Source organism: Zingiber officinale, chromosome 1A (assembly GCF_018446385.1).
Source record: "Zingiber officinale cultivar Zhangliang chromosome 1A, Zo_v1.1, whole genome shotgun sequence".
NCBI lineage: Eukaryota > Viridiplantae > Streptophyta > Magnoliopsida > Zingiberales > Zingiberaceae > Zingiber > Zingiber officinale.
In genome coordinates, this window is record NC_055987.1 from 6,570,461 (window position 1) to 6,713,631 (window position 143,171).

Consider the following 143,171-nt stretch of genomic DNA (forward strand, 5'->3'; position numbering starts at 1 on the left):
TACGCACCTCGTTTGCCACTAAAACATTAAGATTTGGAACACAAGAACTACAACAGTTTACACAGCAAGAAGATCAGTTTCGCTCTTTATTCAGAGACAAACTAGATCACATTCAACACTGTTTGATAGATAATATTTGGCACATTCCTACCATCCCTGGTAGCTCAGGACACAAGATAGCAGTCATAAATGCTTTGACAAACTACTTTCTAACAACCATACAAAAGCCAGCAGGCAAGAAATTCTCTTGTTATGTAGTCTTTTCTGGGCCACAAGCTGGGGTATATGCTACTTGGGAGGAAACAAATATGGCCATACAAGGCTTAGAACATCCTTTCTTCAAAGGGTATTATTCACTTGAAGAAGCTTTTACTGCTGCCATGACTCAACTTGGTGCTAATTTCTTTATTAACACTTTATTAAAAACAACAACTATGGTGCCAACTAGCTCACAATCAGAAGAGCCTCCTACATATGCACAAATTACTGAAGGAACTCATGGGTCTCCTTCCTCTTCCACAACATTAGAAGAAAAGAAACCACAACGGGCCAACTATCTAACACTAGCCCAGTTAAAGGAACAAGCTGCTACAACTTTTGCTCAAAGAACATCTGCAGCCCATATATTGGGCTTGCCCAACACCATACCCGAGGAAATCAACTCCTACGTTCGGAGCCCAGCAGAACAATCTACACTACAGACATTTTTTGAATTATGTGAAGCACTAAAGGCCTTCCACAAAAATCCCCCTCCTGGGATAACTATTACCTATGAAGCAGAATTTGACCCAAAACTTAAATGTCAGAAAATTGGGCCAACCTGTGAAGACTCTGCTAAATACGGATGTCCATGCCAATTGCTATATTCCTTCCGAAAAGCCAACTTAGACTATGAAAGGTATAAAGCAATTTCATACAAAGGAAGGCTTACTACTCCTTTTCTTCTGATGGACTATGGACTACTATACAAAGTTTGGGTACATGATCCAGATTCTGTTAAAGACTTTCCTAAAAAGCTTGGTACTATTATTTCTATGGCTCTCGAAGAAGAGGAAACGTTTGTTGTATGTACTTTTGACAGCTCTCCACCGGAATGGCTTAACCTTAATATTGAACCAGCCAAACATCTGGTTAAGCTGGATATCAATGAAGTCGGGGGTATCCAAACAGAACTTGAAGATTACCCATCTGACCCCGATCTATATTGGGAAGCTCTCCCTACTATTGAAGATCAATTAAAGCATTGGAGAGCATCAGTACAAGGAACTAATTGGGCTTGGGATCGCTTGACAGATCCAGACAATTACTTCCTAATAGGAGAAACTTACACTGAGAAGATCTATTGGCCAAAAGATATGGGAACTAGATTCCTCCCTTTCTCCTTCAAAACACAGCATACGACATTGCTTCAACATTATAAAAGAAAAACTGAAAGATACTGTCAGAAGAGATTAGCCAGCTCTGTCCTTTCTGCCAGAGCATATAGAGTCGCACTCCACAGAAGTATGCAGCCAGATTTAGCCAGAAGTTCACAAACTCCCTCTCTGGATCTTACCAGTGACAATAACCTCGACAACTTAATGGAGACTTAATAACGTCATCCATGACGTCCTCTCCCATAAACACAACACTACAGTAACATCTACCAAAAATGTCATTCATGACGTTTTTTCTGCCACCTAGCCACTATGTCCACTCACCTAAACGAAGCCATCTGTCCCCCCAACTAAACCCTTCTTTTGCCAGGCCCCCTTTTCAGTTCTTAGAGCTTTCCACTTGTCCTTCACCAAGCCTTCTCTTCCAGGCCCCTCTCTTTCTCTGCTTTCCTTCTCCTCCAAGAAAAGCTCTCTCCTCCTCCTATAAAAGGACCCCAAAACTCTCTTGCTAAAGCATCCACTTCCCCCACTGCACTCACTACTGTCCATACTCTTCCGCTGTTCTTCAAGTTTGCGCAAGTGTGTTTGTAAGTTCTCTCTGTCAAGTTATGTAAAAATTCGGTACCTTTATGTAATATATGTTGTTTTCTATGTAAGTTATCTTTATGTGAAAATTTTATGTAACTCTCTGTAAAAATTCTCTACTAAATAAGATCTATGCTTGTTGCTTGTTTTATAATGATAATCTAAGTTTAGACTCAAAAACATTCTGTCTCTCTCATCTTGGTTCTTTTCCTCAGTCCTTGTCTTAGTAACCGACAGGTGAACAGTAACTGTATCAGGATTAACCAAAATCATATAAGACCTGTGCGGGCTAAGTAAGAAGGGTAGCAACCCAAAATCTTACGCATAAGCCGGGGCATTGATTAAAAGGTGAGGTCCTGAACAGGTGAGGCTTCCTGGAAAACAAACAAGAAAAGAAAGCAGTTTAGTAAAAAAAAAAAAAGAGTAAAAATTTAAAAAGTCAATATATTTAACCATACTATCACGGTATTGTGACTATCTACTTTATTTCTGCACTTCACTATTACTGTATTTTTCTTTTACTATTTACTGTTTACTATTTACTGTTAACTATTATTGTTTTACTATCACTGTTTACTGTCAAGTTATCTTTGTTTGCTGTTAATCTATTTCTGTTACTATTTACTGTTAATCTATTTTCTGTTTACTATTAAAAAAAAATTTGGTATCAGAGCCTCAAGACCCTCTAGGACCCTATAATTTATGAACAAACTACAATTTAGAAACACTCATTACGAAAAAGCTATTGAGTTTTCCCAACAATTTGCTAAAAGTACAAAAACTGGTTACAGTAACGTCTCATTAGTAAATCAAGGCGACCAAGTACTAGTACAACAAAATAACACCATACTAGCACTACTTACTTCTTTACATTATAGGCTTACGGTATTGGAAACTCAACTACTTACTCTAGAAAATCATATCTATAAAGATACTCATACAAGTAATCTAAAAGAAACTCTTGAAAGTATTAACAAAGACCTTAGTAAATTATCTTTAGGAAAAATAGTTACCCGACAACAACCTACTACTTATAAATTTCTAACTTATAAGACTCAAGATATCATTTCAAATGGATCTACGAACAAAGAAACAAACTGAAAGTTTTTCTGGATTATCACAAACTTTAAGACAACCAAATAAAAACTTATCCATAATACCCAGGAGGTCCTCAACAAATATTGCCACTTATCAATTAGAAGAACTTATAGACATAGAGCATAATTTAGACACTTTTTCTAACGAACAATTAAATACCTTAAACCCAAAAAGAATATATAATCAAGGACTATTATCCTTCTCTACATCACTTTATAGACACCACAGAACACAACCACTTCATCTACCAGATGGAGGTGAAGAAAGATTTACACTCATGATAGAAGAATCGGCAAGAACACTTTTACAAAGAAAACATCACTACATACATCTAGGATTAATAGTGTTTGGACTAAGAGGACTTACTAGAAAAAGTATAGGAGCTAAAGTATTTTTAGTCCTTTATGACTCAAGATTTTCTGACAATGATAATGCAATTATTGGACTCATTGAAGTAGATATGAATAGCAATTTAGGAATTACCTATTTTTGTCCAAACTTCAAGATGACAATCTCAGACTTTATAGAACATATTAAAATTTCAGTACAAGCCAGAGGGTATGGAGACTTTCAAAGACATAATATTCAAATAGGCATAATCTTTCTAAGAAAAACTATGACAAATATTAACAATAGTTTTAAAGTTCAAATTACTAATGTTATTGAAACCCTTACGACAAAAGGCATTTATTTCCTCAAACCTAAGGACTTCTCATCAACACTACTTGCAGGATTGGATTGGACTCTTAATTTAGAATTAAACAATAAACCACAAACCTTACAACCAACAGAATCCATTATTTATAAAGATAGACACGGAAGCTCTATAGTAAGATTTCATAATTATAAACCTTCAACATCACAAGAACAAGATAATGAAGAAACTCAAACTAATATGAATTTAATGAACATTGAATATAGCATACTGGACACTCCTATAAGCAATAATGCTATATTGGACACTCCTATAAGCAATAATGCGGAAAGTAATTATTTTTTTTATGACGATCTAAATGAATATGTTTACATTCCATTTGAAATAGCCATCTATTTCACTAAAGAAGATTTAAAAGAATTAGAAACTTTTGACCTTTTACACCATAAATTAGAGCCTGACTGGATGTTATATTTCGACGAAGAGCATAACATAATAGCTAAAAAACAAGATTACTAAGGTCTTTGTTAATACTTTCAAGAGTTTCTTTTAGATTCCTTGTATGAGTATCTTTATAGATATGATTTTCTAGAGTAAGTAGTTGAGTTTCCAATACCGTAAGCCTATAATGTAAAGAAGTAAGTAGTGCTAGTATGGTGTTATTTTGTTGTACTAGTACTTGGTCGCCTTGATTTACTAATGAGACGTTACTGTAACCAGTTTCTTTACTTTTAGCAAATTGTTGGGAAAACTCAATAGCTTCTTCGTAATGAGTGTTTCTAAATTGTAATTTGTTCATAAATTATAGGGTCCTAGAGGGTCTTGAGGCTCTGATACCAATTTTTTTTTTTTAATAGTAAACAGAAAATAGATTAACAGTAAATAGTAACAGAAATAGATTAACAGCAAACAAAGATAACTTGACAATAAACAGTGACAGTAAAACAATAATAGTTAACAGTAAATAGTAAATAGTAAACAGTAACTAGTAAACAGCAAATAGTAAACAGTAAATAGTAAAAGAAAAATACAGTAATAGTGAAGTGCAGAAATAAAGTAGATAGTCACAATACCGTGATGGTATGGTTAAATATATTGACTTTTTAAATTTTTACTCTTTTTTTTTTTTTACTAAACTGCTTTCTTTTCTTGTTTGTTTTCCAGGAAGCCTCACCTGTTCAGGACCTCACCTTTTAATCAATGCCCCGGCTTATGCGTAAGATTTTGGGTTGCTACCCTTCTTACTTAGCCCGCACAGGTCTTATATGATTTTGGTTAATCCTGATACAGTTACTGTTCACCTGTCGGTTACTAAGACAAGGACTGAGGAAAAGAACCAAGATGAGAGAGACAGAATGTTTTTGAGTCTAAACTTAGATTATCATTATAAAACAAGCAACAAGCATAGATCTTATTTAGTAGAGAATTTTTACAGAGAGTTACATAAAATTTTCACATAAAGATAACTTACATAGAAAACAACATATATTACATAAAGGTACCGAATTTTTACATAACTTGACAGAGAGAACTTACAAACACACTTGCGCAAACTTGAAGAACAGCGGAAGAGTATGGACAGTAGTGAGTGCAGTGGGGGAAGTGGATGCTTTAGCAAGAGAGTTTTGGGGTCCTTTTATAGGAGGAGGAGAGAGCTTTTCTTGGAGGAGAAGGAAAGCAGAGAAAGAGAGGGGCCTGGAAGAGAAGGCTTGGTGAAGGACAAGTGGAAAGCTCTAAGAACTGAAAAGGGGGCCTGGCAAAAGAAGGGTTTAGTTGGGGGGACAGATGGCTTCGTTTTAGGTGAGTGGACATAGTGGCTAGGTGGCAGAAAAAATGTCATGAATGACGTTTTTGGTAGATGTTACTGTAGTGTTGTGTTTATGGGAGAGGACGTCATGGATGACGTTATTAAGTCTCCATTAAGTTGTCGAGGTTATTGTCACTGGTAAGATCCAGAGAGGGAGTTTGTGAACTTCCGGCTAAGTCTGGCTGCATACTTCTGTGGAGTGCGGCTCTATATGCTCTGGCAGAGAGGACAGAGCTGGCTAATCTCTTCTGACAGTATCTTTTAGTTTTTCTTTTATAATGTTGAAGCAATGTCGTATGCTGTGTTTTGAAGGAGAAAGGGAGGAATCTAGTTCCCATATCTTTTGGCCAATAGATCTTCTCAGTGTAAGTTTCTCCTATTAGGAAGTAATTGTCTGGATCTGTCAAGCGATCCCAAGCCCAATTAGTTCCTTGTACTGATGCTCTCCAATGCTTTAATTGATCTTCAATAGTAGGGAGAGCTTCCCAATGTAGATTGGGGTCAGATGGGTAATCTTCAAGTTCTGTTTGGATACCCCCGACTTCATTGATATCCAGCTTAACCAGATGTTTGGCTGGTTCAATATTAAGGTTAAGCCATTCCGGTGGAGAGCTGTCAAAAGTACATACAACAAACGTTTCCTCTTCTTCGAGAGCCAGAGAAATAATAGTACCAAGCTTTTTAGGAAAGTCTTTAACAGAATCTGGATCATGTACCTAAACTTTGTATAGTAGTCCATAATCCATCAGAAGAAAAGGAGTAATAAGCCTTCCTTTGTATAAAATTGCTTTATACCTTTCATAGTCTAAGTTGGCTTTTCGGAAGGAATATAGCAATTGGCATGGACATCCGTATTTAGCAGAGTCTTCACAGGTTGGCCCAATTTTCTGACATTTAAGTTTTGGGCCAAATTCTGCTTCATAGGTAATAGTTATCCCAGGAGGGGGATTTTTATGGAAGGCCTTTAGTGCTATATATATATATATATGCACAGAACAACATACCTACATATTTAACATATCGTCTGATCCTGTCCGAACCAGGGGTCAACGAACGTTGGGGATGTGGCGCTCCCTGCTGGATCCTCGAGTGCTCCGGCGAACCTGCAACAAAACCGGGCCGGGAGGGGTGTCCCGGCGACGGCCCTCCGACGCTCAAGTCAGGCGAGGAAATAGATGAAGAAAGTGGCTGCAGGATGAAAACTCTCGTACCTCCGGTGAAGAAATGGAGACCTTATATAGACCTCTCAAAGGAGCCTGGGCACACCAATCGAAGCAATCACCTGCTTTCGACCATGCCCGGGTATGGGTCTATCAGAAGGGCATCCATAAGGCCATACCGCTACTGTATCAACCTCTCCATGATGTGACGGCAAGATCCTTTATCGTGAAATCTTGTGTACGGCATAATCATCAGACTTGCCTTTGCTGACATCCCATATCCTGAGCCGAACGAATAGGCCGCTCGGCTAACCTTTGTATCCTCACCCTTATCCTGGCCGAACGGACCACCCGCTCGGCCTCCCAGCCGGGCAGACACCCGCTCAGCCATTCAGTCCTCCCGCCTTGGCGTCGGAAACCCAAGCCCATGGTTGGGTTATCTCCGGCTCCGCTCGGACCTGCTCAACTGCTTGACGCGGCCATTACCCGCTTAGTCAGCCCTCCATCCGTCCTCAGGCTGGGACCCTTCAGGAAGTGGGTCCCCCATTCTTACCGCCGGATCATCGTCATTTTTAAAATTTAATAAAAACAAACATTTCGGAATTACAATTACTTATTAATTAATAATAGTGATCCTGTCCGAAAACTGAGTCATATGGACCGTCAAATGAGATAGATGAAATATTGGCCAAATTATGATGTCCCAAATGGGGTATGCTGAGATGACTTCTATGTTGACTAAGACGTCAAAGGTCCTCTGGTCAACACTACCTGCAGCCAGCGACCAGGTTACCCTGATCCCTGGTACCCCGAGGCTCGAGGCAGATCCAACGAATATATGAGTAATATATTAATACTAGAATAATAAAATGAATGGGAAGTGAGTACAAGAATGCACCCTGGCCCAGGGGGGCGTCCTCGAATGGGACACTGCTCGAGTGGTCGTGACCCGGAAGAGCAGATGACTCTGAGTCAAATGAAGAGCCGGATCTGACCGCGCCTAACCGAGCACGACCTGGATCCAGCTAGAAGACGACACGCAGATCGGGCTATGATCGGCACGCAGGTTGGAATATGACATCGGCACGTAGGCCGAGATAGGACACTAGCACACATATTAGAATAGGATATCGACACATAGGCCGGGATGTGACAACGGCACGCGGGAAGGAATAGGATCTTGGCACGTAGACCGGACTATAACAACAACCCCAAAGCTAGACACAAAGCACACAATCGGAAATACAACCGCGGCTCGCAGGCCGGGACATAATGACGATGACACATAGATCGAGATTCAACCACAACCTCAAGGCCAAAACATAGCAGTGATGTGCACTATGGTTGTAGCTTGGGATACGACACACAATTGGATCGGCACGGCACGTGGACTACCGGCGTGTGGTGGTTGTTGGCCAGGAAGGCTGTGGCAAATGGCGATGGCCGGCGAAGGGGTTGCTGTGCGTGGAGACTGTCGGCGAAGGGGGGAGGAAGAGATGGCAGCGGGAAGCGACACGATGGGAAGCAGCTCCCGGACGGTGTTCGCGGTCAGAGTGAAGAAGGGAGGAGGTGGCGATCGGAGTGTTTGTCGATTGGAGGAGAGGGAGAGCAGAGGATGGGAGCAGCTGACATCGACGAGGAGAGGAGCGTGGAAGGGAGAGGGAGGCTGTGGCCGACGTCGCAAGGCGAAAGAGGAAGAGGAAGGCTATGGCCGGTGTCAAGAGGAAGAGAAGGAAGAGGAAGGTTGTGGCCGGCGTCACGAGGAGGAGAAGGAAGAGGAAGGAGATGGTTGTCGTCGGCAGCCGTCGCTCGAGGGTGGCGGCCAGAGAGGAAGCTTCCCCCTCCCATTCCTCTTGGCGGCGGAGAAAAAACCCCGCCTCCTCCTTTCTGTTCGTGGTCTACAGTACCCTAAAAAGGGGGCTCCTCTCAAATGACCAAACTACCCTTCCTCCACCTCCTAATTACTACTCCACCCTTAGGATATCTCTATATCACAAGTCTTCCCTCAAACTCTAGTCGAAGGAGGCGCAAGTCTAACTGACTAGACCAAGCTCAATCGTAAAACAGAATCGCTACTGAACGCAAACTTATATCATTGGGCTTGTTTTATAACATCGGAACGTCGAACGAGTAGTTGTAGCGATGACGAGCAAGTGACTAAAATAATACCGAGTGAGCAACGAAAAATAGTGTCGAACGTTTGTCGAGCAATCGATCGATCGGATGTCGAGAAGGAGATCGAGTGATATCGAGCAGACGGTCATGCGATGCTAAGCCGAGTGATAGAGCGAATGCTGAGCAGGTGATAGGGGGTGTGCCGAATAAGTGGAAATATGATAGGCGGACGGTGTCGAGCGCGTGACCGAGGAAATGTCGACTGAGCGACAACAAACCATGGTCGAGCAACTAAAAAATGTCGACCGAGTGACTGTAAAACGCGATCAAGAAATCGAAAATACCGACCAGGCAATAGGGAAAATGCAGAGCGGGTGGAAAGACGATAGGTGAGCGGTGTCAAATGCATGACCGAGGAAATGTCGACCGAGCAACGATAAATCATGACCGGGAGACCAAAAAATGTCGACCGAGTGATCAGAGAATGCAACCAAGCAATGCAAAAATGCTAATCAGGCAATAGGGGGAATGATAGCCAAGAAATGCCGTGAGCGCGACCGAGAAAAATGCCAACTGAGTGAAAGTAAATCGCGACCAAGCAATAAAGAGAATGATGGATGAGCAAAGTCGTGAGCGCGACCGAGAAAGTGCTAATCGAACGATAATAAATCGTAATCAGGCAATCAAACAATGACGACTGGGTAATAGGGAGAAACCTGAGCTGGTGGAATGACGACCAACGAGGGGTTCCAATGGCGCGACTGAAAGAATGTCGACCAATGCAAAGCGAATGACCAAGCAGATGGCCTAATGATACTGATCAGTCGATTAAGAGAAAGCCGACCAAGTGATCAAAAGAATGCCGAGTGGGCGCGAAGCCTGTGCGCTGGATAGACACGGAGCCTGTGAGACCAAATGAGAATGGGAGCAGAGCCCGTGGATCAAGCACGAATGTGGGCAGAACAATCAGGCGGTTATGCGAATGTCAAGCAAGGAAGAAAACAGATATTGACCGAGCAGCAAATGCGGGGCACAACGATGAGTGAGACGCGAGGGACGAGTTTCGAGCAAAGCAACAAGTGAGGCAAGAGTGGTGAATGCCGGTTAGATCGTCGATTGAGACATAAATGGTGAGTACCGGGCAGAGCGGCAAGTGAGTCGCTAACGATGAGTGCCGGACAGAGCGATGAGTGGAGTGTGATGAGTGCTAACCGACTAGTAGTTGATCGTGGGAGCCTGACCAGGAGGTCGTTGGTCGTGAGAGAGAGTCTGGAGACGTGAGAGTATGCTCACTTATAACTCGCACTGGGGCGAGAGTCTGGAGTCCCGACCGAGAGGTACTCTAGAGGCCTGCCCAGGATTTGCTTTGGAGACCTGACCAGGAAGCACTCTGGAGACCTGACCCGGATTTGATCTGGAGACCTAACCAGGAAGTACTCTGGAGGTCTGACTAGTACTTGATCTGGAGACCTGACGTGGAATTGATCTGGAGGTCTGACTAGGAAGCAATCTGAAGGTCTGACCAGTACTTGATTTGGAGACCTGACCAGGAATTGATCTGGAGGTCTGATTAGGAAGCAATCTGAAGGTCTGACCAGTACTTGATCTGGAGACCTGACCAGGAATTGATTTGGAGGTCTAACCAAGACTTGATCTGGAGACTTGACCAGGAATTGGTCTGAAAGCCCGACCGAGAATTGGTCTAGAAGCCCGACCAAGAATTGGTCTGGAGGTCCGACCGAGAGATCGTTAGCGATATTCCGATCCAAGACTGGTGGTGATACTCTGGTCCGAGACCAGTGGTGATAGCTCGACCCCGAATGGAGGAGGTGAAGACCTGAAGTCCATAGAAGTGGAGCCCGTAGCAATATGAGGGAGGAGAGCCTTTATCATACCTGATCGCGGAGTGGTGTCGATCGACTAAGGATCTGTCTCGATCCCTCAACTCCAAAATGCTCATGAAGTTGGGGAGAAAACTAGTGTCGATCCCCGAATGGAGGAGGTGAAGCCCTTCATTCGTGAAGCCCTAAAATCCATAGAAGCGGAGCCCGTAGAAATATAAGGGAGGAGAGCCTTTATCATACCTGATCGCGGAGTGGTGTCGATCGACTGAGGATCTGTCTCGATCCCTCAACTCCAAAATGCTCATGAAGTCGGGGAGAGAACTAGTGTCGATCCCGTGACTCCCAAATGTCTGCGAAGTCAGGAAGAGAATAATCTGAGCCGTGATCGTCAAAGAAAGTGAAGCCCATAGCCATATAAGGGAGCAGAGTCCGTAGCATTAGAAGGAAGCAGAGCACCGTGGGTGAAGGGAGCAGAGCCTGTAGATGTAAGAAAATGAAAAATAGGTGGAGGATGTAGAGCATATAGAAATAATAGAGTGCAGTGCCTATAGCAGTAAGAGGATGCAGAGCCCCATGGTGAAGGGTGCAAAGCATGTAACAGTAAGAGGATGCAGAGCCTGTAGCACTAAGAGGATGCAGGGCCCCATGGTGAAGGGTGTAGAGCCCCATAGTGAAGGGTGTAGAGTCTGTAGTAGTAAGAGGATGCAGAGTCCCATGGTGAAGGGTGCAGAGCCTGTAGCACACTTGACCGGGGAGCTAAGCCCCTAGTCCCTTATCGGAGAGTAAGGCTCCTAGCCTGTAACCAAAGAGCGAGACCCCTAGATCCTGATCGGGAAGCTGTACTGCGAGTCACTGATCAGGAAGTTATTTCCCTAATGTCTGATCGAGGAGCTATGCCCCTAATGTCTGATCGAAGAGCTGGGCCCCTAGTGTCTAATCAAAGATTGAAGGTCCTAGTTTTTGATAAAGGAACTAGGGTCTTACTCTCTTATCAGGGAGCTATAGCAGATCCTATAATTGTAGAAAGAGAACAGAGCCCGTAACGTGTTGGACCCCGTGGTTGTTTTGATGTGCTCAACCAAGTCAGTTAGGTGCTGTTTATTTTTGATCCCTATGTCTAAGTGTGCAGGAGCTTAGGAGCGCAGGAAGTCGAGCAGAAGATGCAGCTAGCGAGAAGGACGACACGGGAAGGGAGTCGACGGTCTCGGTGCGTCCGAAGGACGAGAGAGCTACGGAAGAGTAGACCAGTGGGTAAGAAGAATGTGCGCGAAGTTCGAGGGACGTAAAGCCGGGACGGAAGACTACTCAAGAAGAAGGCCAGAAATTGGGTTCGGGTGAGCCTTATTTCTGTTGGCCAGAATCACCCAAACACATGGAGCTTTGGAAGTCAAAACAAAAGAGAAAGTGAGCTGAAAGTAAAGCCCGAGGCGCCTTCATTGATCAATGGAGGCGCCTTCACCCTGAAGGCGCCCTCATTGCTTAATGGAGGCGCCTCAGACAGGTCAAAGACAACCGTTTGTGCAATGGATAAAGTTTTATCCATCCACTCGTTGGAGGCGCCTTGGACCTCTATTGGAGGCGCCTTGGACCTTCGAGATAAGATTTCCAGGAGCTATAAAATGACCCCTGGAGCTAGGAAATAGAATTCAATCAAGGAATCAACTCTGTATTCATTTCTAGCAATAGTTTTGAGCTTCTAGTGTGTAAAAGGCTTCTCCGCCTTCAGAGAAGAAGATCTTTCAGAGCTTTTTTCTACTGCCTTGGATTAACAACCTTCTTGGTTGTAACCAAGCAAATTGCTAAGTCTTTTTCTTTATTTCTGTTAGTTTACTTTATTACTATTGCACTATTTGAGTTGAAAGAATCGAGGAGGGTATACTCTTATTTTGCAGGCAATTCACCCCCCTCTGGCTGACCCCGCTGCACCAACAATTGGTATCAAAGTCTGACAGCCTCAAAAGGACTAACCGCCGACTGTAGCACAAAGATCAAGACGATGGCAGGCGCGAATATTCATTTCCCGAAGTTCGACAAAGACTTCGCTACATGGAAGCGAAGAATAGAGGTATTTTTTAAAACAGATTTCGATATTCTTATTACTATGAAATATGGTTTTACAGCTCCAAAAGATAAAGAAGAGTACCAATGGACGAAGAAGGAGCAAGCAGATTTCGTCGCAAATGGAAAGGTAGAATTTTACCTGCTCAGTGTTCTGCCGCCCCAGGAGTTAAGTCGGATCAGAAGCTACGACTCCGCGAAAGACCTCTGGGAAAATTCCTGGAACTTCACGAATGTACCTCAGAAGCAAAATTGGCAAGGCGGGACATCCTCCAGACTGAGCTGACGAATCTCCAGATGAACACCGGCGAGAAGGTAGCACAACTCCAAGTGAGGATCAAGGAGATGATTGATAGATCGGAAACTTGCATTAGAGGGGGGTGAATATCGTTTTTTTTAAACTCTTATTTTCGTATATTAAATCAGAATCATGCAGCAGAAATAATAAACAAGACAAGGTTATTTACTTCATTCGGAGCCTAGCTTAACTCCTACTCAAAGGCCCGCGGTCCTTGACCGCACCGATGGGCAAAAACACTATAACTCTTCTTTCCGAAATCCTTCGGAAAGAAGTAGATTGTACAATGGAGCAAGATAGTAACACTCTACTATCTTGCTTAAATGAAATTACAATGCAAGCTTAAAGTAAAATATACCGACAAGTAAATTGTAGATGAAGCTTAGGTCGACACTTCCGGATGCAGTAGCTTGCTGAGCTGATAAAGACGAGTCGTTTGTGGAATAGGATTTTTGATCCAAGAGTTGTCTTCTTGCCTCTGCCTTCGAGCCTGATTTTATAGGAGTACTGGAGGTTCGGTCGACCGATCCAACTGTTCGGTCGACCTAACCCGCTCCCTTCCTTCCTGGCTGAAGTTCGAAGCTAGCTCGATCTTTTGCATTTACTGGTCTTTAATGGTTCGGTCGACCGATCATGCCTTTCAGTCGACCGAACAGCTTCCTTCCCTATTCATCATGATTTTGCCGAGATCATCCTTTAATGCTGAATAAATGCTGATTGGATCGGTCGACCAATCCCCAGGTTCAGTCGACCGATCAGCTTATTTCCTTTGCTGCTGATCGATGCTGATGATCTGTCCTGTGCTGAGTCACTATGGTTCGGTCGACCGATCTTATGGTTCGGTCGACCGATAAGGCTTTGATCTGACTTGGACTCAGTTCTGATCTGATCTGATTTCTGTTCTGATTCTGCTTGGTTCGGTCGACCGATCCTACTATTCGGTCGACCGATCATCTCGGATCTGCAAAATAGTATTAGCCAAAAAGTCTCCTACAAAACAGATGTTAGAGCAATAATATAAAGCAGGAATAATATGCAAGACAGTAGGACTGTCTTGATCTCAACTTTTGAAACCTTCCCGGTTTCATCAGTTGGATAAGCGACCTAAGGTTGTTCCCTTCGGGAACCCAACCTCACTGTCGCTCCTCAGTTGTTTACCTCAACCTACCTGCCAAACTTAGATCCTCCAGATCTAGTTTGGACTTTTCACTCAGCCTTAATCGGCTCGCCAGGACTTTTTCCCTTGATCTTAGGTCCTCCAGACCTCTCAATCATATTGCCAAGCTTCAGGTCCTCTCGACCTCCTTGGACTTGCACCTAGGTTTCATGATTTGTTAAAATTTCACCGCCTAGCCTCCAACTAGGACTTTTCTGGTTGAGTAAACATCTTGCACACTCAGTCAACTTGTTAGATCATAACAAGACTTAACTTGAACCTTTGACAACATCAAAACTCAGGTTTGATTCTGGTGTAACTTGCACCAACAATGATAACTCAACTCAACAACCTCGGAGAATCAGTAATGAATCGAGACTCGATCCAATACGCGCTCAACGTCTTCTCCAGAACTCCTGTATGGGTCTCCTTAGTAGATGCTTACTACATCTCTAAGGACTTTGAGGTAAGTAGTGTAGGACAGTTGCAGTCGGCTAGAATAGGGGGTTGGATAGCCTGCAAATTCAAAAATAAAACCAACTCTTCTCGAACTCTAAAACTAACACTTGCATAAAATAAAAGCAATAAATGAAATTAGAAAAGTAAAAGGCACACCGAGATTTACTTAGTTACAACCGGGGAGGTTGTTAATCCAAGAAAGTGTAGCACTAGTGTCTCCTTTAGGCGGAGAAGCTTTTTACAGCAATGAAGCGCACAACAGAAGATAAACTACAGAAAAGCGTACAAGTGTAGAAAGAATGCTTGAGTTCTGAATGAATTGAAAAACTTATGGACCAAGGCTATATTTATAGCCTTGGTTGGGGCGCCTGGAAGGGTTCCGGGTGCCGTGGGGGGATAAATTTTATCCCCCAACATTCAGATCAAGATTTGACTCGATCTGGTCAAAATTCAAGTACCGGGCACCCCGGGCTGGTCTAGGCGCCCCGGACTGGTCCGGGTGCCCCAGGCTGGTCCGGGCGCCCTGGACAGTTCCGGGCGCCCCAGACCCTAAGTCAACTCCGATTGACTTTTTTCGCCTCGGTCTGGGTCTTCAACTCCGGTTCCGCTCGCTTGGGTGATCTCTGCCATCCGAAAAAGGGCTCACCCGAACCCAACTTCTGGTCTTCTTGAGCGGGCTTCCCTCCGGCTTCAAATCCCTCGGAATCGCCGCGTGTTTCCTTCTCGTCTGCCGGCGTACTAATCCGCAGTCTTCGTCCCTCGGACACACCGCGTGCCGTCCTTCTTGTTGGTGCAACCTTAGGTCAAGGTTGACCTGGTTAACCCGACTCGAGTTGTATTTTGATGTTTGACGAGAATAGAAAAGTTCTATTCTGATGTTTGACGAGAGTAGAAAAGTTGTATTCTGATGATTGACAGAATACAAACTTGGGAGATTGTGGTTGCAATCTTTGGTCAAGGTTGACCTGGTTGACCCGAGGTGAGTCGACCTGATTCGGGAAATCCTGGTGAGTGAAGCCAGGTGAAAGTCCTGGTGAGTGAAGCCAGGCAAGGGAAAGTCCTGGTGAGTGAAGCCAGGCAGTTGGAAAGTCCTGGTGAGTGAAGCCAGGCAAGGGAAATCCAGATAGGTTAAGATTGACCAGACATCTGGTGAAAAGTCCAAGCAGGGAGCTTGGCACGAGAAAAGTCCAAGTATGGAGACTTGGCACGGAAAAGTCCAAGCAGGGAGCTTGGAACGGGAAAAGTCCAAGTATGGAGACTTGGCACGGAAAATCCAAGTATGGAAACTTGGCATGGGAAGTCGGAGAGGGCTTGGGAGCTCATTCTCCGAACTGTGGTCAGAGAGGGCTCGGTAGCTCGTTCTCTGGACCGGACGAAGTCGGAGAGGGCTCGATAGCTCGTTCTCCGGACTAGGTCAGAGAGGGCTCGGTAGCTCGTTCTCTGGACCAGACAAAGTCGGAGAGGGCTCGGTAGCTCGTTCTCCGGACTAGGTCAGAGAGGGCTCGGTAGCTCGTTCTCTGGACCGGATGAAGTCGGAGAGGGCTCGAAAGCTCGTTCTCCAGACTAGGTCAGAGAGGGCTCGGTAGCTCGTTCTCTGGACCGGACATGGGAGGTCGGAGAGGGCTCGGTAGCTCGTTCTCCGGACTATGTCTGAGAGGGCTCAGTAGCTCGTTCTCAGGACCAGGTAGGGTTTAGGGCTGGGAGCTCTAAACTTGGATCGATCAGTGACCGATGGTTGTATGATGATCAATGCGTGCTAGCGAGACCTGGAAGCAAGAATCTGAACGCCGGCGTGCTTGATGTCCCAGCTGAACTCGGCCACGGGAAGAAGAGGGAGAAGGGCGTGCGCGTTGTCGACGGCGAGTCCACAGACCGATCAGAGAGTTCGGCAACTCTCTGTGAAGCGTGCTGATCGGTCTGGGGACCGAGCAGCATAGGTCCTGATCGGTCCCCAGACCGATCAGAGAAGGTCTGGACCGATCAGGGTGGAACCTGATCGGTCCAGCTCTAGCCGTTGAGTCACAACGGCTAGCTTTCTGCTGTATCCTCTGCCCTCTTCGCAGGTTCGTAGGTTTAGGGATATAAAGGGGTCGAGTGCTTCTACAGTAGGAGGAAGCCTCTCTTTTCATTCTGATCTTACTGCAATCAGAGCTTTGCTGAGCTCTCATTTTCCTGAAGCTTCATGGAAGCTTCCTTCGGCTGGTTCCTGCTGTTGTAGGTGTTTCGTGAAGTTGCTGCTTCATCCAGTCGACGAGAAGGCAAGCTGTGTTTTTACATTCTTACTGCCTTTGTATTGTGATGTATCTTTGTACTCATATCTTGCTGTTGCAAGAAGTTTGTGGCGAGGTTTCTCCACCCAGAAGGAGTTTCTATTAGCCGATTTTCCGGGGTCTCATCCACCGACGGATTGATAGGCTTCGTCCACCTTACGGACACGCCGAGGAGTAGGAGTATCATCTCCGAACCTCGTTACATCATCGTGTTTGAGGTTTGATCTTCTCCACTTTCGTTTCTACATTGTATTTCCGCTGCGCTAACCTAAATTGTAAGAAAAACGTGAATTTTGTTGGTGCAACCTTAGGTCAAGGTTGACCTGGTTGACCTGACTCGAGTTGACCTGACTCGAGTTATATTTTGATGTTTGACTTAGGAAGATTGTTGGTGCAACCTTAGGTCAAGGTTGACCTAGTTGAGTTGTATTTTGATGGTTGACACTCGTGGAAGAGTTGTATTCTTGATATGGGACAAGAATAGATGTTTGGGAGATTATTGGTGCAACCGTAGGTCAATGTTGACCTGGTTGACCTGATTTGGGAAAGAGTCCAAGTATGGAGACTTGGTAACGGAAAAAGTCCAAGCAGGGAACTTGGCACTAGAAAAGTCCAAGCAGGGAGCTTGGCACGCGAAAAGTCCAAGTGTGGAGACTTGGCACGGGAAAAAGTCCAAGTATGGAGACTTGGCACTGGAAAAGTCCAAGAATGGAGACTTGGCACGGAGAAGTCAAGCGGGGAGTTTGGCGAGGAAAGTCCTAAGCGGGATGTTAGGCGGGAGGAAAGTCACAGTGAGTGAAGCCGAGGCGGTGGGAAAGTCCTAAGCGGGATGTTAGGCGGTGGAAAGTCCGGTGAGTGAAGCCAGGTGAAAGTCCTGGTGAGTAATGTTAGGCAGATGGAAAGTCCTGGTGAGTGAAGCCAGGTAGTTTGATAAGTCCTGGTGAGTGAAGCCAGGCAGATTGGAAATCCTGGTGAGTGAAGCCGGTGAAAACCCTAGTGAGTGAAGCTAGGTGAAAGTCACGGTGAGTGAGCCGGGCAAGGAAAATCTAGATGGATCAAGGGTGATCGGACATCGGTGTTGAGAAGGTCAAGTAGGTCAAGAGGTGACCGGATACTTAACAGAAGAGAAAAGTCCAAGTGGGTCAAAGGTTGACCGGACACTTGGTGGGGAGTCTTAGCAGGTCAGGAGTGCCGGATGCTAAGCATGATGTACCAACAGTCAAGGTTGACCGGGTATTGGTTTGGACTTGGTTTGGGCAAAATCCGAGCTCGGATCGATCGGTGGATCGATCGGTGATACAGGTTATCTGATCGGTCGATGACGATCGGTAACTATCTCTTGTATGTTATCGATCGGTGCGGGCCGTCGAGCAACGAAGGCAAAGAGAAAGGAGGATCGATGCGTGGACCGATCCACATCCTGATCGGTCCGAGACCCGATCGGGAGGCAATCGAAGAACTTGGGCGAGTTCTGCAGAAGAGGTTGATCGGTGCGGGGCCGATCAGCACAGTCTGATCGGTCCCAAGGCCGATCAGAGAGGATCTGGACCGATCAGGCTTCAGCCTGATCGGTCCACGCACTAGCCGTTGCGACCCAACGGCTAGATTCTGTGTCTTCTTTGTCTTCTTCGCAGGTGCAGGTATAAGACCTCTACAATAGACGAAAGAATAGATAACTCTCTTCTTCACGAGACTGTGATTTGAGCTTTGCTGAGTTCTTTGTTTCTGAAGCTTCTTGTGAGCTTCCCTGGCTGGTCAGCTGCTGCTGTTCTTCCGTGAAGTTGCTGCTTCGTCAACGGAAACCAGTCGAAGGCAAGCAAGGTGTTTTACATTCATATTGTCTGTATTTCTTGCTGTATTTCTGTACTTCATTCTTGCTGTTGCAAGAGATATTGTGGTGAGGTTTCTCCCCCCAGAAGGAGTTCTTATTAGCCGGTTTTCCGGGGACTCATCCACCGACGGATTGATAGGCTTCGTCCACCTTACGGACACGCCGAGGAGTAGGAGTTTATCTCCGAACCTCGTTACATCGACGAGTTTGAGGTTTGATCTTTCCGCTTTCGTTTCTATTCGTTTTATTTCCGCTGCGCTAACCCTAGTTTGTAGAAACGCGACGATTTGGGGTCGGCTATTCACACCCCCCCCCCCTCTCTAGCCTCCGTACGAAGGATCCCAACAAGTGGTATCAGAGCGAGGCCGCTCTTCGACGGATCAACACCCGGGGGAGCACGGGCTAGAGATGGATCTCTATGGAGAAGATGTCACGATTCAACCCTTCTACGAGTCTCACGACAACTTCACATATTGGAAGGTAAGAATGATGTATTTTCTTAGGACTAATATGTTAAATTGGTTTTGTGTACAAGAAGGGTTTTCCCCTCCGATGGATGAGGAAGGAAAACCTATCAAGAAGAAGGAGTGGACGAAAGAGCAAATCCGACAATCCGAAATCAATGATGAGGTAACGAAAATCATTGAATTTTCTTTACCTAATGATATTTTGTGTAAGATAGGAGGATACAATAATGCCAAGGAGTTGTGGAACAACTTGGCCAAACTCCATGAGGAGAGCCCCACTTCAAGCCATGAAGAGGAGCCTAGTGAGCCAAGTAGCTCACATCGTGGAGGTGAGGAATTAGAAGTTGAGGGCTACTCAACATCTAAAGAAGAAGAAGAGGTGAGTTCTTCTTCAAGATCGGAGCACGAAGAAGAAGCTTCTACCTCCAGGAGGGATGAAGAAGAGAGCATCCATCCATCCTCAACCCTAGGTAACTCAAACACTTTAAGTTCAAGTAAATTGCATATAATGTGTTTTGAGTGTAGGGAATTTGGACATTACAAGAGTAAATGTCCAAAGAAGACTAAGAAGACTCCACCAGCGCCAAAGATCAAGGAAGTCGGAGTCCCAAAACGCAAGGGCAAGGAGCACGTGGTGTGCTTCCAATGCAAGCGAAGGGGACATTATCGGAGTCAATGTCCGAGGGGGAGGCAATCTCACAAGGACAAGAGACCGAGCACGTCGATAGGGGGAGTTAAGGCAAACCCTAAGGTAACATTAAAGGCACATTCTTGCAATAATAATAAGACTCATGCTAGTAGTTTTATTGCAATTGTCAAGAATGATAAGCATGATAATCTTAGGAATCGATATATGTGCTTAGGAGCCAAGCATGTTAGCCTAGATAAGAACAATTCTAGAAATGCTAACCCTAGAATTAACTCATCTAAGGCTAAGGAAAATCTAGATAGAAATCTCAAATCATCTAGACACATGCCTAGGAATACCTCAAAGAAAAATGATAAATCAAAACTTGAGGTATTAGAGAAAGAAAATCAAGTCTTGAGGTCAAGACTTGACTATCTAGAAAAGGCTCTTAAGGATTTGACTCTAGGGTCTAGGGGTCAAAAACCCAAATCCAAGGATAAGAAAGGTTTGGGTCACAAACCTAAGTCCCAATTGGTCAAGCCCACTTATCATAATGTTTCATTCGATTATGGAACAAAACCTAGGGCTAGGAAGACCATTACCAAGGTCACAAGGGCAGTCACCCCCATAGTTGACCTTGATGAGACCCAAATGACCAAGGCTTTAAAGCCTAAGAGGGTCATTAGGAGGGTTGCTAGGGAAGTTATCCCTAGTGAATATTTAGTGAACCCAATGAGCTCTAATAGGTATTGGGTTCCTAGGAGCATCTTCTCTACCTCATAGATGAGTTAGAGAGTGTCAACTCCGATTAGAAGGGTAGTTAACCCAACTTTGAGGAAATTGACACTCAATGAGCATTTTCAAGGTTTTTGGGAACCTTTGAAAATGAAATGGAACAATCATTAATATTTACTCCTTGGAAGAGTTAAATGTGCCTAAAGATTGGAAATTTCATTTTTAATCTCAATTGGCACAATTTGGGAAAATCTAGAGAACTCTCGAAAAAAATGAAACATGCCAAGTTTTGAGGATAAATTTGATCTTTAAGTGGCATGAATTAATCTAGAGTTCAAGAAGTGTCAAAATTAGGATTTTGGCATTTTGGGGCAATCTAGGATTAAATTTGAAGTTAGCCAAGTGGTTAAAGATACTTAGATAGGTAATCTAGGTATATTTATTTATGCTAAATCTTGCCATGATTGTTTGCCCTCACATGTCATGACATCATGTTTAGTTATATTATCATTTGAAATGTCATGATAATGCTTAGGCTAGTTTTTATGTCATGTTTATTTAAGTTTCATACTTTATGCCATGACATCATGACATTGGCACATGTTTTCATTTATGATACCATTTTATGCCATGTCATCATCTCTTGCATTAATAATCAATTGAATTGATTTAAGGATGAAAAACACATTTTGATATTAAGATCAAATTTGTGTTTAGAAAATGCATGAGACCTTAGTCTAAGATACCTAAACCCATATCTCACATCAAAATTGCCATGGATGTGTTTGATACACTTTAGATGTGTGTGAGATATTAGGATCATGAATTAGGATCAAGGTGCATAGTTCTTGTACCTAGATGAGCCTAATTCAAGAAATGGAGGATCATAGGGAAAGCTTGTGTACAAGTCATGTACATTTAGCCCTAAGATTATGGTCCTAAATTAAAAGGGTTTAAAATCATTTCAAAATTGATTTGAAAAACCTTGATGAAGCCATTCTAGTGATAGCATTCATCATTGAACATTGTGATATAAAGTTTACTTAACTTTGAACTATTTCAAAGTCTTTTGAACTTTGTATCAAGATTGAAAAATGGAATCTATATTCATAGAAAACTATTTTTCCTTGATAGTATATGTTATGAGGAATGTATCCTCAAAATTTCATAATTTTTAGAATTTTCTGGAATTTGTTGTGAGTTTCTGAATTTCGGGAGAAGGAAATCAGGACTCGAATCTGTCCAAAGCTGGATCGGTCACTGGACCGATCCAGGGAAGGCTGGATCGGTCTGGGGACCGATCCAGAGGGGTCCTGATCGGTCCGGTGACCGATCAGGCGTGCTGAATTTGCTGAATTTCGACCAGTTGTCTGAAATTTCAGCTCGGGAAAGTGGTGTGTTGGATTTCTAAAGGTGTGAAACTCTCCAAGACATTGTTGGTGCAATGGTCAAGGGGGAGTTGACTTTTAGGGAGAGTTTTTACTCCTAAAGACTTGAGTGATATGGGATTATCACTAAGTTGATTGTTGTGTTTAGTATCAAGGGGGAAATTAAGGGTTTCAATGAAAGGTATGAGACTTTCATTATGAAGAAACTCTTGACCTTGATTCCCTCTTTTTGATGTGTGTCAAAAAAGGGGAGAGATGTCGGGGGAGAAAGGGAGAATGTTCAAGGAAGAACATTGAAGAACATTGGGAAACCTAAGTTAGGCTATCGGATTAACCTAACTTGATTATGGTTTTGTCAAACATCAAAAAGGGGGAGATTGTTGGTGCAACCTTAGGTCAAGGTTGACATGGTTGACCTGACTCGAGTTGACCTGACTCGAGTTATATTTTGATGTTTGACTTAGGAAGATTGTTGGTGCAACCTTAGGTCAAGGTTGACCTAGTTGAGTTGTATTTTGATGGTTGACACTCGTGGAAGAGTTGTATTCTTGATATGGGACAAGAATAGATGTTTGGGAGATTATTGGTGCAACCGTAGGTCAATGTTGACCTGGTTGACCTGATTTGGGAAAGAGTCCAAGTATGGAGACTTGGCAACGGAAAAAGTCCAAGCAGGGAACTTGGCACTGGAAAAGTCCAAGCGAGGGAGCTTGGCGAAAATCAAGTGTGGAGACTTGGCAGGGAAAAGTCAAGTATGGAGACTTGGCTGGAAAAGTCCAAGAATGGAGACTTGGCACGGAGAAGTCAAGCAGGAGTTTGGCGAGGAAAGTCCTAACTGGGATGTTAGGCGGAAGGAAAGTCCGGTGAGTGAAGCCAGGCGGTGGGAAAGTCCTAGTGGGATGTTAGGCGGTGGAAAGTCACGGTGAGTGAAGCCGAGGCGGTGAGGAAAGTCCTAGCTGATGTTAGGCGGATGGAAAGTCTCGTGAGTGAAGCGGGCAGGTGGAAGTCCCGTGAGTGAAGCCGGGCAGATTGGAAATCTGGTGAGTGAAGCCGTGAAAACCCTAGTGAGTGAAGCTAGGTGAAAGTCACGGTGAGTGAAGCCGGGCAAGGAAAATCTAGATGGATCAAGGGTGATCGGACATCTGGTGTTGAGAATGTCAAGTAGGTCAAGAGAGTGACCGGATACTTGACACAAAGAAAAAGTCCAAGTGGGTCAAAGGTTGGCCGGACACTTGGTGGAGTCTTAGCAGGTCAAGGGTGACGGATGCTAAGCATGATGTACCAACAGTCAAGGTTGACCGGGTATTGGTTTGGACTTGGTTTGGGCAAAAACGAGCTCGGATCGATCGGTGGATCGATCGGTGTCTAACTGGGTTATCGATCGGTCGATGACCGATCGATCAAACTTGCTACGATTGTATGTTGCTCGATCGGTCTGCGGACCGATCGGAAGCAGCGAAGGCAAAGAGAAAGGAGGATCGATGCGTGGACCGATCCATGCACCACTGATCGGTCCACGGACCGATCGGGAGATAATCGAAGAACTTGGCGAGTTCTGCGTGAAGGTTGATCGATGCAGGGACCGATCAGCACAGTCTGATCGGTCCCCAAGGCGATCGGAGAGAATCTGGACCGATCGGGCTTGACTGATCGGTCCACCTGGTTGCGACCCAGCGGCTAGATTACTGTCTTCTTTGTCTTCTTCGCAGTGCGGTATAAGACCTCTGATGAGCGAAAGAATAGATAACTCTCTTCTTCACGAGGCGTGATTTGAGCTTTCTTTGAGTTCTTTGTTTACGAAGCTTCTTGTGAGCTTCAGGTGGTCATTCTTCTTTGTTCTTAGTGAAGTTCTTTGCCGTCAACGGAAACCAGTCGAAGGTAAGCAAGGTGTTTTACATTCATATTGTCTGTATTTCTTGCTGTATTTCTGTACTTCATTCTTGATGTTGCAAGAGATATTGTGGTGAGGTTTCTCCACCCAGAAGGAGTTCTTATTAGCCGGTTTTCTGGGGACTCATCCACCGACGGATTGATAGGCTTCGTCCACCTTACGGACACGCCGAGGAGTAGGAGTTTATCTCCGAACCTCGTTACATCGACGAGTTTGAGGTTTGATCTTTCCGCTTTCGTTTTTATTCGTTTTATTTCCGCTGCGCTAACCCTAGTTTGTAGAAACGCGACGATTTGGGGTCGGCTATTCACACCCCCCCTCTCTAGCCTCCGTACGAAGGATCCCAACAAATTTGAGGTCGGCTATTCACACCCCCCTCTCTAGCCGCTATCCGAAGGTCCTAACAAGTGGTACCAGAGCGAGGTTGCTCTTCGACGGATTAACACCCGGGGGAGCACAAGCTAGAGAATGGATCTACTTGGAGAAGACATCACGATTCCACCCTTCTACGATCGTGACGACTTCGCGTATTGGAAGGTAAGAATGAAGTATTTTCTTATGACTAACCTAGTGAATTGGAACTGTGTACGAGTAGGTTTTACTCCTCCGGTGGATAAAAAGGGAGAACCTCTCGAGAAGAAGAAGTGGACGAAGGAACAAATCCACCAATCCACAATCAACGACGAGGTAACGAAAATCCTTGAATTTTCATTACCTAATGATATCTTGTGTAAGATAGGTGGATACAACGATGCCAAGGAGTTGTGGAACAACTTGGCTAAGTTCCATGAGGAGAGCTCCAATTCAAGTCATAAAGAGGAGTCAAGTGAGCCAAGTAGCTCACATCATGGAGGTATGGAATTAGAAGTTGAGGGCTACTCAACATCTAAGGAAGAAGAGGAGGAGAGTTCTTCATTAAGATTGGTGCAAGAAGAAGCCTCTACCTCCGGAAGGGATGAAGAAGAGAGCGTATATCCATCCTCAACCCTAGGTAACTCAAGCAACTTAATTTCAAATAAATTACATATAATGTGTTTTGAGTGTAGGGAATATGGGCATTACAAGAGTAAATGTCCAAAGAGGATTAGGAAGACTCCACCGGCGCCAAAGGTCAAGGAAGCCGGAGTCCCGATACGCAAGGACAAGGAGCACGTGGTGTGCTTCCAATGCAAGCAAAGGGGACATTATAGAAGCCAATGTCCGAGGGGGAGGCAACCTCACAAGGACAAGAGACCAAGACCAAGCACATCTATGGGGGGAGCTAAGGCAAGCCCTAAGGTACCCTTTAAGGCATATCCTTGCAATTCTAATAAGACACATGCTAGTAGCTTTATTGCATTTGTCAATAATGATAAGCATGATGACTATAGAAACTGATACATGTGCTTAGGTGCCAAACATGTTAGTCTAGATAAGGACAATACTAGAAGTACCAACCCTAGAATTAATTCATCTAAGGTTAAGGAAAACCTAGATAGGAATCCCAAAACAACTAGACATATGCCTAGGAATACCTCAAAGAAAAATGACAAATTAAAACTTGAGGTATTAGAGAAGGAAAATCAAGTCTTAAGGTCAAGACTTGACACTTTAGAAAAGGCCCTTAAGAATTTGGAGAAGTCAACTCTAGGGTCTAAGAGTCAAAAGCAAAAGCCCAAGGACATGAGAGGTTTGAGTCACAAACCTAAGTCTCAAGTGGTCAAACCCACTTACCATAATGTTCCATTCGATTATGGAACAAGACCTAGGGCTAGGAAGACCATCACCAAGGTCACAAGGGGAGTCAACCCTAGAGTTGATCTTGATGAGTCTCAAATGACCAAGGCTTTAAAGCCTAGGAGGGTCATTAGGAGGGTTGCTAGGGAAGTCATCCCTAGTGAATATTTAGTAAACCCAATGAGCTCAAATAGGTATTGGGTTCCTAGGAGCGTGATTCCTTCACGCTAGATGGTTTAGGGTGTGCCCACCTTATTTGGATAGGTAGTTAACCTAATCATGGCAAAAGGTGGCATTTTAGGAAGTTTCAAGGTATAACCAAGCCTTGAAAATGAAATTAAAAATTATTCCTAAGGTGATTAGGATGTGCCAATCACATTTGAGGAATCTTCTAGGGTCAATCTAATTGGCACATAGTGATCTAAAAATCGTTAGTATATGATTTTAGGTCTATTACACTTAGGAATATAGAATTTATGGCAAAATGATCAAAATTATCAAAAATGGCAACTAAAGCTAGAATTAGGTATTTTCCATACCTTTATACGTTATTTGCCATATATTGTTTGTCATATGCCATGTCATGACATCATATCTAATTTACTATCATTTGAAATGTCATGATAATGCTTAGGTTAGTTATATGTCATGCCTTATTTAACTTTCATACTTTATGCCATGACATCATGACATTGGCACATGTTTCCACTTATGATATTATTTTATGTCATGTCATCATCTCTTGCATGTATGATCAATTGAATTGATTTAAGGATAAAAACTCAATTTGTGTACCTAGATGAGCCTAATTAGAAATTGAGGATCATAGGGAAAGCTTGTGTACAAGTCATGTACATTTAGCCCTAAGATTGTGATCCTAAATTGAATGGTTTAAAATCATTTCAAAATTGATTTGAAAAACCTTGATGAAGCTTTTCTAGTGATAGCATTCATCATTGAGCAAGTTGATACAAAGATGGATTAACCTTGAACTATTTCAAAGTCTTTCGAACTTTGTATCAAGATTTAAAAATGGAAGTTATTTTCATAGAAAACTATTTTTCCATGATAATATATGTTATGAGGAATGTATCCTCAAAGTTTTACAATTTTTGGAATTTTCTGTGATTTTTTAGGGGTTTCTGAATTTCGGGAGAAAAATCAGAAATTCCTATCAGAGCTTTGTGGACCGATCAGAGGGGATGCTGATCGGTCCAGGGAGGTCTGGATCGGTCACTGGACCGATCTAGGGAAGTGTGGATCAGTCTGGTGACCGATCCAGTAAAGGGCTGATTTTCGACTGATTGTCTGAAATTTCAGCTGGAAGTTGGTATTTTAGATTTCTAAAGGATTGAAACTCTCCAAGACATTGTTGGTGCAATGGTCAAGGGGGAGTTGACCTTTAGGGGGAGTTTTACCTATTGGTCAAAGGGGAGTTGACTTTTAGGGGGAGTTTTTACTCGATTTCTGAGGATGGGTGATATGGGATTATCACTAAGTTGATTATTGTCTTTAGTATCAAGGGGGAAATTAAGGGTTTCAATGAAAGGTATGGGACTTTCATTATGAAGAAACTCTTAACCTTGATTCACTCTTTTTGATGTGTGTCAAAAAGGGGGAGAATGGTTAGAAAATGTTCAAGGAAAAACATTGGAGTTTGGGGAGAATGTTCAAGGAAGAACATTCATTGGAGAACTATTGGAAAACCTAAGTTAGGTTATCGGGTTAACCTAACTTGATTATGGTTTTTGTCAAACATCAAAAAGGGGGAGATTGTTGGTGCAACCTTAGGTCAAGGTTGACCTGGTTGACCCGACTCGAGTTGACCTGACTCGAGTTGTATTTTGATGTTTGACGAGAATAGAAAAGTTCTATTCTGATGTTTGACGAGAGTAGAAAAGTTGTATTCTGATGATTGACAGAATACAAACTTGGGAGATTGTGGGTGCAATCTTTGGTCAAGGTTGACCTGGTTGACCCGAGGTGAGTCGACCTGATTCGGGAAATCCTGGTGAGTGAAGCCAGGTGAAAGTCCTGGTGAGTGAAGCCAGGCAAGGGAAAGTCCTGGTGAGTGAAGCCAGGCAGTTGGAAAGTCCTGGTGAGTGAAGCCAGGCAGGAAATCCAGATAGGTCAAGATTGACCAGACATCCGGTGAAAAGTCCAAGCAGGAGCTTGGCACGAGAAAAGTCCAAGTATGGAGACATGGCACGGAAAAGTCCAAGCAGGAGCTTGGCACGGAAAAGTCCAAGTATGGAGACTTGGCACGGAAAAGTCAAGTATGGAAACTTGGCATGGGAAGTCGGAGGGGGCTCATTCTCCGAACTGTGGTCAAAGAGGGCTCGGTAGCTCGATCGGTTGACCAGTCGGAGAGGGCTCGGTAGCTCGTTCTCCGGACTAGGTCAGAGAGGGCTCGGTAGCTCGTTCTCTGGACCAAACGAAGTCGGAGAGGGCTCGGTAGCTCGTTCTCCGGACTAGGTCAGAGAGGGCTCGGTAACTCGTTCTCTAGACCGGATGAAGTCGGAGGCTCGTAGCTCGTTCTCGGACTAGGTCGAGATAGGGCTCAGTGGCTCGTTCTCTGGACCCGGACATGGGAGGTCGGAGAGGGCTCGGTAGCTCGTTCTCCGGACTAGGTCCGAGAGGGCTCGGTAGCTCATTCTCTAGACCGGTGAGGGTTTAGGGTGGGAGCTCTAAACACGGATCGATCAGTGACCGATCGATGATACGCTTCGTTGGTGATCGGTGCGGTGGTGATCGGTAACCAAGCAGTGTGTTTACGTGAATTACGATCGGTCGGTGACCGATCGGTAATCCTCTGACGAAGAAGATCGGGAGAAGAAGATGCACAACCACTCTGTGGAATCTGATCGGTCCACGGACCGTTCCACGACACTGCACGGTGAAGAGTCTTTGGATCCGATCGGCATAGGTCTGATCGGTCCCGGACCGATCGAGAAAGTCTGACCGATCGGTGGAACTGATCGGTCCGGCTCTAGATTAGTCTGACGGCTAGCTTTCTGCTGTATCCTCTGCCCTCTTCGCAGGTTCGCAGGTTCAGGGATATAAAGGGGTCGAGTGCCTCTACAGTAGGAGGAAGCCTCTCTTTTCTTTCTGATCTTACTACAATCAGAGCTTTGCTGAGCTCTCATTTTCCTGAAGCTTCGTGGAAGCTTCCTTCGGCTGGTTCCTGCTGTTGTAGGTGTTTCGTGAAGTTGCTGCTTCATCCAGTCGACGAGAAGGCAAGCTGTGTTTTTACATTCTTACTGCCTTTGTATTGTGCTGTATCTTTGTACTTCTATCTTGCTATTGCAAGTAGTTTGTGGCGAGGTTTCTCCACCCAGAAGGAGTTTCTATTAGCCGATTTTCCGGGGTCTCATCCACCGACGGATTGATAGGCTTCGTCCACCTTACGGACACGCCGAGGAGTAGGAGTATCATCTCCGAACCTCGTTACATCATCGTGTTTGAGGTTTGATCTTCTCCACTTTCGTTTCTACATTGTATTTCCGCTGCGCTAACCTAAATTGTAGGAAGAAACGTGAATTTGAGGTCGGCTATTCACACCCCCCCCCCTCTCTAGCCGCTATCCGAAGGTCCTAACACTTCTCGCTAGCTGAGTCTCTTGCTCCCCGAGCAATCTTCCGCTCCGGCTTTCGTCCCTCGGAACCACCGCACGCTTCCTTCTCATCCGCCGGTGTACTCTTCCGCAGCACCTCGTCCCTCGGACTGTCGTCCTTCTCACTAGCTACATCTTCCGCTCAACTACCTATGTTCCTAAGCTCCTGCACACTTAGACACAAGGTTAGAAACAAACAGGACCTAACTTAACTTGTTGATCACACCAAAACAACCTTGAGATTTCAACAAGTAGTTTAGAAAGTTTGTTTTCTACCTTCGAACTTCACGAGTCTCGACTTGCATAGCCTAAACAAGTAGAGAATTCGAACCTCAACATTGCCCTACAAGCCGAAAAAGACGATCCCGACTCCGAAGCGTCGATCGACGAAACTGAAGCGGCGCTACTGGTAAGACATTTCAATAAATTTCTTAAAACTAATAAATTTCGATCACAGTCGAGAAAGCATCAGCGCAACAGAAGAACGGTTCGGTGCTATAATTGCAACGAAGAAGGGCATATCAAGGATGACTGCCCAAGAATAAAGCAAAAGACAAAAGACAAGGAGAAGGTAAAGTACAAGTCAAATTCCTCCAAGCACAAAATCTTGAAGGTCACGTGGGACGATTCAACATCCTCCGAATATGAAGTCGAAGCCTTCTCGGGACTAGTGTTGATGGCGAACCACCAGCTAGAAGAAGAGTCAAGTTCATAAATGAGCATAGATGAAGGAGGAGGAACATCAGAAGAGGAAAGCCTTGATGAAGGGGGAGCATCATAAAGTAAGGTAAGTAAGGTACGTGCTCTAAACCCTAAACAGTCGATTCAATTTATTAAAGCTCTTTCTAAAGACTTAGCTGAATCAGAAAAAGAAATTACTAATTTAGATAAAATGTTAGTTTATATCAAATCTGAAAATGATGAATTGAAACTCCAAATTGAAAAGTTAAAATCTGATGCATGTTTAAAAACTAATGTTTTTCAAAAATCAAAAATAAAGATCTATGGAAAATTAAATTGGTATATAAGAAAACATCAGGGTCAACTTAAAAGAATACCTAAGGGATATGTACCCCCTATGTTTTTAACCAACTCTGTAGCAAGGAATCTATACTGGGTTCCAAAATCTTTACTGAATCAAAATCTCTTTAACTTAGCGCTTTCAGAGAAGAAAATTAAACAGTGAGTTTCTTTATAAGTCTTTGTCTAAGGAAGTGGTTGTTGTTCCAAAAATCAAAAAGACCTAGTGCCTCGCCACGACCTGGAAGCCGAAACATCAAAACAAAATGTTTAATTAACTTTCTGATAAAAGTATTAAAATTAGAATAAAATAATACTTTGAAAAGTTTTTAAACATTTCCTTGGAAATTCTTCAAAAAAAAATTTCTCATAAAATTTACTTAGAATTTTTTTTTCTTGAAATTTCGGCGCAAGAAAAATTTTTCCTTTAACTTGAAATTTTTACTTCGAAAATCATTTTTGAAATGACTTGGAAAAATTTTTTTAACCCCGTTTTTGCTGTGATCAAAAAGGGAGAGTTAGGTAACAAGTTTAGGGGAAGTTAGGAAAATTAAATTTTTTTTCTAACTTATGCAAATTTTATTATTACAATTTTTTGTGCTTTAAATGTTAGTTTAGTAATTTTCTTAAAATTACTATTTGTTTGTTTTTACCCTAACTTGAACTTGGGTTGATACACATCAAAAAGGGGGAGATTGTTGGACCCCGTAGTTGTTTTGATGTGATCAACCAAGTCAGTTAGGTCCTGTTTGTTTTTGATCCCTGTGTCTAAGTGTGCAGGAGCTTAGGAGCGCAAGAAGTCGAGCGGAAGACGCAGTTAGCGAGAAGGACGGCACGGGAAGGGAGTCGATGGGCTCGGTGCGTCCGAAGGACAAGAGAGCTGCGGAAGAGTACACCGGTGGGATAGAAGAACGTGCACGACATTCGAGGGACGTAAAGCCGGGATGGAAGACTGCTTGAGGAAAAGGCCGGAAATTGGGTTCGGGTGAGCCCTATTTCGGTTGGTCAGAATCATCCAAACGCATGGAGTTTCGGAAGTCAAAACAAAAGAGAAAGTGAGCTGGAAGTAAGGCCCAAGGCGCCTTCATTGATCAATGGAGGCGCCTTCACCTTGAAGGCGCCCTCATTGCTTAATGGAGGCGCCTCAGACAGGTCAAAGACAACCGTTTGTGCAATGGATAAAGTTTTATCCATCCACTTGTTGGAGTCGCCTTGGACCTTTATTGGAGGCGCCTTGGACCTTCGAGATAAGATTTCCAGGAGCTATAAAATGTCTCATGGAGCTAGGAAATAGAATCCAATCAAGCAATCAACTCTGTATTCATTTCTAGCAATAGTTCTGAGCTTCTAGTGTATAAAAGGCTTCTCCACCTTAAGAAAAGGAGATCTTTCAGAGCTTTTTTCTACTGCTTTGGATTAACAACCTTCTTGGTTGTAACCAAGTAAATTGCTAAGTCTTTTTCTTTATTTCTGTTAGTTTACTTTATTACTATTGCACTATTTGAGTTGAAAGAATCGAGGAAGGTATACTCTTATTTTGCAGGCAATTCACCCCCCCCCCCTCTTGCCGACCCCGCTGCACTAACATAACGTACCTGACCAAGGAGTCGTGCCAACCGATTGAGGGTTTCTCTCGGTCCCTTGACTCCCGAATACCCGTGGAGTCAGGGAAAAAATATAATGGAAAAACTAACCTGTCGGCCAGCTGAACCTCCAACTCAATCCCTCGACTCCCGAACACCCGTGGAGTGAGGGTAGAAGATAATATGTTCGTCAAGATCCTCCGAGATGGTGATGATGGTAGAGAACCTCCCAACGTCGTCCATCTTCATGTTTCAGAACAGGTGGAGAAAGTTCCCACAGACTGCGCCAAATTGATCCTGTCTGGAAACTGAGTTAGATGGACCACCGAGTGAGGTGGATGAAATGTTGACCGAATTGCGATGTCCCAGAGGGGGGTATGTTGAGATGGCTTCTGTGTTGACCAAGTCGTCAAAGGTCCTCTGGTCAACGCTACCTACAGCCAACGACCGGGTTGTCCCGGTCCCTGGTACCCCGAGACTTGAGGCAGATCCAACGAATATATGAGTAACAAATTAATACTAGAATAATAAAATGAATGGGAAGTGAGTACGAGAACGCACCCTGGCCAGGGGGCGCCCTTGGATGGGACGCTGCTCGAGTGGTCGTGACCAAGAAGAGCAGATGACTCCGAGTCAAATGAAGAGATGGATCTGACGGTGCCTAACCGAGCATGACTTGGATCCGGTTGGAAGACGACACGCAGATTGGGCTATGACATCAGCACATAGATCATGATATGATATCGACACGTAGACCGAGATATGACACTAGCACACAAATCAGAATAGGATATCGACACACAGGCCGAGATGTGATAGCGACACGCGGGAAGGAATAAGATCTCGGCACGTAGACCGGACTATAACAACAACCCGAAGGCTAGACACAAAGCACACAATCTGAAATACAACCGCGGCTCGTAGGCCGGGACACAATGACGATGACACATAGATCGACATTCAACCATAGCTCGAAGGCCAAAACATAGTAGTGATGTGCACTATGGTTGTAGCTCGGGATACGACACACAATTGGATCGGCACGGGAGTCGGCATACAACAACAACAACACAGAATCAGATCCGAGGTGGAGTCGGCACATGGACTGTTGACACGTGGACTGCCAGTGTGTGGTGGATGTCGGCGAGGAAGGTTGCGGCAAATGGAGACAGCCGACGAAGGGGATATTGTACGTGGAGACTGCCGGCAAAGGGGGGAGGAAGAGATGGCAGCGAGAAGCAACACGAGGAGAAGCGGCTCCCAAGCGACGTTGGCGGTCAGAGTGAAGAAGGGAGGAGGTGGCGACCGAAGTGTTTGTCGGCTAGAGGAGAGGGAGAGCAGAGGACGGGAGCGGCCGGCATCAATGAGGAGAGGAGCATGGAAGGGAGAGGGAGGTTGTGGTCGGCGTCGCGAGGCGAAAGAGGAAGAGGAAGGCTGTAGTCGGCATCGCGAGGAGGAGAAGGAAGAGGAAGGAGATGGTCGTCGCCGGCAACCGTCGCTCGAGGGTGGCGACTAGAGAGGAAGCTGCCCCCCCCTCCCATTCCTCTTGGTGGCGGAGAAAAAACCCCGCCGCCTCCTTTTTGTTAATGGTCTACAGTACCCTAAAAAGGGGCTCCTCTCAAATGACCAAACTGTCCTTCCTCCTCCTCCTAATTACTACTCTGCCCTTAGGATATCTCCGTATCAATTAACTAAGATTAAATAAAAAAAAAGACAGTCTGGTACACGAAGCTCCTGTCATATAGGATCCCTGGGAAGGATTCATTGTACATAGTCTTATCTTATTTTTTACAAAAGATTATTTTCAGAATTTGAATCCATGATTTTTTTATCATATAATAATAATTTTATCGTTATGCAAGATTCTTTTTCAATTAACTAAGATTAAAAAAATACTCACTGCTTTATAAATGAGCGAGCGAATGATTTAGATATTTATACATTTAAAAAATAGAGTAAATATTTAAATCTTGGATAATACAAATGTAATAATAAAATAACAAATTTAGGAGATATAATTCAATTAAATATCAGAGGGCCATTTGGAATAAATATTTATCTTAACCTTATAGAGTTTGAGCTGTAGGGCATATCCATGGGGCAGGGACTATTAAGATAACAGATTTATTTATTTATAAAATTTGAGCATCATAAAATATATTTATATAAATGAAGTGGGAAATAAATATCTTCCCATATAATGGTATATTTGTTTGGTTTCCTAATTACTTCTTTACGATCACGCGACCAGAGACGTCTGGAGTGACATTTTACATAAACATTATTGTAATGTTTGACTCGATTCCCCTTCTCCCTATAAAACATCGTCACTGTTCACTATTTTGTATCATATGAGCATGGAAGCTCCGGCGTTAGCGCTGCATCAGGAGATGGTCGGCAGGCGGCCGCAGTGGAAGAAGGGCGGCCTCATTACCATCCCCTTCATCATCGGTAACTCCTCGTCGGCGAACTCTTAATTATTTCCACTTGTATATTTATGGGATCATGAGCAGTTGAAGTGGGTGGACGATGCATACAGCGAATGAAGTCCTGGAGAAGGTGGCGAGCTTTGGACTGCTTGCAAATATGATCATCTACTGACAGCGACGTACCACATGAAGCCTGCGGCGGCGGCGGCACTGCTGCTCCTTTGGGGAGCCACCTCCAATTTTCTCCCCATTTTCGGAGCTTTCCTGGCTGATTCCTGGCTAGGCAAGTTCCGAGTCATCGCAGCCGGCTCCTTCTTCAGCCTGACTGTGAGTAGACTCCAATCTCTCTCTACTGGATCTCCACATATACCCTCAATTTATGCAGAATATTATTTACTCCCTCTGGAATCTTGTGGGGTCGAGGCCAGGAGGTCGCTAGGGTAGCGGTTCCACCTTTTGCCAATTTATGCAGAATACTAATTAATCTTTCAATGTGGAAAAGAAATTCGTAGAAATCAATAGGGGAGAGAAAGAAATAATATCCATTTTTTTTTATAATCTTAAAACAATAATGGAAAGATTAAATAAGACATACAATTATAATAATTATAAACATAGTAATATAATAGACTTGGAAATATTATTTTTATTATTTGATTCATGTCAATCTTGATTGTGTGTTGATCCTGTCTGGAATCTGAGTTAGATGAAGGACGGGTGAGCTATTGCGGACGTTGATGGAGGGGCGACTGAGACGCCTTTCTCGTATACGCTTCCAAAAATAGACTCCCATGTGGTGCTGACGGAAGACGATGACTGAACTGATGGTACCTGAGCTTTGCGCACACTCAGACAAGCACACGGACGTTAGAGACTAGAAACTAGGGAAAAAGTCTCTGGAGCAGGCCCTCCAACGCTCAAGTCAAGTACTTTTTCCCAAGAAAAACAGTGTACGAAGAAGAAAGAAAGTAGAAGATAAGTGCGAATATATGTGCGAGAGAGTGTACTTGCGTGAAGGAGAGGTCCTCCCTTTTTATACGATAGTGCGTACCTTCTGGAGGCTGACTGATGCCAGAGAATGTTGGATGTTAGGACTTGTTGGGCGGTGAAGGACACATGACATCCTCTTATAGCCTGAAGGAAGGTTTCACTCGCAGGTGACTACAGACCATGGGAATATTCCCTAACACTTAGCAGTTATTCTCTGATAGGTAGTTACGATTCTCTGACCTTGTTGTCCTGTAGCGCTTTCTGTCCCGATCGGGAAGGAATAGGACAGCCCTGGATGATCAGTCAGGTATAACGCCTGGCCTAGACCTTGGGGGGTCGGGACCGTGGAAAGATAGTCCCAGCGCTGACCGGGAGTTAGCTGACCGGGAGTTAGCTAACTGAGAGTTTTAGCTTACTGAGAGCATCGGGCCAAAGTACCGCTAGGCCATGAAAGCCTAACCCATCAAATCCTGGTCAGGTGTCCTTCGACTGTCTTCCTAGGTGTCTCATATCTGGAGTCCTGGTCTGTGGGAACCCGGCCAGGAATCAAGTGGCTGACGTCGTTTCTCGATCTTGCTTCCTCTTTCTATACCTGTTGACTGTCACGCCCCCCTTGACTTCTGACTGTCACATCCCCTTGACTTCTGACTGCTCCGTCCCTTATTAGACCCCCGCCCCCATCATGCATCATATTACAAGCCTCCTCCCAAATCTAGTTGAAAAAGGCTCAAGTCCGACTAACTAAACTCAGCTCTAGTTTACTCGTTCCACCATGACGTTCTTAAATGTTGCATCTTTTCCTAGCTCCTTGGCTATGCAACCTGATTAATTACCCAATCAACCTTGGGAGAAGAGCCTCATAAACGCCTTGAGGTCGTATCTTTCCACCTTCCTCTTTAAAAGGACTGAGTCCCCCTGCATCATTGTACTTTTCTGACTGACTTCTTCTGACCATGGAATCCACCCCTAACTCTGATGAGGTGTTATCTCTACGCCAACAATTGGCCACCTCGGGCTTAACCCCAGGCAGCTCCTCAGGGGACCAGGCGAAGACATCTCTATTGCGAGTCAAGTATTGGACCAGGTCCATCTTGACCTGAATAGGCAAGTTACTTGATATGCGGGTGAGGCTATTCGGGCGATCAGGATAAAGTTGTACCTCCTCCCAAGGGATGGGCTCCTCTGTTACAGGCAATGACTCCTCTTGAATGACGGGGATCTCGCCATCCTAGGTTCACTGAGCCTTGCGAGCATCCACCTTCACCATGTCAATGTAACACCCATGAGAGACTAGTTGCTCACCCCTAACTTCTCCGACTTGGTCTCCCACAGGAAATTTGATCTTCTAATGAAAAGTAGAGATCGCCGCCCAGAACTTGTGTAGTGTCGGTCTTCCTAAGATGACGTTGTATGAGGACGGCGAATCCACCACTATGAAGGTGCTCCTCCTCGTCCTCACCAAGGGCTCACTACCTAAAGATATGGCTAGCTTGATTTGGCTCATGGGTCGTACTTCATTGTCGGTGAAGCCATACAATGAAGTAGCCACGGGCTAGAGTTCACTGGCCTCGATTTGCATGCTTTCAAATGCGCTATTGAACAACACGTTGATAGAGCTTCCGGTATCCATGAAAACTCTGGCCACGCGACTGTTGGCGATAACATCCTTGATTATCATGGCATCGTCATGTGGAAGCTCTAACCCCTCCAGGTCTTGGGGCCCAAAACTGATGACGGGTCCTGCAGGTTGCTCCTTGCTGCACCCTACTGCGTGTATTTCCAGGTGCCGCTCATGAGACTTCTGAGCCCTAGCGAAGTCTCCATTGGTGGGCCCTCCTGAGATCATATCGGTCTCACGAATAGTCGTGTTTCCCCTGTTTTCCTCTTCTTAAGTCTCCCCGAGCTTCTGGTTGAGATCGGGCTGTTGATTTCCTTGCCCCACATTGTCGAGCTGGGGTCTACCAGGCTGACATGCTCCGGCCTGTTAGTTGGCCAGTATCCTCTGCTGAGTCTCGGACGCGATCTCATGTGGAGGTAGGCCCAACACAGCTGCGCGTCGATTGTCTTTGGCGAATTGGAAGCAATCACTTGTGGCATGGGTGTGGGACCGATGGTAAGTGCAATAGCTCGACCCTCATGGTCTAGATCTTGGGGGCTTGAACCGCTGCCACACGTTGTGCTGGCCTGGGATCCTGACAGGGAGCGAAGGGCGGTCAGGCATCCTGGGCGTGCGGAAGAGGTTGAGCTAGTGGTTGGGGTGACCTCTTCTCTAGCTTGTTGGTGGGAGTAGGTGCCTTGTCTGCTTTGCGTCGAACAGCTTGAGCCTCTTTCACATTGATATAGCTGGCTGCCTTCCTGAACATCCCGTCGAAGTTCTTCAAAGGGTCTCAAATGAGATCTCAGAAGAACTCCCCCTCTACTAGTCCATGAGAGAAGACGCTCATCTGTATTTTAGAGGTGGCAAATGAGACGTCCCAAGCCACCTGGTTGAAGCACTTGATATAACTTCACAAGGGCTCGGTCAGCTCCTGCTTAAGAGTGAAAAGACAGTGGTCTGTCTTCTAGTACTTCTTGTTGCTGGCAAAGTGATGCAAGAAAACAGTTTTGAAATCATGAAAATAGGTGATGGAACCATTCGACAATCCATCAAACTATTTCTGTGCCTAGCCAGATAGAGTATTCAGAAACACTCGACACTTAATTGCATCGTTGTATTGATGTAACAACGTCGCATTCCAGAACTTGCGGAGATGGTCTTCCAGATCCTTACTATCATCGTACTCTTCAATGGTCGGGGACTTGTACCCCTTCGGTAGTTTCTCCTCTAGTACCCTTAAAGAGAAGGGCATCTGTTCATCAGGTTCCCCTCGGGGCTCCTCCCGGAGGACTATAGCCTTTCCCTTCTATGAGTCCCTGGGCGGGAAGCTTTCCGCCATAGAGGCATGTGGTTGCTCTTCCTTGTTATGATAGTCCGGGCCCTTATGGTAGTAGTCCGGGACTGGTTCCCGGTAGAAGGCCGGGGGGGGGATTCCTCGGGTTGCTTCCTCTTTGACCCCCTTTCTAAGACGTGAGTCAAGTCTTTAGAAACTGTCGGCATCTTGTATGGTCTCAAGGCAGTGGCCTGTTTGTCGGAAGTCACTCATCTCTTAGTTTCCTTGAACAACTCGTACTCCCTTGCCGTTATGGTCACGTTGATTTGTCCAGTCTCCTCTATCTTCACGCTCCAGAACAAGTGAAGAAAGTTCCCACAGACGGTGTCAAATTGATCCTGTCCGGAATCTGAGTCGGATGAAGGACGAATGAGCTGTTGTGGATGTTGACGGAGGGGCGACTGAGACGCCTTTCTCGTATACGCTTCCAAAAATGGACTCCCACGTGGTGTTGACGGAAGACGATGACTGAGCCAGTGGTACCTGAGTTCCGCGCACACTCAGACAAGTACACAGACGTTAGAGGCCAGAAATCAGGAAAAAAGTCCCCGGAGCAGGCCCTCTGACGCTCAAGTCAGGTACTTTTTCCCCAGAAAACAGTGTATGAAGAAGAAAGAAAGTAGAAGATAAGTACGAATGTGCGAGAGAGTATACCTGCATGAGGGACATGCCCTCTCTTTTTATACGACAGTGCGTACCTTCTAGAGTCTGACCGATGTCAGAGAATGTTGGGTATCAGGACTTGTTGGGCAGTGAAGGACACGTGGCATTCTCTTATAGCCTGAAGGAAGGTTCCACTCGTAGGTAACTACAGACCGTGGGAATATTCCTTAACACTTAGCAGTTATTCTCTGACAAGCGGTTACGATTCCCTGACCTTGTTGTCCTGTAGCGCTTTCTGTCCCGACCGAGAAGGAATAGGACAACCCTGGATGATCAGTCGGGTATAACGCCTGGCCTAGACCTTGGGGGCCGAGGCCGTGGAAAGATAGTCCCATCGCTAATCGGGAGTTAGCTGACCGGAAGTTTTAGCTTACTGAGAGCACCGGGCTTAAGTACCACCAGGCCGTGAAAGTCTAACCCATCAAATCCTGGTCAGGTGTCCTCCGACTGTCTTTCCAGGTGTCTCAGATCTAGAGTCCCGGTCTGTGGGAACTCGGTCGGGAATCAGCTGGCTGACGTCATTCCCCGATCTTGCTTCCTCTTTCCATACCTGTTGATTGTCACGCCCCCTTGACTTCTGACTACCACATCTCTTTGACTTCTGGCTGCCACGTCCCCTTCACTTCTGACTGTCCCATCCCTTATCAGACCCCTCTATCATACACCGTATCATATGCCAAATATAATATATCTCAATTAATTAAAACCAACTTAAAAATTATTTCTATTATTATCATTAATAACCAACACGAGAAATCATCACGGGAAATTAATGATCATTTATAACCAACATTCTCCAACAAATTCTACTAATTAAATCTGTTTCTCTCTCTCTCTGCAGTGTATCGAATCAGCCTGATCACATATTTTAAGTGTGGTTCTTAATTTTTAATGGATTTTGAAACTGATTTTTACATGTTTTTTTTTTAATTTGAAAAAATTTGAAAAACAAGTCATGAACCAAATAAGACGTAGGTGGCTCATGTTTGTGGCGTTAAAAGTTTTGAGTTATTATGAGGACTCGTTCAAAGGGAAGAAAAGAAATAATTAGTTGGTGTGTGGTCTTTGACCAATGTTTAAAATCTGGCTATATAGTGCTCCCTTTTGTCGTTGGATCCTTTAAGATAGATTGTGAAGCTTGGTTCAAGTCAACTTAGTGTCATGTATATCTCATCATTTTGTAAGATCACAAATGAAGCCTCGAAGGCCAAGTGAAAGAGCAATTTTAATAATTGATGGCAATTGTTTCATTTAAGGCTACAACAGAAATGTTTAAGTTGCCCCCGGGACTTAATGTCATCGTTAAGCTTTTTCATAGATTAGTGATTTTGAAATTCAACGTGATTACCTGACTCAGCTCAGATTTTTTGGACCATTTTTTATAGTCTAGAGAATGATCCTTTGATATGGATTGATGGAAATAAATGGTCACATCTATTTTATGAATGAGGATCATTCATTTCACTAATCCATACTAAGAGATCATTTCTCGGTCCAGAGGATCTGCCATCTACCTGACTGATTAATTGAATAACTAGATTATATAAAAAAATTTGAATGAGCAACGAACTGTTACTTTTTTATTATTGTTTTCTACTTTTTGATTCAGCCACAAAATACATTGTCTAGAAATTTTGTCATGAAAAATCATTTGTAAATTGTAATTATGAATTTTATCATCGTTAAATTTGAGTTTGTGTTCTTGAGAAAGGGGATGGTGCTACTTTGGCTAACCGCCATGATTCCCGGAGCTCAGCCACCCGCTTGCAGTGCCGGTAGCCATTGCCTCGGCGCCACCTCCTCGCAGCTCGCCCTCCTCCTCGGCGCGTTCGCATTCATGGCCATAGGCACCGGCGGCGTCCGTCCCTGTTCCCTCGCCTTTGGCGCTGACCAGTTCGACCGCCGCAAATCCCAACCCCATGCCGACAACGTCCGCGTCCTCCAGACTTTCTTTAGCTGGTACTACGTCTCCGTCGGTGTCTCCCTCGTCCTCGCGACCACCGTCATCATCTATATCCAAGACCATGGGGGCTGGCGCATCGGCTTAGGCGTCCCCGTCGCGCTCATGGTCGTCTCCACCCTTTTCTTCCTCCTCGGCTCCGCCATGTACATCAAGGTGAAGCCCAACAAGAGCGTCCTCTCCGGCCTCGCTCAGGTCGCTGTGGTAGCGATCAAGAACCGCAACATCATCCTCCCCCCCAACTCCTCCGACTCGTGGTACCACAAGAAGAAGGGCTCCAAGCTCACGGTGCCTTCCAAGAGCTTGAGATTCCTGAACAAAGCTTGCGTCATCCGAATCCCCGAGAAGGACCTCAACCCCGACGGCACTGCGGCTGACCCGTGGCGGCTGTGCACGGTGGAGCAGGTGGAGGTGCTAAAGGCGGTGGTCCGGGTGCTTCCCATCTGGTCCACCGGCATCATGGTGGCTATCATCATCAGCCAGAGCTTCCCGGTGCTGCAGGCATCGACCATGGACCGCCACCTAGGCCCCCACTTCCAGATCCCACCCGGCTCCGTGGTCGTCTTCTCCATCGTCACCCTCTCGCTGTGGGTTGCCATTTACGACCGCCTCCTCGTGGCTCCTCTCGCGCGGCTCACCGGGCGGCCGCGCGGCCTGGGGCTGAAACAAAGGATGGGCTTCGGGCTGGTGCTCTTGAGCATCGCCACCGTCGTCATGGCCATCACAGAGCACATCCGTCGGCGAAGGGCGATCGATCAGGGACTGATGGACAAAGGAATAGTGCACATGTCGGCGATGTGGCTGATACCGCAGTACTGCCTGACGGGATTGGCGGAGGCGTTCAACGCCATCGGACAAATCGAGTTCTACTATTCGGAGTTCCCTCGCAGCATGACAAGCGTAGGGTTGTCGCTGCTGTCGCTGACGAGTGGGATGGGGAGCTTGGTGGGGGCGGTGATCGTGGCAGTGGTGGACAAGGTGACGGAGACGAACGGGAGCGTGAGTTGGCTGGACAGGAACTTGAACAAGGGGCGATACGATTACTACTACTGGATGCTGGCGGCGATGTCGGTGGCCAATGTGTTCTACTTCATGCTCTGTAGTCAGATCTATGGGGAGGAAGGGAAGAGTAAGGTTTGGGAGGAAGAAGAAGAGGAGAAGAAGAAGGAGATGGAAGAAGAGCAGCAAGCGAGCACAGAGTTGTCGATGATGCCTTGATCAACAAAAAAAATAAAATAATAATATATATATAGATGATATGCTAGGCGCTTACTGCACGACCATAGGGACGCTATGGTCATGCAGATATGGGATTACCAGTTTGATTTTTTTATAAAAAAATAATTCTTTTATTTTCTCTTCTCTTCTGCCATATATTGAAATTGACGGTGAGAGAAATTTCTCTTGCCGCATTCTCTCGCTCTCACTCTCGCTCTTGCTCTCGCCTCTTCCTTCGTCGCCATCTTCCTTTGCACTTGTTAGGCAAGTAAAAGCAAAGACGCTGCAAACTACTTGGACAACTTACAGTTGCATGCTTGTTCTCAGGCTAACTGGAAGCTCGAGAAACTGCCACCGAACACATACCTTATGCCAATTTTCTTACCACCCCCTCTCCATTCTCGATCGTAAGTTTTTCTCCATTCCACTGTCTGGTTTTCAGCTTGTTCAATAATATATCCAACAATGTACAAACCCTAACTGATTTCTTACCGGCTTTTGCCTATATAATTTGCAAGGAATTGCCCAATCATCAATTCCCACATTTCATAACCAATGATAATTCGTTTCATTTTAATTTGTAATTCTCGACTGTGATCCTAATATATATTAGAAGGATTTATGCTACAATGTACAAGGTCGACACCTGTTACAACGCCTGCAACCACTTCCTACATATGTTCTCTTTATTGGATGTATAGCTGCTACAACATTGTAGCAGCTACTTGGAATGTTAACTGCTACAACGGTGTAGCAGCTACTTCGACGACTAGATGCTACAACGTTGTAACAGCTACTTGGAATGTTAACTTCTACAACAGTGTAGCAGCTACTTCGAAAGCTAGCTGCTATAATATTATAGCAGCTACTTTGATAGATAACTGCTACAACGATGTAACAGTTACTTCGACGGCTAGCTGCTACAACGTTGTAGCAGATACTTCGAATGTTAACTGCTACAGTAGTGTAGTAGCTATTTCGATGACTAGCTGCTACAATGTTGTTGCAACTATTTTGACAGGTAACTACTGTAAGACCGTTAGATTCGATAGAGGGGGGGTGAATATCGATTCGAAAATCTCGAGTTAAAACGCAGCGGAAAAGTAAGGAAGTAAAGAAATGAACACGGTTGATTTTTACTTCGTTCGGAGCCTGTGACGACTCCTACTCGAAGGCCCGTACTCCTTGAGTACCTTCGTTGGGCAATTCACTAGCAATTCGGATAATTACAATTTACGTACAAATATTGCTAATGAAAAGAAAGAAAACAAAGCTAACCGACAAACAATGAATTAAAAGGAGAGCCGGAGTGAGTCGTCGGAGCTTTGTGAACGTTGTTGGGCCGAGCGGCGAGTGATTGGACTCGAGTTCTCGGCGATGTGTTGAAGCTCTGCACAGGGCTTCTTTATATCTTGCTCCGGGCGCTGGGTGTGACGTAACACTCCCAACCTGCTCAAGTGTCAGCGTCGTCACAGGATAAATTTGCCTCAGGCGCTGGATCCCTTCAGGGCCGGACTTCCGGCCCGGGCCATTCAGGCGACCTTCCCTACCAAAGCGGTGTTAGTCCGAGACAAATAAACCCTGCAGCACAGTTTGTTAGCACATTTTTACAGATCGCTAAGTAATAAAATTAGCATCAAGAGTATGACTTAGATTCCGTCCACAAGAGAATGAATTAGTCACGATCTCGACTTAGATATCGAAATGGATCTAAGCCGGATCGGCGCCTAATGTTCCTTCAAGGCAGCGTCCTCATGATCCTCCCCTCGGTGACTTACCTTGCCAGACGTCCGGTCGCCCGTCGACCGTCGGACTTCTTGCCAAGCGTCCGGTCAGCCCGTCGACCCGCTTGGACTTCTCGCCAGCTATCCGGTCAGCCCGTCGACCTAGCTGGACTTCTCGCCAAGCGTCCGGTCAGCCCGTCGACCCGCTTGGACTTCTCGCCAGCTATCCGGTCAGCCCGTCGACCTAGCTGGACTTTTCCTGCACACTTGATCAAAGTGTCAGACAACAACACAACTAACTTAACCTATTTGTCATTCATCAAAACCTGGGTTAGACCGTTAGTGCTACCCGCACCAACAATTACTACAATGGTGTAACAACTATTTCGAAGGCTTGCTGCTATAATGTTGTAATAGTTAATTAGAATGTTAACTGCTACAATGGTGTAGTAGTAACTTCGATAGCTAGCTGCTACAGCGTTGTAACAGCTACTTCGACGGGTAGCTGCTACAACGTTGCAGCAGCTACTTCGACGGATAGCTACTACAACGTTGTAGCAGTTACTTAGAATGTTAACTGCTGCAACAGTGTAGCAACTACTTCGAATGTTAACTGCTATAACAGTATAGCAGTTACTTTGACAGCTAGCTGCTACAACGTTATAGCAGCTACTTCGACAGGTAATTGCTATAATAGTGTAGCAGCTGCGTCGATAGCTAGTTGCTATAACGTTGTAACAGCTACTTCAACGATCTACGGCCCAAATAAATGAGCTTCCATTTATCAACTCCATATGTCGGTCGTTTATATGTAGTGATGATAAAAATGCCTTGAAGTGAGGGTAATTACTTTTCCAATGCACTTTCTTACGATATGCACGGAAAGCAGAGGTTCTCTGGCTTGCCATTTAATTTTGTCAAATAAATACATCATATCTTAGTGATACTCATTTGGCTTCATTATAATGTTGTTAGTTTTCAACCATAATATGATACATTACACTGTTATTTTTTAACCATAATATGATACATTATAATGTCTATAATTTTTCCTAGCTATTATAATATGATTAGTAGCTGCTACAACATGACTACTTATCACGTTGTAATAGTTAGGGTCAAGTATTTGCTATAATAATGAGAAAACCAATATGGGCTATAGGGTTTAACCACATTGTATCAATCATTAGGGTTTAACTATATTGTAGCACCTGCTGTTGCGTAGCTGCTACAACAAAGATAATTTTTTTTAAACCCTCTATTCCCTGAAAGTAAATCTTTAATCCAAAGACCTATAATCATTAAATACCATTGTCGCAACTAGGAGATGAATCAAAATCCTAAAAATTCAAACCCCTAAATAAAACGAGAAGAATCAAAACTTTAAAACCTAACACAATACTTATGATGGAGGCGAAGGTTTAGATGAGAAACAAGTCGTCGTGGTGAGATTGATTGACGAAGACACCGTGGAGTACCAATCTACTATCAATGAAATTCTTTCGGAATATTTGTCACACGACTAGTTTAGGGGTTAAAACTTTGGCCGATGAGGGCAAAAATTAATTGCACAATATATTTTCACTTTCTCCGCCCGTGCATGATAATAGATATTAAGATTAGAGGTATTTACAACTTATATTGAAAAAACTTACCATTGAAAGGTTTGTGGGAAATAATGTTTGCCAAGTTTCCTGCAACCTATATAACAAAAAATAGGTAAGAAATATTTGTTTGGAGTGTCAAAGTAGTTGCTATAACATGTAGCAACTATTGTAGGGTAGCTGCTATAACGTGGAGCAGCTATTGAAGAGTAGCTGCTACATTGTGTAACAGCTACTGTCAGATAGCTGGTACAAGGTGTTACAGTTACCCGATTGAAAGCTGATATATGTTGTAGCTGTTACAACTTAAATCATAAAAAATTAAAACCCTAAACCCTAAATATAAATGTCTACTACCTACTTAGTATAGTATCATCTAAGTAGCTACTTTGAAACTACCATCAAATGGTTTGTGGAAAATGATGTTTGGCAAGTTTTCTGCAAATTTTATAACAAAAAAATTGTAAGAAAAGGTTGTTTGGAGTGTAGAGATAGTTGATACAATGTTGTGGCACCCACACTGTGGAGGTTGTTGCTACAACGTTGTAGCAGCTAACCGTTGAATTAACTACTACAATGTTGTAGTAGCTATTATTCCAAGTAGCTGCTATAATATTGTAGCAGCTAACCGTCGAATTAGCTACTACAATGTTGTAGCAGCTAATATTCCAAGTAACTGCTACAACATTGTAGCAACTACAACATTGTAGCAGCTAGTTATGGAATTAATTAACAATTTAACACCTGAGACTTCCAATAAAGATAATCACATATAAATGGTATATAATAGGAATAGAGGAGAGGAATTACAATTTAAAATGAAATAACTTACCAAGTAGCTACTACACATTGTAATACCTACTTGGACAATTAGTTGCTACAAGGTCTAACAACTACTTGGACAGTTAACTGCTACACCTTGTAGCAGTTAACTGTCCAAGTAGCAGCTACAGCGTTGTAGCAGTTAACATTCCAAGTAACTGCTACAACGTTGTAGCAGCTAGTTATGGAATTAATTAACAATTTAACACTAGAGACGTCCAATAAAGATAATTACGTATAAATGGTATATAATAGGAATAGAGGATAGGGAATTACAACTTAAAATAAAACGACTTACCAAGTAGCAGCTAGCTATAGACAGCTAACTGCTACAACACTATAGTAGCTAGCATTCCAAGTAACTGCTACAATGTTGTAGCAGCTAGCTGTGGAATTAATTAACTGTAACGACCCAGCCCTTTGGCCTCTTCGGCGGCCCTTGTGGCGGCCCAACTGGCGGCCCTTATGTCGTCGGCCCATTTGGCGACCTCTCATGTCGTCGACCGACGACCTTTGGCCGTGTCGTTACTCACTAGGACTTTCCACCCCTGGCAGTAGATTTTTGCCTCCCGAGTTGAACCGAAGCAAGTGTTTATTCAAGGCAAAGAGTGGACGATTTCTCGGGTACATCGTGACTGAGGGGTGAATAGAGGGAAATCTGAGTAAAGTGAAGGCGCTGCGGGATATGCCCCCGCCCCACAACTTAAAGGAGGCCCAACAGCTGACCGGACGGATCACTGCATAGTCAAGGTTCATCTCCAAATCGTCCAATCGGAGTCACCCATTCTTCAAGATACTCCGCCATGTGATAAAATTCTAATGGGACGCGAAATGTGACAAGGCGCTGAAGGAACTTAAGAAATACTTTACCTCCCTACCTGTACTGCAAAGCCCATTGTCGGCGAGCCACTCTGACTCGTTTGTCGACCCTCTCATGTCATCGGCCCATTTGGCGACCTCGTCGGCGACGTCGTTACTTTTCACTGGCGATGGATTTTGCCTTTCAGTTCGAACTCAATAGTGAGATCATCTCAGGTTGGGATTCGTAAACTCTACTACTTAGCCTGGAGGTCTAGAGTTCGAATCCTGGGGAAGGCAAAAATCCACTGCCAGGGGTGGAAAGTCCTAGTGAGTAACGACACGACCAAAGGGTCGTCGGTCGACGACATAAGAGGTCGCCAAATGGGCCGATGACATAAGGGCCGACGGTCGACGACTTGAGAGGTCGCCAAATGGGCCGCCAAATGGGCCAAGAGGGTCGGGTCGTTACATTAACAGTTTAACACCTGAGACGTCTAATAAAGATAATCACGTATAAATGGTATAGAATAGGAATAGAGAAGAGGGAATTACAGCTTAAAATGAAACGACTTACCAAATAGTTGTTATACATTGTAACAACTACTTGGATAGTTAGCTTCTATAAGGTGTAGCAACTATTTGGACAATTGACTGCTACAAAGTGTAGCAGTTAATTGTCGAAGTAGCTGCTACAACGTGTAACAGCTAACTGTCCAAGTGGCTGCACCGTGTGTAGCAGGCGTCGGCTTTGCACGTTGTAGCATAAATCCTTCATTCCTTCTAATATATATTAGGAACATGGTCAGGAATTACAACTTAAAATTAAATGAATTACCAATGGTTATGAAATATAGGAATTGATATTTGGCAAATTCTCTGCAAATTATATAAGCAAAAACTAGTAAGAAAACAGATAGGGCTTATGCATTATAGGATCTATCAGGGCTAAAAATTATTGTATAGAGCTGAACAACAGACACTGGAGTGGAAATGCTTACGATAGAGAATGGAGAGGGGTGTTAAGCAAACCGACATCGACTATGTATTCGGCGGCAGTTTGGGGAGCTGCCAGCCAACTAATGAACAAGCAAGTGACTATAACATGGGTTTAGCTTGTAGCGCCTTTCTTTGCTTTCTCGACAGGAGCGCGAGGTCCAACGGACGAAGGCTGAAAAGGAAGGAGCGAGAGTGAGAGAGAGAGAGAGAGCGAGGGAAATTTAGATTTAGCCAAATTCCTTCGCCGTTGTTTTGAATAGAAGGTGGAAAGGGTGAGAGAATAAAAAAAATATTTGATCTTGTCAGAGATTTGAGGCAATGGATGATGGGGGATGTGTCACTCCTGTTGATCGTTGGTGGACTCCGAGCTAGAGGATATTGCAATCACAGCAGTGTCAGTGCCGAGCTATGGAGGGGTTCCCAGGCGATGACCCTCCTACGCTCAAGTCAGTCTCCGGCGATGTGTAAGTAAGGAAGCAGAGAAACAGAGTAATAGTGTAGGTACAGTAGAAATTATGCATACTGCCGTTGAAGCTTGGGGCCCTTTATATAGAGCTCTAGGGCGTGTGTGCATACTTCTCGAGGTGTGCATGTTTCTCAAAGCTTTTCTTGAAAAGACATGTCAGGAAAGCGTCTCTAACATTATATCTTAATGACCCGAGCATATCTCTGATATGACAGTGGAAACTTCCGTCGTACGATCCTCTGCCTGACCATGCCGCCAACTATGTCGTTTGTCAGTGGCACGAGTTCCCACAAGGATATCGGTTGATCCTCCTTTTGTCTGTTAGTGGGCCGAGCGGGATGGCCGCTCGGCCAGACCTCAGCCGTCCGGATGGTTTGGACCTTGAGCCGAGTGAAGTGGTCGCTCGACCAACATTCCATCATCCGAGCTCCGTTGTTGTGTCGAGCTATATCTGAGTGATTGCTCGGCTGCACTCCCGTTTCGCCAGTTCTGAGGTTCAATGTAAATCCGAGCGGGGCTGGTTGCTCGGCGTGTGCTTCTCTGGTACTCCTATGAGCATCAGAAGTTCGGTATGTGGTCGAGCTGTGATGATGTTGGGTCGGACCTTCTCTATCCTGGTCGGGCGAGTGAGCCACCCGATCGACCGATGATACCGAGACGTTGACCGCCCTAACTTTGACCTCTGATCTCCACCGTAGCAATGACCCTCTCACGGTGTGAATTTAGATTTAGACCGCTCGATCTCTACGGCTATATGTGCCCGTACGATCCGTCCTTACTTCGAGATCGGACCGTCCGTTATTGGAATCTGATTTCAGAAGTAGAGAGAGAGAGGCATTCGCGTCTTCATCGTCTCTCGTGCTCCAAAGATTTCCAGCATCCGAACAATAAAAAACCCATCTTTATCTCCATGCGATTTAGCCTCCCCGGCCCGCCGTCTCTTCTTGCGGCGGATCTCCTCCTCTTGACTGTCTCTCAGACTCTGGAGATCCCCGGAGACTAACTCCCCTCGTTGCCCCCTTTCCAGATTTGGCTTCTTGGTCTAAGATGTGTTTGCTCGTCCCGACTTGGGGAGGGTTTTAGATACTTCACTAAGGAGTACAATTGGGAAGGAATTATTCGGAGGGCTTGACGAATAGATCCTCAGATCGGCGTTGCGAACGCCAATGGAGCAAATTTCTCAACCTAAGTCAACGTCGCCCGATGTCCCTCCTAGAAAACTCGTTCGCCAGCTGGATTTCACGGCCTCGGTCTATGGTGGAGGTTCCACTACGGCGACACTACCTGTGGCCCTTGATCCGTCGCAGTCACAGTGGCTACCTCTGCACCCGCCGGCTTCTCTGCCCATGTCGCTTTCGTCAATTTCTTCGATTTTTGTAGCCACGTGAGTTTTACTTTACTTAATTGTATTGATATTTGAATCATTTTCTGGATATGATAGCTTCTTCAAATTTTAGGCTATTTTCCATTGCGTTAACTTTTCAAGCGTTTCGTAGTTTCTAGGTTTTTTTTTCTAGTTTCATACTTCACAGGACAGAAGACTTATTCCTTTTGCTTTGAATTTTGCATCGTAATGAAAAATAAAATTTCTCAGGCTCCTTCTTTATTTTATTTTAAATTTTGGAGAAAGCAACTTTTGTTAATAGATGTTTAAAATGAATAGTTGCTTTATTTCAATTGGAAGTAAAGAAGTTCATGAAATATCACATCAAAAGGACGAATTTTATATAAAAGATATGGGAATCTTTTATAAGAAACTCTTCCTATAGTTATTGATTGAATTACCTATAATAGACTATTTTTGAGTAATAGTGGACTGGGTTAATTTCTGTATGACAACCAAGATGGTTAGATCCATGAGCATTCTCTCACAGTGACCTTTGAAAGCTCAGTAGGATTCTAAATTCTAAAGCGCTTGATTAAAATGATTGTTTACTCTCACAATGACCTCTGAAAGCTCAATACTAGGGATCAAAACTAAAGTGGTTGATTGAAATAATTTTTTTTTAGTCTTTTTGTTTCAACATTTATGTTCTTGTGAAAGTCATAATTTCTGGCACTTATTTTGTGCAGTGATTTCTTCTCTACCTATTTCTTCTCATTGACAAAGTTCTCTTAAGCGTCAGAATTTAGTTCTGAGAAATTCTGGTATCGTGGTTACGGTTAATTCGATCCTGCCTGTACAGGCACTGTCCCAACCTCTCACATTGGGATGGTGGGACCCACACTTAAGTACTGAGTCCCACCATCTCATTGTGAGAGGTTAGGGCAGTGCCTGTACAGGCAGGGTGAAATTTACCCGTGGTTACATAGATATTTCTTATACTAGGGTTATGGATTGGTACTAAGAGTGAGTCTAGGCAAGCAGTTCTAATTTTAACAGCCTATACTGTATCATTGAAAAATGACTCATTTAGTAAGATTATAAGAGTAAATTCCTAAACCAATATATATCAATTGAACATCCAATGATCTGTTTGCTATGTAATTTTAAAATTACATCAACTCTTGATACTTACCAATCACCATTCCCTTAAAGTTATCAGTGTTGAAGCTTTATCCATACATGATGTCTGCCTCTCTTATATTTTTAAATTTTAAAGACCCTTCTTAATTATCATCTTATCACGGATCTCTGTAGAAAGCCACAATCACCCAAGTCAAGACAAGACACGCAACCAGTCTACAATACTAAAGATGATACACCAACAAGAAAGAGGAATTGCAACTGCAAACATTCAAAATGCTTGAAGCTGTAAGTTGAATTCTCATTGATATGCAAGTCCTGTCAAAGCATTTCTTAGTAAATGTGTCTTAACTACTTGTGGTCGGTTACATGGATCTTATCATGCATTTGGCAATATGGAAGGTCACACCACTTGGTAATTTTATGGTTATACATGAAGCCAATGCCGTTAATATTACATGATTTTTTCACATTGAAAATCTGCTATTTGTTGTATGCTAATTCTTGGTTAGCATAATTATAATTATTTCCTTCTAGTAGTCCATACTCCATATTGCTATGCATTTGTAGACAACAAATGTCAAATGCCATAAGATTGTGTTTTGGAAGGACAGCAAGGGGCTATGAATTTTTTGGATCAATTATAAGCATTAACTGGACCCAGTTTTTTTTTAACCTCGTGCCATCGTCCTCTCAAGGATTAGCTAAAGTAGTTAAAGCATCATCTTAGCTGGAGTTCTCACTAGTCATATAGTCGTGCGAAGATTTTAAAGGTCATATGTATTTTATCTTTGTTGTTTTTCCCCACTTTTTTTTGACTTGTCTTCTGTGTTAAGAAGTCTTCTGGAACTTTTATAAGTCACTTAAACACTTGAAAGTGACAGTTACAGGAATATGCAAAAATTAGTAGTTACTTCGAAGAACCCAGGTTGTCTTTCTTAGAGTTCAACTTATTTTTGTAATTAATGTTTGAGCAATCGTTATATCCTAGATTTTGATGTTTAGACAAAAAGTTTAAATTAGGGTTTGTATTTGTATTTGATATGTGTTATTGAGTGTGTAGGTGACAGATGCAAAATAAAGTCCAAGTGTGACTTGGCAAAAGTGAAGTCCCGGAGGTGAGGAGGCTCTTGGCAAAGAAAGACCTGACAACAAGGACAAAGCCAAAGGAAGCTGTTGAAGGTAAGGCGTGAAGGATGGGAAAGCATCGAGGGACACAAGGCTGATGGAGGAAACTAGAAGGCAAGGTCAAAGTTGTAAAGGCAAGTTTGGGTTCTACTAGTTGACTGGTATATCAATCGATTGCCCAGTCGATTGGGGAGCGAATAGAAGGTTCTGTTCGCTCAGCCCATGAAGGCCAGTCGACTGATTGGGTTGATGACGTATAGAATCCACAAATCCTGAATACAGCAGTAACCATTACCTACATGTTTATCAATTGATTGGTGATCGAGATTTAGTGTATCTCAATATAAAAGCTTTAGAACTTGGAGAAGAGCATACACTTTCATTTGATACATCTGATAAGCTCTCAAACTGATTCTAAAGCTCAAATTCTCATTCTCTTCTTCCTAAGCTAAAATTCCATCTTGTAAGAAGAAGAGGGAACTTCTTGTTGTGAAGGTTTCTCCACCAAAAAAGAGGTGATAATCGGAGTGCTAGAGATTGATCCATTGACAGATTGTGAGATCGTCCACCTCAAGGACACGTCATGGAGTAGGAGTTCTCATCTCCGAACGATGTTACATCCTCGAGTTAGAGTTTGTGTTGTATTTCATTCTAGCGTTCAATTTTGTTTTTGCTTTAGCTAACAAAGCCATGTTGGAAAAAAATAATTTGTTGCAGGAGATTTACGGGGTATTAGTTAAATCTAAATCACACTGAATTAAATTCAACTTACAGTCGAAATGACCTGAGCGGATAATCTCAGGCTGCCAGTAGAGGCTGGTTTCTGCTAAGTGTCAAAGAGTGGACTGAGTCGCCGAGTGGGCAGATCAGCCGAGAAGCAGGTCTGTGTTGTCGATTGGACAGACTGAGCAGTAGGTCTGTATTGCCGAGCGGGCAGATCGGTTGAACTGCAGGTCTGTATTGCCAAGTGGCAGATCAGCTAAGCTACAGGTCTGTGTGCAGAGAGATAGATTGGCTGAATAGTAGGTATGTGTTGCCGAGCAGACAGATCGACTGAGTTATAGGTTTGTGTTGCAAAGCGGCAGAGCAGCAGGTCTGTATTGCTGAAAGGGCAGACTGCCCGAGGCTTGCGAGAGTCGCAGTTTCCTTGAAACAGATTTGCCCCACCTTCGACTGTGCTTCGAGGCTTACTAGGGTCGTTTGTTTCTCAGGATACAACGGTTGTTCGTGATTCCCACCAAGCACTGATGGTCACGGCAAAATGAGTGGCACCTGATTACTATCACGGGCACTCTGCCAAGCAAGAGTTACACGACAGAGGAAGAGGGGAATGAAGGTGGAGAGTTTCTGCTTATTTTTTCAGTGTGTGTAAACCTATGATCGCAGCCTCCTTATATAGGAGCTCAGATCAACGACAGCGTTAATGGTTAATTAATGACCATTACTCGCGCGAGCAGTGAAACGCCCACTGTTTCACTCGTTATCAATCGATCGTTTCGACTCTGCATTAATCTCAAATTTAATGCATCCGTTACACAGCAGCAAAAGGTTTACGTGGCAAAATGTTAGTTATTCCACTTGGGTAAATTTTGTCCCGACCGGTACGGCATTCGACGCGCACAGGTAGTACCTGCATACGAGTCAACATGTTTCAGTGCAATACGGGCCCTGAATTTGCACCCCCTGCGCACCCATGCGTGAGAGAGAGCCTCTCCCCATGCATTTGTTCACATTCTCAATGCATGTGAATCAATATAAACCAACTAATATGCCAAGAAACTCCCAATGTGGGACTAAAATCCCATTCACAATGGAGCTTCTATCCTCTTCCACCTCTTCTCTATTCACGAATATTCAACAATCTCCCACATGAATGTAGATAGGGTATGTGATAACATTCAGCAGTTGAGTCAAGTATAGGATAGATAGGTTTTACTCTTTGAACCTTCCTTTATCAAGATTTGGTTGCTTACTGGTTGATGGTAGACACGATGTCCTTGAACTATATTGTTGTCTGTGTAAGCAGTGACAAATCTCATCCAACACTCTCCCTGATACAACTTAGTTCTCATGAGTATGTTCGTTCTTGGCCATGAACACACCTAGTTCTGTGAGAAGCTCTAAGAATTGTGCCTCCAATTCTCTTCGAAGCGGCCCCACTTGTTTCTCATATAGGTGATCCCTCAAGAGTTGTCATCTACTCATTTTGATCATTAAAAGTCCATCGACTTACGCTGGTCCAGTCACTGTTTCATTGGGTTATCTCTCACAGTGTGTCTGGTCAATGCATATTAGTTGTTTCTTTGAACTTAGTTCTTGGGATCTCTAGTCAGCATAGGTTGGGTGTCCTCTACATTATCGTTGACAACGACATCAAGCTCATTCCTCATGATGAGCTAGCAACTAACTCTCGATTTAACCCTTTGGTTAGCGGATCCACTATGTTATCCTTTAACTTCACATAGTCAACCGTGATAACTCCCATTGAGAGTAGTTGTCTAATAGTATTATGTCTACAACGTATATGCTTAGACTTATCATTATACAGATGGCTCTGTGTCCGACTGATTGCCGATAGATTATCATAATGTATGCAAATTGCTAGCATCGATTTTGGCTATCTCAGAATATCTTCTAAGAATTGTCGTAGTTATTCAGCCTCTTCACCACATTTGTCAAGAGCTACAAACTCAGACTTCATCATGGATCTGGTTATTACGGTTTGCTTAGAAGATTTTCAGGAAATAACTGCACCTTCTAGAGTTAATACATATCCACTCGTAGACTTAGAGTCTGTTATAGGAAATATCCAACTCGCATTGTTGTATCCTTCGATCACAACGGTATATCTCATATAGTGCAGTCCATATTCACGAGTATACCTTAAGTACCTTAGTACTCTTGTTATCCCTTTCTAGTGCTCAACACTGGGATTACTCGTGTATCTACTCAGTTTACTTACTATGTAGGTCAAGTCTGGTCGTGTATAACTCATCAGATACATCAGACTTCCAATCACTCGAGAGTACTCTATCTGAGAGATATTTTTGCCTTGATTTTTTGATAGATGTTGACTCATATCTATCGGCGCTCGTGCCAGCGCAGTATCATCCTTGGTGAATTTCTCAAGAATCTTGTCCACGTAATGAGACTGACTAAGAACAAGTCATTCTATTGTTCTAAGAATTTTGATTCCTAGAATCACATCAGCTAGGCCCGTGTCTTTCATGTCAAATCTTGAGTTCAACATATCTTTAGTGGATTTGATTATCTTATCATTACTCCTAATGATAAGTATATTATCTAGGCACAAGATGACATAGTCATTCTCTGTGATTTTCATGTAGACACATTTATCACATTCATTAATCTTGAATCTATATTCCTTCACGGCATTATCAAAATTTTCATATCACTGTTTTGGTGCTTGTTTCAAGCCATATAATAACTTCACTAATCTACATACCTTGTTTTTCTATCTTGACACAGAAAACCCCACAGGTTGCTCCATGTAGATTTCCTCTTCTAAATCTCCGTTTAGAAAGGCAGTTTTTACATACATCTGATATATTTCGAGGTTTCTTAGAGCAGCAATAGCCAATAATACTCTAATGAAAGTTATTCTCAACACCGGAGAATACGTATCAAAGTAATCGAGGCTTTCTCATTGTCAGTATCCTTTGATTACCAATCTGGCCTTATACTTATCAATTGTGTCATCTGACTTCATTTTCTTCTTGAAGATCCACTTGCAACCTAGTGGTTTACTTCCAGGAGGAAGATCCACAAGTTCCCAAGTGTAATTTTGCAAGATAGAGTCTATCTCAGATGTAATTGTCTCTCACTAGTGAGGTCCATCAGAAGAGTCTACAGCTTCTGAGTAACTTCGGGGCTCACTTTCCAACATGAAAGTAATAAAATCTGATCCATAGGGTTTTTCTATCCAAGCTCTTTTGCTCCGTCTAAGCTCAACCTCTACTGGTTCCTCATCATCATCTTAACCTTGTGTTTCATATGCCCGCTTTGAGGAGCTAGCATCCTCTCGGGTCTTATATGGAAACACATGCTCGAAGAACGAAACATTTCTCGATTTTATTATCGAGTTTTTGTATATTTCCGGTATTTGTGATTCATACACAACAAACCGATACGCACTGTTGTTCTGTACATAATCAATAAATATGCAATCAACAGTCTTTGGTCCTATCTTAATCCTTTTCGGATCAGGCACCAACATTTTGGCTAGACACCCCCACATTCGTAAATATTTGTAGAATGATTGTCTTCCATTCCACAACTTTTAAGGACTCTTATCTATTTCTTCCGGGACACCTTATTTAAAAGGTAATTACTTGTTAACACAGCTTCCCTCACATGAACTCTGACAATCCAGAACTCAATAAAAGAACATTTATCATCTCCTTTAGATTTTGATTCTTTCGCTCAGCAACTTTATTTTGCTGAGGAGTATAAGGAGTTATTATTTCGTGTCTGATCTCATGTTCAGCACACAACTCAACAAATGGTGATACATATTCACCGCTCGGTCATTTCGAACCACCTTAATCTTTCTATTAAGTTGGTTTTCAACCTCATTCTTATAGAGAGCAAATTTCTCTATAGCTTTATCCTTACTTTTGATAAAATACACATAACAGTATTTTGTATTATCATCTACAAAAGTGATGAAGTATTTATTACCACCACGTGTTGGCGTACCTTTTAGGTCGCACACATCAGTGTGGATTAGGTCAAGTGATTCGTTACTTCTTTCAATATGTTGAAAGAATGACCTTGTGATTTTCGCTTCAACACAAATCTTACACTTGTGTGTTGGGTCAAGGTGGAATGTAAGTATGCATTTCATATTTAAAAATCTATGTAACACATCGTAGTTAACATGTCCTAGTCTACCATGTCACAAGTGGAAGAACTTTCATTTTTATTTATCTTAGGTCTAATGACCATTACATTAAGCTTGAATAGTCCATCACATACATAGTCCCTTCCTACAAACATTCCATTCTGGGACAATACAACTCTGTCCGACTCAAAAATAATGCGAAAGTCATGCTTGCTTAATAGTGATCCAAACACTAGATTCTTCCGAATCTCCGAAACATACAACACATTGTTCATAGCAAGGTCCTTGCCCGAGGTCATCTTCAGCACCACTTTTCCTTGACCCATGATGTCTGAGGTTGCTGAGTTCCCCATGAACAGTTTGTCCCTAGTGACTTCTTCGAAGTTGTGGAGCAGCTCCTTGTTGCAGCACACATGTCTGGTGGCTCCAGTATCGATCCACCATTATCGTGGGTTTGAACCGACCAGGTTCAATTTTGAGACCACTACGCAGAGGTTGTCCATTTCTGGTCCCTCGATTAATGACCATTACTCGCCAATGCATCCATTGCATAGCAGCAAAAGGTTTATGTGGTAAAATGTTGATTGTTCCACTTGGACAAATTTTGCCCCGACCGGTTCGGCATTTGGCACGCACAAGTCGTACCCGCACACGAGTCAACATGATTCAGTGCAATCTAGTGATCAATCCAAATGCCCGAATCGATCCAGTGATCGATCCAGATGCCCTGGATTGATCCAGTGATCGATCCAGATGTCCTGGATCGATCCAGTGATCGATCTAGATCCTTTCTGTTCGAACAAAAAGGATCTCAATCGATCACTCAATCGATCCAGATGCCCGACTTCTGGAAATCGCGAAATCGCTTTTGCTCCTTCGAGAAACAACAAATGAAAAGGAAAAACTAAATGAAGAAAACGAAAGGAAGGAAAAAAGCTGACCTCCAATCGTTTTCCCTCGCCGCCGCTCACAGGTTATCGCTCACCGCTGACAAGTCGCCGATCGCCCGTCGCTAGTCGCCTCTGCTCTACCTTCTCGACAGTCACAATTCCACTCGTCTTTGCCTCCTCGCCTTTGCCCTAGCTATTTTGTAAGCAATTATAGCGCCCGCTATGTGCCGCTAGGTCACAATAGCACACGTTATGTGCGCTATCAACGCTTTTGTCCCGAATAGTGTGGGTTATTCGAGACAATTGCTAGAGTGTTCGCTGATCGTAGCACGCGATAACACGCTATATAGCACGCTATTCGCCGCTATTGAAACCCCTAAAAATTATAGAGCATCGCATATCTTCGCCTATAGATGGAGACCTCTTTTTATAATATCATCGTTGTGTCTATGTACGCATGCTAAAGTACTCCTAAGAAAGGGCAAGTCATAAAGTGCCTCTGACACATTTCCAAAAATGAGCCCACAAATCTTTGTAATTTGATAGGTTGGAAGTTTCGGACGTGCAATTTATCTGCAAGGTATTCTCTGTCCTTTATGTTACAAACTTCCAAAAAAGAGTACGAAGTCGCAGGTCCATGGGTCCCACATTAGGCCGACCAGTCGTTATTCAGAGGGACAACTAGCTCGGCCTAACGGAATGTCGTCAACGACTCGGTCTTCACTCGATTTCTCCATTTATCGTAAAGGAGTAGCATGTCTAATCAGCCCATAGTCGATCGTTGATCGACTGAAGCAGTCGATTGAGTTACTTAACACTTGGCAATGAGGTTTGACCGCTTGTCTCAGGTTGGGTCACGAAATCCAGCTGAGCGGGAAGCCCGATCGACCACTCGCGCACGATCGGCCATCCCAAGGCATGATCAACCATGTGGCCGGTCTAAGCATGCCCATGCTCTTGTTAGTGACTTTGATTGTTTCTTAACTTTGAATGTCATGCTAGTCGGTCTTCTTTACTTTAACCCGCTTTTGAGGGGTTCAATATCAAGAACCTTCATTCTATAAAGGTCAGTGCTACTTCTGCATCCTTAGTATCTCTCCTATACACCAGTAGCATGGATGAGTATTCTCTTTGTAGGGATCTTATTGAATTACAATTTTCGTTGGTTTCTTAATTCTTTTGCGGTACCTTATTTCTTTAGTTTCTCTTCTTTAGAAAATGCAAGCTTGTTCTTTGATTTTTATGCATTTTGATGTTGGCATATAGTTTGTCTCCTTCCAACTAGCGTAACATATAAAGGTAACATATAAAGTGACAGTGACAAAAAAAAAATAAAAATAAACCCTTTTGTTTTTTGTTGCAATTTAAATCAGAAGGATAAAATTTTTAGATGGTCAATTCTATTTTTACATGCAAAATAGCAATAACAAGTCTTATTTTATTAGATGGGTCAGTTATATGAATTCATTAAATTAGTCTTTCATAACAAAAATAAGAGGAGAGAGTTTAGTTGAATTGAATGAAGCGTTTAATTCAAATAGATTCATTTTAATAATTATATTATATAATAATAATGACAATCAAATCTTAACCTACTAGGTGAGATTAGTTATATGGATCCTTTTATTATTGGGCATTATCATCTATTATATTTATATTTAAATAAACATTATCTTATTTTATTATTGCTAACTAAGTTTTTTTTATCTTCCTCATTTAATGTGTACATTTATCATAATTTTACAACCCCTAATTAGAGTATTTAGTGATCATCTAAATACATGTCTGTATTATCTTAAACATGTTGGATCGTGAAACGTCGATAGAGAGGGGGTGAATATCGATTCGAAACAATCGCGTTAATAAGAGTTAAGCGCAGCGGAATAACAAAAACTTAGGCCAACTGAACAAGGTGTTTTTTACTTCGTTCGGAGTCTGTGACGACTCCTACTCGAAGGCCCGTACTCCTTGAGTACTTTCGTTGGGCAATCACTATCAATTTGAATATTACAGAGTTAAGTACAAGAATTGACAGATAAAGAAAATACCGACAATAGAATTAAAACAAAACCAGCACTGAGTCGGAGAGCTTTTCGTGGCGTCGCAAGAGCACAGAGCAGCAGATCTTGGATTCTAAGTTCATATTGAAGCTCTACCCTTGCCCCTTCTTTTATATGAAGCTCAGGGCGCCCCGGATCCCTTCCAGGCGCCCTGGTGAGACGTGGCAGGTCCAACCAGTGAGCTCCACGTGGCGACGCGCAATCGGGATAAAACTTGCCTCCCGGGCGCCCGGACCTCCGGGAGCCCGGATCCCCTCCGGGCGCCCGGACCACCTTTCTCCAGAACAGGTCCTTCTCCTGCAAGACAAGGTTAGTCCGAGGCAAGTATAATAAATTTCCTGCAAAACAAAGTGTTAGCACAGTTCATGAGTTTGACATGAAAAAGTATGACTTAGATTCCGTCTTTCCGAGACCGAAATCTAGTCACGATCTCGACTTAGATATCCGAAATTGATCTAAACCGGATCGACGCCTAATGTTCCCTTCCCGGGAACGCGTCCTCACAGTCACTCCCTTCCAGTGACTTATCTTTACTCACCTGCCAGACGTCCGGTCAGCCCTTCGACCCGTCTGGACTTCTCGCCAGCTATCTGGTCAGCCCGTCGACCTAGCTGGACTTCTCGCCAAGCGTCCGGTCAGCCCGTCGACCCGCTTGGACTTCTCGCCAGCTATCCGGTCAGCCCGTCGACCTAGCTGGGCTTCGTGCCAGACATCCGGTCAGCCCGTCGACCTGTCTGGACTTCTCCTACACACTCGATCAGAGTGTTAGACAACAACAGACTAACTTAACCTGATTTGTCATTCATCAAAACCCGGGTTAAATCATTAGTGCTAACCGCACCAACAATCTCCCCCCTTTTGATGGAATGATAACCTGGTTAAGTTAGTGAAAACATATGCAAGAAAAAACAAGCATTTAAGTTAGTTTGTATTTTCAACTCTGGTTTAGCTAACTTAACCACCTAACCCTCCCCCTTTGACATTCATCAAAAATAAGCATTGATTAAATAAGCATAGATTTTTTGAAATGTCAAGATAATCTGGGGGAGTTTAAACTTTTGAAAAACTTGTTTAAAGCATTAGCTTTTAGTTTTTAGAAAAATAACTAAGTCTAAATAGACAAAATCTCAAACACAAGTGTATAAGTTCTAAATTTCAAGATCAAATTTTAAATTTTCAAAACTAGTTTCAATTTTGAAATGCTTTTCAAATAAGTTTTTGAAACTCAATTTTGAAACTTAATTTGAAATGCTAAGAAATTTATTTTTCAACACTAAGTTTGTAAAAGATTCAATTAAGAAAAATAATTTTGAGAAACTTAGGTTTTGAAAAACTCTAATTTCCACAATTTCAAAGAAATTTTGAAAACTAAAATTTAACTTTCAAATTGTCAAAATTAAGTAAAGTCAAATTTTGAGAACTAGATTTTTGAATTTAATTTTCAAAACTAAGTTAAATCTAATATTCAAAATCAATTTTCAATAAAAAGTGAAGCCCAAAACAACTTGATTGTATAAGAGTTAGTTTGCAAACATAGTTTTAAAATATTCAAAGTAGACAAAGGAGTTTTCAAAATAATTTTGTAAAATTCTTTTTCAGAATCAACTTTTCAAAAAAAAATTGCACATTTTTAATCAAGTTGAGTCAAAAATAATTTTAAAGTTTAATTTGAAAAACTGAAGTAGTTTTATTTCTCCCCCTGAACCTGACATTAAATGTTGAAAATATTTGCTAAAAATATTCAAACTAGAATTTTTTTATTTTTTTTTTAAATGAGGTAGAATTTTCTAGAGAGATTTTAAAGAGAAGATTAAACAATAACACTTAAGGAGATAATTAAAAAATAAACCTCCCCCTAAATTTGATACTCCTTTAATTTATTAATCCTCCTTATTTATTACTCCCCCTTAATATAAAATTTTACAACCGTAACATATTTTCATACCTAAGTGTTTTAGGCGATTGTATAATTATCTTTATAAAATTGTTCATTTAAATTTGACTAACCATAATTAATGTTAGATTAAGTTGAAATAAATTAACCTTTAGTGTAATGTTAAGTAAGATAAGTTGTTATTAATTCAATAATTGAACAATATTAATAATTTATTGATTAAATTTTGCTATAATCTAAATTTTGTATTAATTGATGAAGGTGTTAATTATAATTTAACTTTTCATTTACTTCCTTTTAAGTTGGATTAACTTAGTTTAAAGTTGGTGGTAATTTGAAGTTAAACTCGTTATTAAACAAGGTTAAGTAAGGTTGAAGTCTAAATTTGAAGTTTAAAGTTAGTTCAATTTAAGTCAAACTTTAATTATGTTTTAATAAAAATGATTAATATTTTAAAGGTTGATTAAAAAAAATGACTTAGAGTAATTTTAATATTTTTAATAAGGTTAAACTTAGGTTCTAATCAAATCAAGCTTAGTTTTCAAATAAGGTTAGATTTAAAGAATTAGTTATTTACTTATTAATTACTTGATTAAGTTTAAAGTCAAAATTTTTTGTTTTAAGTTTTATCTTAGGTATGAATTTAAAGTTTTAATTCTAAGTTATATTAAGTCTTAAATTTAAGTTTTAAATTTAAGTTTTAAGTAATTTAAGTGCCTTAGTATTAAAATAATTTTTAACTAGATTTTTTTTTTAATAATTTAGAAATAATTTTTAAAAGAATTTTTAAAATAGTTTAAAACAAAATAGTTTTTAAAGGATTTTTTAAGATAGTTTTGAAAGAATTTTGAAAATAATTTTTAAGTTTAGAATAAAAATTTTTAAAGTTAAATTTTTAAGTTAAATATAAAATTTTTAAAATATTTTTAAGTTTAAAATAATTTTTAAAGTTAATTTAATTTTAAAAGAATTTTTAAAGTTAATTTAATTTTAAAATAAAATTTTAAAGTTAATTTAATTTTAAAATAATTTTTAAAGTTAATTTAATTAAAATAATTTTTAAAATTAATTTAATTTTAAAATAATTTTTAAAGTTAATTTAAAATTTAACATAAATTAATCGTAGTTCTGGTTAGTTATTTAATTCGAAGTTTAATTTAATTGATTTAATTCGAAATTTAATTTAATTAATTTAGTTCGAAATTTAATTTAATTAACTTAATTCGAAATTTATTTTAATTAACTTAATTCGAAATTTAATTTAATTAATTTAATTCAAAATTTAATTCAATTAATTTAATTCGAAATTTAATTTAATTAATTTAATTCGAAATTTGGTTTTGATCGTTAGTCATCTCACCCGATCTAAGTTTTCAATCAGGGAATCCTATAATTTTGTGAGATGAATTAGATTTAATTACAGAGTTTGGTTTAACTTGTGTTAGATTCAAGTTTAGCTTTGGTCTCAATAAATAGACATTCTTCGGATAAACTTCTAAGCTTGGTGAGTCACTTGGACGTCATTAGAAGTAACCAACCTTTCGAGGTTTTCCGAATAGTCCTATCCACGGAGCTTAGTACTAAACCTTGGTCTAACTAGTTAGGATCCATTTAAAGGTAGCTTCGGTCGGTTCCACTTGGCCAAATGCACCAGATTGAATCCATATCTTTCTAGACATGCGATGCCCAAATTTCCCCAACGTACTATCATCAAAAAACTTCACCAGTACCATGATTCAAGTTAAACTTGAACCCTCTTTAACTAGTCATAATTACCCTGTCGGGTAGGTTGGTTGGGGTTACCCTTTTCGGGTAGATTAGTTTTAGATGTGCCAGCTATTCTGGAGCCTCCCCCTGAATTATTGGCCATTAATTTAAGATTTTTTTTATAATTAGAGTTGATTTTAGTTAAGTTTTAATGTTTAATTTGTAATTTAAATTTAAGTTTTTAATTTTGAATTAATTAAATTGGTCAAATTATCTTTCTTTAATAGTTTATTTTTAAAGTTTAAGTTTTTATTTATTTTTAAATTTGAATTAACTAAACTGTTTGAATTATATTTTCTTAACGGTTTATCTTTTAGCTTTTTATTAATTGTTAATTTTGAAATTTATAGATTATTTTTGTTTAATTTGTTATCTTTAACATTTAATTTTAAGTTTGTTAAATTCTGTTTTGATTTTATCAAAGTGTATGATTTTATCCTTATATTTTCTTTGCCTTTTAAATTGATATGGTTAATTGAATTTATTAGATTAGTTTTATCTTTAAAGTTTAATTTTTTATTAATTAAATTATCTTGGTTTTGGATAGCATTTTCTAGACTGATTTTATCTTGATTATTAAATATTTTATCAGGGTATTTATTGATTTTATCCATTTTCTCATTTTTAGCATTTAATTTCAAATTTATTTTAATGTTTGACTTATTTATGTCTAAATGCTCACCTAATTTTAAATTTTCTGAATTAATTAAATTATTTGAATTGATTTGGTCATTGTTCTATTTGACCAAGTCAAGGTTGATGCCAAATTGATCAGAGTCTTGATTAACTTGATCAGAGTTTAGATTATTTTGTGATTTTGAATTTAAATCATTTAAATCTAGATTATCATGCACCATACTTGGACTAATTTCATACTTATCATCATGTCGATTATTTAAACTACTATTAGCAGGGGTATTTTGATAAATATTACTAACCTTGAGCGCAACCCCTAATTCAGTAGGCTTCTCCGTTGGATTTGACTCGAGTCCATATTTGACTTTAACTTGATCTTCTAGCTCCATCGGCGTCTCGTGAAGCTTGATCAACTGGGTCCACAGCTCATATGCATTCTTGTACTTTCCTAATCTGCATAAAATATTGTTAGGTAAAACATTACAAATAATGTTACTTACCTTTTTGTTCAGTTCCGAGTTTTGAGAAGGTTTCCTCAAAATTAGCATATAATCGATGTTTACGCTTCCTAAGAAGCATTCCATTAATCGCTTCCAGTAGTTGAAGTTTTCATGATCGTATGGTGGTGGTTCGCAGGGGTTCCTTCCTTCTTGAAGAGTCATTATTCTTGCACACAGAGAAACAGAAAAAAATCCCAAGACTTGGTCTTGGATTAGCAGTGCTGAAAAAAATAATATTTCACTATTTTCGGAAAAAAATAATAAAATAAAATATTAATAAAATATTTGAAAAAAATATTATTTCAAAATTTTGAAAATGTAATATTTTTTAAATACTAAATAATGGTGAAAAGATGGTGATGTATTTTTCAAAAATCGTTTTGGAGGGAAAAAACGTAAGGCGTAAGGTTTTATTTAAAAGACAAACAATATCTAATTTTTTTAAAAAAAAACGACCCCCCTTTGCTCGATTGGTGGTTGCACCAAATCAGAGCGGTACCTGCTCTGATACCACTTGTTGGATCGTGAAACGTCGATAGAGGGGGGGTGAATATCAATTCGAAACAATCGCGTTAATAAGAGTTAAGCGCAGCGGAATAAAAAAAACTTAGGCCAACTGAACAAGGTGTTTTTTACTTCGTTCGGAGCCTGTGACGACTCCTACTCGAAGGCCCGTACTCCTTGAGTACTTTCGTTGGGCAATCACTATCAATTTGAATATTACAGAGTTAAGTACAAGAATTGACAGATAAAGAAAATACCGACAATAGAATTAAAACAAAACCAGCACTGAGTCGGAGAGCTTTTCGTGACGTCGCAAGAGCACAGAGCAGTAGATCTTGGATTCTAAATTCATATTGAAGCTCTACCCTTGCCCCTTCTTTTATATGAAGCTCAGGGCGCCCCGGATCCCTTCCAGGCGCCCTGGTGAGACGTGGCAGGTCCAGCCAGTGAGCTCCACGTGGCGACGCGCAATCGGGATAAAACTTGCCTCCCGGACCACCTTTCTCCAGAACAGGTCCTTCTCCTGCAAGACAAGGTTAGTCCGAGGCAAGTATAATAAATTTCCTGCAAAACAAAGTGTTAGCACAGTTCATGAGTTTGACATGAAAAAGTATGACTTAGATTTCGTCTTTCCGAGACCGGAATCTAGTCACGATCTCGACTTAGATATCCGAAATGGATCTAAGCAGGATCGACGCCTAATGTTCCCTTCTCGGGAACGCGTCCTCACAGTCACTCCCTTCCAGTGACTTAACCTTACTCACCTGCCAGACGTCCGGTCAGCCCTTCGACCCGTCTGGACTTCTCGCCAGCTATCCGGTCAGCCCGTCGACCTAGCTGGACTTCTCGCCAAGCGTCCGGTCAGCCCGTCGACCCGCTTGGACTTCTCGCCAGCTATCCGGTCAGCCCGTCGACCTAGCTGGGCTTCGTGCCAGACATCCGGTCAGCCCGTCGACCTGTCTGGACTTCTCCTGCACACTCGATCAGAGTGTTAGACAACAACAAACTAACTTAACTTGATTTGTCATTCATCAAAACCTGGGTTAAATCATTAGTGCTAACCGCACCAACAAAACGTACCTTCTAGAATTTTCCCTCAAAAAGGGTAAGCTCGACTTTCTCTCTAATATTAATATCTCCATCTATGTAACTCACATCTTTTATATTTTTATCTATAGAAGGATAATGAAAATGAGAATGGAATTAGTTAATTTAAGTTGCTTGTTTATGCTTGATGCTAATGACAAATCTACATCCTAAAACTAATGTCGGATCTTGCTTGAATTGCATATGCTATCAATTTTATTGTCTTTAGTGGGAGTTTGATGCAATCTAATAGTTCATTGTGAATATACTACGACTCTTATGGCACTGTCATATATGATGGTATATTAAAAGTCAATATGAGCATGGCGCTGCACTTTGTTTATTTGCATCAAATTTTGAATAAATTGATATCTATTCTTCATTGATTGCCTTGATGTTGAACTAGTATAGCTTCGAGAGTCTTGACCCTTGTTGACAATCCACTTTGTTTAATGTAGGAGGTGGACACAGCTGCTTCATAGAGAGCGATGAAGCGAGGATTAGGATGAAAAGGAAAAAGTTCTGGGAGAAAGTTGTGGACCGATATGAACTTTGTGGAAGTGGTGAAAATTGGTGGGGTGTCCAGGGTTATATGCGAGACAATTTCAACCATAGCAACCAGGCGATCTCCTATGAAGAACATTTTCAAAACAGCAGGTTCGTGGAGTCTGTATTGGATGTTTACTGGGAACTCCCACCAGTTGCTGATCCTTCACTTACTCATCAAACAAGGTACGACCCCGCCTGTGCCTTAGATCCAATTATTGAAGATGGAAGATTCGGCTTGTTCCAAAGGCTTGGTCTAACAAAATTTGAAACTTCAGTTTTCAATGGATATACACAAATGGTATATCTTCAAGTATCTCCTCCGACCTCTTAAGATCACACAAAAATCTAACTTGTTTTTCTAACTATAAAGTAATCGACAAACAGATGCACTAGCGCACGCGTACACACCCAGGACAGCGACACACGACCATGTATGCGAGCGCGCGTACACACGACCCAGGACAAAGCGACGCACAGCCATGAATCATGTATGCGAGCAGCGCGCGTACACACCCAGCCATTTCCTAGTAAAAATCAATTAATTTAATTTTAATAATAATTTAATTTCTAAGAATCCTACACGACACAAATGGGAAAACTCGCTTAGTATTTGTATTTTTTTCGCTTATCCACGTGGATAATTGAATATGATCTATGACAATTGCTGATGACGTGATAAGATAATGACCCAACTGCAGCATCCACCAACACTGGTCGTCCACAAGTAGTAAGCCCACTATCATTAAGCAAATCACGAGGTAAAGAGGAAGAAGAAGAAGAAGAGGAAGAGGAAGAGGAAGAAGAAGAAGAGCAACAGAAACTAATGTGGATTGGAGGGCCAAAGATGACGACGAGTTCTGACCCTGAGACAACCCACGCTTGTACCTTCGAGTTGACTTATTGCGTAGATCTGAGCATTTTGATATCCAAGAAGACTTTTGAGTAAAATGATATTTGGACCACCAAGTTGGGGTTGGACATGGAGGAGTTGTTTTCACTTTTCCATCCATCCAACGAAAACCTCGTTCCACATGATCGATCCATATATAGCACTCGCTAAGGTCAATAGAATCAGAGCAAATCATGAATTAGTGAAAATATAAAGGGTAACTTTGCATGCACTCCGTATTGGGAAACAAAATTTTGCATGTAGTCCCTAGTGGTAAAAATTTTTATTTTCACTCCCTAGTCAAAATACATTACCTAATTGTCCATGATACTTTTAGTTATAAAAAGTCCAAAAATCAATTTTATTTCTCTTAAATTCAGTACATTAAATTAGAATCTAGTATATTTTCTATCAAATTGAGTACGATTCTTTTTTCACTTTAATTGGATGAAAACTATACTAGATTTTTTTTTTTTAAATGATACTCAATTTGATGAAAAATCTACTATATTTTCTTTAAATGGTAAATGATGCTAAATTTTTAAGTAATTATATTAAGCAGGAAAAAAGTCGTGCTCAATTTAATAGAAAATATACTCAATTTTAGTTTAATGTGGTGAATTTAATAAGAATTATACTCATTTTAGACTATTTGTACCGAACAAATATCAGGGTTAATTTTGATAGAAAATATACTCAATTCTAGTATAAAATACTGAATTCTAGTTATAAAGTATTGAATTTAACCGGAATTATACTCATTTTTAAACTTTTTATACCTAAAATATATGAGGGATAATTTAGGTAACAAAATTTACATGAGGGAGTTGAAAGTAATACTTTGCATGCAGGGAGTGGAAATAAAGTTTTTTATGATTGGGGATTGCATGTAAAATTGTGATTGTGATTAGAGATTTTTCTCTAATTTACCAAAATATAAAAGGAGAATAGAAAAAATTAAAAATATCATGAAAATAATTCCATCTAGAAACCATATCATCTTAAGTCCACAGTGATCATTCTTTAATGAGCCACAATTGACTCGTTTTCGCGTCGCAATCCAAGTCTTCATCGGTAGATTAACCATGCCCCAATAGAATATTCTTCCCATCACGACATTGATGATTTATGTTTTTTTCCTCTCTATTTTCCAACAATCTATTTGTCACATTGCTCTCTCGAAATCCTAAACTTCAAGTAATTGTTGAGAATTTGTGAATTTTGGGAATCCTTTAATCTCACCAGCTCAACTCAATAATGGAACGAAGCTTTCAAACGTCAGCTCTTCCTTGCGAATTGATGATGACTTTAATTAATTGCGAGATGGGACAGCCATTTTTTTAATTAATTAATTAATTAATCAATCAAATCTCGTAGCAAATGAGCACATATTTTCTTTAATTCCAGATTAAATTCCAGATTAATTATTTACTAGAATGAAAAATCCGAATTCCCAAAAAAAAAAAATTGCCCATCTTGGTTTTTTTTCCTCCTCTAATAATTTAATTATTTCAAGGATTGAGGCCGACAACATAGAAGCCTTTGGACACATCTTGCAACAAAGTCCAATCATTGTTGCGACCAATTATGATGGGGTAGGTTAGCGGGTGTAATTTTTTTAAAAAATCTTCAACTTTACCCTACTTTTTTTTTTTATGTGAGATAAAACAATAGATAAAAAAAATTCTATTATTTTTCTAATTTTACTTTTTGTCTCATTTGTGGCCTCAATCAAGTGGTCTAGATGTGGTGGATCGTAACATGATAATAAATTTTAATAAACAATAAAGTCGCAATGAGTCAAATTCTCTTAATCATATGTCCATCGATTGAAATGATTGCAAAAATAATCAATAATAGAAAGAATGAAATCTAAGATTGCTAATCATAGGCACGCGTTAATTCAAACGGGGGAAAACAATTAACTAGTAAACAAGCGTGTGCATCTAAATTAGTCGGAATCACAAGTACCTATGGAACTTTGCTATCGTTATTGTTCGGACACTTTGAAAGTTAAAGAGGATAATTAACTTCCATCATTTCATCATTTATTATAGTGGAAACTCAAAGTAATACTAACTCATTATATTTTACTTGATATTTACTTTTTTGAGCTGATTAATAAATATATTTACTTTTTTGAGCTGATTAATCTAATGCCCGCTCCTCACACTCACAGTTCCATTATGAATATCTCATTCCCAAAGACGGAGAAGTCTCGTTAAAACCCAGATACAAAAAAACATGAGAAAATATAACAAGAATATAATAAAAACAAAAAAATAAATACAATAAGGAAGAACGTCCTTGCTCTAGATCTCTTATTGCTATAGATTGTCTCTTGTTGATTCGGCAGCACTTTATTCTGAATTGTCCAAGAATCATCGGCCAAAAACATTGCGAGATAGATGCTTCAAAATGTCCAAAATACTCTTTTCTAGGATTTTTCAATGCCTCCCAATCGATTAAGCCTACTTCTAGTTGATTGCTACGTCATCATTGGACAATTCACTTGTAGAATGGTTCTTTTTCGAAACCTTAATCGATTGACGAGCCCTACCAATCGATTAGACAAGGCCTTAATCGATTACCTAATTGATTCCTAACATTTTTATTCTCTCATGAAATGTCTTAATTGATTAGCTCAGTCGATTAAGAAATACTGAATCGATTGCCTCAATCGATTCTCAACCTTCAGTGTTTCATGAACTAGCCCTTGATTGATTGTCTCAATCAATTAGGAATGTTAGAATCCATTAACCTAATCGATTATGGCTCTTCACGACAAACTACTTCTAACCAATTGACCCAATCGATTATTATTGGATGAATCAATTGAGTCAATCGATTTAGCACTATTCTCGTGATTTTCCTTTGCAAAACTCCCAATTAATTAGGAATCCATCCTAATCGATTCGAGCCAACCCTAATCTATTAGCTTAGAGTCAATTGATTGTCCTAATCGATTGTCTAATCCTAACTTACTCGATCCAAGTTTTAAGTTCTCTCGCCCAACATCTGGTTAATCGTGACTTGTTAGAACTTCCCGTTGCCTAGCATCCGATTAACGTTGACCTGTTAAGACTTCTTCACCAAGTGTCCAATCCTCCTTGACATACTCAGTCTTTCTTTTTGCCAACTTTCCGTTGGACTTTTGATTACCAAGTGTGATTTTCCTTGGTCCACTTGGATTTTTCTCTTGTCTAACATTAGTTAGAACTTTCCTTTACCAATGTGCAATCCTCCTTGACTCACTTGAACTTTCTTTTGCCTAACCCATAAGTTAGAACTAGTCACTCGGAAGACTTTCATGGCTTTTCTTTACCTTACCGCAGTTATAACTTTCCTTTGTCAACGTATGATCTTTCTTGATCCACTTGGACTTTTCTTAATCTAACTGTAGTTATAACTAGTCACTTGGTAGACTTTCACCTTACTTAATCTCAGTTAGAACTTTTCTCTGTCAATATGCAGTCCTCCTTGATCCAGTTAAACTTTCCTCTCACATATTGTTAAGTATAATCTTGACATACTTGATTTCTTCTTACATATTATTCAAATATCAAAACTCATGTTTAAATTTATTTAAGCTTAATTAAACAGGTTAATCTTTATCAAGAAAGATTACACTAATAATCTTCTAACGATTATTTGGATCTAAAAATAATAGAATCATACTTGACCACTACATGAATTAGACGGTCACTTTTATGAAAAATAATCAACAAAATTAAATTAAAATGCATGTGGTTCACACATTTAATTCATTGACTTCTACTCAAGATGCATTCTTGATATCTTAAATTTTAGTTAATTAATATGGGGGCAAAACTTGTTATAATAGGTGGGAATTAATCTTTGATAAAGTCGAACGAATAACTTTCTCTATGGTAGTCAACTATAAATTCTCAATTTATCTTCTTACTAATAGCCGTGGGATTGATCATGAGGATCACTAAAATGACGGATTCCAATTTTTACCTATTATTACTAGTTTGATTGATTTGGCCTATGGTCAACACGTTTAACTCATCTAAGAGGGTGTTTGACTGAGTTTATAAGCTCTCTAAAACAACTATAAGCTGTTTTGGAGCTTATAAACTCTTCAAATTTGTTTGGTAAAATTTTTTTCAAACAACTTATAAGCTGTCAAAATAAGCTGTTTTGGAGTTTATAAGCTGTTTTTAAAAAAGTATGGAAGACCATACTTTTTTAAAAAGATCTTATTTTAATAATTTGTTTCTCTAAAATAACCTTATATAATTTCATAAATCTCCATCTTATCCTCCATAAATTTTTATAAGCCTAATATCTTTTTATCTCAGCCGACTTTTTTTCCAACGTTGTGTCATCTTCTCCGCCAACACCTCTTTCTAATTTTCTCTCCCCCGGTGCAGGAATTCGCCTAAAACCCTCTATTAATAAAAATCTCAAAACCCTCTATTAATAGTTTTATACCCTTGTTTTATAATTTTATTAATAAAAAGATCTTATAATACCAAACACATCAATATTTTTAAGTTGATTGTAATAAGTTCACCCAAACACTTTAACAACTTATTTTTAAAATAAGACCTAATAACTTATAAATTGTACGAGCTTATAAGCTGTTTTTAATAAGTTTAGCCAATCACCCTCTAAATAAGACAGAGTAATTGGTCCAAAATGAAACTGACCGAATCTAGTTTAATTGAAATTAGAAAAATATTTTTTTTCTAAAATAACTGAATCGATTAAATTTTTTTAAAAGTTAAATAAATTGAATCAATAAAATATCAATTAGTTTAATTTTTACCGAATTAATTTAATTTTTTAACAATAATTTCTATCTGATTTTAACTCATGAGTTGACAAATTTGAGAATTTGTGCTTGTTTATTATTGCTAACGACAATTTTAAAAATAATGTATCATTAGAGATCATGCAAAATCACAGGTTGTATATTATCTCTCATTCAAATATCTAATAATTGTGATAGTTGTAAGGGGAATAAAATAAATAAGTTTATTCGATTTAGCTAAATTATTAGTACAATAAATACATTTTTAAAATAACTGAACGGAAGTTTTAAATTCAATTTGTTTAATTATTTAACTTGATTTAATCAAATTTTATTTATCCCTACTTATAAATAAGTCAAGGATGGTAATTAAATTGATCATTTTAACCCAATGAGCACCGTCTAATCTCTTTTATTTGTTCATAATATATAAAGGCTAAAATAAAATAATAATAACATATATGCACATAACAACATATGTACATATTTAACATATAGTCATTTTTAAAATTCAATAAAAATAAACATTTCAGAATTATAATTATTTATTAATTAATTAGCTAAGATTAAATAGTTAGTCATCCTAAAACACTCACTATTTTAGTGTTTTATTATGAATATGACCTTTAATAATTAATTTTAGTGTAGTCTAAAATTAAATTATATTAATATTTTTTCCTTTTTATATTAAAAATTATTTTAAAATTTATTAATAATTTTCTCTAGCTATTTTATATAAAAAATATGTAATGTTATGATTTTCTTTATCCTATATTTTAAAATTGATAATATCCTAATGGAGAAATTTATATAAATATCTTTACTCGGTATATATATATTGGCTATGATATATTAAATTTGTTCTACTGCATGTGCCTTACCCAATCCAAGTAAATAATAAGATAACAAATTTAAAAAGATATAATACAATTTTAATAATAAAATAACAAAGTTAGGAGATATAATACAATTAAATATTGGAGGCGATTTAATAATAAAATAACAAAGTTAGGGGATATAATACAATTTAATCCCCCCTTCTCCCTATAAAACACCGTCGGCGCTCACTATTTTGTATCATATGGGCATGGAAGCTCCGGTGGCAGCGCTGCATCAGGAGATGGTCGGCGGGCGGCCGCAGCGGAAGAAGGGCGGCCTCAAGACCATCCCCTGCATCATCGGTAACTCGTCGTCGGCGAACTCTTAATTAATTATTTCCACTTGTATATTTATGGGATCATGAGCAGTTGAAGTGGGTGGACGGTGCATGCAGCGAATGAAGTCCTGGAGAAGGTGGCGAGCTTTGGACTGCTTGCAAATATGATCATCTACCTGACGGCGACGTACCACATGAAGCCTGCGGCGGCGGCGGCGGTGCTGCTCCTTTGGGGAGCCACCTCCAATTTTCTCCCCATTTTCGGAGCCTTCCTGGCCGATTCCTGGCTCGGCAAGTTCCGAGTCATCGCAGCCGGCTCCTTCTTTAGCCTGACTGTGAGTAGACTTCAATCACTCTCTGCATATACCCTCAATTTCTGCAGAATACTAATTAGTCTTTCAGTGTGGAAAAGAAATCATTACGGGAAATTAATGATCATTTATAACCAACATTAATTCTCAACAAATTCTAGTAATTAAATCTGTTTCTTTAATTTCTCTGGCTCTCTCTCTCTCCACTGTATCAAATCAGCTTTATCACATATTTTAAGTGTGGTTCTTAATTTTTCATGGATTTTGAAATTGATTTTGAAATGTTTTTTTTTATTTTTTTGGGTGCCTATTAAAAATATACCATTCACATATCAGATATACTCATTATATTAACATTTCTTTTTTCTATAATACACAACATTCATTTTGACATTAATTTTCATTATTTATGGGTTCTACTAAATTATTTTTTTAATAAAAACTATTCATTAACACGATGTTAATTAATGTGTCATTGTCATAACAATATGCATTGATATTGATTGTAACACCATTTGAACACCCACCTATTAATATATATCAACGCGGATTCTTTTAATTGTCCAATCAGTCTACCAGAAAAAAAAAAACTAAACAACAAAATTTATAAAAAAAAAATCAATGAAAATGCTTATTCGGTTTTCTTTGAGAATTTGAAGTTTTTTTCCCTGAAAAAAAAAATTGAAAAACAAGTCATGAACCGAATAAGGGCTCGTTTTTGTTGCGTTAAAAGTTTGAGTTATTATGAAGACTCGTTCAAAGTGAAGAAAAGCAATAATTAGTTGGCATGTCGGCCTTGACTAGATGTTTAGTGAGCACAATTAGGAAGCATGCCCACTTTTGTCGTTGGGTCCTTTAAGATAGATGGTGAAGCTTTGATCGGTCAACTTAGTGTCATGTATATCACATCATTTGGTAAGACCACAAATGAGTGAGAGCAATTTTAATAAGTGATGGCAAATGTTTTCATCCAAGATTTATTTACTTTTTTATTATTGTTTTCGATCTCCTTTCGATCGTCATGCAAAATCATTTGTAATTATGAATTTGATCGTGATTAAATTTGCGTTTGTGTTCTCGATCAAGGGGATGGTGCTACTTTGGCTAACCGCCATGATTCCCGGAGCTCAGCCACCCGCCTGCAGCGCCGGCAGCCATTGCCTCGGCGCCACCTCCTCGCAGCTCGCCCTCCTCCTCGGCGCGTTCGCATTCATGGCCATAGGCACCGGCGGCGTCCGTCCCTGTTCCCTCGCCTTCGGCGCCGACCAGTTCGACCGCCGCAAATCCCAACCCGACGCCGACGACGTCCGCGTCCTCCAGACTTTCTTCAACTGGTACTACGTCTCCGTCGGTGTCTCCCTCGTCCTCGCGCTCACCGTCATCATCTACATCCAAGACCATGCGGGCTGGCGCATCGGCTTAGGCGTCCCCGTCACGCTCATGGCCGTCTCCACCCTTTTCTTCCTCCTCGGCTCCGACATGTACATCAAGGTGAAGCCCAACAAGAGCGGCCTCTCCGGCCTCGCTCAGGTCGCCGTGGTAGCGATCAAGAACCGCAACATCATCCTCCCCCCCAACTCCTCCGACTCGTGGTACCACAAGAAGAAGGGCTCCAAGCTCACGGTGCCTTCCAAGAGCTTGAGATTCCTGAACAAAGCTTGCGTCATCCGAAATCCCGAGAAGGACCTCAACCCCGACGGCACTGCGGCCGACCCGTGGCGGCTGTGCACGGTGGAGCAGGTGGAGGTGCTAAAGGCTGTGGTCCGGGTGCTTCCCATCTGCTCCACCGGCATCATGGCGGCTATCACCATCAGCCAGAGCTTCCCGGTGCTGCAGGCATCGTCCATGGACCGCCACCTAGGCCCCCACTTCCAGATCCCAGCCGCCTCCGTGGTCGTCTGCTCCATCGTCGCCCTCTCGCTCTGGGTCGCCGTTTACGACCGCCTCCTCGTGGCTCCTCTCGCGCGGCTCACCGGGCGCCCGCGCGGCCTGGGGCTGAAACAGAGGATGGGCTTCGGGCTGGTGCTCTCGAGCATCGCCACCGTCGTCATGGCCATCACAGAGCACATCCGTCGGCGAAGGGCGATCGATCAGGGACTGATGGACAAAGGAATAGTGCACATGTCGGCCATGTGGCTGATACCGCAGTACTGCCTGACGGGATTGGCGGAGGCGTTCAACATCATCGGACAGATCGAGTTCTACTACTCTGAGTTCCCTCGCAGCATGACCAGCGTGGGGTTGTCGCTTCTGTCGCTGACGTTTGGGACGGGGAGCTTGGTCGGGGCGGTGATCGTGGCGGTGGTGGACAGAGTGACGGAGGCGAATGGGGGCGTGAGTTGGCTGGACAGGAACTTGAACAAGGGGCGATACGATTACTACTACTGGATGCTGGCAGCGATGTCGGTGGCCAATGTGTTCTACTTCGTGCTCTGTAGTCAGATCTATGGGGAGGAAGGGAAGAGTAAGATTTGGGAGGAGGAGGAAGAGGAGGAGAAGGAGGAGATGGAAGAAGATCAGCAAGCGAGCAAAGAGTTGTCGATGATGCCTTAATGATATATATATATCTCTCTCTCTATATATCCATCCTAGATATCCTACACATCCTTATCCTTATAGTTATAGATCATGATAATTGATAATATTAGCTGGAGAAAGAAGAACTTGTTTCCAAAGGTTTCAGAACTTTCAATATCAAGCATAAACAATCGCCCACAGATCTTTGCACTCCTGTCGCAAATGTGCATAAACCGACGTGCTAACCCGCACTCCTTGCCATTTGCCAGCGGAGGCGGTCCCGCTTTGGTCGAATTCTGGGCATGAATTTATACAAATGGTGTCGACGAAATTTAACTGTCAGGATAAAATGACGTGGCAGTTGATCGTCTTTTTTATGGCTAAGGTCATCATATTCGGATCCGACAGCAGCGAGCTCCACACCTCGAATCCTATGAATTTAGACCGCTCGATCTCTACCGCTATCTTTGACCGTACGATCTGTCCCTACTTCGAGATCCGACCGTCCAATATTGGAATTTGATTTCAAAAGTAGAGAGGGAGAGAGAGAAAGAAGGAGAAAGGCATTCGCGTCTTCGTCGTCGCTCTATAGATTTCCAGCATCCGAACAATAAAAATCCCATCTTTATCTCCCTGCGATTTAGCCTCTCCGGCCCGCCGCCGCTTCTTGCGGCGGATCTCCTCCTCTCGACTGTCTCTCGGACTCTGGAGATTCCCGGAGACTAACTCCCCTCTTTGCCCCCTTTCCAGCTTTGGCTTCTTGGTCTAAGATGTGTTTGCTCGTTCCGACTTGGGGAGGGTTTTAGATACTTCGCTAAGGAGTACAATTGGGAAGGAATTATTCGGAGGGATTGACGAATTGATCCTCAGATCGGCGTTACGAACGCCAATGGAGCAAATTGATCAACCTACGTCAACGCCGCCCGATGTCCCTCCTAGAAAACTCGTCCGCCAGCTGGATTTCACGGCCTCGGTCTATGGTGGAGGTTCCACTTCGGCGACAGTACCGGTGGCCTTTGATCCGTCGCAGTCGCACTGGCTACCTCTGCACCCGCCGGCTTCTCTGCCCATGTCGCTTTCGTCAATTTCTTCGATTTCTGTATCCACGTGAGTTTTTCTTTTCTTAATTGTATTGATATTTGAATCATTTTCTGGATTGGATAGCTTCTTCAAATTTTAGGCTATTTTCCATTGCGTTAACTTTTTAAGCGTTTCGTAGTTTCTAGGTTTTTTTTTCTAGCTTCATACTTCACAGGACAGAAGACTTATGCCTTTTGCTTTGATTTTGCATTGTAATGAAAAATAAAATCTCTCAGGCTCCTTCTTTATTTTAATTTAAATTTTGGAGAAAGCAGCTTTTGTTAATAGATGTTTAAAATGAATAGTTGCTTTATTTCACTTGGAAGTAAAGAAGTTCATGAAATATCACATCAAAAGGACGAATTTTAAGTAAAAGATATGGGAATCTTTTGTAAGAAACTCTTCCTATAGTTATTGATTGAATTACCTATAATAGACTATTTTTGAGTAATAGTGGACTGGGTTAATTTCTGTACGACAACCAAGATGGTTAGATCCATGAGCATTCTCTCACAGTGACCTTTGAAAGCTCAGTAGGATTCTAAATTCTAAAGCGCTCGATTAAAATGATTGTTGACTCTCACAATGACCTCTGAAAGCTCAATACTAGGGATCAAAACTCTAAAGTGACTGATTGAAATAATTTTTTATTTTAGTCTTTTTGTTTCAACCTTTATGTTCTTGTGAAAGTCATAATTTCTGGCACTTAATTTTGTGCAGCGATTTCTTCTCAACCTATTTCTTCTCAATGGCAAAGTTCTCTTAAGCGTCACAATTTAGTTCTGAGGAATTCTGGTATCGTGGTTACATAGATATTTCATGTACTAGGGTTATGGATTGGTACCAAGAGTGAGTCTAGGCAAACAGTTCTAATTTTAACAGCCTGTACTGTATCATTGAAAAATGACTCATTTAGTAAGATTATAAGAGCAAATTCCTAAACCAAAATATATCAATTTGAACATCCAACGATCTGTTTGCTATGAAATTTTAAAATTACATCAACTCTTGATACTTACCAATCACCATTGTCATAAGGTTATCAGTGTTGAAGCTTTATCCATACATGACCTCTCTTATATTTTTAAATTTTAAAGACCCTTTCTTATCATCTTATCAGGGATCTCTGCAGAAAGCCACAATCACCCAAGTCAAGACAAGACACGCAACCAGTCTACAATACTAAAGAGGGTACACCAACTAGAAAGAGGAATTGCAACTGCAAACATTCAAAATGCTTGAAACTGTAAGTTGAATTCTCATTGATATGCAAGTCCTGTCAAATTATTTCTTAGTAGTGGAGTAACTGAAGCATTTTCAATAAAGATAGGGTTACATCAAGGATCAGCTCTAATCCCTATCTTTTTACACTAATTATGGACGAACTGACTGTACACATTCAAGACACAGTACTGTGGTGCATGTTGTTTGCAGATGATATTATTTTGGTAGATGAGACATGTGAAGGAGTAAATGTTAAACTAAAATCTTGGAGGGAAACACTAGAAGGGAAAGATTTTAAGCTTAGTAGATTAAAGACAGAATATATGGAATTTAAGTTTAGCAATATTAGAAGTAATGAAATAATTGTTAAGATAGGAGAGGACGAGTTGCCCGGAACCGAGAGATTTAAATATTTAGGATCATTTTTACAAAATGATGGAGGGATTGAGAGAGATGTCTTACATAGAATACAAGCAGGATGAGTGAAATGGAGGGAAGCATCGAGTGTTTTATGTGACCGTAAAGTACCTCTTAAACTTAAAGGTAAGTTCTATAAAACAGCAGTTAGACTTGCTATATTATATGAAGCTGAATGTTGGGCTATGACTCGAGCACATGAGCAGAAGATGAGAGTTGCAGAGATGAGGATGTTAAGGTGGATGTGTGGACATACGAAGATGGACAAAATAAGGAATGAGAGCATTAGAGAGAAAGTCGGAGTTGCATCTATTGAGGAAAAACTCCAAGAGACACGTTTAAGATGGTACGGACATGTACTTAGACGACCAATAAATGCTCTAGTTAGGCGATGTGAAACTATAATAAACATGCATATCAAACGAGGAAGAGGAAGACCAAAAAAGACTTGGTTATCAACAATAAAACAAGATAAAATTTATTTAAATATAGATGATGATATAATAGGAGATAGAGCTCAATGGCGTAAAAGGATTCATACAGCCGACCCCACCTAGTGCGAAAAGACTTGGTTGTTGTTGTTGTTGTTGTTGTTGTTTGGGATCTATAAAACAATAAGTAAATGTGTTCTAACTATTTGTGGTCAGTTACATGGATCTTATCATGCGGCAATGGAAGGTGTTTCCCGAAAGTAGGAGTAATCCTCCCATTGCGTATTGGTACTTATCGGATATAGAATAGATCCGCTTCTCTTTGTTCTTATGAACAGAATTTTTACCTTATTTTCAATGAAACGGAATAAATATTGACCTGTTCTCATACAGAATTCACTGAGAAGTTAGGTACATAGTATAGTCTTTTCCAATTCCAATGCGATAAAATAAAGTGGCATAGTGTCTAGTTTTTTTTTTTTTTTTGATAAAGGGGTATTTCCATGGGTTTGCCTTGGTATCGTGGAGCCTATGCTGTTAATATTACATGATTTCTTCACATTGAAAATCTGCTATTTGTTGTATGCTAATTCTTGGTTAGCATAATTATAATTATTTCCTTCTAGTAGTCCGTACTCCATATTGCTATGCATTTGTAGACAACAGGTGTCAAATGGCATAAGATTGTGTTTTGGAAGGACAGCAAGGGGCTATGAATTTTTTTGGATCAATTATAAGCATTAACTGGAGCCAGTTTTTTTGTTTTTTTTTTAACCTCTTGCCATTGTCCTCACGAGGATTAGCTAAAGTAGTTAAGCCATCATCTTAGCTGGAGTTGCCTCACTAGTCATATATTAGTGTGAAGATTTTAATGGTCATAGGTATTTTAGCTTTGTTTTTTTCCCACTTTTTTTGACTTGTCTTCTGTGTTAAGAAGTCTTCTAGAACTTTTTTAAGTCACTTAAACAGTTGGAGTGACAGTTGCAGGAATATGCAAAAATTAGTAGTTACTTCGAAGAATCTAGGTTGTCTTTCTTAGAGTTCAACTTAATTTTGTAATTAATTGCTTGATCATATAATTGTGGTCTAATATCTCTTTTCCAAATTTGTCATTGTTCTTATTGTTCACTATTTCGTGTAGGTATTGTGAATGTTTTGCATCTGGAGTTTATTGTGATGGCTGCAACTGTACAAACTGCTGTAATAATGTTGAGAATGAAACTGTTAGGCATGAGGCTGTTGAAGCTATTCTAGAGCGCAATCCTAATGCCTTTAGGCCTAAGATTGGTAGTAGCCCATATGCACTTCGAGATAATAGGGTAAGTACTTTGATCTGTCGATTATTTCAGTTTAGATACTTCAACTGAGATGTTTTGAGGTTTGGGATCTTGATATGCGATTGACCTTCTAGAGTTCTGGTAATGACCGTGGAAATCGTTCTACATTCAGTCTATAATGTTATTAGTTCCTTTTGATTCAATTGTCAAATATTTTATTTATTCAATTGTTGTGCATTTCTCAGCATTATGAAATAGTAAGTCAAAGGCCCAGCATGAATTTCTTTGCAATGCTAAATTAATCACAGGATGAGATGAAATGAAGACAAGAAAAGAGGTCAAAGAAGTGAGTCATAATATACAAACAAAAAACAGGAGAAAATCAAGGTGAAAAAGGAAGGTGTGGTCTACGGACCGCCTTCTCTTTGTTGGTCTCAGTTTGGACTCATATGCTTCACTTCATTGAAGTAGAGAAGAATATAATGGTCCATGTTTGTGTTAGATACTAAACTTAATCAGGCCACAATGACATTGCTCATAGCCATCTCTCCCAATTATTTGTTAAAATAAAACTTCATACTTGTAGGAGTAGAAATATGTAACATTTAGCCAAAGCACTGTACTAGTGAAAGTTAAATCCATCCAATAATGAGCTTAATTGAGAGAGTGGATAGAGAGTAATTTTTTTCCCAGTGATCATCCAATTTTTGAATAAGTCTTCTACGATACTTGGTTATACTGCATCAGGCAAATAAATGAATCCTCTCATGTAGGTTTTCCACTGAGATTTGTTACTAGTTTGTGTATTTGTTGGATTCATGGGATTTTCCTTTTCCATTCAAATTGAATGGCAAAAGGAGACCATTTATTGTACAAATATTCCTCTTTCAGAAGCTAATCAATTAGGGTTGACGGTATAAGGGATTAATGTGACTAAAGCAGTTTCTAGTTGATTGCATAAAGAGAAATTTAATGGATTTGTTACTAGTAATGTGGCCATAAAGTTCAATGGAGGGATAGTATCCATGTAATCACCCCTAAATAGCTGGGACTAACCTGCTTGATAATGATAGCATGCACATAATCATTGTCTTTTGAACTTTTACATTCCTGACAGGCTGACACGGTTTCAATGAACAAGAGACCGAGCCAATCAAATAATGACACTAGTGCTTGGCTATCCTGTGTAATGATCACATTTTATTATAAGATTCATATTAGCTACACTTGGAATGAGAAGCTACAATTGTCATTCTGAGCAAAGATTTTCTTTATCACTTGTTTGTTAAATACTAACATCATTAATATCATGATATATGATAGGATGAATCAGTAGAACCTCCTTTGGTAGGACGGCACAATAAAGGATGTCACTGTAAGAAATCTGGGTGCCTCAAGAGATATTGTGAGTGTTTTCAAGCCAATATTCTCTGCTCTGATAATTGCAAATGTATGGATTGTAAGAACTTTGAGGGAAGTGGAGAGAGGAAAGCTCTATTTCGTGGTGATCATGGAAGTGCACTTTACATGCAACAGACGACCAATGATAGACAAAATGAGGATATTGGTGCTCCCTTATTACTTTCTCCTTCAGCATCTAAGAAAAGGAAAAATCAGGACCGATTATTTTCTACATCATCAAAGGATCAGCCCGCTAAAAGTCTTGCACCCTTGGTACAGGTAATTTTCTGATTTTGTAGACGTCCATATTGTTCTATTACATGGGTAAAATCAAATCTGGATTAAATAATGGGACAAAATTTTAATATTCTCATTTTGCATGTATCTGTATGTTGTTGCCTGTAGAAGGGTCAATATCAGTTTCTTTGTTGCAAGGGATCTGTGAACTTTGAATTTCCTCTTTTAAGCACTGAAAAAGAAATGAAATCATTATTATCACACTTATATTTGCCTATAGCCTACTTGACAAATGAGTGCTGGAGAAGAGAATTTGTATGCTTGATGTTGATATCACTGAATCTATTTTCTACTTATCAGGCTAAGAGGTCTGCACAGCTTCATTCTTCTACTTCCATTCCTGTAGCTAGTTCTGTTGCTGCTCCAGTGGCATCTAATAAGGTTACATATAGGTATGGAACTATTTTCCAATAGTATAAAGTTTTCTTTAATGTTGTCAATATACATATGTGATTGTTGTATAATAACTTTTAAGATCTAGTTTTGATTTGCCATCCCAGGTCTCTTCTGGCAGATGTAATCCAACCAGAGCATGCTAGGGATCTGTGTAAGGTTTTGGTGGTGATGTCTGAAGAGGTTGCCAAAAAGATTGCTGGTAAGATTGATGCTATACAGATAAAATCTTAGATAAGTAATCTAGTGCTGCCATATAAATTTCATAGGATGTGTTAACTAATCTGTTAAAATGAATTAAGTAGGCAATCAACATAAGGATTCATTCTTTTTGTTCTTCACAATCCAAACTCCTAGTAATCTGGTCATTCATGTGCTTAATGCTTCTATTTACAGGGGCATTAGATCAGCATAATTCTCTATTGGTCCCAACTTGCAACTTTCTTTATTTCTTTTACAGATTTATGAAAAGCATTCCGTACCATGTATTCTCTAAATGTTCTCCTGTCATAAATTTGCACTATGAAAATCCTTACATAATGAAAGTAAAGCAGGCTATATTTGAAATAAACTGGTGCAATAAAGTAAATCAGTTCAGATCTAAAATTACAATTGTATTTGTTTCTACTCAGTCTAGAACAAAATATTATTTATTCTTATTTCTACAATTCTCAATGCACCTTGTTTACTTTGCTCAATTTATGGGGCAAGGTTATTGTAACCTACAGCGTTTAGAAATGACCTCCCTATGGTTCTATTCGTTAGAGGCTTAAAGCAATAATAGACCTTTTTCCTAGTATATTCTCTTTTCCGATTGGGACACATGAATCTATCTTGCATCATGTAAAATGGTACCATAGCCCAACCTCAATCATGGCATCAGATCTACCTTGTGTTTGTTCTCCTTCGCTCTCAATTAACTTCTCTTGCTAGTTGCAAAAGGGAGTGTTGGTTCATAATTATATACAATACATAGGACGTAAAATTAATTATCTCTTGTGAAAAAATTGAACTCTATCAAAATTATATTTTTTAAAAAATTATCTTGAGATATATGTGGTTAATTATTCTGAATTCCATGAATATTAGAAATTAAGCTACTTCTATTATAAAATTTTCCTTTGGCTGTTTAGGTAGTTGATTAATTCCTATTTGGTCAGAAATAATTTTTGCTAACCATTGATGGTGATTCTGTTCTCTAAATATTTTTGTTTCGTGTGTTGAGAAATGTGCAAATCATTAGCCTCTGAGAGGGTTGTTTTATTTATACACTCTCCATCAACTTTTTCAGAGAGGCGAGTTCAAGAGTCGGCCGAGCAGGAAGGTCATGTTGAAAGTTTCCAGCACTCAGATAATGACAGCGATACAAGACAGAAAGATTCAGCTACGCAGAGCACTTTGGCAGACGAGTGTTCAAATGGAATTCCTATTAACCAACCTATCACCGAAGAAACTGGGTCTGAATGTGGGGAAGCAGAAAAGGGAGGAAGGGTTATGTCTCCTGGAACATTAGCGCTATTGTGTGATGAGCAAGACATGATTTTTGCAACGTCTCAAGCTATTGCCAAAGATCCAAGATCCTCCAGCAACCAGAGTACATCAGAGGTTTATGCTGAGCAAGAGCGGGCTGTACTGATTGAGTTCAGAGAATATCTCCTTAAGTTAGTCACCTATGGACGAAGGAAAGGTAAGCATCTAGAAAAAAGTGATCTATTATCACCAGAAAAATATGATCTGAGAAATACTTCCAATTGGTCAATCAGACTGTTTACTAATTATAATTTGGAAGTTTGTCATGTCTAATGAATGGTTAGCATAATTTATTTTTCCTATACCAACTTTGTAACTAATACTTTCATTTGACTAGTTGCAGAAGAGAAATACACATCTTTGTCTTCTCAGTATGAAAAGCCTTGCCATATGGAATCGGCTCTCAATGGCATTGCTACAGCTTCAGTTCCACTAACTGTGGAGATAGCTCAGACAAGAAAAGTAGGTCTTCCTTATTCTAAATATCCACCACCAGTTGGATCTCAAATCATAGGAAATGGAGACATAAAAGCTGAGATGTAATCAATTGGGCAAAGCTAAACAATGCATTTCTCAGAGGTCATAACTGAATCCTGTAATTTTAATGCAGCTGATACATGCTATTAGAAGCTTATATTTGGTTGATTAGGTAGATTCAATGTTTATTCTACATAGTATATTTATCCAATTTTAGCATCAGTTGTGGCATACCTGCCCAATTGCATCTTCTCCATAGAAAGATTACAGGCTCTTTTCTTAAACACTCACAGATTGCTCTTATGTGTGGAATATTGATCAGTGTTCCTCTATTTAGTAATTGTGCCATGCAACTGGATAGTTTGATTCTAGCAGTGTACCAAAACCATTGTTTGGTTGATATAAGATTTTATTAGTTTTTTTGTTGTCGTATATTAATATGTGATAATTCTAATAGCAGATAAACGCATGCCTCATGGAACAAAACTTATGTGTGGATCAGAGTGTGGACTATGAAAAATAGATGCACTTGACGTGAAAATGAAAGTTGATATTGAAGATAAAAGAGCCACACTGAGTATTGAAGGAGTGCATCAGGACAGTGATGCATTTACTGGCATCTTTAGAATTGTTTATTTTTTTTAATCACGAATTACAGATTCAATGAGATGTATGTTGTTAAATTCAAAAAAACAATCCGGTATTTATTCATAACGAATAAGAAAACAAGTTGGGTTTATGAAGTTGAACTTTTACAGAGTTTTTTTTTAGTTAGCATCAAGTGTACTTGTTGATGGATTCTGTGTCATGCATTTTTAAAATTCACATCAATATTAAGTGCTTATTCTGGTTTTTCAGTACACGATATCTCACTTATATTACAGGAATCCACTTTAAATTGCAGCAGATGTCTTTTGCAGCCTCTCACTTGCCAAGAACACTTGAAATTGCATCCTTAACAATTTTTGAAAATTCTTCCCTGAACAAGATCAATGCAACAAATGAGCAATGTAAGAAGATGAATCACGGTAACTCAAAAGATGTGCCAGCAAGAAGCGATAGAAATACAAGAGATTATATCTCTTGATCAATCTGGCTAGTTTGCAAAGTTATCTTCAAGTGGCCTTAGAATTGCTTCAGTTGTTTATCATTATTACCAAGGATTTTCACTTGGGGATTCTTTAACCAAGGAGTTAAAATCATGGTTGGAAACCTTCTCACCTGTCCGGTCTAAACAAAAGGTAGCGATAGATGAACCACTGTAAACATTGGAAGAATCGAAATGGTTAGACAAGTTTCTAGAAGCCAAAGTTTTAGCCCCAGACTTTGCAGACTTACCCAGGTGAATAGTAGGCCTATGACTTCGAAGACGATTGGTACCACAGGAAGCTTGTCGATAGCCTGCATGATTACTAGTCCAGATTAAAGAAAGAAACATCATCCAAGAGGGGCACACTAACTACTGCAGAAGGTGTGGAAAACCTCTTAGAATATTGTTCTAACTACAACATGATTTAGGTGCAGTTACCCCAATAAGATTACTAGAGGCCCAAACTGCAACAATTGCTGCAAATCCAAGACCAGCAACGCCAATTAGATTTTCCGAGCTGCTCCACTGAGTCAAAGAATCAGCAAGTTTTAGTTCAGAAAGCAACAACAACAGAGCCATAGATGCATTAATCACCATATGAATCTAATTCATTTTTGTAATAGACTAATTTCCAAAGCCTCTTATTCTTTGATATTGTACGGGGAAGCAAGCCCTAATGAAGCAAAAGTAGGACCTTGGCAACAACTTCCACCATACAAAACCATTTGGACAATGAGGAACTAAACTATAGATGTTTGCCCTTTTTGCATTGTTAGTGTAAAATTTCTCATATCTTCATTCTTTTTGGCAGTTCTGAGGAGCTAACCTTCATGTGTGACACAGAGTGGAGGTGAATTTTCCCTTCCAATTGCTTATAAGAAAGGGCTTATATATGTTTCAGCATTGTCAAGGTAAGAGAATATAGATATACTGAACACTAGAGCATAATTAGTTGATTTCCAGAAAATTCAGTGATAACCAGTGCATCTATCTTTCCTTGCCTTGAAAACTGGTTTCTGAACTATAGATATAGAGAGAGAATATCTGCAGAGTCAATATAGGCATGGATCATGTTCATTTTAGTTACCATCATGCAGTGACTTTGCAATCCTGGTTAGGATGTTCTAGACAAAGGAATCATAATTAGCTCAGATGAATATACAAATTGAAACTGTGACTCACAGCATCTTGGACAGATTTCACAATGCTGCCATCAGAAGTGTCAGAGTTATCTCCCACAGCCTTGGCAACAATAGACGTGCACCTCCCTCCACCTAATAGGAATTAAATCAAACACTAGAGATGCAATAAATTGAGCAGAAAACCCAGATTGCTGCATGTAAGCTACTTCAAAAATTGAGCAGAAATAATCAATTTCAAGCCGTGCGCACTCGGAGAAGAAGCAAGGATTCGAGTACCTGTGAACGTAGGGGATGGAAACCTTCGAGTAATTGCGGAAAGGGGACGAGTTGGAACCGGAAATAGAGATGGCGGCGTCACGGCAGTAGCAAAAGCCATTACTTCTCCACAAGCGAGAATCTAGAGATATAAAAAGGATCCTTTGCTGGAGTTGGTACCTCGTCTTGAATTCGTGGGGGTTGAATTTTAGCAGCTCGAGCAGAAAAACTCGCTGCTTTCGTGCCTGTCCTTTTTAGTGGCGAAAACTAGCTCTTTTATCCGAAATATTGCAGATTGCTCCCTAAGTTTTTGGAGAATCTAGTTCACGTGAGCCATGCATGTTATGGTGTCGGATGAAATTGTTCCTTCTCGACACAGACAGTCGCAGACAGTTCACAGGATAGAGCTGCTATATATGATGCAAGTGGCAGCCATGAGTGACACAAGAGAACGATCAGTCGGCTAATGGTCACACCTGCGCCAGTGGACCTAACTTCGACTTTAGTTGTGCAAGTGATTGACCTAAAAATTCGGTCGTGATGTCTAATTACTGCATAATGATTCGATAGCAAAAGATACATAGAATTTTATCTGCCTCCATTGCTGTATTACTGTGAGCTTTTTAACAAAGTGCTCCTTGTCTCCGGCTTCATTTAAGGTTATAGGCCTCACGGGATTCTACACTTTTTGTCGTCTTCTCGTCCTCCATCTCGTGCCTCCCTCGACTCTCAAAGCACTCAATCCTCAGTTCCCCACGCAGCCACTCTTCTTCCACCTCTGTGCACATCTATGGAGGAAGGCAAAGACGTGGAGCACTCCAGAGCAACAGCCAGCTCCGTAATGCCATTGCCTAAATCTCCATCCACACAGTATGAAGAGAATGGGAGAGAGGAGGAGGGCTTCCACAACGCTTTGCTGGTCTTACAACATCTCTATTTTTTTCCCCTGCTAAATTAAATTGTTTCTGCTACTAATTTCTAGTTGCAGGAGCTGAAAGACCTGCGGTCTCAGCTTCACCATGCGGCAGAACATTGTGAGCGTGCATTTTCCTCAGCCCAGCAGAAGAAGATGTGAGCTGTTAATTTCTTCTTCCTTTCTTTTCTTTTCTTTTCTTTTCCCTGTATCAACAAACAATTTCGGGAGGTTGATGTGCATTAGTGTAAAATTAGGATTTTGGAGGGGACAAAGAGCTACATATGTGAAGCAGTTGTGGCAATAGTCGACCATTTAGGAACTGTCTCATCCAAACTCGAGCAGAGTCTCCTTGCAAATGCTGTGGTTAAGCAGACTGAACAAAGAATTGGTTGCTTGAAGCAGGTGAAGAAGTTTCTTCAATGCCATACATTAATTTTTAACACAGTAAACAATGATGGTGCCTGCCATTAACGCAAATGATATAATATTCTCATAGCTTATTAGAAACTGGAATTTCAAACTTACGCGCAGAGAATCCTTGCTTGCCAACAATATGCCATGTGTCTTGAGCTGTGTAACATGCAACTGGACATCAAATTCCCTCAACACCATCAGCATTATGTCTCACCAGGTACATGTTTGTTCTTCCATTACTAGATTCTTCATGCAACGCTTAAAATATATATGCAGAATGAAAAGGATGCCCTTTCAGTATCATAATTTAGGTGAAGCTTGCAGACACAAAATGAGGACCTACTTCCTTAATTTACAGATTACTTGATCTAATCTTAATGACATGCAGGAGCAGATTTTGCTAAGGCAATTCCAGTTCTTGCAAAACCTAGCAAACCTGCATGCAGATGCAAGACTGAGGTAAGAACCTAACCGACTGTCAAATTCTTCTTTAAGACGATAAAGACATTCTCCATTTCTTTTGAAAGGTTTTATATGTTTTCAAATTTTGAATACCTGCAGGATCTGCATGTGCTGGCCGGTGCCTATCAAAAGAAGAAGCCAAAGCAAGTGAACAACTTCTTGTCATTTATGGGAGTGAGTAAAAGAAAGATATAGGAATTAATTATATATGTTGTTGGGGTTGCCTTCGCTTCACTGCCTATTTGTGTATCGTAGCTACTTGGAGAACATCTGCTGAATGTATTTTCTGAGTGATGGTTGGTGAATTAAGAGAAATCAAGTCTTCATATAAAGAAAAGCATGTTCACTTTTCTTATATGACCTAATTCATATCAATCTTAATTCTTACAGTGCAGTTATACTGAAGCAATAGTTCTTGGCTACTATATTTGAGGTAAATTGAATAATCAGTCAGTTCTATGGGAGTGCAGAGGAGCCCTATGTTTGCTAGGGTTGGTGATGTTTCGTTAATCTTGAGCTTGAAAATCTCATACCGAGGGCTATCATTTCAAGATACTACCGTTTTAAGTTTTCCAAAAATTTTAAAGAAGAGGAAAGAAAATTGGAAAGGTTTGGTAAAAATGGAGAGGAAAGAAAAAGAAATAGAGCTTTTGAAATTCTATTTGCGAATTTATAACTTGAAAAGAAATTGAAAATTATATAAATATAATATTATGTAATGTTATTTGAAGGGTGGGCATATCAAACGGGTCACGGGAATACTAGGTTTATAAAAAATATATATTTGATAATTATAGATTTAAAGAATTGAACGAAAATTTAATGTACCGACCTTAGCTCAGTTGGTAGAGCGGAGGACTGTAGAGGTTGCAGATGATCCTTAGGTCGCTGGTTCGAATCCGGCAGGTCGGACTTATTTTAATTTTTGTCAATGAAAAATGATTTGTTTAAATAATTTTGGACAAATAAAACTTAAAATTGGCGAAATTTTCTAACAAGAATTGTATTATTCTGAAGTTGTCGATTTGTTTATTTTTTTTAAAAAAATGAAAGTGATTACAACGTGTATTGATAATATTATAAAATAAATCTCTCTTTATTTGGCCATAAAATAACTTTCCAATTGTAAGAATAAGAAATTTACGATGGTAATTAAAGACAGTACGGTGTCGTGGTGTAGTTGGTTATCACGTCAGTCTAACACACTGAAGGTCTCCGGTTCGAGTCCGGGCGACGCCATCATTTTTATCCATTCTACCTGTAACGATGGAAGTGCATCAATCCTTGCCGTTTATCTGTACCAGCGCGACTCTCAAAGCTGATGATCAAACGTATTCGTGATCATTACACGAACTTTACATACTGTTATTTTATTCGTGATCATTCCGTCATTCCATCCACAAAAATGTTTATTTCGCATTAATAATTTTTATTTTATTTGTCTTTGATAATTTAAGTGTTTAAATTCACATATATTGATGGGGACTGTCACAAAAATCTAAAGAAATAATAATCTTCCTGTGCCCTTCAATTAAATTTTCAAAATCTTATCCAAAAAATAATGCCAAGTCAGCACCAAGTGTCAAGAGAATTGTTTTTTTTTTAACAAAATAAGTATTTCTTTATTTTTATTCCACTCCGTAAATTAATGTATTTCACATCTTCTACATTGTTGGTACAAATGGATATGTACGTCTGCACTAGCTTCGAATATAATTTAAGGTCAAACAAATCAGAGCCAACAGATATATTGTCTTCCTAATCCTAGAAATATTAAATTAACCATATTTTTATCCATACACGGATAAAATAAAACTCAATGAAATAAAATTTAATATTAAAACATAATATTGACGACGACTTTCATTTTTTTTTAAAAAAAAAGAAAATAAATAAAAGTGGCATACCCTTTTGCCTCTTTTATAACTGACTTCCTTGGGGTTGGTAAACAGCAGCACATCCCCTCACCGTTTCTCTTCTATTACGCCACTTCCATTCTCTGTGGCTTTGATCGCATGGAGGTGCCATTTTAGGGTTACGTTAAGTGTTGCATTTCCCATGGCAGCGTCGGCGCCGGTGAAGTCAGGGAACGGGGCGGAGAAGCGAGCGAAGAAAGAGCCGAAGCTGCTTCTAGGATGCTTCGAGGTGGGGAACCTTCTCGGTGCCGGGACCTTCGCCAAGGTCTACGTCGCCCGCAACGTTCGCACTGACGAGCTCGTGGCCATCAAGGCGTTGGACAAGGAGAAGATCGTCAAGTGGGGGCTCATATCCCAAATCAAGCGGGAGATCGCCATCCTCCGGCGTATCCGACATCCCTACATCGTTCAGCTCTTCGAGGTCATGGCCACCAAGACCAAGATCTACTTCGTCATGGAGTACGTCCGTGGCGAGGAGCTTTTCTCCCGCGTCTCCAAGGGCTGGCTCCGCGAGGACGTCGCCCGCCGATACTTCTAGCAGCTCGTCTCCGCCGTCACCTTTTGCCACGCTCGCGGCGTCTTCCACCGGGACTTGAAGCCAGAGAACCTTCTCGTCGACGAGAATGGCGACCTCAAGGTCTCCGACTTCGGGCTCTCCGCGGTCGCGGAGCGGCGGGGATGGCCTACTCCACACCTTCTGCGGCACGCCAACGTACGTGGCTCCAGAAGTGCTTTCGAGAAGGGGCTACGACGGCGCCAAGGTCGACATTTGGTCCTACGACGTCATCCTCTTCATCTTGACCGCTGGCTGCCTCCTATTCTGCGATTGCAACATTGTGTCCATATACCGAAAGATCTACAAAGGGGATTTGCGGTGCCCGCGGTGGTTCTCGGCGGATCTCAAACGGCTCCTCCACCGCCTCCTGGACACCAATCCCCGAACCCGGATCACCATTTCGGAGATCATGGAGGATAATTGGTTCAAGAAGGATGTAAGGACCGAGCGAAATTTAGGAATTTATTTACGAAACTGTCTAAGATCACACAAGTGCTAAGTAAAGGATTAATTTATAAAATATTCAACTAATTTTAGGAAATTTTCAAAAATTTAATTGAACTGGTAAAATTTTCTTCAAGGGGATAGATGAATGAAGTTCAGTGGAAACATATGATGCCCCATCTAGGTTATGAGTTGATAAGCTTAATTAACCTAAGTTGTTAAATACCCTAAGTATAAAGCATGTGCCCTATTTCTGATTTCCTCCGCCTCACTCCCCGCACGAGATCGTCGCTCTCCTCTCCACGCTTCTTCGGTGCTTCGACGGAGTTTCCCACCGTGCTTAGAGCTCCGACCAAGCGACGCCCCGTAAAACTGATTCCCAAGGAGGACCTCACAACCAGACAGGGATCCTCGTTGGCGCAATAACTTAGGGCAGAGACTTCAGACGGTGGCATAAGGCAAGGGAAGGCAAGTATTCTTTTATGAGGCATGGCTTCTGTGAGGTAAGGTTTAGGAAACTAGTAGTAGACGATTGTATGTTCCCGAAACCTGTTTGACTGTGAATGGAATTGGGTTCGTTTTAGTTGTTGATCCGTGGTGTTAGTGTTCTGTGTACCTATGATTTACCTATTCGTCTAAATGCATGAATGAGATGTTCAATGGTTGAATGAAATGTGATGCGAGTTTTCCGGAATGATCGCATTTTGACTTGCACTGTTCTGGTTTCTGATTCGGATTTTGGGTGCTCATGAGTTGGTTCTGGTCTAGAACAGACTTCAGTGGTGTGATTTCGGCTCAAAGATTCCTTGATCGGTTGTTTCGGATTCATGGTATTTGATAGGTTTATACGAATCAGTTGTATTCCTTGATGTTCTTGAATCGAATCGAAGATTCTGTGATGTCCTGCGATTCTGGTTGCTGTGGATTTGGGTGTTTCCGTGTTAATTGGTTTCATCTCGTAAGATCTTTTTGTAATGTTAGATGTTGATTATTAATCCATTGATGTTGCACCTTGTTTTCTTATTCTGTTCTGTTATCGGATTTGGGTAGATAATACTGTTTACTCTGCTCTTCATCTATCGCAAGTTTTGATTGAATTTTCTGTACTGGGTAGTTGGGTTTTGGGATGAAGCTGCTTTTGTTCTTCAAAGAGGTTTTGGTTGAATATGTTCTCTCTTGATGCAAGAAAGTTTCGGACAATTTTGTGGTGGAGTTAATCCTTGATAATCTGTATCAGTTAATAGCTAAAGTTTTTTAGAGGTTGAGGTTTGTACCTGTTTGTTTTATTCTTTTTGTTATTGTACAACTTTGGTTTGTGTGTTTATTTGATGACCATAGAATTCAATGAGATTTGTCTTGATATATGGATGATTTTGATTCGTTGGGAGTTAATTCTGATGTGGTTTTGATTCGTTGGGAGTTAACTCTGATGTGGTTTGGAACTTAGAAAAGTTGTTGTAGGATTGTGATCTACTCTATCTCATTATCATGAAGCAAGTTTTCATTAGTCCTTTCGCGTCTTGCTAATTGATTAAAAGTTGAACTTCCATTTTTTATCGTTCTCTTTTGAGGATGCATGATTTCATTGTTATCTTCAACGTAGAAATGATTACAGTATGAAATTAATAGATAGGCATGTTTAACTGATTACAGAATAATGAGGACAGACTATGTTTTCTTTTCTTACGTGGCGAATAGGATGAGTATGAGCATATGTGGTAGTAGTACGGGATGAGTGACCCGGGATGAGCTCCGGGGAGGGCCCATCCAAACTTGACTGATAAATTATATATATTAGCTTCGGCTATATGACTACATATTCTATAAGAGGTACCTCTAGGGTCATGGGATTGTTGATCGACTCTAATTGTGGTTACTGGATATGTGACATACTCACCCCTTTTAGCTATGTAGGACCTTTTATGGTATTGCATTTCGTTTTGTCGTCATACTGCTTATAAGTTATGATAGGCTCTGCTAGTTGTTATTCCTATTACTTTATGGAAGTCATTCTTTTCATATAAATTGAACTTGCTTGGTTCGTAAACTCATGATGCCTACATACAGGTGAGGATGCCTCCCTGGATACGACGGAAGGCTTACGGACGGAGTAGACGAGGAGGCGGGATGGACGCATGGCGCTGTTCGGACATTAGGAGTGCTGAACTTACTCCTTTCTGGGGTTCTTGGGAGATATTGAGCATTATTGTTCTTTTTGTTAGACTCATATGTGAGGTGTTGTTCTTTACCTTCTATAAAATGAGACTTATGATGAGTTTATTCTACGAGTATTTGCATAGTTTAAGGTTAGTGAGTCGATATTATAAAGAAAATTTAAGGGTTGAACACGGGATGTTTCAAAGGGTTTCCGCCATGTACAATTTTACACGGAGGACGACCAATTACATACCCTAGAAGACGATTCCCAAATGTGCAATGATGGAGCCCAAGGCGATGTGGCATCCCTTTGGGAAATCGAATCTGATTGTTCCGTTATCTCTTGTGCCTCGTCGGTACTATCGGAGCAGAAGAGGAAGAGGCCCCGGATGTCGAGGTCGTCGACTCTCAATGCGTTCGATATCATTTCCTTCTCGAGGGGGTTCGACCTCTCGGGGTTGTTTGAGGAGACGGGAGACGAGACCAGGTTTCTCTCACAGGAGCCTGTTTCCACGATCATAACGAAGCTAGAGGAGATCTCTAAGGCGATAAGCTTCACGGCGAGGAGAAAGGATTGTCGAGTGAGCTTAGAAGGCACGAGAGGAGGAGGTGAAAGCGGGCCATTGATGATTGCAGCGGAGATATTTGAGCTCACACCATCGATCTTAGTGGTCGAAGTGAAGAAGAAATCAGGGGACAGAGGAGCTTACGAGGACTTCTACAGGGGGAGTTATCCTCTGCTGGCGATGCGAAGTTTAGACTCTGTGCCCAGCTCACTGAGTCCCTGTCTAACTGAGCTGAACTCTATGACTAGAAACTCGGGAAGCAATATGTTGAGCCTTCAACGAACAATCTCTGCTCATGCGCCCAGGCAGTTTGCAATAATAGCAAACTGACTGTCTCAGGGTGCAGGCTGATGTGGTGTGCTCTCTGGATCAACATCGGGCGCAATGGATGTCACTGGCGGGTTGTTTCTGGGTCTGCTGAGGAGGCCGGAAACATCCTGATGAAGACCGCCTTGACTTCTGAGGCTAACCAGATGCCCCAGAAGTTCCCTGACCTGGCCAACTGCGACCACTGTGTTCTGTCCGGTCGCCTGTGCCTGCTGGATCTGTCCTGATGTCTGACCTGTCTGCTTCCTTTTCTTGTCCGGATACACTCTCTGGTGAGCTGACTCAATCATAAGGGCTCGGTCCAGTGTCTCTATGTAAGATGAGTTCCCAAAACCGGCAAGCTTTACTTGCAGATATCCATCCAGTCCCTGAATTAAACTGATACATACGGGAACTGTCCTCAGCAACAAGTTCTGGATAAAATCTGGCCAACCGATTAAACTCAGCATTGTACTCTGTCACCGAGCGGTTGTTCTATCGTAGACTCAGAAAATCCTGTCGACGAGTCATCTGATATGCCTATGGGAAGTAGCGGCTCTCAAAATCCTCACTGAATCTGGCCCAGGTGATGTTTTGCTCGCCTATGATGGAATGCTACATATCCCACTAGGTGTCGACCTCATCCCGTAAATGGAAAGCAGCCAGCTCTACTTTCTCCCACTCGGAGCAAGTCATGTAGAAGAAGGTCCGCTCCATAGTCTCAACCCAGGACTGGGCCACACTCGGATCAATCTCTCCTTGGAATAGTGTGAATTGACTCTTCATCGACTCTGCCAATGCTGGAATCCGGCCTCGTGCCGCGACAATATCAGTGAGGTACATAGGGATCGATGCGAGAACTGGCGGAATCCCTGGAGCTGGTGGTACAAGCAGTATCGCTGGATAGACTAGGGGAGGTACTCTCGGTGCTACTGCATAAGCTGGAGCATATACCACTGGTGGCACTGCAGGATTGATATGAGTGGTCACGGCTGGAGGTACGGTAGGTGGTGGTACCAGAAATGGAGCAACCGGTACCGCTGGTGTGAGTGCTGGGTACACTGTAGGCACTGGGGTGCGGGTGTCGGGTACACGATAGGTCCAGGTGGCGGTGGTGTCGGGTACGCCGCAGGCTCTGCTGGTGGAGGTACCGGGTTTGCCACGGGTGATACAGTGTATAATGTTTAAGTGGGTACCTCTAACGAAGCCACCGAAGTCTGAGAGCCCGATGCACCCGTAGTATCATGAGTCTGTCCCTGACCGACAGGCTCAACCCAGTAGGCATCTCTGGCAAGTCCGTTGCCAGAGATTCCAAAGTCCTCTTACGTGGCCGTCCAACACCACGTCTCATTGCAGATGCACGTGTAGATCTCCTCATATCTGTTAAGTTATAACTCAGATATTACTACAAGTAACAAAAATCATAAAATTACCTTTTTACCTATTTGTCGTCAGGAGACGTTCCGTTGCTGTCCAGTCCCCATACATAACCTCGGATCCCGTTCCGATACATGAACATAACGGAAATCCGTACAAATCCGAAAGTACCCAGTTTTAACCCACAAACCGTGCTCTGATACCGAATACATCGGTATCAGATTAACATGCAAAACCAAAATACGAAAACCAAGCATCCGAAACCAGGCTCTGATACCAAATAAATTGTCATGCCCCGGGGGAGTCCCTACCAGAGGAAATTTCGGCAGCATCTCCCATGTACGGGTGACAATCTGACACTTTCTACAACATATCCATACACGGCCAACACGGCCGGAAACATATAATAAAATAAAAGTGACAACCACACAGTATAATAGTAAACAAACCAAACTAAAACAATGATAAGGAAAATCGTCCCAAATATCCTACTCCATTACACTCATTAAACTCAAATCATATTCCTACTCAACGACACCCATAAAACTCAAATCACCACGATGCAAACAAAATCAACTCACCTCTTCTATCGTCCAGGCAGGCATGTAGCGGAACATATCCAAATAAAACCCCAGCAACAAATAATGGAAACACCATACAATATCCATAGAGCAAAACCAGAACAAGTCTAAAACATAGTTTAGATAGTATAATAAGAAACCAAAAGACCAAACAAACATCCTTGTGATTTGCAGGGGGACTAACTGTTGGAACGCCAAGATTGTTTTGGTGTGATCAACAAGTTAAGTTAGGCCTTGTGTGTTTTGAACCTTGTGTCTAAGTGTATAGGAGCTTAAGAGCACAGGTAGTCGAGCGGAAGACGCAGCTAGCGAGAAGGACGGCACGCGGTGCGTCCGAGGGACGAAGCGCTGCGGAAGAGTACACCGACGGACGAGAAGGAAGCGTGCGGTGGTTCCGAAGGACGAGAAGCCGGAGCGGAAGACTGCTCGAGGAGCAAGATACGCAGCTAGCGAGAAGGTCGGCACGGGGTGCGACCGAGGGATGAAGACTGCGGATGAGTATGCTGGCGGACGAGAAGGAAGCACGCAGCGATTCCGAGGGATGAGAAGCCTGAGCGGAAGCCTGCTCGAGAAGACCGAAAGTTGGGTTCGGGTGAGCCCTATTCCGGATGGCAGAGATCACCTAAGCGAGCGGAAGACTCGGTCTGAGACGAACGGAGCCGGAGCAAAAGACTCGGAATGAAAAAAGTCAACGGGGTTGAGTTTCCCAGCTGGGGCGCCCGGAACAGTCCGGGGCGCCCAGACCCCTCCGGGGCGCCCGGAACCCTTCCGGACGCCCGGAGTTGACTTCTTAACCAGAACGCGTCAATCGCGATCTGAATGTTGGGGGATAAAGTTTTATCCCCCAGGGCGCCAGGAATCCCTTCAGGGCGCCCCGACCAAGGCTATAAATACAGCCTTGGTCCAGTAGCTTTTAAATAACTCAAGCAATTCACTTCCAACACTTGTATGCTCAGTTTCTAGTTAGCTTCTTTATTTCTACGCTTCATCGTTGTAAGAGGCTTCTCCGCCTGAAGGAATTTTTAGTGCGATCATCTTCCTTGGATTAACAACCTTCCCGGTTGTAACCAAATCAAATCCGGTGCCTCTTCTTTTTGTTATTTTCTGCTTAGCTAATTTATGCAAGTGTAGTCTAAGAAAGTTCGAGAAAGGTTTTGTGTTTAATTTTTCAGGCTATTTAACCCCCCTTCTAGTCGGCCGTCGTGATCCAACAAGTGGTATCAGAGCCAAGGCGCTTCAGGAGGACTAACCGCCAATCGAAGCAAAGATAATGGTCGGACCAAGTATCTACCTGCCAAAATTCGAAGGGGATTTCGTTACCTGAAAAAAGCGAATGCAGGTATTTTTTACAACAGATTTTGAGTTAATTTTAATAATGGAATTTGGTTTTGTAGCTCCAGAGGGCAAAGAAAAATATCAATGGACGAAAAAGGAGAAGGTCGACTACGTGGCGAACGGAAAAGCAGAATACCATCTGCTAAGCGTTCTTCCGCCACAAGAAGTCAACCGAATCGGCAACTACAACTCCGCGAAGGAACTTTGGGAGAAGTTCCTCGAGCTGCACGAAGGGGCGTCCAAAGCCAAGATTGCTAGACGAGATCTACTTCGCAATCAGCTCACCAGCCTGCGACTTGGGGAAGATGAGACAGTTGCACATATACACTTGAGAATTAAAGAAATCGTCACCAAACTTTCAAATCTCGGAGAAAAGGTAAGTAACCGAGATTCACTCAGGTACGCGTTAAATTCTTTTCCGAGAAATTCAAAATGGGCGTCACTAGTAGACACCTTTTATATTTCAAAAGACTTACAAAAAATTTCATTAGAAGAATTCTTTTCTACATTTGAAGTGAACGAATCAAGATGTGCAGGTACCAAGGAGCCCAAGAACAACGTCGCCCTTAAAGCATCGAGAGACGAACCTGAGTCAGAGTCTTCTCTCAACGACGAGGAAATGGTAATGATGGTAAGACGGTTTAAGAATCTTTGTAAATCTAGAAAATCTAACCATCTGCAGGGGAAAATGAAAAGGACCATCCGCTGCTACCACTGCGACGAAGAAGGGCACGTCAAGGACAACTGCCCCAAGCTAAAGAATAAGGACAAGGATAAAGGTAAGAAGCATGTCCAAAAGCGCAAGGCCCTAAAGGCGATGTGGGACGACACGTCATCCGAATCGGAAGTCGAGGCGTTCTTCAGGCTTGCATTAATGGCGAGTCATGAAGACGATGACTGCGATTCAAGCTCTTCCGAAATGAGCATCGATGAAGGGGGAGCTACGTCGAAAGAAAGCAGCACTTCAGGGGGAGACACAGACAACGAGATCGACAAGGTAAGTCAGGTACGATCTCTTTCTCCTGATAAACTCTTTAAATTTGTTAAATTGTTAACAAAAGATTACTGCAAATTAGAAAAAGGAAATAAAAGTTTAAAAGTAATACTAGCTAAATCTTGCCCTCTAGAAGATTTAGACAAATCAAAATTAGAAAATGAAAAATTAAAATCAGAAAATGAAAATATGAAAATTCAAGTAGATAACTTGAAAACCCGTGCATGCTCATCTAATACAAATTTTAGAAGATTTAATAATTTAAATTGGTATTTTCGATATCATAAAGGTCAGATTAGAAATATTTCAAAGAAATATGTCCCTAAGAAATTTTTAGTCAATCCAGTAGGCTGAAACCTATATTGGGTTCCAAAGTCCTATCTGACTTGAACTTGAATTAATCAGATTTAGAGTTTTCAGTGAGAAAATTAGACATTAAAATTTCTTTATGAAGCTTTGTCTAAGAAAGTGGTTGTTGCTATAATAACCAAGAAGGTCTAGTGTCTCGCCACTACCTGGAAGGCAAAATATTAAAATAAAATGTTTAATTAACTTTTTGATAAAAGCATTAAGGTGAAAACTTAATAATGCTTTAAAAAAAATTTTAAACATTTTTTTAAAAAAAATTCAAATTTGTTTTACTTAGAAATTTTTTTTTTGCATAAAACTTTTACATAAAAGTTAAAAGTTTTTTCTGAAATTTCTGCTTAAAATCTTTACTTAGAAAATTTTTCAAAAATTTTTTTAAATCAGATTTTTTTTTTAAATTCTCTTACTTAAAGTTTTACTTAGGAATTGTTTAACTTAGAATATTTTTTCCTTAAGTTAAAAAAAATTCTTCTGAAAATTATAAATTGTTTTGAAAATATTTTTTGTTAGAATTTTTTTTTCAAAAATATTTTTTTTGCAAATTCTCTAACTTAGAGCTTATTCAACTTAGAATTGTTTAAGAAAATTAGAAATTTTTTAACCTTAGATTTTTTCGGAACCCCATTTTTTTTGTAATCAAAGGAGGAGAAGGAAAATTATAAGTCTAGGAGGAGGTAGACCAAACTTTAAATTTTCTATCTTTTTGCACTTTATTGCAAAAATAGTTAATTTATTTTTTTATGTCTATTTACCCTAGCTTAACTTGGGTTGCTCACATTAAAAAGGGGGAGATTGTTGAACCCCCAAGGTTGTTTTGGTGTGATCAACAAGTTAAGTTAGATTCTGTGTGTTTTTAACCTTGTGCCTAAGTATGCAAGAGCTTAGGAGCACAGGTAGTCGAGCGGAAGATACAGCTAACGAGAAGGATGGCACGCGGTGCGTCCGAGGGACAAGGCGCTACGAAAGAGTACACCGGCGGACGAGAAGGAAGCGTGCGGTAGTTCCGAGGGACGAGAAGCCGGAGCGGAAGACTGCTTGAGGAGCAAGAGACGTATCTAGCGAGAAGGTTGGCACGGGGTGTGACCAAGGGACGAAGACTGCGGATGAGTACGTTGGCGGACGAGAAGGAAGCACGCACGATTCCGAGGGACGAGAAGCCAGAGCGGAAGCCTGCTCGAGAAGACTGGAAGTTGGGTTCAGGCGAGCCCTATTCCGGATGGCAGAGATCACCCAAGCGAGCGGAAGACTCGGTCTAAGGCGAACGGAGCCGATGCAAAAGTTGGGGCACCGGGAACTGTTCGGGGCAGCTTGGAGTTAACTTCTTGACCAGAAGGCGTCAATCACGATCTTAACGTTGGGGAATAAAGTTTTATCCCCCCAGGGCACCTGGAATCCCTTCGGCCCACTCCGACCAAGGCTATAAAATATAAATACAGTCTTGGTCCAGATGCTTTTAAATAACTCAAGCAATTCACTTTCAACACTTGTACACTCATTTTCTAGTTAGCTTCTTTATTTCTGCGCTTCATCGTTGTAAGAGGCTTCTCCGCCTGAAGGAGTTTTTAGCGCGATCATCTTCCTTGGATTAACAACCTTCTCGGTTGTAACCAAATCAAATCCAGTGTCCTTCTTTTTGTTATTTTCTGCTTAGCTAATTTATGCAAGTATTAGTCTAAGAAAGTTCGAGAAAAGTTTTGCGTTTAATTTTTCAAGCTATTCAACCCCCCCTTCTAGCCGACCGCCGTGTTCCTACACTAGCGATTGGAGATCTCCGAGCAACCTCAACCTGAAATTGGTAATATCAACGGGGTAAGTCAACTCCACAACAGGTAACTACTGACATGTATAGAAAAAAATAAATAACAAATAGCAATAATTATGCGTACAGTCTCTGTTAGGACCTTCGGATGGCTAGAGAGGGGGGGTGTGAATAGCCTCCTCTAAAACTTAAACAATCTTCTCACAAAAGTCTGTTAGCACAGCGGAAATATGCAAAAGAAAAACTAATACAAGGAAAAGAAACAACCCACAACTAACACAAGTATGTACGAGGTTCGGGGATAACTTGCCCCTACTCCTCAGCGTGTCCGTAAGTGGACGATCCCTTGATCTTTCGGTAGATCACACCCCGGATAGATTCCGGCTAAGAATTTCTCCTTCTCGGTGGAGTAACCTCTCCACAAAGTCTCAGAAAATATTTAAATAAAGCACAAGACTTACAGGGATTAGTGGCTAAAGGGAATGAAAAATAAGCTTACAGCCACGATGAAAGCAGAGCGCAAACCAGAAGAAGTTCCTTAGCCAAGAGCTCAAAAACACACAGCACTCTTGCTTGATCGACCGAGAGTTTTCCCTTTTTTTTTTGGTTTTTTTTTTCGAACATCTCATACTCCTTCTTCTTATGCCTCTGCCTTTTCCATTGCATTTGCCTGTATCGAATCACTGCAACCTGCACCGAATCGCTGCTGCCAACTCAGGCGTCGCCAATTACTTTTCCTCCTCATCTGGTTCTCTTAACTCACACCAATACCATTCATGGTCTTCACTGGTGTCTCTGAGCTCGAACCAATAGCCAGGAGTCAAGCTGATTGCAACCAGAACACAGCCAGATCGCCAGTAACCGTTGATGCTCCAATTGCACCATTTGCAGCCAAACACAGTAGAAAAACCACTTTGTCGTATTCCTCTGATAGACCTTAATTTGAACTTAAGCACTGGCATGATACCTGCAACCTGCAACGTAAAAAGCTCACACCAGATGGTTAAATCAGACGAATCAGAAGTTACAGAGAAACAGACAGTGTTGTGGATCGGTCAGCAGACCGATCCATAGCCCTCTGGACTGATCAGGACATATCCTGATCGGTCTGGGAGGCTTCTGATCGGTCTGTGGACCGATCAGATAACTTACAGTGAACTACTGTTTGGTTACTGATCGGTCACCGGACCGATCAGATAACCCACAGAAAGCTACTGTTTGGTTACTAATCGGTCACCAGACCGATCAAATAACCACAGTATCACTGGATCGGTCTGTTGACCGATCAGATATCCATAGTATCACTGGATCGGTCAACAGACCGATCCAATGCCTATGTAAGGTAGGTTTGGCGCTTCCCAGCCCTAAACCCTAAAGCCTTTCTAGTCTAGAGAACGAGCTACCGAGCCCTCTCTGACCTAGTCCAGAGAACGAGCTACCGAGCCCTCTCCGACTTCGTTCGGTCCAGAGAACGAGCTACCGAGCCCTCTTTGACCTAGTCCAGAGAACGAGCTACCGAGCCCTCTCCGACTTCGTCCGGTCCAGAGAACGAGCTACCGAGCCCTCTCTGACCTAGTCCGGAGAACGAGCTACCGAGCCCTCTCCGATTTCGCGTGCCAAGTTTCCATACTTGGACTTTTCCCTTCCACCTGATTAACATTGATCAGTAATCAATCAGAGTTTAATTAATATCTGATACAAACTTAAATCAGTGTCAACATCAAAACAGCAGCCAGGTCAGACCGTATCAACAATCTCCCCCTTTTTGTTGTTTGACAACACGATTTAAATTTAGATCAGAAATACTCATATTTCCCTAATTTTAGGGGAATCAAGATCCTCCCCCTAAGACGAATACAACACTAAGGAAGTCAATAATCCTCAAGGTTATCCTCTCCCCTAAAATTAAAACTTCATTCATTTCTAAACTTAGTCATCTTCTCCCCCTTTGTCAAACACCGAAAAGGTGCAAATTAGGTAATAAGACTCAAAAGACTCCCCCTTAACCCATACTGTCTCTTTCTTAATCCACACAGAATTCCCTCTAAGTGTAATATCGGACAGTAAATAAGAGACAATCAAGATATGACATATGAAAAGCATATAAATAAGAACTGAAAAATAAAGAGAAGCAAGTAATAGAAAAACGAGTATCATAAACAGCTAATATCCAGGTCAGACATAGTATCTATCAAACAGTATCTGAAACATAGACAGTCAAAATGACTAACATAAAACAAAGTGTATCAATCAACATCCTCAATATGAGGAGTATCATCATCATCTGCTGGAGGAATGAATCCCTGAGGCGGCATGCTCGAGGGTGGATAGCCCGAGTAATACTGCGGAGGTGGATAGCTGGCCATCCATCCCAGAGGCACCTGCTGCGTCGCTTACTGCTGACTGTGTAGATCATCGTAACGCTGGTCAATCCGAACGCGCAGCCCATGGAGCTCAGCAGCCAGTAGCTCATCGTGCTAATCGATGCGGCTCTCCACTTCAGCAATCTGCCAGCGCAGATCAGGATCTGCCTCTCCATACTCAGCAGTAGCAGGAGGAGGAGCAGCAACGGGAGCAGCATCAACCTGTCGCGGAGGTGCCCGTGGTAACTCACCCAGTGCTCTCCCGTCCTTCCAACGAACCGCCCCATTCTGTCCTATGATGCCAGACTTGGAAAATGCATGTTTTCTAAGTCTGCAGTCCTGCCTCACCATCTTGACTATCCTACCCTTGGAGACATCAATCTGTAGGGTCTCGAGCCAATCCGTAATTATATGCCCATAAGGCATATAAACTGTGAAGCTGTTAGGCTCACTATAGGAGATGATAGAAGAGTAAATACTCGACATGACGTCAAAATCGAGACGCCGACGCAATCCATAAAGCATCAGACAGTGATATGGTTGGATCTCTGACAAGGATTTTGATGTGATTGGCAGAAGACAATTTGTGACAATCTTAAAGAGAATGTAATCTGGGGCAGATAGTCTTAGGGCTGCAAAGGTAGGAAAATCAACATTGAACTCATCTAGTTCACCCGGTCTAGGATGTCCGAAGAAATACTCATAAATGAAGTCAGATGAGACATCAAAGGGAGAAGGTAAGGGGTCTGGTAAATCAGGATATATAGAAAAGACATTTCCTGAACACCTCCGGCAAGCTAGATAATCAAAGAAAGCTGAGAAAGAGAAATCAATAGTTTACTTAGCAACCTTAGTTTTATAATTAACATCATTAGTTTGATGAAGATTATTATAAAACTCAGATACTAAGTCGTAATTGATGTCCCGTTCTAAGTAGACTAGAGAATCAAGTTTGTAATAGGCAATTATTTCTGACACAGATGGACAGAATTCATCCATGAATTTTCGATCCATAGACCTACAAGGAAGCAGTTTAAAGGTTCTTTGTTTAAAGGCTTGCTCAAAGTGATGGTTTGGAAATCTTCCAGAAACAGATGGTTGAGGTCGGGAGGGAGCCTTAGATTTAGACTTCTCAGACGACTTAGAGGTTCCTTCACCCACTTGTTTCTTCCTAAGGTTTAACAATGTGACACAATGGGGCAAATATGTGAGCACCGGAGCCACCAACAACCGATAACTAAAACAAAATACACAGATACGGTGAGAAATGAAACTGAAATGCCAAGGTGAGTAGTGCTAGGGGAGTATGGAGTTACCTTGGTGCCATTGATGTATCTTTCAGCTAGGACTTTGGCTAGGGCTTCGACGTGCAAAGAGAGGAAAAGAGTTGAGGTGTAGGAGGGTGTCGGCTAGGGCTTCAGCGTGAAATGAGAAGAGAAGGGATCGAGAAGAATTAAGAGAGATGGGTGTCCAGGTGTTGAAATGATCGGACGACTGTCCGATCAGGAGATATCAGGAACCTCCTGATCGGTCTGTAGACCAATCAGAAGACAATCAGTAGCCCCCTGCGTACCAGACTAACTTGATCAGTCCTTGGACCGATCAAGGAACCTCCTGATCGGTCTGTAGACCGATCAGTAAGCTTCCTAGCGTAAAAAAAGAACCTGATCGGTCCCTGGACCGATCAAATATCAAATCTGGAGAGTTTTTGGATCGGTCGACAGACCGATCCACCCTCTCCTGATCGGGCTGTAGACTGATCAGTGTCTGACACTGGAGTCTCTCCAGTAATTTCAGTAACTGAAATTCGTAGAAGTGTTCGATAATTCAGAACTCAAGAAGTCCAGAAACTTCCAAATTCAGTACCTAGAATCTGAAGAATCTACAAGCATAACTATTTCCTAAAGATGAACTCTTATGGTCTGAAATTGTCTATAGCCCGAAAGTTTCAGACGTTTAAAAAAACACAGACAACTCAAGGCTTCAAACACTGAAATTTTCGACCTTGTTATGTTCAGTTTCAAGTTTGTCAAAATATATCCAAATTGTTATCATTATTTCAACGACTTGTCCTAGTTTCAATCAAAAACATGAAAGGTATCGATCAAAAATATCAATCAACACATTAACCAAAGTTAGATAAATTCTAGGTAAAGGTCCAACCAAGTTTCCTTGGTTGGAATATATGAGTAAGATCTAGAAACCAAATACACATGAATTATGTAATGGTCTTCCCCATACTCAATTTATGTCTCTTCAACCTAATTATTCAAGAGATGCATGATACATTTTGAATAATTTGGCTGATCCTAGCATCTCACCCCATTTCTAGCAAACAAAAATAATTTGTTAAACCTTATAGTTTGTGTGAGATGTCCCCAAGTTGCCCAAGTTAATTTCCCAATTTCTCTTGTCATTTTAATTGTCCTTATTGATCATGATGAAGTCCTAATGGCCTATTGAGCCAAACACATTCCCAATTCTCTCCTTAAATGACTAAATTCATTTTCCGGAAGGGGTTTGGTGAAAATATCAGCTAGGTTTAATTTTGACTCAACATATATGAGCGCAATGTCTCCCCTAGCTACGTGATCTCTAATGAAGTGATGACGCACTTCAATGTGTTTGGTCCTTGAATGATGGACTGAATTTTTCGTTAGGTTTATTGTGCTGATATTGTCACACAGCACTTGCACTCCCTTATACGAAAGCCCATAATCTTCTAGGGTGTGGATCATCCACAACAATTGTGATACACTCTCTCCCATGACAATGTATTCAGCCTTGGTCGTGGAGAGAGCAACGCAATGTTACTTCCGACTTGACCAACTAACCAATGATGAACCTAAAAATTGGCAACCCCCACTAGTGCTTTTCCGATCCAATTTGCACCCAGCATAATCGGAGTCGGTATAACCTATCAAGTCAAAAGACTCCGTACGAGGGTACCATAGACCTACTCTAATTGTGCCCTTAAGGTATCTCAGGATTCTCTTAACTGCAATTAAATGAGATTCCTTGGCACAGACTTGATATCTAGCGCACATGCCCACAGCAAAAAGTATGTCCGGTCGACTAGCTGTGAGATATAGAAGACTATCGATCATGCTTCTATATTGCGTTAGATCAACTGATTTTCCATTCTCATCATTGTCAAGGCGAGTCTTTGTCGCCATTGGAGTGGATACTTCCTTAGAGTCATTCATTTTGAATTTCTTGAGCATCTCTTGAGTGTATTTTGTCTGATGGACATAAATGTCATCTCGAGTTTGTTTGATTTCAAGTCCAAGGAAGAATGTCAATTCTCCCACCAGACTCATCTCAAACTCACTTTCCATGTGAGTGATAAATTCATTCAAATAGCCCTTGTTATTTGAGCCACAAATTATGTCATCGACATACACCTAGGCTACAAATATGTCTTCACCATCTCTACGCAGAAATAATGTTGGATCTATTTGACCTCTTACAAAGCCCTTTTCTAGTAAGTAAGTTGACAACCTTTCGTACCAAACTCGAGGTGCTTGTTTAAGCCCATAAAGAGCTTTCTTGAGCTTGTACACGTGGTTTGGAGCTTTGGTATTCACAAACCCCGGTGGTTGTTCAACATAGACCTCTTCTTTAATGAAACCGTTTAAGAAGGCCGATTTAACGTCCATTTGATAGAGCTTGAAGCCTCTATGTGCAGCAAAAGCTAGCATCAAACGAATGGACTCTAATCGGGCCACGGGAGCATAAGTCTCATCATAATCGAGACCTTCGACTTGACTATAGCCCTTGGCTACAAGTCTTGCCTTGTTTCTTACGACTTCTCCCTTTTGGTTTAACTTATTTTTGAAGACCCATTTGGTTCCAATAATGGTGGTCTTCTTAGGTCTAGGAACTAAGTTCCACACTTGGCTCCTTTCAAATTGACCTAACTCATCTTGCATAGCTATGACCCAATCAGGATCGTGCAATGCCTCATCAACTAATTTTGGTTCGATTTCTGAGATCAAGGTGACCTCATTAGACTCATTTCTAAAGAATGATCTAGTCCTAACCCCTTGTTGGATGTCTCCAACAATCTGGTCTTGGGGATGACTAGAGGCTATCCTGGATTGCCTTGGCGTCGGCGGTGCCTCATGAGTGGTCTCACTAGGCACAGGCAAAGACTCAGTATCAGGCAAAGGATCAGCCTGAGCCCTTTGTTGCCTTTGCTCATCGTCATCGGAGTCAACTTCGACTCTTTCTATGTTTTGATCATTCAAACTTAGCCTTCTAAGTTCAAATTGAATTTCTCCTACATCCCTCGATTGATCATTTGATTTGGGGATTTCTTCAAATGCTACATCCGAGGACTCTTCAATCAATTTAGTCCAATTGTTGTAGACTCGATAGGCTTTGCTGATGAGAGAGTACCCGACCAGTATTCCTTCATCAGCCTTAGCCGTGAACTTTCCAAGATGATCCTTGGTGTTCAAGATAAACACCTTACAACCAAACACCCTAAGATGTTTAATTGTAGGGGGTTTTCCAAACCAAAGTTCATGGGGAGTCTTTCCTAAAAACCTATGTATCAAGACTCGATTTTGCACATAGCAAGCTGTATTTACAGCTTCAGCCCATAAGTAGCTCGGTAGTGAGTACTCATTGAGCATGCTTCGTGCAGCTTCTTGCAAGACTCGATTCTTTCTCTCCACAACACCATTTTGCTGTGGGGTCCTTGGAGTAGAGAACTCATGCCTATATCCTTTTTCTTGACAAAATTCTAAAAATCTATGATTTTGAAATTCTCCACCATGATCACTTCTAATTATTTTAATTGTTGTTGACTTTTCATTTTCAGTTCTTCTACAGAAGGAAACAAAAATATCTATGGTTTGATCCTTATTTTTCAAAAAGAAAGTTCATGTATATCTAGTAAAGTCATCAATGATCACTAAGCAATATCTACTTCCATTCAATGAAATGACATTACTACAATCAAATAAGTCCATATGCAATAAATCTAAAGCAGTAGAGGTACTTACAACGCTTTTACCTTTATGAGACACTTTTGTTTGCTTACCCTTTTGACATGCATCACATAATTTTGTCTTTTGGTACTTGATGCTTGGTAGGCCTCGCACTAATCCTTTGTTGGCTAGCTTTCGAATATTCTTCATGTTCACATGGGCCAACCTCCTATGCCAAAGCCATGATTCTTCTTCTTTTGACATGAAACACTTAGCAGAGGCATTAGTAGCACTTTTAAAAGATACTTGATAAATGTTATCTACCCTTGTGCCTACTAGTACCGTGTCAAGTGTGTCAATGTGTTTGACCAGACATTGATTTGAATGAAACTCAATTGTGTAACCCATATCACACAATTGGCTGACACTTAGGAGATTAAAGGTCATCCCCTTGACTAGAAGGACATTTTTGATTTGGAGACATTCAGATATATGAATATCTCCAACTCCTATAACCTTAAGGCTACCATTATTATCAAAAGACACATTACCTCTATTTTTGTTTTGAAGGGTAGTGAAGAGTGACTTGTCCCCGGTCATGTGCTTGGAGCATCCACTATCAACAAACTAAGTTGATAGATGCTCCCCCTTGACAAATGCCTACAAGACACGAAAGATAGACGTTTTAGGTACCCAAATCTTGGGACCTAATGCATCTACAATGAAAGACCTAGGAACCCATGCCTTGGTCACACCCTTCATAGTCTCATGAACCCTAGACGCATGTGATCTATGAAATTGGATTCTAGACACTAGTGAAATGAAACTAGACTCCTTAGGTTGATATCCTAACCCAGCCTTGTTGTAGACCGCCCTTTGGGCATTTAAAATCATATCTAAGGTCTTAGAGCTAGTTGAGAATTTTTCAAACATTTTCTTGAGTTTCTCAACTTCACCCTTTAAGGCTTTGTTTTTATCCTCAAGGAGCTCTTGATGTAGGTCATCAACCTCATCTTCCCTAAGAGCCTTCAAGTGCTCTACTTCATCTTTTAATGATTTAATTTCAGTTTTTGATTTCTTAAGCAAAGTAGATAAACATGCAATAGTTTTATAACATTTCTCTAAATGCGGAGAGGTTACCTCTTCATCATCCGAAGATGATGAAGCCGCGGTTGAGGTGTCACTTGTGTCACCATCACTCCCGGAATTCGGTTCCTCCCTTGCCATGAACGCTAATTGACATGTGCTTTTCTCCTTCTTCTCTTCCTCCGATAAGCTTGAGCAGGATTCATCCCAAGTAGCCTTGAGAGCTTTCTTCTTCTTGTCTCTTTCCTCCTTCTTCTTGAGTTTTGGACACTCGCTCCGATAGTGCCCTTTCTTGCTACACTCATAACAAGTAACATTAGTTTTATCAACATTTTGATCGATAGGTTTATCTTTCCCTTTGTATCTCCGGCTTCTTCTCATGATTCTCCTTACAAAGTTGACCATTTCGCTTGATGATGATCCACCTTCATCATCGGACTCGGAGGAGGATGAGGATGAAGGAATCTCTTTTTCCTTCTTCCATCCTTGCTCTTTTCTCCTGCAACTAAGGCAATACCTTTCTCTTTTTGACCCTTGTTAGCAAGTTCATGAAGTTCCATTTCACAAAAGAATTCATCTAATTTAACAATTGAAAGGTCCTTGGAGACCTTGTAGGCATCTACCATCGATGACCACAAGACATTCCTCGGAAAGGCTTTGAGAGCATACCTTACAAGATCGCGATTCTCTACGCGTTCATCTACGGAATGAAGACCATTGATGATTTCTTTGAACCTTCCATGTAGTTCACTTACCGTCTCGTTCTCCTTCATGGTGAGGTTTTGTAGTTGGTTTAGGAACAAGTCTCTCTTGGCGATCCGAGAGTCTCGGGTTCCTTCTTGGAGCTCGATGAGCTTGTTCCACAAATCTTTTGCGCTCGTGAATGGACCTACCTTGATGAGTTGATCCTTGGCTATCCCACATTGTAGAGTGACCACCGCCTTGGCATCGGCTTGTACTTTGCGAGTTTGCTCGGTGGACCACCTTGATGAGTCAAGTTCCTTACCTTCTTCATCCTTCGGAGGTGTAAACCCTTCCTTGACAGAGAACCACATGGAGATGTCGGTCTTGAGATAATATTCCATGCGGCTCTTCCAATATTGAAAGTCTGCTCCGTCAAAGTAGGGTGGACGATTAGTGCTAAACCCTTCCTTCATAGCCATCTTCTTGCTCTTTAGGGTGTTAATCCGGATGAAGAGCACCAAGCTCTGATACCACTTGTTAGGACCTTCGGATGGCTAGAGAGGGGGGGGTGTGAATAGCCTCCTCTAAAACTTAAACAATCTTCTCACAAAAGTCTGTTAGCACAGCGAAAATATGCAAAAGAAAAACTAATACAAGGAAAAGAAACAACCCACAACTAACACAAGTATGTACGAGGTTCGGGGATAACTTGCCCCTACTCCTCGGCGTGTCCGTAAGGTGGACGATCCCTTGATCTTTCGGTAGATCACACCCCGGATAGATTCCGGCTAAGAATTTCTCCTTCTCGGTGGAGTAACCTCTCCACAAAGTCTCAGAAAATATTTAAATGAAGCACAAGACTTACAGGGATTAGTGGCTAAAGGGAATGAAAAATAAGCTTACAGCCACGATGAAAGCAGAGCGCAAACCAGAAGAAGTTCCTTAGCCAAGAGTTCAAAAACACACAGCACTCTTGCTTGATCGACCGAGAGTTTCCCTTTTTTTTTTGGTTGTTTTTTTTTCGAACATCTCATACTCCTTCTTCTTATGCCTCTGCCTTTTCCATTGCGTTTCCCTATATCGAATCACTGCAACCTGCACCGATTCCCTGCTGCCAACTCAGGCGTCGCCAATCACTTTTCCTCCTCATCTGGTTCTCTGAACTCACACCAATACCATTCATGGTCTTCACTGGTGTCTCTGAGCTCGAACCAATAGCCAAGAGTCAAGCTGATTGCAACCAGAACACAGCCAGATCGTCAGTAACCGTTGATGCTCCAATTGCACCATTTGCAGCCAAACACAGTAGAAAAACCACTTTGTCTTATTCCTCTGATAGACCTTAATTTGAACTTAAGCACTGGCATGATACCTGCAACCTGCAACGTAAAAAGCTCACACCAGATGGTTAAATCAGACGAATCAGAAGTTGCAGAGAAACAGACAGTGTTGTGGATCGGTCAGCAGACCGATCCATAGCCCTCTGGACCGATCAGGACATATCCTGATCGGTCTGGGAGGCTTCTGATCGGTCTGTGGACCGATCAGCCTATAGGTGGATCGGTCCACAGACCGATCCCCTATTGTCCTCTGAATTCCATCGCTTCCTGATCGGTCTACAGACCGATCAGATAACTTACAGTGAACTACTGTTTGGTTACTGATCGGTCACCGGACCGATCAGATAACCCACAAAAAGCTACTGTTTGGTTACTGATCGGTCACCAGACCGATTAGATAACCACAGTATCACTGGATCGGTTTGTTGACCGATCAGATATCCATAGTATCACTGGATCGGTCAACAGACCGATCCAATGCCTATGTAAGGTAGTGATCCGGTGGTAAGAATCCGGAACCCCATAACGAGGGGTCAACACCACGTGGAGGTCAAAGGGCCCAGTGGCCCGCCGGAGAAGGACGAGCCGACCGGATTTAGAAGAAAGGGACATCTGGTAGTAAAAGGCACCCTGGTAGAGACCAGGGTTCCGACGCTCAATGAAACAGTACATAATGACCGAGCGGAGGGACGGGCCGCCCGGCCGACGTAGGGAATTAAGGCGGTCCGGACGACGTTCTTCGCCCGGTCGGCCGGACGGACGTCCCGGCCGGGCGGTGGGTAAAGGAAGGGAACACCCTCTGACAGCCGTCAAGTCGTATGGCTACGCCATACTCCTAGTCTGGCAACGGGGTGTCCTGTTGTCCCATCGAAGACATGCTCGGACTGTAGCAGTATGGTGTCAGGTAAGCTCTCTGACAAGTGCATACCGAGGTATGGGTTGCTGACACGTCTGCACCTCAGTGAACGTGCATTAGTTCTCTCCTCGCTCTATATATAGAGCCTCTTACTTCACCGCAGGTACGCGGAAAATCATCTCTGGAGCCACCTTTTGCATTATTTGCTTGCCTGACTTGAGCGTCGGAGGGTCGACGCCGGGAACCCTTCCCGGCCCGACTTCTGTGCAGGTTCGCCGGAGATTCGTGCGACCAGACGGAGGCCTACGTCCTCAACTAGGAGCGCGCCACGTGCCCAGCGTCCTTTGGTTCGGTGATTCGAACAGGATCAATTTGGCGCCGTCTGTGGGAACGCTCCTGCATCCGATCGGAAACAATGGACGAGGCTGGACGACAACACGTGGTGACGCTTTCGAACGAGGAACTCGACGCTCTGATCGAGACAAGGGCCGCTAAGCTCGTGGAGCAAAAACAGAAAGCCGCATCCGAGAGGCTGGAGCAGCAAGCAACATCAGCATCTGGTGGCCGAACGGAAGCACCACCTGCCACCGTCGCATTTCATCGGGCTCTGTTCCACACCCCTGAAGCCTTACCAACTCACAGAGATAAGGGGTCTTCTTCAGAGGAAATGCCTCGACGAGACGACAGGAAGGGGAAAGCCCCCCGAGCGGACGCGTCGCCCGAGCGGATCAATCGCCAATTTTCAGAGGCCATTCTACGAGACCCTCTGCCCAAGCACTACACGCCCCCGACGATCGGCGAGTATAATGGGACAACCGACCCGGATGATCACCTGGGTAAGTTTGATAGCACGGCAACCCTCCATCAATACACAGATGGAGTAAAGTGCCGAGTTTTTCTCACCACTCTCTCGGGATCGGCTCAACGGTGGTTCCGGAGGCTGCCTGACGGATCCATCACAACTTCCGAACGGCCTTCCTCCACCACTTCGCCAGCAGTCGGCGTTATCAAAAAACAAGCGTAAGTCTGTTCGCCATCAAGCAAGAGGCCCGGGAATCGCTTCGAGCTTACATCCAGCGATTCAACCAAGTGGCGATGGACATTCCAACGGCCACTTCGGAAACCATGATGAATGCCTTCACACAAGGCCTAGTGGATGGAGATTTCTTCCGATCGCTCATCCGAAAGCCGCCCCGGGATTATGATCACATGCTACATCGGGCTAATGAGTACATTAACGTGGAAGAAGCACAGGCGGCCAGGAAAAAAGAAACTCCCGCCGAGCGGCCTCCTCCAGCCGAGCGGAAACAGCACGCCGCTCATCAGCCGCCTAGAGGACCAAGGGTTGAAGCAATCCGATCTTCCCATGTCCGGTCCCATGTGCAGGAGGTAGCCGCCGCCCGGCCCAAACCGAAGAAGAGGTGGACCCCGATGTTCTGCTCCTTCCACCGGACGGATACGCACAACACAAGGGATTGTCGAAGTCTTCCCTTCGTGGCTCATCCTGTGCCACGGAGTGCTGGACGGCGATCTCCCTCAGTCGATCGGCGACAGAGAATTCAGGAAGCCGATCGGACGCGAGTTGATAGGCCACGACAACAGACTCCCGATCGGCATCGCTCTCCCAGGCGAGAGAATCGCCGAGCGTCCAGAGAACGGTCCCGACCATCCGCTCGGGAAGAGGAAAATAAAAGCAACACTTCCCGAGGCGAGATCAATGTCATCGCTGGCGGGCCGACCGGAGGAGACTCCAATCGAGCTAGAAAGGCGAGCGTTCGGCAGCTCCAAATCCATGCCGTCGGTTGCAGCAGAGAGCGAGCAAGCGGACCTGAAATCAGTTTCGGGCCCGGGGACTTGGAAGGAGTTGAAGTGCCTCACGACGACGCTCTGCTCATCAATGCGGTAATAGCCAACTACACTATTTACCGCGTATTTGTTGACACAGGGAGCTCAGTCAACATCATATTCAAGAGGGCGTTCGATCAGCTGCAAATTGACCGAGCCGAGCTGCTACCTATGACGACTCCGCTCTACGGGTTCACGGGTAACGAAGTTCAGCCGGTCGGCCAGATCCGGCTGGCTACCTCGCTGGGAGAAGAGCGGCTCAGGAGGACGAGAACAACAAACTTCGTGGTGGTTGACTCTCCCTCGTCCTACAACGTCATTTTGGGACGACCGGCACTCAGCGAATTCCGGGCGGTCGTCTCAACTTTTCATCAGAAGATCAAATTCCCCGTGGAGGACCATGTGGGAGAAGTACGAGGTGACCAGCTAGTAGCTCGGCGATGTTACATCGAGATGGTCCGAGCAGAGGCCAATTCTGCTCAGAAAACGGCCCGGATCGAGGTAAACGCCATCACCGAAAGGCCACCCACTTTAATTTATGAGGAAAAAGAAGAAGTGCAGATTCATCCAACCCGATCGGAGGCCACAACCTTTATTGCATCCGATCTGGAGGAGAAGCAGAAAGAGGAGCTGATCCAGTGCCTCAGGAGAAATCATGATGTCTTCGTCTGGTCGACACATGAGTTGCCCGGAATTTCGCCAAGCATAGCGCAGCATGAGTTGCATGTTCGACCGGATGCTCGGCCGGTAAAACAAAGAAAAAGAGATTTCAGCGCCGAGCAGAACGCCATCATCCGGACGGAGGTGGAGAAACTTCTGGAAGCCGGCCATATACGTGAGGTGCAGTTCCCGAGCTGGCTTGCAAATGTAGTATTAGTCTCCAAGCTGGGCAACAAATGGAGGGTGTGCATAGACTTCCGGGATCTTAACAAAGCTTGCCCGAAGGATTTTTATCCTCTGCCCCGGATAGATCAGCTGGTGGACTCCACGGCCGGTTGTGAATTAATCTGTATGCTAGACGCCTACTAGGGCTATCACCAAGTGCCGCTCGCCCGTGAAGATCAAGAAAAAGTCAGCTTCGTGATAGCCGACGGCACTTATTACTATAATGTGATGTCGTTCGGATTGAAGAATGCTGGAGCCACATATCAGCGCTTAATGAATAAGGTATTCAGAGAGCAGATCGGGCGGAACCTAGAAATTTATGTGGACGACATTTTAATTAAGTCTGTCCGAGCGGTCGACCTCTTCAAGGACATGGAAGAAACCTTCCGAACGCTGCGTAAGTATGGAGTCAAGCTGAATCCTCAGAAGTGTCTGTTCGGAGCGAAAGGAGGACGCTTCTTGGGATACATAGTGACCGAGCGGGGCATCGAAGCCAATCCCAGCAAGGTGAAAGCTCTGCAAGATATGCCGCCTCCCAGAAATACAAGGGAAGTTCAGCGATTGACCGGTCGGATAACTGCTCTGTCTAGATTCATCTCTAAAACCGCCGACCGGAGCCTTCCTTTCTTCAAAATCTTGCGCAAAGCCACAAAGTTTCACTGGGATGAAGAATGCGATCAGGCGTTCGAAGACTTGAAGGCATATCTGAACTCTCTTCCGGTGTTGGCCAAACCAATGACGGGTGAGTCGCTTTATATGTATTTGTCTTCAACCGAGCATGCGGTCGGCTCAGCATTAGTAAGGTCGAGCGGAGAAGAGCCTGTGTATTTCCTCAGTCACATTCTAAAAGATGCTGAATCTCGCTACACTGGGCTGGAGAAATTAGCATTTGCTCTTGTCCTCGCTGCTCGGCGCCTTCGTCCATACTTCCTGGCGCACACGATCGTTGTCAAAACCAATAGCCCGCTCGGACGAGTGCTACTAAATCCAGAGGCATCCGGACGGCTCATCAAATGGACAACGGAGCTGAGTGAATTTGACATCCAGTATCAGCCCAGATCGGTGATCAAAGCTCAATCCTTGGCCGATTTCGTGACTGAGGTGCAAAGGCAGGAGTCGGAATCTATGTGGAGAATATATGTGGATGGATCATCTACTCGGCTCGGAAGCGGAGTCGGAATATTGCTGCTCTCTCCTCAAGAAGAAAAGATGCACTTATCCGTCCGGCTGGATTACAAAGCTACCAACAATGAGGCAGAGTATGAGGCCCTCATAGCTAGCTTGCAGGCTGCCAGGCATGTGGGAGCCGGTCGGGTAACTATTCACTCGGATTCGCAGTTGGCCGCTCAGCAGCTCTCTGGCACCTTCGAAATCAATAGCGCTCGGCTTAAACTCTACGCTGAAGCCTTCGAGAAGCTCAAAGCTGATTTTAGAGAAGTTATTGTCCAGAAGATACCCAGAGCGGAAAATCAAGCAGTCGATGAGTTAGCCAAACTTGCGAGCTCAATAACGCCGGTCGACATACAACAACCCATCGAAAAAGTACTGTTGGTAGCGCACGTCGACCGGATGAAAGGTCTCACATTTCCCAGCGATTGGCGGACACCCATCATAGAATTCCTCCGTTCGGGCGCCACACCATCCGATGAATATGCAGCCCGGCTCCTCAGAAGGAGAGCCGGTCGGTTTACACTCATCGGAGATCAGCTTTACAAGAAAGCTTTCTCGCGCCCGTTGCTGAAATGCGTAAGCTCGGAGGACTCAGCTTACATCCTCCAGGAAGTACATCAAGGATCATGCGGGGGGCATCCGGGCGGGCGCTCGTTGGCCAAGAAGATCCTCTTGGCCGGATACTTTTGGCCAACTTTACAAACAGACGCCGCTCGGACAGTATCTACCTGCCTTTCATGCCAGAAGTATCACAACTTCTCCCACCGACCGGCCGAAGAAATGAAGGCGTCAAGCGTTTCATGCCCGTTCGACCAATGGGGAATGGATATTGTCGGTCCATTTCCGATGGCGGCCGGACAGAGGAAATTTTTACTAGTGGCGGTCGACTATTTCTCCAAGTGGGTGGAGGCCGAGCAAAGATCACTGAACAAATGGTTAAAAAATTCATCTGGCAACACATCATTTGTCGGTTCGGCATCCCTCGCCGACTAGTGTCCGACAACGGGCGGCAGTTCACAGGGAAGATGTTAGAGGATTGGTGCAAAAGCTACGGCATTGAGCAACATTTCACGTCCGTGGCCTATCCTCAGAGCAACGGTCAAGCTGAAGTGGCCAACCGGGAAATTCTTCGTATTCTGCGCGCTCGGCTCAACCATTTGGGAGGAAGTTGGCCGGATGAAGTGCCGAGCGTCTTGTGGGCCATCCGAATGACGCCAAAAGAAGGGACAGGAGTCACACCGTTCCATTTGGTATATGACGGCGAGGCAGTCATTCCGGTTGAAGTCGGCGTTGAGTCCGCCCGGATCCAGAGCTACGATGATGACAACGCCGAACGGAGGAACATGGAACTGGATTTGGTAGAAGAGGAGAGGGCAAAGGCGTCCGTTCGGCTGATGGCATACCGGCAGCGGATGAAGCAGAACTACAACCGACGAGTAATCCCCAGATCATTTCAGGTCGGCGATCTCGTTTGGAAGAAAGTCAAACCAGTCGGCGACGTTGGCAAGCTTGAAGCCCCTTGGGCAGGTCCCTTCAAGGTTATTGAGAAGCTCCGTTCGGGAGCCTATTATTTGGAGGATGAAGACGGACGGCAGCTGGAGCGACCGTGGAGTGCAAATCACCTCCAGCCTTATCGAGCTGGATGAAAGGTGCACGAATGTAATTTATTCTGGTGTATATGCTAGTTGCCTATGTACTTGTGATGCAGGAAGCAAAGAGATGGAAACACATTGAGTATTCTCCGCCGAAAGGATTACTGTGTAAGACCCCTTGCCGTTCGGCAGGGGCATATAAATTATCCGGGCCAAGCGCTCAGAGAGCGAAGGCCCCCGAGCCGATCGGCCGGGAGGGGTATATATTTAAACTCGTAAGCGAATGACCCGTGCTGTTCGGCCGGGCATAAATATTGTTCGAGCGCGGGATATGATACAAGGCCGCTCGGCCTGGTAAGGAGTTAGCCTCGGAAAGCCGACGAGCCCCGTCGTTAAAAATCGAGAGCCGCGCCGACCGGCTATAAATAACCGCGCCGTCGAGCACCGACGTTAAATATCGAGAGACGAGCCGGCGTCTATAAACGTCCGAGCGGAAAGCCGACGAGCCCCGTCGTTAAAAATCGAGAGCCGCGCCGACCGGCTATAAATAACCGCGCCGTCGAGCACCGACGTTAAATATCGAGAGGCGTCTATAAACGTCCGAGCGGAAAGCCGACGAGTCGTTAAAAATCGAGAGCCGCGCCGACCGGCTATAAAGAACCGCGCCGTCGAGCACCGACGTTAAATATCGAGAGACGAGCCGGCGTCTATAAACGTCCGAGTGGAAAGCCGACGAGCCCCGTCGTTAAAAATCGAGAGCCGCGCCGACCGGCAATAAATAACCGCGCCGTCGAGCACCGACGATAAATATCAAGAGACGAGCCGGCGGCCGAGCGGCTCTCATCCAGCGAAAAGCCCTTTGAGGTAAGGCGCGAAGCAAAGGATGGTTAATCGAAATTAAAGAGGCAAACAAGTTTGCGCGCTGAGCGGCTGATCAGGCGCGTAACGAGACATTAAAGATAATTCGCTTGTCTGGCATAGCGAGGTGCCGAGCGGAATGGTTATAATGAATACTTAGTAAGTTCTTGCCACAATAAAAGGTGAAAGGAACAGAAGATCATCTATTACGCAAGCCAAAAAAGTCATTACAGAGATAGTCTGGGCCGAACGGCGGGAATACAAAAAAGTTTATAAAAACACTCCTCACACATCAAAATCAAAAAGAGCGTCGGGGATGGTGTCCATCACGCTCGCTAGATCCTCGGGGGGGATGGTCAGCTCGGCAGGCAGGTGACCTTTGGTCTTCAGATATCCCACCGCCGCCTTGATCGCCTCCTCGAACGTGAGGGATATCTTGTCGGTAAACTTCTCTCCGAAGTCCTCTGAGCAAAGGAACGCTTTCCTCACTTCATCCAAGCGGGCCGACTCCCCCTCTTGGTATTCCTTGAGTGCGGCGTGAGCGGCATCGCTGGCGGCTTGGAGCTCTGCCAAATCTCCGTCGAATCTTTGGAGATCCGCCGAGCGGCCCTCCTTCTCGGTGGCCAGTAGGGCGTCCAAGTCTTTGATGCGTTGTTCCAACCCCCTGATCTCCACCTTCATACGGTCCATATCATTGATGGTCTGTTGCTTCCGAGTGGTCGCCGTTTTGATCTCCTTCTCTCGTTGCTTGATCATCGCTTCAAGCCGAACGACTTTGCTCGCCAAATCGTTAGCCCTTTTCCGTTCGGCATCCAGCGATTTTTTGGCCTTCTCCAGAGCGGCAGTCGACTGCCCATTACCCCCCGCGGTTTTTTGTTTTTTCAACTCGTCCTCCAGCTCGGCCAACCGATCGCTAATAGCGATCTGCTCCACCCAGTTCTACCAACAAATGTGCACAGGTTAAAAACATAATTCGAGTATGCAAACAAAGAAAAGGAGAGCATACCCCGGTGGCCTGTTGAAGGTTGCTATCGCCGAGCTGCCCGGGAGTCATCTTGGCTATGCGACGCCGAGCATCTATCCAAGCTTGGGCAAGAGGGCCCATCAGAGTAATCTGCTGCTCGGGGACCATTGGCCGATCAGCAGCAGCCATGTACGCCTCTGAGGGGAGGCGCAGAACGGTCTTTATCAAATTCTGACCGCTCGGCTCGCTCTGAGAAGCAGCGGCCTTATCGGACGGCCCACCGGCAGAAGAGGAGGGAGGCTCACCCAGACGCCTGATACGGCGCAAAGTTCTGGAAGGGCTGGACGGCGGCACCTCAGAGCTGGCCCTCGGAGAACCCTGAGGGGTTGGGGTACTCTCGAGGGAAACCGTCCCGGACAGCACCGGTGTGCCCGCGCTCCGCTCGGGCTGTGGCTCATCAAGTTTAGAGGCAGGGGGCGTAGCAGCACATCATCGGCCGAGCGGCCCTCTACCTCAGCCTCGGTAGGAGGTTCCAGGTCGCCCGCGACCTCATTGTGAAAGGCAGGGACATCTGAGGCTTCGGGGACAGTTGGTGCCCCCTCACCTTCTCTGCCGGCCGGATCGGATGGAGCAAGGCCCCGCTCGGCGGCCTCCTTGTTCGTCACCTCCTCAATCTGAGCGGCCTTCAGTTTGAGCTTCTCGGTAGCTCTGGCACGCCACATGAATTCAGCTGCAGAAGCAAAAAATAAATCAGTTAGAACAAAACAAATGGGAAGATAAGGAAACTTACTCATGCTGCAGGGCAGATCAGCTGGGATAGAAGACAAGCCGAATATATGCATTACTCCCGGAAGGAGCATCTCGTCAATATGATAGCGCTGACCGACTAGCCGTTCGGCTGCATGGAGATAGTCCGCGTCACCTCTAAACTTGCCGAGCTCCGGTTGCGCGGACATAGCCGTCTGCCACTTGGTGCGGAAAGTCGGCCGCTCGGGAAAACGTATATAGAAAAAATGCTCCTTCCAATGTTTGTTGGAGCTCGGCATATGATCAAAAAGGACGAAGCCTATCCTAGACTGGAAAATAAAGGTACCCCACTCGGCTTGCTTGGGATAGTAGAAGTAGTGGAATATTTTTGGGTCCAAGGGGATGTTGTTCAGCTTGAACAAAACTATCACTCCGCCCAGCAGCCTAATAGAGTTGGGAACTACCTGGCCGAGCGGAATGCGGAAATAGTTGCAGACTTCTAAGAAAAATTTGTGGGGTGGAAAACGCAGTCCGGCCAGAAATTGGTCTCGGAAGAAAAGCACTGTGCCGGACGGCGGTTCATGAGGCCGATCGGCCGGTGTGGCTAACACTATTTGGTGGTCGATCGGCAGGTCATAAGTCCGGACGAGACGCAATGCGTCTTCCACATCAAAACGACTCTCCATGGTCGTGTAGCATAGACCTGGAGCACCGCCGGTCTACTGTGAAGTGCTAGTCATGGCCAAGGGACGAGAATATAGGATTCCGAGGGAAGGGGCGAGCAAAGAATGGAGAAAAGCCGATTGAAGGAAACGGGTAACAAAAAGAAGAAAACGCTGGGAACAAGAAAAAAGGCCTTACAAACAAAGAAGATGATCGACGAAGGGCTGAGGTTTGCCGAAGAGTTGAGGGGCGAGGTCGCCGGAAGAGAAAACGAGCAGAGAAGTGCCGGAGGAGAATGAAGCAGCGAGGCGACGGCGGAAGCGGAGCCGCGAGCTTTATATTGCCGCCCGGAAGCAACCTCCACCGTCCGATCCAGGTCGTTGATAACGAGGTTATCATCCAGCCGTTCATTTCAAACGGCGGCTGTCCCATCGGAAGTGACGCCACCGCCATGCGCTGACAAGCGCACGATCGCCACGTTCAGCGAGATACTAGCCGCATTTAATGAGCTCCCCTTACCGTGCGCAGTGCACGTGATAAACAGTGGGGGGGAGCATTGGACATGGATTCCGAGAAGCACAAGGCACGGACAAGATATTGCCGAACGGATGAGCATCCTTATGCCTGGCCGAGCGGACTAATGCAGGGATCATTGCTCGGTCGGATCGGCGGTCCATCGATCGGACTTCGCCTCCTTCGACTAGACTCGAGGGGAGGCAAGTGATCCGGTGGTAAGAATCCGGAACCCCATAACGAGGGGTCAACACCACGTGGAGGTCAAAGGCCATGCGCGTCGGAGAAGGACGAGCCGACCGGATTTAGAAGAAAGGACATCTGGTAGTAAAGGCACCTGGTAGGGACCGAGCGGACGCTTCAACGATTACATAATGACCGAGCGGAGGGGCGGGCCGCCCGTGGCGTAGGGAATTAAAGCGGTCGGACGACGTTCTTGGCGGTCGGTAGGACGGACGTCCGGCAGGCGGTGGGTAAGGAAGGAACACCCTCGGCGGTAGTCAAGTCGTGGCTCGCCATACTCCTAGTCCGCAACGGGGTGTCCTGTTGTCCCATCGAAGACATGCTCGGACTGTAGCAGTATGGTGTCAGGTAAGCTCTCTGACAAGTGCATACCGAGGTATGGGTTGCTGACACGTCTGCACCTCAGTGAACGTGCATTAGTTCTCTCCTCGCTCTATATATAGAGCCTCTTACTTCGCCGCAGGTACGCGGAAAATCATCTCTGGAGCCACCTTTTGCATTATTTGCTTGCCTGACTTGAGCGTCGGAGGGTCGACGTCGGGAACCCTTCCCGGCCCGACTTCTGTGCAAGTTCGCAGGAGATTCGTGCGACCAGACGGAGGCCTACGTCCTCGACTAGGAGCGCGCCACGTGCCCAGCGTCCTTTGGTTCGGTGATTCGGACAGGATCAGGTAGGTTTGGCGCTTCCCAGCCCTAAACCCTAAAGCCTTTCTAGTCTAGAGAACGAGCTACCGAGCCCTCTCTGACCTAGTCCAGAGAACGAGCTACCGAGCCCTCTCCTATTTCGTTCAGTCCAGAGAACGAGCTACCGAGCCCTCTCTGACCTAGTCCGGAGAACGAGCTACTGAGCCCTCTCCGACTTCGTCCGGTCCAGAGAACGAGCTACCGAGCTCTCTCCGACTTCGCGTGCCAAGTTTCCATACTTGGACTTTTCCCTTCCACCTGATCAACATTGATCAGTAATCAATCAGAGTTTAATTAATATCTGATACAAACTTAAATCAGTGTCAACATCAAAACAGCAGCCAGGTCAGACCGTATCAACAATCTCCCCCTTTTTGTTGTTTGATAACACGATTTAAGTTTAGATCAGAAATACTCATATTTCCCTAATTTTAGGGGAATCAAGATCCTCCCCCTAAGACGAATACAACACTAAGGAAGTCAATAATCCTCAAGGTTATCCTCTCCCCTAAAATTAAAACTTCATTCATTTCTAAACTTAGTCATCTTCTCCCCCTTTGTCAAACACCGAAAAGGTGCGAATTAGGTAATAAGACTCAAAATACTCCCTCTTAACCCATACTGTCTCTTTCTTAATCCACACAGAATTCCCTCTAAGTGTAATATCAGACAGTAAATAAGAGACAATCAAGATATGGCATATGAAAAGCATATAAATAAGAACTGAAAAATAAAGAGAAGCAAGTAATAGAAAAACGAGTAGCATAAACAGCTAATATCCAGGTCAGACATAGTATCTATCAAACAGTATCTGAAACATAGGCAGTCAAAATGATCAACATATAACAAAGTGTATCAATCAACATCCTCAATATGAGGAGTATCATCATCATCTGCTGGAGGAATGAATCCCTGAGGTGGCATGCTCGAGGGTGGATAGCCCGAGTAATACTGTGGAGGTGGATAGCTGGCCATCCATCCCAGATGGTGAGACCGAGTGGGTATGGCTGTGATAATCGTGCACTCTGCCATCACTGCTCCTGAGTGACTGAGTGGACGGGATGCTGTCGGAGTACACCTATCCTCCTTATCTTAAATCATAAGTAGGGGAGCTCAATGCTTTCATCTCCCTGAGCCAGTCCAGAGGAGGGATCCCTGCCCTGCTACAACGCTGCGTCACACTACCCATGAGTAGACCAACGGAGCCCTTGACAGAGCAACCTGCTGCAACATACCTTGCCTGATAAAAACCACTAACCCATGAGTGGTTGTGTGTGCAAATCCATGTAACTGGCGATGTGCTCAACAATAATGGAGTCGACTATCGCGCAGCATGCAATCATGCGAGATAATGCATGACATTAAGCATGCCAATATCCATATATAAAATGTGTACCCTAACATCAATGGGTCAAATCCGAAGATCTAAGGTACACAAGTCAGGTATGGTATAAAAATCTAGATCCTAAACATAAATAAGGCATGGTATGTCACTACCTCTATGAACATATATAATCAAGTGGGTACTAACATAAAATGCATAACAGGTAAGCAAAAAGAAGCATGTAACAGGTATCGGGTAGTGACCAACCGATGCAGATATGAAACATAATCATTACTACTCGTTAAAAAAATTACTATGCATATCAAATGACATATCTAAAAAACTAAGTCAAAGTACCCGCCTCCAATAGAAAGGTCCAATCCGGTCCAAATCCGAAGTCGAGATGCTCGTCTCGCGTCAAAGACTTGTGTCACCAATGTATATACATTTTTATTTAGCTATAACTCAAATGAATACCTAAATAAAAATCCTTAAAAACAATTTAGGGGAAAACCCTAAACCATAAACCTCAACCTACCTAAATTAAATCCAACGGTTAATTAGGGTAAGTTACCTAATCTCCAATCAACCCATTAGATTAATAATCCAAACCTAAATCAATTATACTAATCATGAAGTCTACCTCATACCTAATTCAAATACATAAACAATTTTCATTTCATTACCCTACTCCTTACCTCAATTCACAGCCGCTGTTGATCTTCCAAAACCAAAGCTCCTGTTGACGCTCAACTGATCGAAAAGGAGGAGATGCGTTCTATCAGAAAAAGGTGGTCGGGATTAGAAGAAGCTACTGCGAAAACCAGAACCACCATTCCCAAGTTAGCATAACCTTCCACTCCAACACAAATGATGCTCACGACATAATTGGACAAGTACAGAGCACAAAATCAAGATCCAATCCCTTACCTCCCAGTCATACCGCCAGATCCCCACAGCTCTCTGTCGCCTACTCGCGCTCTCAGCTTCCAACGATCTAGGGCACAGGTGCGCCAACAACAAAACACCGGCCGACTACAATGATCGGAAACTAGGGCAGAGTGAAAGGCTGCTACGAGCGGTGCTCTCCGTGGTGATCAGTGCGGTAAGGACCTCCGCGACGATGAGATGTCGGCAAGGGAGAGGAAGCTTCGGTGAGGCGTCGGCTGTAGGGTGTCGCGCTGCTCTGTGCGGCGGCGTCGATGCGATAGAAGATCGGAAAGAAAAATTAGGGCAAGGGAAAGATCGTGAGAGGGTGAAGGCTCAGGAGTAGGTGGCGGCGACGGTATGAAGAAGGGGAAACAGGAGGTGTTGGCGTCGGAGCAAGGAAGAGAAGGCTCGGGCAGAAAGCTAGGGTTTCAGGGCTTGCCTTTAGGCGGTAGTTATGAACCCGAGGGAGAGGCTCGGTTTCAGGCGATCTCCACGGCAAGGGGCAAGGGGCAAGGGGCAAGGGGCAAGGGGCAAGGGGCAAGGGGCAACGGGCAGAGGAGGGAAATCGGCAGAGGCGAGGCTTCCCTTGGCCACCGATTTTTATCCGCGAGGGAGAGGAAACTGTCACGTGCACCGCCGGTTATGAAAGGGAACGGACGGCGTCGGGGACGGCTCGGGCACGCGAGGGAAAGGGGAGAAAAATAAAGAAAAAAGAAAAGAAAATGAAAAAGAAAAAGAAAATTCAACTTTCTCTCATTTAAATTGGGATAATCTAAAGGTTTGATCCATGAGAAATTTCTAAAAATTTCAAAAAAATCTTTAATGATTATTTGTCCTTTTTTTTGATATTTTACATATTATTTGCGAATTTATAACTTGAAAAGAGATTGAAAATTATATAAATATAATATTATGTAATGTTATTTGAAGGGTGGGCATATCAAACGGGTCACGTGAGTACTAGGATACAGTTCAGCTATATAAAAAAATATATTTAATAATTATTTATTTAGGTCTAATGAGTAGAATATAAACATACCAACCTTAGCTCAGTTGGTAGAGTGGAGGATTGTAGTTGTTGTAGATGATTCTTAGGTCGTTGGTTCGAATCTGACATGTCGGATTTGTTTTAATTTTTATCATTGAATTGACGAAATTTTCTAACAATAATTTCATTATTCTGAAGTTGTCGATTTGTTTATTTTTTTTAGTAAAATGAAAGTGATCACAACGTGTATTAATAATATTATAAAATAAATCTCTCGATATTTGTTTTTAAAATAACTTTATAATTCTAAGAATAACAATAATTCTATGGTAATCACCAATAATACGGTGTCGTGGTGTAGTTGGTTATCACGGTCTAACACACTGAAGGTCTCCGGTTCGAGTCCGGGCGACGCCATTACTTTTTTCTATTTTATTTATTATTTATCATCCTACATGGGCCAATTCCGGACTGTTCTTTTTGTTTTTGGGCCGGTTGAATTTGGGAATACATTGCTCCGAGAAGCGTATGAATTAGATCGATCCATTCTGTTCTACCTTTCACGATGGAATTGCATAAATCCTTGCCGTTTATCTGTACCAGCGCGAATCTCAAAGCTGATGATCAAACGTATACACTGGTGAATATATATTATTTAAATACTGTTATTTTATTCGTGATCATTCAGTCAAATTCATTTATGTCCAACATTCCATCCACAAAAATGTTTATTTCCAATTAATAATTTTTATTTTATTTGTTTTTGATAATTTAAGTGTTTAAATTCACATATATTGATGGGGACTGCCACAAAAGTCTAAAAGAAATCCCAACTACAAATAAATAATAATCTTCCTGTGCCCTTGCACGCACTCTACAATTAAATTTCCAAAATCTTATCCAAAAAATAATGCCTAGTCAGCACCAAGTGTCAAGAGAATTGTTTTTTTAACAAAATAAGTATTTCTTTATTTTTATTCCACTCCATAAATTAATGTATTTCACATCCTCTACATTGTTGGTACAAATAGATATGCACGTCTGAACTAGCTTCGAATATAATTTAAGGTCAAATAAATCAGAGTCAATAGACATATTGTCTTCCTAATCCAAGAAATATTAAATTAACCATATTTTTATCCATAAACGGATAAAATAAAACTCAATGAAATAAAATTTAATATTAAAATATAATATTGCAAATGTGTGATATCCACACATGACACAACGACGACTTTCATTTTTTTTAAAAAAAAAGAAAATAAATAAAAATGGCATACCCTTTTGCCTTTTTTATAACTGACTTCCTCGGGGCTTGTAAACAGCATCACATCCCCTCACCGTTTCTCTTCTATTACGCTACTTTTCTTCTCCGTGGCTTCGATCGCTTGTAGGAAAATAATTTGGACATGGCATGGTCACGTTTTTCCTTCCATAAGTTTTTCGTTAATGATGTATTTATTTTTTCTGTGATATTAATCTTTCTTATTTTAATGGTATGAGTCATCCTATTCTTATGATTAAATCTTATCACTTGAGTTGTATTTAAAGGGGTCGAAGCTGTGAAACAAATCAGATCTCAGAACTAAAGTTTCTCCAGTTTCTATTTTCAGTTATTTGTGCATTGCTTTCCACCTGTGCAGTTTTTCTCCCCTTGCTACTGTGTTTTTTTTAGTGCTACGTATGGTATTTTTTTTTCCTTTTTCCTGCATCCTTTGCTATTCATCGATTTTATACCAACACTTGGTATCAGAGCGTTGGTAGTATAAGACATCCAAGAATCTACGATTCCATAAAATGTCGAGCATCCCAGTAAAGGAGAACGGCGGAGTGTCATTTCCCTATCCGATGCTAAGTCCTCACAATTATACTGTGTGGACAATAAAGACAGAGGCGATCCTTGATGCCCAGGGAGTCTGGGAGGCGGTGGAGCCAGCGGAAGGAGCCCAGGTGGATGCAAAGAAGGACAAAAAGGCACGTGCATACATCTTGCAGTGTGTCCCCGAAAACATCCTTCTCCAGATCGCAACAAAGAAAACGGCGAAGGAAGTCTGGGACAGCCTCAAGACGAGGTACCTTAGTAGTGATCGAGTGAAGAAGGCACGTGTACAAACATTGAAGAGTGAGTTTGACGCTCTCCGGATGAAAAAGACCGAAACGATTGATGAGTTTGCTGGCAAACTCAGCGTCCTAAGCAGCAAGTTCTCCACCCTTGGTGCCACGCTTGAAGATTCCTTGTTGGTAAAAAAATTGCTCGATTCTGTCCCTGATAAATTCTTTCCTATTGTTGCTGGTATTGAGCAATTCTACGACCTTGAGTCTATACCATTTGAGGAGGCTATAGGGCGACTGAAGGCGTACGAAGAACGAACGCTACGACTACGCAGCAACACCAACGGCACTGAAGGTGAGCTCCTATTAACTCATGGTGAATGGCAAATGCGACAGAAGGGAAGCAACGTGGACACTTCGTCAGGAGGAAAGGGGTGCGGGTCCAGCAGCCCTAGTCGTGGCAAATGGCGTGGACGTGGGCGAGGGCGCGGTCGTGGCCGTGGTACGCAACGCCAAGACAGTGCAGGAGGGACTAGCGACAACAACAGTGGCACTCGAGACAAGAGACATATAAAATATTTCAATTGCGAGAAAATGGGCCATTATGCGTCCGAATGCTACAACAAGCGGCGTGATGATGAGGCTCACCTCACTTGTGCCACCGATGAAGAGCCGGCACTGATGATGACCGTGTCCCATGAGGAGTCTGACACTAGGCGTGAGCGGCAGGATACCATTCTGCTCAGTGAAGATAGGTTGCTACCGGAGATGTACCGCGGCGTTAAGAAAGAAGATAAAGACGTCTGGTACCTTGACAACGGTGCCAGCAACCACATGACTGGCCATCGCGAGAAGTTTCAAGAACTAGATAAAACCATCACTGGGAGGGTGAGATTTGGCGATGGATCAACCATTGAGATCATGGGCAAGGGGACGGTTGTGTTTGAATGCAAGAATGACGATCGGAAGGCTCTCCACGAGGTATACTACATTCTGAAACTTTGTAGTAATATCATAAGTCTCGGTCAATTGACAAAAACTGGGAACGAAGTGCACATGGAGAAAGATATCATGAAGGTGATTGATAGGAGCGGGAAGCTCTTGATGTGGGTAAAGCGAACACAAAATCGCTTGTACAAGGTAACCTTGAAGACATGCAAGCAAGTCTGTCTCCTAGCAAGCCTAGAAGACCCAACCTGGTTATGACACACAAGGCTCAGACATGTCAATTTTCACGATTTGAAGCTGTTAGGGGAGAAGAAATTGGCAGTTGATGTGCCTCCATTGCCCCAGCCGAACAAGCTTTGCGAGGTATGTGTGGTCGCTAAACATGCAAGGTCACCATTCCTCCACCAAGCAAATTTTAGAGCGACAAAGCCGTTGGAACTTCTCCATGCTGATATTTGCGGGCCAATTTCACCAAGTACACTGGCTGGTAACAAATATTTCTTTTTGATTGTTGATGATTGTACAAGATGGATGTGGGTATTTGTATTGGCAGCAAAGAAAGATGTATTCCAAGCATTCAAGAAATTCAAGTCCATGACGGAGAACACGACTGAGTGCAAAATCAAAACACTTCGGACAGACCGTGGCGGTGAGTTTCTATCCACATAGTTCACTCGATTCTGTGAAAATGAAGGGATCGAGCGGCACCTTACGGCTCCCTACACACCCCAACAGAATGACGTTGTAGAGCGCCGTAATCGCACTGTGATGGCCATGGCAAGATCTCTCCTCAAGGGTACACATATGCCGGCAAGGTTCTGGGGAGAGGCAGTTAGGCATGCTGTCTATCTGCTAAATCGTCTCCCAACTAAGGCGCTAGGAGACCGTACCCCATTTGAAGCCTGGATGGGGAGAAAGCCACATCTCGCCCACTTGAGAGTGTTCGGTTGTGTTGCATACGTGAAAAATACAACCCCTCACCTGAAGAAACTTGACGACAGAAGTTCACCCATGGTATACTTGGGTGTCGAGGAAGGCTGCAAAGCTCATCGTCTATTTGATCCAAGGCATGGCAAGCTACAAGTAAGTAGAGATGTAGTATTTCAAGAAAATAGTGAATGGACATGGACTGCAGGTACTAACCATGAAGAAAACTTACCGGAGTTTATGGTGGAGGATGCACTCGACACCGACGAGGTGATTGTTGTAGCAGACATTGAGGCAGGAACAGAAGATGTCGCACCACCGGCAACAGCCGTGGTACCCATGACAAGAGCATCAAGTCCATCTACATCATCATCGAGCACCCATACAACTACCTCACCTGACTCTCATGAAGGGCCAGTTCGGTTTAGGTCCATTGCCGATATCTATGCCAACACTAAGGAAGTGGTTGGTATTGATGAAGAAGAGAATGAGGTAATGCTGATGATGTCTGAAGAGCCGACCTGTTACCAAGAGGCTGCAACCGAGGCTTGCTGGTACAAAGCAATGGAGGAAGAACTGGAAACTATTAAGATGAACAAGACCTGGACCCTAACTGAGCTCCCATTAGGCCACAAACCTATTGGCCTAAAGTGAGTGTACAAACTGAAGAAAGATTCAGCTGGGAAAGTTGTTAAGTATAAAGCAAGATTAGTTGCTAAAGGCTATGTATAAAGACAAGGCATCGACTTTGAAGAGGTATTTGCACCGGTTGCTAGACTTGATACTATTCGAGTCATTCTTGCACTTGCAGGGAATCGAAGCTGGGAGGTACACCATTTAGATGTGAAGTCAGCATTCCTTAACGGAGAGTTAGAAGAAGAAATATACGTCTCTCAACCGGAAAGGTTTGAGGTACAAAATCAGAAACATAAGGTGTACAGGTTATTCAAGGCCCTCTATGGACTGCGGCAGACTCCACGAGCTTGGAACATGCGGCTGAACAGGAGTCTGGTAGAGCTCGGCTTCAAAAAATGTATTCAAGTACATGCAGTATATACAAGAGGTGAAGGAGAAGCAAGTATACTTATTGGAGTGTATGTCGACGACCTCATCGTGACAGGAAGTAGCACAGGAAGAATCAACAAGTTCAAGAAACAAATGATGATAGAATTTGAGATGAGTGATTTGGGTCTTCTCTCCTACTACTTAGGGATTGAAGTGGAACAACAGAAGAGCCGAATTTTACTTAGACAATCAACTTATGCTAAGAAAATTCTGTCTCAATTCAAGATGGCAGATTGTAATGCCACAAAACATCCGATGGAACCCAAGACACAACTACATAAAGACTTGGAAGGGACTCCAGTTGATGCCACAGAGTACAGACGCGTCATTGGTTGCTTGAGATATTTGCTACACACACGACCAGACTTGTCATATCCTGTTAGGATGGCGAGCAGATACATGGAAAGGCCTACAACCATGCATCACAAAGTGGTCAAACAGATTCTCAGGTATTTGAAAGGCACAATACATTTTGGACTTACTTACATAAAGGGACCCCAGGAAATTAGTATATTCGGCTACTCGGACAGTGATTTAGCCGGCGATCTCGATGGGAGGAAAAGCACAAGTGGAATGACTTTCTATTTTAATGAAAGTTTGGTGTCCTGGAATTCACAGAAACAGAAGACAGTGGCGCTTTCATCTTGTGAGGCAGAATTCATGGCAGCCACAACTGCGGCCTGCCATGCTTTGTGGTTGAGGAGTCTTACTAGCGAATTAACCGGTGAAAAGCCAAAGCCGGTAACGTTGTTTGTTGACAACAAATCTGCTATAACACTCATGAAGAATCCAGTATTCCATGGTCGAAGTAAGCATATAGATACAAGATTTCATTTTATCAGAGAATGTGTTGAGAATGGACAGATTGTGGTTGAGTTCATTAATACTAGAGAACAGCAAGCTGATGTATTGACTAAAGCACTGCCAGGAGTGAAGTTAGCTGTCATGCGATAACTACTCGGCGTTCGTGATTTAGAGCCATGTCAGAATTAGGGGGAGTAAATGTAGGAAAATAATTCGGACATGGCATGACCACGTTTTTCCTTCCGCAAGTTTCTCGTTCATGATTTATTTATTTTTTTCTGTGATATTAATCTTTCCTATTTTAGTGGTATGAGTCATCCTATTCTTTCTTGGGGTTGCAAGGTTGCAAACATAGTCCCATATTGAAAACACATGGAAAAGATCATGGGTTTATAAGAGAAAGATATCTCCATTGGCATGAGGCCTTTTGGGTAGAGCCCAAGAGCAAAACCATGAGGGCTTAGGCCCAAAGTGGACAATATCATGTCATTGTGGAGATATCTAAATTCTTTTCGATCCTACAATTGGTATCAGAGCCCAGACTGCCAGAAGGTTTAACCGCCGACTGTGCACAAGAGCTATGGTCTGATTGAACCATGTGAGTACAATATTAACCTCGAACAAAGAAAGTGGGAGCTCCTATGTTCGGATCAAGAGGACCAGACACCAGGCAGGAAGTCCTAGTTGCGGCTAGGCAAGGAAGTCCTAGTAGGTCGGGTAGACCGAGGGGCAGGAAGTCGTAGTAGGTCGGGTAGACCGAGGGGCAGGAAGTCCTGGTGGGTCAAGGATCGGACGTGGGAAGCCCATGGTCCTTTGTTTGAGGGGAGGATTGTTGGGGTTGCAAGGTTGCAAACATAGTCCCATATTGAAAACACATGGAAAAGATCATGGGTTTATAAGAGAAAGATATCTCCATTGGCATGAGGCCTTTTGGGTAGAGCCCAAGAGCAAAATCATGAGGGCTTAGGCCCAAAGTGGACAATATCATGTCATTGTGGAGATATCTAAATTCTTTTCGATCCTACATTCTTATGGTTAAATCTTATCACTTGAGTTGTATTTAAAGGGGTCGAAGCTGTGAAACAAATCAGATCTCAGAATTAAAGTTTCTCCAGTTTCTATTTTCGGTTATTTGTGCATTGCTTTCCACCTGTGCAGTTTTTCTCCCCTTGCTACTGTGTTTTTTTTTAGTGCTACGTGTGGTGTTTTTTTTTTCCTTTTTCCTGCATCCTTTGCTATTCATCGATTCTGTGCCAACATCGCTTCGAGGTGCCATTTTAGGGTTACGTTAAGTTTTGCATCTCCCATGGCAGCGTCGACGCTGGTGAAGTCAGGGAACGGGGCGGAGAAGCGAGCGAAGAAGGAGCCGAAGCTGCTTCTAGGCCGCTTCGAGGTGGGGAAGCTTCTCGGTGCCGGGACCTTCGCCAAGGTCTACGTCGCCCGCAACGTCCGCACTGACGAGCTAGTGGCCATCAAGGCGCTGGACAAGGAGAAGATCGTCAAGTGGGGGCTCATTTCCCAAATCAAGCGGGAGATCGCCATCCTCCGGCGCGTCCGACATCCCTACATCGTTCAGCTCTTTGAGGTCATGGCCACCAAGACCAAGATCTACTTCGTCATGGAGTACGTCTGTGGCGGGGAGCTTTTCTCCCGCATCTCCAAGGGCCGGCTCCGCGAGGACGCCGCCCGCCGATACTTCCAGCAGCTCGTCTCCGCCGTCGCCTTTTGCCACGCTCGCGGCGTCTTCCACCGGGATTTGAAGCCAGAGAACCTTCTCGTCGACGAGAATGGCGACCTCAAGGTCTCCGACTTCGGGCTCTCCGCGGTCGCGGAGCAGAGCCGCGGCGGGGACGACCTGCTCCACACCTTCTGCGGCATGCCGGCGTACGTGGCTCCGGAAGTGCTTTCGAGAAGGGGCTACGACGGCGCCAAGGTCGACATTTGGTCCTGCGGCATCATCCTCTTTGTATTGACCGCCGGCTGCCTCCCGTTCCGCTATTGCAACATTGTGTCCTTGTACCGAAAGATCTACAAAGGGGATTTCCGGTGCCCGTGATGGTTCTCACCGGATCTTAAACGGCTCCTCCACCGCCTCCTGGACACCAATCCCCGAACCCGGATCACCATTCCGGAGATCATGGAGGACAATTGGTTCAAGAAAGGTGTAAGGACCCACGAACGGAATTAATGAATTTATTTACGAAACTGTCTAAAGTCACACAAGTGCTAAGTAAAGGATTAATTTATAAAATATTCTACAAATGTTAGAAATTTTTTAGAAATTTAATTGAACTGGTACGATTTACTTCAAGGGGATAGATGAATGAAGCTTAGTGGAAACATATGATGCCCCATCTAGGTTACAAGTTAAAAAGCTTAATTAACCTAAGTTGTTAAATACCCTAAGTATAAAGTCTGTGCCTTATTTCTGATTTCCTCCGCCTCACTCCCTGTGCGCGATCGTCGCTCTCCTCTCTGCGCTTTTTCGGTGCTTCGATGGAGTTTCCCACCGTGCTTGGAGCTCCGACCAAGTGACGCCCCGCGAAGCTGATTCCCAAGGAGGACCTCACGATTAGACAGGGATCCTCGTCGGCGCAATAACTTAGGGCAGAGACTCCTAACAGTGGCATAAGGCAAGGGAAGGCAAGTACTTCTTTTATGAGGCATGGCTTCTGTGAGGTAAGGTTTAGGAAACTAGTAGTACACGATTATATGTTCTCGAAACTTGTTTGACTGTGAGTGGAATTGGATTCGTTTTAGTTGTTGATCCGTGGTGTTAGTGTTCTGTGTACCTGTGATTTACCTGTTCGTCTAAATGCTTGAATGAGATGCTCAATGGTTGCATGAAATGTGATGCGAGTTTTCCGGAATGATCACGTTTTGACTTGCACTGTTCTGGTTTCTGATTCGGATTTTGGGCACTCATGAGTTGGTTATGGTTTAGAACGGACTTCAGTGGTGTGGTTTCAGCGTAAAGATTCCTTGATCGGTTGTTTCAGATTCATGGTATTTGATAAGTTTATGCGAATCAGTTGTATTCCTTGTTGTTCTTGAATTGAATCGAAGATTCTGTGATGTCCTGCAGTTCTGGTTGTTGTGGATTTGGGTGTTTCCGTGTTAATTGGTTTCATCTCGTAAGATCTTTTTGTAATGTTAGATGTTGATTATTAATCCATTGATGTTGCACCTTGTATTCTTATTCTATTCTGTTATCAGATTTGGGTAGATAATATTGTTTACTATGCTCTTCATCTACCGCAAGTTTTGATTGAATTTTCTGTACTGGGTAGTTGGGTTTTGGGATGAAGCTGCTTTTGTTCTTCGAAGAGGTTTTAGTTGAATATGTTCTCTCTTGATGCAAGAAAGTTCTGGACAGTTTGTGGTGGAGTTAATCCTTGATAATCTGTATCAGTTAATAGCTAAATTTTTCTAGAGGTTGAGGTTCGTACCTGTTTGTTTTATTCTTTTTGTTATTGTACAACTTTGGTCTGTGTGTTTATTTGATGACCATAGAATTCAATGAGATTTGTCTTGATATGTGGATGATTTTGATTCGTTGGGAGTTAATTCTGATGTGGTTTTGATTCGTTGGGAGTTAACTCTGATGTGGTTTGGAACTTAGTATAGTTGCTATAGGATTGTGATCTACTCTATCTCTTTATCATGAAGCAAGTTTTCATTAGTCCTTTCACGTATTGCTAATTGATTAAAAGCTGAACTTCCATTTTTGATCGCTCTCTTTTGAGGATGCATGATTTCATTGTTATCTTCAACGTAGAAATGATTACAGTATGAAAGGAATAGATAGGCATGTTTAACTGATTACAGAATAATGAGGACAGACTATGTTTTCTTTTCTTACGTGGCAAATAGGATGAGTATGAGCATATGTGGTAGCAGTACGGGATGAGTGACCCGGGATGAGCTCCGGAGAGGGCCCAACCAAACTTGACTGATAAATTATATATGTTAGCTTCGGCTATATGACTGCATGCTCTCTAAGAGGTACCTCTAGGGTCATGAGACTGTTGATCGACTCTAATTGTGTTTACTAGATATGTTGTTGGAGAAATCTGGGTACCCTAGGTTTTAATGTTTGGGCAAAGGTTTAAGTTAGGTTTATTGTTGTATTTGATATGCATTGTGAGTGTGCAGGATACAGGTACAACAAGGAAAGTCCAAGGGTGAGTCTTGGCGGTGTAAGTCCAAGCATGTAGTCTTGGCAACATAAGTCCAAGTGTGATCTTGGCAAAGGAGGAAAGTCCAAGGATGAGTCTTGGCGGTGTAAGTCCAAGCATGTAGTCTTGGCAACGTAAGTCCAAGTGTGACTTGGCAATGGATGAAGTCCCAGAGACGCGACCTCTTGGCAAAGGAAGACTCGACAACAATGACAAGGCCAATAGAAGCTCCAGAAGGCAAGACGTGAAGGATGGGGAGGCATCCGAGGGACGCAAGGCTGATGGAGGAGGCTAGAAGGCTAGGTCTAGGTTGGTCGGGCGAGAACGAGTGCTGAGTGAATGTACTCGAGGTAAAATCCCAAAATTAGGGTTTATTGTAGCAGTACTGTAGTGTTACTGTAGCAGTACTGTAGCAGTCGACTGGTGGTTTCATCAGTCAACTGGTAACGAATAGAGGGTTGGTATCGAGCCGTTGGGCTGCAACGGTCGAATTTCCACGAAGGGCAGTCGACTGCATGTTTTGGCAGTCAACTGGTAAGCGAGGTTTTCTAACCCGTGGCCTATATAACCAAACATTGGAAGTTTGGTTGAAGTTGACGAAATTAGTAGTGGTTAACCCTAATTAGAGTCTCCTAGTGCCCAAGTGATCTAGCGTGCTTGTACAAGGTTGTGGCGAGGTTTCTCCACCCACAAGGAGCTACACAAGCTAGCCGGAGGTTTTCCGGGGAGTCATCCATCGACGGATCGGGATCGTCCACCTTACGGACAGCCATGGAGTAGGAGCTTCACCTCCAAACCACGTTAAACAACGTGTCATTGGGTTAGCTTTCCTTTTGTTTGTTAGTATTTTTGTTTCCGCTGTGCACTAACAAGCGTAGGAAGTGACGATTTGGGTGAGACGCTATTCACCCCTCCTCTAGCGGACGTCAAGGTCCCAACAAGTGGTATCAGAGCTAGGTGAGCTCTTGTTGGACTAATCGCCAAGAGAGCGGCTAGAGGAAGAAGATGGAGTCGGAGGGACCTCTCGGATGGGACATCCGAATCCCACCTCCATACGAGCGCGAGGACTTCGACTATTGGAGGAAGCGCATGGAGATGTGGTTCCAAATGAATTGGAACCAATGGATTGCGTTGGAGGAACCGTTTAAAGCTCCAACGGACAAGAAGGGAAAGCATCTCCGACGTCGATATTGGACCGATGAGCAAAGGGAGCAATCAGAGACGGACAAGGAGGTAACTATAATTTTAATTAATTTATTACCTCCTAATGCAATATTGAATGTAGGTGAATACGAGAATGCAAGTGACCTTTGGAAAAAGGTAATTGCGCTTCATGAGAGTCCTACACCAATCTAAGAAGAGGATGAACCCAAGGAGAAGGACTCATTGGTCCAAGAAGAGAAGGATCAATCGAATGTTGACACGAGCTCAACATCCGAGGAGGAGAAGAAAGATGAGGAGGTATCATCCACATCTTCAAGGGAGGAAGAAGTGAAACCGTCCACATCTTCAAGTGAAGAGGAAGAAGAGCAATCCAAGGAAGAGGAGATCTTTGAAGCTCAACCCTCCACCTCAACTACCAAGAAGAGCACAAAGGATCACATCAAATGCTTTGAGTGTGGTAAGATGGGGCACTACAAGAGTAGGTGTCCTTCGCTCAAGAAGGTAAAGGAGGTAAACCCTAAACTCACTAAAGTTAATTTAGAAACTAATGTGAGTTGTAGGAAGAAGAAGGAGAAGAAGCACATTAGGTGCTTTACATGTGGTGAGTGGGGTCACTACCACACAAAGTGTCCAAGGAGAGGAGAGCTCAAGAAATTGGCGCACTTGAAGAAATGGGAAAAGAAGAGGAGCACAAGTCAAGGGGGAGCTTCAAAGGTAAAAGGGAAGGTAATCCCTATTTTGAAGTTTAGTCCAATCTCCAATTCTTATATGCTTGTTAGAAATAATGTAGATTATTTACCTAAGCATAATCATGGATTTAGGTATAATGATTGAAATAGGGTTAACATGGTAGATAACCCTAAGAAATCATACACTAAGGGTAGACCTAATAAGACCCAAACCACTTAGCCTAAGGGAAGGAAAGTGGGTGAAAACCTAAGCATTAATCTCAAGAAAGGGAGACACATGCCTAGGAAGGGTAGGTCTAGGAATGTCCATGATGGACATGTTGATTCTAGGGTTAGAACCCTAGAATTGGAAAATCAAGCCTTGAAGACAAAGCTTGAGGAAATGGAGAAAGTCCTAGAGAGGTTCATTATTGGACCTAAAGGACTTGACATGTATTTGGGTGGTCAAAGACCCAAAAATATCAAATTAGGTCCCTCCAAGACCAAAAGGAGGTCAAGTGCTAAAGTAGCACATGACATTGGTAAGGGAGGTGTGACCAAGGATAAGGGAGAGTCATCTAAGGCCAATAAAAAGGAATATGCTAGGGTGACATATAATTATGGCAAGTATGGGATGTCCAAGGTTAAGGACAAGAAGAAATTAACCAAAGACAATGTGTCTAAGGTTAAGAAGGTGAGTTTTGTAGGTCAAGTGTCACCCGAGGTGCACCGAAGTGGCCTAGCCATAGTGGATGAGTCACCAAGGGAGGTGACTAAGGTTAAGATTCCTAAGGTTAGGAAGAGCCTTTGGGACCCATGGTAGATGGGTTATCAAATGTGCCAAGTGGTTAGAAGACAGACTTAAGCCTCTAACCTAGTGAGTTGGCACAATTGGGATATGTTTCGTGCATGGAAATATGAATTGGGTTTATATTGCATAAAAATTAGTTTTTGATGTATATATGTCATATAAACTAATGTTAGGGATCCATTATGGTTTAGTATAGGCAGATACATCAAGAGGAAGCGAAAATTAGGACTTTAGGTCAAGATTCAATTGAACCATTTAGCTAGTTTTGAATTTTGTATAAATCTTGAGATCTGTGATAAATATATTTATATATATATTTTTCCCAAGTAGACATGGATAAAATAAACCTCTCCACAAAATTTGGGATTTTTTGGAGGTCTGTGGAATTTTTGGCGTATTTCTGAAAGTGGGTAAAAAAGACTGATTTTTGTCCAAAAAGAGTACCAGTCGACTGGTACAGTTACCAGTCGACTGGTAACAGTAATTTTCAGCACAGAGGACCTCTGTAAGCTCATTTTGACGAGGCCAGTCGACTGCTGGTTTTACTAGTCGACTGGTAACACTGTTCATGAGCACAGAATGTCTCTGTAAGCTCATTTTGACGATGGCAGTCGACTGGTACTTATAGCAGTCGACTGATACAGTCTGAAAATGTTTTTCAACATTAGAAAATGATCAAAAGAGTGGTGAACATGTATGTAATCTTATGGGGGATTAATACATGATGTTTATGGTCATTAGAGGTCAAAGAGTACAATAATTGGGATATTGTTGGAGCTCTTTTTGATGTATGGAAAAGGGGGAGAAATTTAGGTTTAAGTGGGAAACCTACATACCTTTGCAAGAAATCCTAGCTCAAGGGGGAGCTTAGGTGAAGGGGGAGTGATTGCTTATTTATTAGCAAAGAGAGAGAAGTTTACCTTTGCAAGAAATCCTAGTTCAAGGGGGAACTTAGATGAAGGGGGAGCTTAGGATTAGGTTCCATGATTTATGCATGTGTAGATTGTATATTTATTTGCATTATTATTGCTATATTGTTTCCCTAACTTAAACGGGTTGCCAAACATCAAAAAGGGGGAGATTGTTGAAGCAATCTGGGTACCCTAGGTTTTGATGTTTGGGCAAAGGTTTAAGTTATGTTTATTGTTGTATTTGATATGCATTGTGAGTGTGTAGGATACAGGTACAACAAGGAAAGTCCAAGGGTGAGTCTTGGCGGTGTAAGTCCAAGCATGTAGTCTTGGCAACGTAAGTCCAAGTGTGATCTTGGCAAAGGAGGAAAGTCCAATGATGAGTCTTGGCGGTGTAAGTCCAAACATGTAGTCTTGGCAATGTAAGTTCAAATGTGACTTGGCAATAGATGAAGTCCCGGAGGCGCGACCTCTTGGCAAAGGAAGACCCGACAACAATAACAAGGCCGATGGAAGATCCAGAAGGCAAGACGTGAAGGATAGGGAGGCATCCGAGGGACGCAAGGCTGATGGAGGAGGCTAGAAGGCTAGGTCTAGGTTGGTCGGGCGAGAACGAGTGCTGAGTGAATATACTCGGGGTAAAATCCTAAAATTAGGGTTTACTGTAGCAGTACTGTAGCGTTACTGTAGCAGTCGACTGGTGGTTTCATCAGTCGACTGGTGCAGTCGACTGGTAGCGAACAGAGGGTTGGTATCGAGCCGTTGGGCTACAACGGTCGAATTTCCACGAAAGGGCAGTCGACTGCATGTTTTGGCAGTCGACTGGTAGGCGGGGTTTTCTAACCCGTGGCCTATATAACCAAACATTGGAAGCTTAATTGAAGTTGACGAAATTAGTGGTGGTTAACCCTAATTAGAGTCTCCTAGTGCCCAAGTGATCTAGCGTGCTTGTACAAGGTTGTGGCGAGGTTTCTTCACCCACAAGGAGCTACACGAGCTAGCCGGAGGTTTTCTGGGGAGTCATCCACCGACGGATCGGGATCGTCCACCTTACGGACAGCCATGGAGTAAGAGCTTCATCTCCGAACCACGTTAAACAACGTGTCATTGGGTTAGCTTTCCTTTTGTTTGTTAGTATTTTTGTTTCCGCTGTGCACTAACAAGCGTAGGAAGTGACGATTTGGGTGAGACGCTATTCAACCCCCCTCTAGCGGACGTCAAGGTCCCAACATATGTGGCATACTCACCCCTTTTAACTATGTAGGACCTTTTATGGTATTGCATTTCGTTTTGTCGTCATACTGCTTATAAGTTATGATAGGCTCTGCTACTTGTTATTCCTATTACTTTATGGAAGTCATTCTTTTCATATAAATTATACTTGCTGGGTTCGTAGACTCATGATGCCTACGTATAGGTGAGGATGCCTCCCTAGACACGACGGAAGTCTTACGGACGGAGTAGATGAGGAGGCGGGATGGATGCATGGCGCTGTCCGGACATTAGGAGTGCTGAGCTTACTCCTTTCTGGGGTTCTTGGGAGATATTGAGGATTATTGTTCTTGTTAGAGTACTCATATGTGAGGTGTTGTTCTTTACCTTCTATAAAATGAGTTTATTCTACGAGTATTTGCAGAGTTTAAGGTTAGTGAGTCGATATTATAAAAAAAAATTTAAGGGTTGAACACGGGATGTTTCAAAGGGTTTCCGCCATGTACAATTTTACACGGAGGACGACCAATTACATACCCTAGAAGATGATTCCCAAATGTGCAATGATTGAGCCCAAAGCGATGCGGCATCCCTCTGGGAAATCGAATCCGATTGTTCCGTCATCTCTTGCGCCTCGTCGGTACTGTCGGAGCAGAAGAGGAAGAGGCCCTGGATGTCGAGGTCGTTGACTCTCAATGCGTTCGGTATCATTTCCTTCTCGAGGGGGTTCGACCTCTTGGGGTTGTTCGAGGAGATGGGAGACGAGACCAGGTTTCTCTCCTAGGAGCCAGTTTCCACGATCATAACGAAGCTAGAGAAGATCTCCAAGGCGGTAAGCTTCACGGCGAGGAGAAAGGATTGTCGAGTGAGCTTAGAAGGCACGAGAGGAGGAGGTGAAAGGGGGCCATTGACGATTGCAACGGAGATATTTGAGCTCACACCATCGATCTTAGTGGTCGAAGTGAAGAAGAAATCAGGGGACAGAGGAGCTTACGAGGACTTCTGCAGGGGGAGCTATCCTCTGCTAGCGATGCGAAGTTCGGACTCTGTGCCCAGCTCGCTGAGTCCCTGTCTAACTGAGCTGATCTCCATGACCAGAAACTCTGAAAGTAATATGTTGAGCCTTCAACGAACAATCTCTGCTCATGTGCCCATGCAGTTTGTAATAATAGCAAACTGACTGTCTCAGGGTGCAGGCTGATGTGGTGTGCTCTTTGGATCCACATCGGGCGCAGTGGATGTCACTGGCGGGTTGTTTTTGGGTCTGCTGAGGAGGCCGGAAATGTCCTGATAAAGACCACCTCGACTTCTGAGGCTGACCAGATGCCCCAGAAGTTCCTTGACGTGGTCGACTGCGACCACTCTACTGCTGTCTAGTCGGCTGTGCCTGCTGGATCTGCCCTGATGTCTGACCTGTCTGCTTCCTTTTCTTGTCCGGATACACTCTCTGGTGAGCTAATTCAATCATAAGGGCTCAGTCCAGTGTCTCTATGTAAGATGAGTTCCCAAAACCGGCAAGTTTTACTTGCAGATGTCCATCCAGTCCCTGAATAAACTGATGCATACGAGAACTGTCCTCAGCAATAAGTTTTGGACAAATTCTGGCCAACCGATTAAACTCAGCATTGTACTCTGTCACCGAGAAGTTGTTCTGTCGTAGACTCAGAAAATCCTGTCGGCGAGTCATCTGATATGCCGGTGGAAAGTAGCGGCTCTCAAAAGCCTCTCTGAATCTGGCCCAGGTGATGTTCTGCTCACCTATGATAGAACGCTGCGAATCCCACCAGGTGTCGACCTCATCCCATAAATGGAAAGAAGCCAACTCTACTTTCTCCCACTCGGAGCAAGCCATGTAGAAGAAGGTCCACTCCATAGTCTCAATCCAGGATTAGGCCACACTCGGATCAGTCTCTCCTCGGAATAGTGTGAATTGACTATTCATCGACTCTGCCAATGCTAGAATCCTGCCTCGTGCCGCGACAATATCAGTGAGGTGCGTAGGGATCGACGCGAGAACTGACAGAATCCCTGGAGCTGGTGGTACAGGCAGTATCGCTAGATAGACCGGGGGAGGTATGCCCGATGCTGCTGCATAAACTGGAGCATGTACCACTAGTGGTATTGCAGGGGTCGATATGAGTGGTCGCGGCTGGAGGTACGGTAGGTGGTGGTACCGGAAATGGAGTAATCGGTACCGCTGGTGTGAGTGCTGGGTACACTGTAGGCACTAGGGGCGCGG

General features: G+C 42.7%; 6 protein-coding genes, 2 non-coding genes and 2 pseudogenes across 13 annotated transcripts; 9 read left to right on the plus strand and 1 right to left on the minus strand.

Moving 5' to 3' along the window:
* The first annotated feature begins 34,110 nt into the window (after positions 1-34,110).
* Positions 34,111-41,943, plus strand: LOC121996240 (annotated as a pseudogene).
* Positions 41,944-49,194: 7,251 nt separating this feature from the next.
* On the plus strand, positions 49,195-66,664 carry LOC122016602 (protein tesmin/TSO1-like CXC 5). Of its 2 annotated transcripts, none has more exons than XM_042573959.1 (3): positions 49,195-49,740; positions 50,998-51,111; positions 66,611-66,664. In XM_042573959.1, exons 1-3 carry the CDS (start codon positions 49,523-49,525, stop codon positions 66,642-66,644), a joined length of 366 nt encoding a protein of 121 aa, XP_042429893.1. In that variant the 5' UTR covers positions 49,195-49,522; the 3' UTR covers positions 66,645-66,664. The 2 variants fall into 2 exon arrangements, with proteins under 2 accessions (XP_042429893.1, XP_042429902.1); XM_042573968.1 differs by lacking the exon at positions 66,611-66,664 and adding an exon at positions 51,887-52,340 and having other exon boundaries at positions 49,198-49,740.
* Positions 66,665-73,395: 6,731 nt separating this feature from the next.
* On the plus strand, positions 73,396-76,423 carry LOC122016614 (protein NRT1/ PTR FAMILY 1.2-like). 2 transcript variants are annotated; one of them, XM_042573980.1, is made up of 3 exons: positions 73,396-73,551; positions 73,644-73,861; positions 74,924-76,423. In XM_042573980.1, exons 1-3 carry the CDS (start codon positions 73,452-73,454, stop codon positions 76,388-76,390), a joined length of 1,785 nt encoding a protein of 594 aa, XP_042429914.1. In that variant the 5' UTR covers positions 73,396-73,451; the 3' UTR covers positions 76,391-76,423. The 2 variants fall into 2 exon arrangements, with proteins under 2 accessions (XP_042429914.1, XP_042429924.1); XM_042573990.1 differs by having other exon boundaries at positions 73,423-73,551; positions 73,618-73,861.
* Positions 76,424-76,493: 70 nt separating this feature from the next.
* LOC122016625 (protein tesmin/TSO1-like CXC 5) lies at positions 76,494-85,624 on the plus strand. Of its 2 annotated transcripts, none has more exons than XM_042574000.1 (9): positions 76,494-77,461; positions 78,555-78,680; positions 80,648-80,825; positions 82,107-82,463; positions 82,782-82,873; positions 82,982-83,076; positions 84,166-84,561; positions 84,742-84,983; positions 85,342-85,624. In XM_042574000.1, the coding sequence occupies exons 1-8, from the start codon at positions 77,244-77,246 to the stop codon at positions 84,945-84,947; spliced, it is 1,668 nt and encodes a 555-aa protein (XP_042429934.1). In that variant the 5' UTR covers positions 76,494-77,243; the 3' UTR covers positions 84,948-84,983; positions 85,342-85,624. The 2 variants fall into 2 exon arrangements, with proteins under 2 accessions (XP_042429934.1, XP_042429942.1); XM_042574008.1 differs by having other exon boundaries at positions 84,748-84,983.
* Positions 85,625-85,689: 65 nt separating this feature from the next.
* LOC122016657 (protein CURVATURE THYLAKOID 1C, chloroplastic-like) lies at positions 85,690-87,752 on the minus strand. 2 transcript variants are annotated; one of them, XM_042574045.1, is made up of 6 exons: positions 87,390-87,744; positions 87,154-87,245; positions 86,410-86,496; positions 86,220-86,282; positions 86,103-86,140; positions 85,690-85,860 (listed from the first exon to the last, which is right to left on the minus strand). In XM_042574045.1, the coding sequence occupies exons 1-6, from the start codon at positions 87,487-87,489 to the stop codon at positions 85,806-85,808; spliced, it is 435 nt and encodes a 144-aa protein (XP_042429979.1). In that variant the 5' UTR covers positions 87,490-87,744; the 3' UTR covers positions 85,690-85,805. The 2 variants fall into 2 exon arrangements, with proteins under 2 accessions (XP_042429979.1, XP_042429970.1); XM_042574036.1 differs by having other exon boundaries at positions 86,103-86,282; positions 87,390-87,752.
* A 328-nt stretch (positions 87,753-88,080) lies between these two features.
* LOC122016641 (probable protein ABIL5) lies at positions 88,081-89,510 on the plus strand. 2 transcript variants are annotated; one of them, XM_042574024.1, is made up of 6 exons: positions 88,081-88,287; positions 88,357-88,439; positions 88,539-88,686; positions 88,816-88,915; positions 89,093-89,157; positions 89,260-89,510. In XM_042574024.1, the coding sequence occupies exons 1-6, from the start codon at positions 88,159-88,161 to the stop codon at positions 89,353-89,355; spliced, it is 621 nt and encodes a 206-aa protein (XP_042429958.1). In that variant the 5' UTR covers positions 88,081-88,158; the 3' UTR covers positions 89,356-89,510. The 2 variants fall into 2 exon arrangements, with proteins under 2 accessions (XP_042429958.1, XP_042429950.1); XM_042574016.1 differs by having other exon boundaries at positions 88,083-88,287; positions 89,087-89,157.
* A 477-nt stretch (positions 89,511-89,987) lies between these two features.
* On the plus strand, positions 89,988-90,072 carry TRNAY-GUA. The gene is given in 2 exon segments: positions 89,988-90,024; positions 90,037-90,072. It is a non-coding gene; the product is annotated as a tRNA-Tyr (tRNA).
* Positions 90,073-90,325: 253 nt separating this feature from the next.
* TRNAV-AAC lies at positions 90,326-90,399 on the plus strand. Its single transcript has one exon. It is a non-coding gene; the product is annotated as a tRNA-Val (tRNA).
* Positions 90,400-91,218: 819 nt separating this feature from the next.
* Positions 91,219-95,353, plus strand: LOC121996244 (annotated as a pseudogene).
* A 37,941-nt stretch (positions 95,354-133,294) lies between these two features.
* Positions 133,295-134,044, plus strand: LOC121996261 (CBL-interacting serine/threonine-protein kinase 12-like). Its single transcript, XM_042550172.1, has one exon. The coding sequence runs from the start codon at positions 133,295-133,297 to the stop codon at positions 134,042-134,044; it is 750 nt and encodes a 249-aa protein (XP_042406106.1).
* The last annotated feature ends 9,127 nt before the right edge of the window (positions 134,045-143,171 follow it).

What these genes read in the sequence shown, in the direction of transcription:
- LOC122016614 (XM_042573980.1), top strand. Translation starts at nt 73,452, where the DNA reads ATGGGCATGGAAGCTCCGGTGGCAGCGCTGCATCAGGAGATGGTCGGC. An exon ending in GACCATCCCCTGCATCATCG is followed by an intron (nt 73,552 to 73,643) that starts GTAACTCGTCGT and finishes CGGTGCATGCAG; the next exon opens with CGAATGAAGTCCTGGAGAAG. An exon ending in GCTCCTTCTTTAGCCTGACT is followed by an intron (nt 73,862 to 74,923) that starts GTGAGTAGACTT and finishes TTCTCGATCAAG; the next exon opens with GGGATGGTGCTACTTTGGCT.
- LOC122016625 (XM_042574000.1), top strand. Translation starts at nt 77,244, where the DNA reads ATGGAGCAAATTGATCAACCTACGTCAACGCCGCCCGATGTCCCTCCT. An exon ending in GGTTGCCAAAAAGATTGCTG is followed by an intron (nt 83,077 to 84,165) that starts GTAAGATTGATG and finishes CAACTTTTTCAG; the next exon opens with AGAGGCGAGTTCAAGAGTCG. An exon ending in CACCTATGGACGAAGGAAAG is followed by an intron (nt 84,562 to 84,741) that starts GTAAGCATCTAG and finishes TCATTTGACTAG; the next exon opens with TTGCAGAAGAGAAATACACA.
- LOC121996261 (XM_042550172.1), top strand. Translation starts at nt 133,295, where the DNA reads ATGGCAGCGTCGACGCTGGTGAAGTCAGGGAACGGGGCGGAGAAGCGA.
- LOC122016641 (XM_042574016.1), top strand. Translation starts at nt 88,159, where the DNA reads ATGGAGGAAGGCAAAGACGTGGAGCACTCCAGAGCAACAGCCAGCTCC. An exon ending in TCAGCCCAGCAGAAGAAGAT is followed by an intron (nt 88,440 to 88,538) that starts GTGAGCTGTTAA and finishes GTGTAAAATTAG; the next exon opens with GATTTTGGAGGGGACAAAGA. An exon ending in CATGCAGATGCAAGACTGAG is followed by an intron (nt 89,158 to 89,259) that starts GTAAGAACCTAA and finishes GAATACCTGCAG; the next exon opens with GATCTGCATGTGCTGGCCGG.
- LOC122016602 (XM_042573959.1), top strand. Translation starts at nt 49,523, where the DNA reads ATGGAGCAAATTTCTCAACCTAAGTCAACGTCGCCCGATGTCCCTCCT. An exon ending in TCTTCGATTTTTGTAGCCAC is followed by an intron (nt 49,741 to 50,997) that starts GTGAGTTTTACT and finishes GGATCTCTGTAG; the next exon opens with AAAGCCACAATCACCCAAGT. An exon ending in CATTCAAAATGCTTGAAGCT is followed by an intron (nt 51,112 to 66,610) that starts GTAAGTTGAATT and finishes TGTTTAATGTAG; the next exon opens with GAGGTGGACACAGCTGCTTC.
- LOC122016657 (XM_042574036.1), bottom strand. Translation starts at nt 87,489, where the DNA reads ATGGCTTTTGCTACTGCCGTGACGCCGCCATCTCTATTTCCGGTTCCA. An exon ending in TCCATCCCCTACGTTCACAG is followed by an intron (nt 87,246 to 87,389) that starts GTACTCGAATCC and finishes AATTCCTATTAG; the next exon opens with GTGGAGGGAGGTGCACGTCT. An exon ending in TGAAATCTGTCCAAGATGCT is followed by an intron (nt 86,497 to 87,153) that starts GTGAGTCACAGT and finishes TCTTTGACTCAG; the next exon opens with TGGAGCAGCTCGGAAAATCT.